The sequence below is a fragment of the Sycon ciliatum genome, chromosome 4 (genome assembly GCF_964019385.1).
Source record: "Sycon ciliatum chromosome 4, ocSycCili1.1, whole genome shotgun sequence".
NCBI lineage: Eukaryota > Metazoa > Porifera > Calcarea > Leucosolenida > Sycettidae > Sycon > Sycon ciliatum.
The window spans coordinates 28,878,726-29,022,904 of record NC_088646.1 but is presented as its reverse complement, the minus strand read 5'-3'; the positions used below and the strand labels follow the sequence as shown (position 1 = coordinate 29,022,904).

The following is a 144,179-nucleotide window of genomic DNA, read 5'->3' as shown; positions in this document are numbered from 1 at the left end:
CACTGGGTATCTGTAGGAAACAGATGCACCTTGCAGTCTTCCCACTTGGACTACTTGATCGCAACACTTACAATGTAAGTTCCACATAGTGTAGTATATTTCAACCACTGTACTGCATGCCTGCTTACATGCGAGTTCGATGGACCGGACAGTCACATAACCATTGTACGTGTATGCCGAAAAAAGGCATCGTGAAATCCCAAGGACTGGAGTTTCAACATCTGAAGCCATACTACCAATGCCCCAGAACATGTCAACAGCATTGGAGTCTGCACTGAATGCTCTCATCTACGCGACTCAGTGCAGCTGTAAACCGAGTCAACTCAGTACCACTATTCATCTGGTATCTGAGGGAAGGATTTACATGTATCAGTATTTATTTCAACGTTGGCCCATGGTGATGGTGAAAAAGGAGGATGCAATCAATCAAACCAATCCAGGAAGTACATGACATTAAAAGGGAGGGGAGTAAGGCCTAAGGGCGGTTGCCCAGCTTGGTGAACAGCGTGGGATGCTGCAAGAGCACAAGAAGGGATGACGTTACTGGTACAGGTACATACATGTAGTCATTGTACATGTACATGTAGATGCACGTTATTTCCGACGTGACGCGCAATTTCACGTCAAATTTGGCGTAAAACTCCAAATTTCGACGTGAGCAGCAGGTCACTCGCGTTGATTTTTCGACGTGCGAGCAAATAACGCGAGCTGAACTTTCGCGTCACGTCAGAAATAACGTGCATCTTAACCTCTCTATTGTACATGTAGATGCACGTGGTTCAAATCGAACAGGGATTTGATTTCCATTTCACGGTCATCAGGATGTAGCTTGTTGAACTGTATGTTATGCAGGGAGAGGTTAATTTATTGGTGAATAGGTATATCTGTATGTGGCCTGTAGCTCTCAATGCGTGCATGTATGTTCTCAATGCTTCTCATGTACATCTACATGTACATAATTATGTGTCGCAATGCATATTGTTGTTATGTTATTGGTCGGGCAATTTGAGGTGGTTGCAAATGAAGGACAAGTAGGGCCTGTATTATACTATTCAGCGTACCTGCAGTTGCGTAAACCATGGTAAATAGCCCACCGCCGTCACTAATGACCAGAGGGAATACTCCCCCTCAATCAGGTACAATGACAGTAATGTTGGTTGGTAGGCTCACGAGTGGGTGGTGTTTTTTCTTGCCTTGAAAGGCTTCAGGGGTACATTGGTTCTAGATATCCTACATATAGACTTCGGTACAATCATTGTACTTGTACGTAATTTCGCATTGTGCACTATATACTATTCTGTGGCAGTGAAAAATGTGTATTGTCCCGAGATTGAGATTGAGTATGAATCATACAGTATTGATCAGTTTCGCGCTGCCCCTAACACGATCGTGTTACGATCAGCTCTACCCAGCAATCATCGGGCCTGCTACAAAGTAGACTGGTTCCCTGGGATATTCTCCGGCAGTGTTGCTAATGGCCGCAGCCCATACACCCACCCCGTGTCGGTTTTATCGTGAAGTTCTCCCTGCGGAGCAAGACTGCAGAGTTGTCTACAGAACTTAGAAGTGTGTGTATCCGCCGCTCAGTAGTTTCCCAATTATGTCCAATGCTATCACGTTTTCCGCTACAACGGGTGAACCGCACTGTGACCTCGGCAATGCAATGACTCTTTCATTCTGACCTTGGCTATGCCGCATTCACAACACACAAGTATGTCACCTCACCGCCTTTGTTGGTCCTGCACTTTACTATACATGTACTTTATGTCTGATAGTGAGTCTCACGTATAGCGCGCGAACACCAAATCAGTGCCACAATGAGAGTAGAATCGGTTACTCAATAGAAGGCTAAGGTCTGTGCTGTCGCGGTGGGAGGGGGCTAATGGATGAGGGGGAGACACGACGTATCGTTGAACCCAACGCTCAAGCTGCGTAAACATGCTTACCTTAGAGGGTTAATTAAAAGAATTGACTTCCATGTGGGCAACGATGAAACCGGATTAATTAATATATTTGAACGCCGGTCCTCAAACACTACCTTCGCACTGCATGGTACTAATCTGATGAACAATGACTACTGTATGTGCAGAGCTCACTGCGTATACAACTGAATCAAGGAAAAGCCTGGTCAAAATGAAACGCCATTCACCATATACAGTAGTACTTGGTATCCTCAGCACGGTGCTAAGAGTAAGTAATCAAAGATGGTCTTTCTGATTACTGTCACGGACGTGGGGTGTGCTAATGTGGTTTGTGATCCCTGGGTACATGTACTTCGTCAGGGTGCTTGCACAAACAACATTACGCTGGTGAAATGCTTTGTCAAGATCTCCGTAACCATGTCGGCGGGTCTGCATCCGTCTCCTGAAGGTGTTGGGCGTCTGATGGTCACCATTCAGTTTTGCCGTAGTGTGCGGTGTTGAATGGCGGCTTCGGAACAAACAGACATTAACGCAACCTACTGTCAGGCTCAAAACGTCTCTGATCTAGTCAAAGGGGAATCCGCACAGACTTCAATTGAGCCTTTTAAACATCGTTTCAAGTATTCTGGGATTGACTGGTGCGTACATTGTCCAGTATTCCAACAAGCCAAGTTCAGTGCTGAATAATATCAGCAGTTCCGGTATCAGCTCCACATGTCCATCCAGTCTGCTGCGGTGTGCAGCATGTCATGCATCTTCCAACCGAACAATCAATCATTTCTTTTGCTGTGGCACAGCGCGGCTACCCTAAATGGCCTAACGTGATTATTTCGATGTGCTCTTCCATCAATATTACTGGTTCTACTCATTGAACCAACAACCAAACTTCAGACACACCCATGCTGGCTGGGACCGAGTGTGGAGAGAAGGGTGAGGTGTCCCAGCCCTTAGCCAGGTCTTGATGTGGTCTGCGGGACAATGTGGCAATGTGCTGGCACGGGGCACTACATGTACCCCATGCGGATCTCACTAGTTACATAATTCTACATAACGTCAAAACTGTTTACAACAAAAGGGAGATAATGCGCGGCGCGTGATCAGCGGCTCGTAGAGGCTTGACACGACGTAATTAACAGCCGGCTACACATATTGCAAGGGTATCGTTGACTTGAATTATACGTCCTGGGTGACGCCCTACTCCTAAGCATCACACACATTGCAGTATCAACAGTCATACTGCAGCAGGATCGCAGACAACCGCGGGCGGAAAGTAGAACGACATAATACTCCAGTTGCTGCGAAACACGGATGACGTGGAGTGGTCTGGCGCTTCGGGCCGTCTAGGGTGATTATAGAGGTACTGAATACACCCTCAAATAATGTGGTTTCTTTAACTAGTTACTTCTCCATTGTAGAATACAGTACATGTACATGTAAGGCCAATCGCGTTGGAGTACAATACAAGATCAGTATCCCCCCCCCCCCTATGTGTTCTATTAACTGCTAATTCTTCATTCAGATTTGTTTCTCTTTGAATTGTATTATGTAGGTTATTGCCTCTTGTAATTTGTCATTTTGAATTGTTTTTGCTTACTGCCTGCCATGGCTGGCTATCGCCCCATCCCTCCATATTGGCCTATGTTCCCTGGCCACGGGGAAGGTGAAATAAATAAATAAATGAATACGCTCACACAACAGGTCTGCGTTTTACTACATCAAGTACATGTCTCCCCTCCAGATAAACAAACTGGAATTCCGCATCATTCATTCTGGGCCTTTTTCTGGCCAAATCCACTGCTTTCCGTCAGCATCACACATTTGCAGTTCAGCTGGTTATCACTCCCATTCTGATGACCCTCCGTTGTTTTGTTTTTGTTTTTTTCTTGTCGACTCTCTTTACGGTTGCACATTGTACTGTTAAAATCAAAAACAAACAAGTAACTAGAGTATGTAGAGTACACATAAATAGAAGGAAACCAAGCCGTTTTTCTGCTGTAACTCTGGGTTTACGCGCGTCAGCGATCATCAGACAGCACCGTGCAATCGAGCACTCTCTAGAGCTGCATCAACTCTCCCTGACTGACTCGATATCCAACGTGTTCTAAACTCCATAATCATTATGGCGTCGATGTCACGACAAGGCGTTGTTCCTTCGCAGCAACAACCCATCAACCCATCAAGGTCGCAACACCGTTTCGTGTTTGGATTTCCTAGTCCACAGATAGTGCCACTAGTGCTAGCTGCATGATGTGCTCCCAGCACAGATAGTGCCACTACTAGTGCTAGCTGCATGATGTGCTCCCAGCCTGAGGTCACAGATTCTCCATGTAGCGGTGTAGTTTGGACACGAACTCTTCGACTGAGCACCTAAAATAGCAACACTGCCAACAGTGGACAGCAGTGTAAAGAAGCAGTACCTTGTGCTGGAGAGGCAGAGGGGACTAAGTTGCCCAATCTCTTGCTCTCCATTACAATATGGCCGGGGACCATTCTGGTCCTGAGTACTCTCGCCAAGGTCTGAAACCCTTTCCAGGGCATCACGCCCTGCCGGACCAGCACCCTATGGCCGCTACACGTCGGGAAAGTCAGACGGGTGCACTGGCCAAGTCAGAACAAACTACTGCTGGGCCTATTCCCGCTCCGACTGCGGGGCAGGGCGCGGATCATCTCTAGCCTTTCACTTATGATACAGATCCTGGGCTGCGTCACCCAACTCACTCCACTATAGCAAGTGAAAGAAAGGACAGGAGTTTTTAATGCTTGCATGCCTCGTTACATACAGCTGACAGCATGAGCACCAATCATGTCTATTTTCACGTGATGATGCATTCATTCGCTTCGAAAAAGCTGTAGGCATGTCCGTCGAAAACTGGCATTTCTCCACGGAAAAGCATTAGAGTCGCCACAATCAGGAAACAACGTATGCATGTATGGGGGAAGTTCCTTTAATTAAGGAAATACGGTTCCTCTTCCTTGTTGATGAACTAACCTTCCAAACGGTACCAGTTCTGCTGTTATTTCCGTTGGCGTTGACCACCGACATCAGAGTTAGCCCAATCTTCAATGTCTGCCCAACGTACGAGCTCCATCTGGAGTTGAGACCTTTCTACCTTCACCAAGCTCAGCCCTGAATATCACGTCTCACAGCTCGTGAACCTGCATTGCACTCGAATCATAACGAACTTGAGTGAAGCACGCAGTCATTATTATTATCAATAGGTTTAGGACGGGGTAAAGTGCACGTTCAGCAATCTGCGACTGTTCTGTCAGATTTCAGAGTCCAGCGCGTGACCCACACTCAACTCCGCTAATTTCATTAGTTTGACACCTTTACTCGTACCAAGTGCACCCTTTCAACTGCACAAGTGCTAGGCCATTGTGCAGGAACCTGAGAGGAAAGTGCCCCAGGCTCAGTCACCAGAGTGCGCGATACTTGTACAGACAGTACTTCTACTGGGCTTGGAAGACTGGGTCTTGCATTTGCCCGCAATGATGTACAGTAATGTACAATTTTACTCTTCTTCGGCTTGGCATACATCCTCCTTTCCTCTACTCTACTAACCTCTAGTCTCTACTGCTCTAGCCTAGGCTAGCAGCCAGTGCTCGGGTCCAATGCCGGTACATGTCTGTGCGCTAGCGCGGAAGCTATGACTGTGCATCTTTCTGCCTTTGATCACTTGTCTTCCCTTTTTTAGAGCGACGTCAATACAGTCGACAAGGACGTATTGGCATGTCGAACCGCTGAGACACTTCCTTGATAATGTTTGTTTTGACAAAGGCACACACCTCTAAAATTAACAGGCCTGGGAAGCCGGTGCTGGTGCGTGCATGACATGTCATCATTGTTTATGCTGCCAAACACCTCGTCATCGTGCAAATTATCTCCGTGTCGCGACTCGAAAACTGTCATATCGGTCAGCACTGATTCATATTCGTGCGTGATCAGCATAATTATATACATGTACAATCGTGTAATGTTCGATCAGTGATGGCTCCGTCGATATACACGACTGCAGTTTTGTTGTTGTTTGAGCACGGGCATCGCTCGTCAAGTATTGGAGACGCTCCCACACTTCAGAAATGTCAGTTTTGAGAGACGCCCGTCCTATCTCGACATCTTTTCGGTGCGCGCCCAAGATCCTGAAAAAGGCCACCATCGTAAGCACTGCATGCAAGGGTCAGTGAATTGTATTTATTATTAATATGTCTCCAGCAAAGCGGTGTGCAGGACATGTAAGGAGAAATCGCCCTACACTACATCCAACATTCTTTTGAGAACTACATGACTGTACATGTACATGTACATTGTACATGAAAATATACTAGTAGTAATACATTGTACTAGCATTATTATTTTCAGTGCGCTTAGTTCTGTACCATTGAAGGATAACCTTACAGCAGTCGTACATGTACAATGTACATTTATACTCACCATACAAGCATGTACATGTAGCTTCAACTTTCTTCTGTAAGATGATCCACATCAACAGTGTCAGCAATAGACTTTGGCTGAGAGCAGTAGTGGACGTTTTCTTCTATCATCGCAGCCAGTACTGATAATGTACGGTCTGCTTATCCTTGCCATAGTTCACACCACATTGTGAACAATCGGGTACATGCATTGTAGGCAAATGGACCCTATAAATTCAAAATGTCCGTGTGCCCAAATATGCTCCACATGGTGAGCAGATAATGATCAATGGCCAGGTGCAGCAATGTTCAAGACACAAGTGACAAACAGCGGGACAGTCAGTGTCACGAACAGAGGGGTCCCGAATGGTACGGATTTGTTACGACACTGTAAGGCTTATTCGTTTATGGGTCTACGAAATTGTGGGATACCGATAGTAAAATAGTATTACATGCATATCCACTTCCAAACATCAGTTGTGAATAACAGTTACTCTAGTAATCTCCGATAACATCAGCAGAAACGACTCCCGTCAAACCGATATTCAGGCAGCAGTGCACCCGCGTGGCCATTATCCAGACTGCTCGTCTTGCAGTGGAAGTAATCTGCGCTTAAAAAGTTGCCCATAACCGACCTGCATGTGGTGATTCTCATCTGCCATCTTGGAAAGAAAACACGTTGGCCTCCAGAATATCCCTGAACATGGTCTTGGCTCGAACGCCTTCACGCATCGCTCCTCATACGGTCTGCGCTTCTGTTATTTTTGCTAAACACAGCGCTCCATTGTGGGGAGCAAACCCTTTCACAGCGCTCCAGGTGGGATAATCATCCAAGCCGCCATTACTGACATGCTATACATGTACATGTACATGTACACACTGCGTACTGGCAGCGTATGTCATTTTCCCCGCTACTTTCAAAACGTCATGCTAGCTCATAAGGTTACTGTTATCAGTCATAACATTGTAGCAATGTGCTATCCACTTTTCAACAGAACTAGCGGTAACGCCAGTAACGGAACATGGCATTTCCTTTACAGGGTCCGCTGAAGTGAGTTGCCGTCGCAAAGTGCATCGTGGGAGATTATGATGTCCTGATTTCTTTATCATGCACCAGAAAATGCGTCACCAGTCGGCAAGCAGCACGCCCTTTACGAGCAATTTGGCAAAAACTTTGTGCGTGGCTCGTGTACCACAACACGCCTTTCCAACGTTTCTGTCAGCGAATGATAGAATCTTACATGTACATGATTATTCTCTTCAGCTGGCCATGGTTCTACACCTGGTTATTGTCCACAACGCGGGAAGCTTGGCTCCGTGGGAGATAATGGTAGTATACATGACATACATGTACATAACTGTATACATGTACCGGTACCTACCTCTCTGTTGTACATGTACATGTACCTACCTCTCTGTTGTACATGTACATGTACATGTACATGTACATGTTAATCTGAATCGTAAAATTCATGAACTCTACAGTCCATCCTATTTCCTTATCCCCTACGTTACATGTATGTATATCGTGTAATGTACTACATGTATTGTCATAATATTGATTGCTCTGTCCGCTAAGTGCAACTCGTAACACTGATGTGAGTGCGAATTCGCCAGCTTGCCTTGTGTGAACGAGCTGTGAGTCTGTGACACTGATTCTGATTTCCAACCACTGAGCATTCGTCCCAAGACGGCGATAATGACCAGCGGGTGTCAATATCTCTGGCGGAGACTTGGCATGAGGACAATGAAGTAACGTGAGACAGGTTTATGCACTTCTCGATCTCTAACGCATTGCTAAGCAAGGTCATCGTGATCAATTGTAGCGATAATCAATGGTGGCCATCGCCGAAGAAGTCACTTACACGTATCTCGCAGGCCCTACCCGGAAAGACCAAACTTGGTCCTTCAATACTGGGCAACACATGCCCTGAACTGAACTATGGGGTATCGATGTGTATCTTCAGAGAAGAAAAATAGTCAATGCATTCCAGATAATTATGCGCACAAATGCCAGAGTCTGGAGCAGCACGTCGGAAAAGTACGAGGTGCATTGTTGATTCATTCAATATGCGTTTATGTATTCACGTACGATTGTTAGACCAGTGTCAGTATTGCCAGAATTGCTATTGTTCTGTGTGCAGCCGGAGCTGTGCAGCAGTAAAGCGTGGGATTGCAAGAACGTATTAATTATTGTACAGCATGTGAATTGCTTCCGGGCCTCGTGAAAGGCCCCACGGTAGGCCTTTCCGGATTATGTGTTTGCATATTTTTGCATTTTGGGGGTCAAAATGCATTTTGTCCATTTTGACCCACTTTGGGCCAGGGAGTCGTAAAATACCGGTATTTTACGACTCCCTGCAAGCGATAAGTACTTCACGATCACCATGAATGATCGCCATGGTGCCAAATGTCACGCGACTAGCTGTCGCCATTTTGTTACCATGGCAACGGTGGCATTTTTTGTGCTTTTTGGGTAAATTTTTGCATTTTCTTTAGAAAAAAATTTGATTTATAGGGGTTTTTCAAATCACTTTCCATTTCCATTTTAGACCAAGAAAAAACGCATAATTCGGAAAAGCCTACCCCACGGCCAAACCTCAATGATGTAGGTATCTATATTTAACCCTTGCAGATGACGTGCATGTACATGTAGTTGTGAGTGTAGACACGTGAAAATCGAGTATTGCATACAGTACTTCTAGTGAGATGCCCACGCCCGCTATCCGTGCGTAATTGGGACTGCCTTTCTCGTCCAAGTGCTAATGTGTGTAGACGTTCATGTCTTAAGAGAGAACCATGTACATGTGTATATGTACATGTGTATATGTACATGTATTTGGAATTGCGATATGTCTTTTCGTGACCGCAAACCATTCAGTATTGCAGGTGAAGGCAATATAGCCACGTTGTAAAGCCCTGTGTCTGCCGCCATAAACAGATCAGTGATGCTAAATTGCGTGGTGAGATTTGAATGAAAATCTCCAGCAGAGGAGACTAGTTGCCACTTTTAAAACATCTTATTCTCAATCACTTTGTTGCTGGGCTGTCTGTGAAAGGACCACAACGACGGCGCGCGAACCAGATGTGATGAGCAATTGGTGACGTCGATATCTTCAGGCATTACGCAGCATGACCTCATTATCTGCTCCGAGCTACATGTACTCGAGGTGCAGGTGGGGATGGATGGATCACTGCAAAGGTAGTGGGTTGTGTCAATGATATTCGGAGTTCCTGATGGGGAATCCGACAGATTCTCATGACATCGACCTGCAAGCGTGACACTTGCTCCTGGCCAGGTAAGACCTGACCACACAGCGACGTTGAAGTGACGTCATACCTGGATGTCTGGGGACGCCTTGTCCACCACGCACACATCTTCCATCATTCACACATTAACATACTGACAGAGTGTGGCCCTTATTACCCAGATACTTCACTTCATCAATTGACGAGCATCTGCAGAGCATGAATGACATTTGCGCTCCAAGCGTGTCAGAAATGAGTTTGATTTGTTGATAAACACGTCTAGCACCTACATGTACATTGAGCGTTCGATTGCGAATTTGCACGTGTTACATACGATGTGAATGTGGTTTTCGAAACAATCCCTTCAGCTCGTGAACGCACTGTGTTGTAACGGTATTGTATGCTACAGATCCAAGTCGTATTGAGTCCATTGTGCGTGCCATCTCACGATCATCAATGTTAAAATAACTTTGTAACTTTGCAATCGTTTCCCGCAGTACACAATGTAGGTTGAGCAGGCATGGGTTAAGAGAGCACACATACAGTACATGTACAATCATACATGTATACATGTACATGTAATTGTTGTACACAGATTGGCAAAGCGAATTGTAGCAGTAGGAGGAGGCACACACCCGTCAATCATTCGTTTGTGGCTTTTTTTGTCAGGATCTGAATGCCGCACGGTGGGGTATGTGCCATAAAAGTTCGATTTGGGTGTCCGGTATGGCCTCAGTGCCCTATCTCTCTCTCTCTGATTCTGCTTACTGTGCTCGGGTTGTGCAGCCATTTCCAGCACATTGATAATGTATCCCCATTGTGTTGAGTGGCAGTGTGTAGTGCTAACAAAATTTAGGCTTACTCACTGTGTGCCAGTGCGTGACAATGGGAATGCTGAAGTGAAAACACCAAGCTCAATCTGCGTGCGAGCTCATATTCGCAATGATACAGTTCTTGCCCATTTCCTGGTGTGTAAAATCCCCTAAAATAGGCTATGATCACGGTGAACGGACTAGAACTGTTCATGCGCAGCTGGATGTACTGCGAAGTACATGTACATGTACATGTATGCGCTAATACCGCGCAGTGCCAGGCTTCTCCCCTTTGACTTTGACCCTAGACCACACACAATGTCGTTGTGCTGCATCACGCCAGAAGGTCACCGGGCATCATACATGTTACTTGTAAGTTAGTTTCATAACAATAAGAATCGCATATTCGGTTTTTTTAAATCGTTGGTATTAGCATACAGTACTGTCAGCATAGCCGAAGGTATCGATAGTGGATGCTGTTGTGTAGTTTTTTAATTCATTTAGGTATGTATTTCCACGATCCGGACGATGCAATGAAATCAATCAATCTACAGCTGTGCTGTGTACATCCTGTTAGGGCCTGAGACTTGATAGGACGCTTTCAGGCAGTAGTTTACGCTAGCTAGCTACATGTACTTGTACCTACATTTTATGTTACTTACGAATAGATAGAGGAAGCCTTTCCACTCTCCCATGCATGCTAATCCGTCAGGAATCACATTCTGTGGTCCTCGCTCGTTTATCGTTCGCGATACGCAGAAGAGGTGAGAAAAAAAGGCCCTATACTTCAGCTGGTTTGCATACTTTGCCTCTTGCAAAAATTGCGGGAGGGAATTGCATCATCCTCTGACTGTGTCTCGTCTCGTGTCTCCTGCGAGAAACAGAGACGGCAAAGCCTTTTAAAAAGCGTCTCACTGCCAAATAATATCGTTTAGCAGGCAGAGGCGGTCTCACCGTCTTCATTCCGGACCAGCGAGTCGCACAAAGTCACGATTCCCTGTTCCAAACACACAATACATGTTTCAAAAGACAACACTATCCAACAGAAGAACAACGGACCGAGACTCGCGGAAATGAACATTCTGGTATGGTGCCATCGTGCCCAATGCATCTTTTAAACTAAAAGAGACATGTCCAGCTCCTTCTCTGCCAATCCTAGCCTGGGTGATATTCACTGAGAATGTTGTATTCGAACGTTAAATGATCGAGCATGCATGTAATTGCCGACGGCCAGATGCAGTTCGGTATCTACATTAGTTGTAATGCAGCGATTTGAGGTGTGGCAACTGGACAAAATGAGCCCGAATAATACACCGAGGGACAGGCTACCCAACGTTTTCGATATAAAGTGATGTAGCATTGTAGTTGTGCCTTTCACAATCAACCACATACTCATGCACTGTACATGTGGGTGCTTTTAAGTTATAAAGCTCTAGCGCACAAACTGGGTGGCATATTATCATAAAAAGTTATGAAATTACCTGCCTCGAATGTTATCACACCTTTTGCCCACGGGCATGTAAATTTGCATACGAAGGAAAATCCCAGGCCCATAGTTTCCGGCCAATAACTGCTGTTCTGTGTTACGAGGCTCTAGAAAACACAGTTTCATTCATTAAGATTTCATTGCTGCAATTTGTAGCCTCTTCACGACTTCAGCTAAGCTTGCACTGAAACATCCTCAATTATTAGTTGCATGTCCTAGGGGCTACAGTAAACCTACATTGTATTTCACTGGCCGTGTGTGCTGGTAGCCTGATGTTGGGCACGTGTAAGCGTGTACGACTTTACTCTTCCGGAAGAGTAATGTTGGTGCTTGTAGTAGCTCAGTTGTTTTTCGCCGCCCGCCTCATAAGGGCATGACGCTGCAGTCTGTTCCCGCGCCGTGGGCACGATCCATGTAACCTCGGCCTCTAAGGCACTAGCTTGGACGATTCCCGTGTTATTAACACTACAACACAAGGCGACACGTGACTTGGGATTCTGCTACATGTACATGTATGAGCCGGTAATGTTTTCTAAAACTTCCTCAATTACATTTTACATGACTGTACATGTACATGTAAGTTCTCTACGATGACCATAGTACTAGTCGTTGGTATAGTCGCATTCCCCGCCTGTTCCACAAAGCATATCCGTCTAGAAATTAATGAAAGTACTACCAGTCATGTAACGTTAGTCCAGTGTACATGTAACTGTTATGTGGGCCTGGCCCATCATCATTAGGGCAAGACAGACAGGAAGAAGAGAAGTTTTCATTTCACCCTGATGATGGTTGTTGTCTAATCCTATTCTACTTCGCTCGAAAATTTGGTGTACATTTCAGCTTTTAAGTGGCGTATGCAGCAAAGAGACTGCGTTTGAATAGAGGGACCCTAATGTGTACATGTACCCGTGCATGACTGTATAATAATTATTGTCTGCAATGTCGGAGTCTGTTAGCCTAGCACGGACGGTGCCCTGACTCATGACATGAGTGTGGTTGCGTGTGCTATTAGAAAGTTGCCATGGGCACACGCATGCTGATAACAATGCCAATGGCTACATGTATACCAAGCAGGATGATAAGGCACAAAGCATACAGTGTAGCTGATCGTGGCATTCCTGGACATGGCACGGGCCTCCCCACAGTCCAAATAGACCTAAGGGCGTTTGCGGATGATCGAAAGGCATCCAAGCATGAACATCTAACATGTGCCTTAGTCTACCAATGCAGGACTGGACATGGTTGGTTGGATCATGGGCGTGACTGCTTTCTAGAGTTTTCTAGCTCGTAGATTACTACACCTACGGTTCATCGAACAGCAGAGAGTCCTATTCTTATGGTAGAAGGAAAAACTCAGGTTTTAGCCACATACGGATGCCTCCGTCTTTCATTGTAGTCTATAGGAGTAAAAAATTAAGTTTGCTTTGCGTGTACATTTACAACGTAAGGTCGCATGCCTTCGTAGTACGAGACGTTCAGAGTCACAATTATGGTCAACGTTTGATCGAGTGTTGACAACCCCACAGACAGGTCTCTGTCACTGAGCTGTCCTGTTACAAATGGGTCCACGAGACTTCCTCCGCTACATACCTGCTCACTCTCCACACCACTCAGTTACTGGATGTTCGGACGTCCTACGTCTCCCTGCGGGCATTGCATCTCGGAGCTGCTGCTCTATTCAGGCGGGCTCTCTCACGACCTGGTAAATGGTTTCTGGCACCTTCGGACTATGTTTCTTCAAGCGGAATGTCGATACGAGTAAACAAATCATATCCGTGAATGCGAGCACAACTTTATCTACCCGAGCATAGGCACCAAGATTCGAGGCCCAAATTTGTGCCACGGCCACAGCGCTTGAGTAAATCACTAAATGCAACAACTAATGACGGGTCCTTTCCAGCGCTCTGCATTCACTAGTGTACCTGAACTGTCCCCCGGGCCGTGGCCTGTTTTCTCCCCCTGCGGATGTTCTGCAGCCCATGAATCCAGCTGCAAACTGTGCGCGCTGAGCATCGCCTGCCGGGAAAGGCGAGCAGAGCACATTGGTATGCTTAAACAGCAAGCTGGTCCATTGTATTAGCCGGTGTACGTCCTACCTTTGTTGTTGTCGTGTACTACTAGTACGTATTAAAGTCGTTATCCAATGTACCAGGCGGTACTTCCTACCATTTTAAAAGTTACAAACTACCACCTGCGTCCCCTGCTCCCAGTCAGCAAATCTCACCCATGCATGTAGCATCACATGGTAGCCGCCGGGACCTTTGCTATTTCGCATTCCAATGCAATTCCAGCCAGTGAAGGTTTTGATATCACTTCCTAAAGAAGACACGGGAAGCTAGCAAGTCTGTTTACAGCACTAGCCGAAGGAGGAGCTTGACGAATACACGCGTGTAGACTTCTGAGCCACAACAGACCACTGCGTTCACCTATTTAGGCAACAAATTGGCGCTTAGCGTCTCGATCAAGTACGAGTCGTATACTGTATTTCTGTTTTTCCTTGTGCGGCAATCGGGCAGTGTTGTCCACTGGACGATGCATCGCAATTGTAACAAGTCCGCTGAGAGATTCATGGTTTTCTAGCTTCCAGTCAGACGCAAAGTGGTTGCTTGGCTCCGCAGGCCAGACCGAGGCACAATCAGGGCAGCCAGTGAAGTGCTGCCAGTGTGGCCAATGTGGCCATCAAGCCAACACACTTTCCAGCCAGACAGGAGTTGACGCTGACTGGAAAGTCATCCATGTCATCTCTAGTTCAGAACTGGAGCTGGCGTGGGATTTCCTCCTTCCAGGCGTGATGCAAACTGTGTTACCCCCTGCTATTTGTCCAACTTCCAGAGTCAACTACCTTTTCATGTACATGTACTCCGGTCGTGGAAGATACAGGGGCCAAACCTGAGGGCCTTGTCAGCAAAATCATCCAACTATCAGTATCAGTGCAGGAGAGTAAGCGTGATCCAGCCGCTCAATGGCCAGTGTGCCAGCAACTCAGAGGACCCAGCAGTAGCGCATTCACCCTGCATTCAGCAATCATTATCACTTAGCAGTAGTTTTCGAACCCTTGATCACACACCCTACCAACTAACGCAGCCATTAGGACTCGCCAAGCCATTGCCGCTGCTCGATTGTGAGCGACTCTTCTACCACGCAAACGTACACCTATTCATTTTCGTGTTTGCTGATGTACACGTACATGTATGTTCACCTCTGCTGTAACAGCAAAGGTATCAACCCGCGTCAGAAGTAGGAAGGAAACTCTTGGGTGATTAAGATTGAACCACATTGAAAGAGAATCAGAAAATACACTTAAAGTGGGTCAAATCAGAAATGACTTGCTCAGGTCGACGAAGACAGGACAACAGATCCGAATATTATCAAGCTGCTCTGCAGCAGCAGCAGCAGCGGCCAGATGATACTAGAACAGTAGTAGCAAAATGCTGTGGTCAGGCGTGCACGCAGATCACAGGGTGCACTGTTAGAAGTAGTGTTTTCCATGATTCCATTGCGCCAGTGCTATGTTTGACAACATTACAACAGTTCTAGATTAGTCTCTAGCACTTTTGCCAGGTACATGACTGTACAGTCTGTGACTTAGTCCTACATCAGTACATGTGACGTTCATTTTACATTCCAGGTTCATCATACATCAAACAGTAACTACAAAGGTTTGCTATCAAGTACACAAGACCCACGCACTCCTGAGTAGATCTACTACTACTAGTGCGTACATGTACTAGTTATAGATTTAGAATGGTCCAAGAATGGTGCTATTAGTATTACACGACTGTACATGTCAGTCGTGTATTCTTCGACTGTAAATAATCATCATGTACATGTACTGTATGTCTGTATAAATTATTATACGTGTACCTGCGTCATGCTGGCCTGTGCACAGGGCATGGTGGTCGGTCAGGCCAGGGACCACTGTGTTCTGGTCGCATGCAACTACAACTCAAATCATGGTCAGCAGTGTAATGCAAAACCAATTGTATCTCATTTCAGAACCTTTTCTTACCTTTGCCCTGGCCGTGGGCTGACAGAGGAGGCCTGGCTTCAGAAGTTCAAGACCGATAAAGCTTACTTACTGCGTACAATGAATGTACATGCACGTAATGGCACGCACAGCGAACCTAAAGCTACAACAGTACACATTCTGAGGCATTACGCACACATTACATCCCACATAATCGCAACCATTGTCCTGCCATGAGTGTGCGCCTGTACGCCATTATCAGTGCTGTCCATTTCGACAGTCAAGTGTCAAAGTCGATTCTACCCCACGCAATCTGCAGCCTCCGGACTACTGAGTACGTACATACTGAGAACTTTGTCAGCATGGGCTGCTAGCTGGCTGCAAAACACAACAGCAAAGCAGCAAGCAAAGCCGGCCATGGGGCAGATGCACACATTCCTCATGCATGGTGGTGAGCAAGCAACATCATTCTCTTCCCTCCGTAGACCTACGGCCCGGACTGTGTCATGTATTTTGTAGATCTACATGACTGTACATGCCGCAGACATACTAGACATACTGCAATCACAATCATTGAAGTATGACCAGCGCGCACCTACCAGCTCGTATCGTGCCATGCCCAAACTTGGCGAGGCTGTGACCTGGTCGTGTCAAAACACATAATTCTATCTCGCAACAGTTGAACACTACTCGACGCAGTATGGAATTTCAGCCTGGGGTTGGTCTTCTGCCATAGGCAAGTCTACGAGTAGCTCTCCTGCGTTGCGAGCAGCAACCGATCAACTGCCGCAAATAATGGCATCGCAGCTTCTTCAACACTGCCTAACTCTATCCGTTTTGATCCATGAATGGCACGAAGAAAGATTGATGAGGAATTGGGACATTTAGCAGTCAACAGCTACTGCGCAACATTCGAACCTGGGCAGCACAAACACTAGCACGGTCACTATCGGCGTGGACAGACCCAACCATCATGACCATATTGGCTTGGTCTTGGAAGATGACAGAAGAGCGTCGAGCTGTGAATAGTGTCCACGACAAGATCATGATTGGATATCCGGCAGCAGCACCACTAGCAGACAGTATAAATAACTGCTTCGTTTCCGAAATTGATGAGAAATTAGTTCATTAGCTGCTGAACTTTGCCTATGAGTGACTGTACACGGAGTGGGAAAGCGAGAAGCAGGAAATATTTTTGACTCGTCTCAACAGTGCACTCAATCGTCTGACTAGTGAGTGAAATTGTCCCACGGCTATCCCCACCCCGGCCCGCGAACCTTTGCGACGAAACAGAAATAAAAGGTGGCAAGGACTCGAGGCTCAGGCTTGTTTTCAAACACAGCGCCTATTTTTATCCCCAGCTCGAGTCGAGTCAGACCTAAGTGAAGTGACCTAAGTTCTGTGTATGTGTTCGTTCGCTTGCACGTTCATCTCTGCAAAACGAGGCCTTGGCCATTCCGGCAACTGGATAAGCAGCGCTGACAGGAAAGAGTGGCCTGTCAATTCGACCACGGAGTCAAGTATTCTCCCAACTACTCGGCAAACCCGTTCAAAGACACTGGCAACGTGAAGCCCCCGTGTCTCTCTACGACTCTAGCTAGCTCCGCTCGCTGCCCAGTGAACTCCTTTCAGTCGATCCGGATCGGAGAGCCCTTCAGCGTAGATCCACGAGTGGCAGTAGGTCCTTTACGCTTCGAGTGGAACAGACTCGTAGATCTACTCGTAGGTCTACCTCACGCCAACCTACTGCTGCTCGCACATCTCTACCCGGGGTCGGAGAATCAAGCCACTTACTCACATCCAGTCCGGGATCCTCGGCGGTACATCCAGCGCTTCCGCTGCACGTGTGCCAGTCTAGCTGCCAGCACGACGTGCACTGTCATCGTAGCTTCACCACGTGCACAGCCAGCACCACGCGCAGCTAATCGTCGCGTATGCGCGCTGCCCAATAAAAGAGGAGAGTTGACAACTCTGTGGCTACAGTAAAGAGTTAGTGAAGACACCTGAGCTCCGAAGTCGGTGGAGAAGAGAGTTTGACGTATCGCTATCAGCTACCAAACGCCAAGAAATCAACGTAACAATGTGCAGATATTCTATGCCAGCAGTAAGCCGAGATTCCAGAATGCAGTTCCGCTGGACGGCCTCACACTTGTGCCACACGTGGCTGAGATGGAGCCAGATGGTGATGGCAGTGGTTGTGATCAGCCTGGTGCAAGAGTGCGGCAGTGCTCCAGTCATCGTCAGCATCCCAACCTTGGATCAGATTCTGCATGGGAAGCCAGTGCAGGCCTCGTCCAGCCACCACCGAAGCAGCAACATGGACACTAACAGAGAGGCGACCAGAACGCCATCGCTACTTGATGTGCTGGAAAGCTGGACACCGCCAAGCCCAGGAAGGCATGTCCAGGACATTGACCATCATGAGAGTGTAAACATGGCAGCTCCCAGAGTAGTGCAACGTCCAAAGGGAAAGTCCCGGTGCACGCCTCAACCAAAACAGGTTACTTTCCAGCTACCAGAGGGATGCGATGTCAATGGCGAGAAATCCATCAAATTGGCTGTCCAGTCCTGTGGTGGTTCCTGCTCATCAAAAACTGAACTTCAAGCAGTGCCAGTGAGTGAACATTCGCAGGATGCGGACTTCTCAGATTTCTTCACCAAGCAAAAGTGCAAGTGCTGCAAAGCCAAGACGATTGAGTACAAGAGCGTGGATGCGCTGTGCTATGGCCGACGTCAAACATTCAAAGTAGCATCAGCAACATCGTGCGGGTGCAAAAAGTGCAGATAGTCCATCTAACTACTGACATCACGAGAGAAGACATGACCGGCAACAAAGACAAATGAACTTTGGTCATCATCACTTGCAGCAGACTTGAAGCAGAACTTGGATCTAGAAAATGTGATCTCCTGAAGTCTGCCTGCACTTCCTATTATATATTTTGCTATGCGAAGCTGCTGCCTTGACCATTATCTTGGCGCAAAATTGAACAAGATTATTGGTAATATCGCTGTCCCAAGCCCAGAAGAATTATTCCAGAGTTCTACGCAAATCCCTCCTATTCATCTATTTATCCCAGAACAGCATTATAACTTATACTAATCCCGTATCAATTCAAATCCAGTATTTACAGACAAATCAGCCAGGATTAATATACTTCAAGTAATTATTTACTATTCTCTGAAATTCTTGAATCTCACCACCACTCAAGCAGTGTACTTCAAGTAATTATTTACTATTCTCTGAAATTCTTGAATCTCACCACCACTCAAGCAGTGTGAACCTTGAACAAGGTGTGTCCAAACAGAAATCAGTTGCTCAGTGTTTGTTTGACCAGGCAGTGCCACAGTGCGGTGCGCCTGTGAAGTATTCGTGAGTCTATCACGGATGCAGATTCGTGTAGGCTCTCTCTGGTTGGGCTCTCCAGTGCACATGGATCACTGTAAGCTGCCTAGAAGAATAGGTCGTTGTGTTAATGATGATTGGGGAACGTGAGCAGTGACAGCACAAGTACGGGAGGTGTCTAACAGGTAGAGGTCACTGACTAACTGAGGTTCACTCTGCCCGGATGACACTAGTGCACTGCCATTGGAGGCGAGCAGAGACAGCCTAGGTTGAAATTCGAGAAAGGAACAGGCCCAGGTAGCCCGGGGCGATACAGTCAGTAGCAACGATGGCTATGATGCTAGCCGACAGATACTCACTGAGTGTGTGGCTGATTTGGTGAGAAAGCCATCACCAGTGCATGGGTCATGAGTGGTGGATACACAGTCACCAGCACTGGCACATCTATAGATCTCATAACAGAGGTTGCTCCAGCATCCACACCCTCAATGCGCAAGTTAAGGTCGTCCCGTGCGGACCTAGTGGAGCGTTTCAATACGACACTGCTCTGAACGACTTTTCACATCTTTATCTCCCTAATTGGAGGGAGAGGGCGAACATCATGATCAGTAATAACGACAATGGTGCGTGATGCAGTTCATAAACTTCTCTCAGCTTCAACAACTGTCAACTTGAGCTTGAACTTCAAAAGAGTGAATCAGGCACTGTAGGTACCTGTACTGCAGGCATTGCAATGCGAAGTGTCCCCAAAATACTGGGAAATACATTGATCTCGTGCCACGTTCAGTCACACACATCCATACGTGCCGCTGTGTGGCAGCTTGCTCACAGGTTTCGCGCGCGACCGTGTACGACCACTTTCTGGCGTATACCACCGCCCTTGTCGACGCTTTCCAGACTTGTCATGTCCTTAGTCCGATACCCGGGTCATCACAACAGGGCTCGTGTACGCCATTGTAGATCGTTTCGCAATATTGTTCCAGACCTTTGTGTCCCACCGCCGACACATCGATTGTCATTAGCATAATTGTGGACGTACGTGTAGTTCCACCGCATAGTTGGTTTGCCGAAGCCCCAAGGAAGAGCAAGAGAGGGAGAGAGAGAGAGAAAGAGAGAGTTGTTTCTCATGTCTCTAGCTGCACTGCTGCCATGTCGCGTCTGGTCCTAGACATACTCATATGACTATGTACAGTACTGGGATAAAGAAACGTGCATGTCTTTTGTGCCACGGGTAGAGTTTAGCACATCGTTTGTTCGGCGACACCTCCGGGCTTCTCAACGGTTACTTGTGCTGGATGGAACTCCCCCCGAATTTTCCTCACAGAAACCTTCAGGATTTATCCGTTTCCTTATTGCTTTTGCTCGGTACGATTGAGATTGAGAGAAGGAATTCGAAACAGTCGGAATGGGCATCTGAAGGCATACGCTCATGCGCAACTGCTACTTTAAGACTAGCACGTCTTGGATGCACATGGTCATTGGCAGGATGCCTTTTCCTCGACCTGACAATGAGCAGTGTGTGTATGCGTGTGAGGCATGAGTGTCTGTCCTCCGTATTGGTGTGACTTGGGCGACATTGCATGTGTCCATTTTAGTTTGTCAGTGACTCGTTATCTACATTGTAGTGTCATACACACTGATGGCTAACACAGGGCACCTGCAGGCAGGGGGTCGCTCCTGCTAGCATAACGCGATCTCCATTCTCCACCGGCAATATGAGCCTTTCGCGACTGAAGGGCCAAATGCTCGCATCGCACAGCATGATACTTTGCACCTACTTGGTGGAGTGCTACACAACTAATACTTGCAAGTGACAATATCTGTACCAGTTCTCGTACCTCTGTGTGTGTGTGTGTGAGTAAGCCGTCGTATAACTATATCAATGAGGTCTATAGACTATAATCTACTTTATCCTTACTGCTTATGTACTACAATGTTATGTTACAGGTACATGTACATGAACACTTGTCTATCCGCTCGGCCAACATCTGAGCGAGGGCATCAGAAGGAAAGGTAGCAGTGAATGTTGTTAACGGTACGAATGTATGGTGGAGCCAGCCAGCATGTTCCGGCGTAGATCTACAGACGGATGAAGTCAATTGAAGGAGGGCAATTGGGGCCACCACTCGAACTGTGGATGTTTCCAAATTCCAGTTAGGCACACGAGGCATACGTAAGCTTGCCTTCTGCCGCGGCACAGGCCAGTTGGTCGGCATAATTATAACACAAACCATTACCAATGTCGGCATTTTCCAAGTATGAAGTCACCCTGGATAGGCTCTGCACATTGGCAAACATTACAAAACTGACTTAGAGCAGGTGTTCCACTGCTGATCTCGGCATGCGTATGTCTTCAGAGACAACTCAATTTGGTGCTGCTCGCGAAAGTGGTCAGGGAGGACTGGAAAGCGCCCATCAAATGGTCCACCAGCAATGCTGTCAACTCACTGACAACCTGTGCGCTTCCGTACTTCAAGAGACCCAGCCAGTAACAGCAGGGAGATTTGCATGAAGAAAGGGATTTCGAATCGTGTGACAAGCTCCGCTTTACGCCTTGCAGAGCAACTTTCCGTATCAGTGCCAGGATCTGGGATATCGCTACCATGGTGTCATGGTGCTAGGCCAGGCTCAGCACTTCTTGACAGTGATCTGACTATGCTAGCAAACCCAACACTACATGATCAGAAGGCAAGGCATGATGCAGAGGATTGGCACACACACACGCGCGCGTGCACGCACATAGAATACATACACACACACGCGCACAGAAACAGTTCGCCTACATGTACGTGGTGGGTACAGCAGCCGGTAACCGCTGACGACTTTCCTTGCGTACTTGTACAATGTACATGTACATGGCATTGTACTTCATGCACATCAGCGAAGGGGTCTTGACCAGGTGGATAGCTTGTAAGGTGTTTTCTATCACACAACTGGGAGGGTGCAACACCATTACCTGTAGAATCCGTCATCTGGCAATTTCTCTGATCCCACGTGCATGCTATAGTATGTAGGCTTGTTTGATCATGGTCATTAACACTGCCTAGTTATATGGAATCAAGTCGTGAAGGTCTCTAACGGGATTCCACTTTATAATAGGCATGTCCGTGCAGTGATGCACTGTTAAGTTTAATATACATGTACTACATTACACGTGCTAATTGCAGCTAATTATAGCAGCTGCGGAGAAACTTGCCTTGCCCTCGCGCCGAACCGCGCCATCCCTCGTTCACCCCCCAACCCTTCGCCAATGATCCTATCAGTCCTGTCACGGACTAATCAGCGTGACGAAGATAGCAACATGGTCTGAATTGATCGAAGTTAGTTACATGTACGGTCCATGCAGACTGTTGTTAAACTACAGTTCAACGCAAGTATTACTGCATCAATCCAATCACCAATAGTTTGTCCAATAGGCAATAGCCGCTACAAGTTCGAACGGGCCTCAATCTAAACGATGAACAATTCGACTGTTCTACAACAGCCCGGCTCAAGTGACGGTTGCTTTCTGATGGTTAATGCTGCTGCCAAGTAACTCCCAGTCCATGTGGTCTCTGATCGAAGCACAACTTGACCATATACGGCTTGTTGTATATAATGTACACCCTGAACATTTGAACAATCAACAGTGATTACCGACACGTTCAACGGTATGTACAAGTAGTGTAGCAGCACACATGCAAGCTCCGTCAGCGGCGTGTTGGTCTGGCAAGCAGGTCTGAATACATAGGTCTACGACAGCCATACAGGCAATGCTAGACCACCTTACCAATATTGTCAATAGCCAGATAACACTTGTCGACGGATATTGCCAGTCTTGCCAATCACAAGCGTGCACTTGTTAATTGTACATGGCTCTATGTGTTGCATTCCCAACTCATCACAACCACGCGCTCTTCAGCCGAACCATACAGACACCAGCAAGGACACTTCCGTTGAGAGATTATTGCTCCACGCCTCTAGACAGCTGTTTCGCACCCTGTCAGAGCTCATCAGTAGAGGATGATAATGATGATAATGGAGAAATGATCATTCTTATACACCAGAAATGGCGCAAGTGCGCGCTTTCCACATATATCAATGGCATATGCAAGCTGCTAAAATGGACATTCCAACATCATAATAATAAACAACATACATGTACTTTCCATTGGCATCAGTATTCCGCGTAAGATTTTCGTCGCCTGTGTGGTGTGTTTCTCCACCAATGAGCGCGTACTATGATTATTTATCGCTGTTCTCACACTTTACCATTTTAGCAGCTTGCATATGCCATTGATATAATATTATGTGGAAAGCGCGCACTTGCGCCATTTCTGGTGTATAAGAATGATCATTTCTCCATTATCATCATTATCATTTCTCCATTATCATCATTATCATTTCTCCATTATCATCATTATCATCCTCTACTGATGAGCTCTGACAGGGAGCGAAACAGCTGTCTAGAGGCGTGGAGCAATAATCTCTCAACGGAAGTGTCCTTGCTGGTGTCTGTATGGTTCGGCTGAAGAGCGCGTGGTTGTGATGAGTTGGGAATGCAATGAATTGAAAATATGGCCGAAAGCTCTGCCGCAATATTTAGTTCTGACTGTATGTGTGACGGGAAACCGGTGCATTGTTTCTTCTGCTGCTGATAAAATAGACAAATTGCAAAAATTCACCCAAGAACATCACTGTCAGCTGTTTGAAGACCATGTACCTGGCCTTGGCGTTTCAAACACTGGATCCAAGTATACAACACAGGACAGGGTCCAACGTGTTGATTGCGTTTCCAAACCTTCCACTGCAGGCTACTGCTTCCGAAGCTGTACATGATTGTACTGGTTCCGAGCCTGATTGGTATCGGGTTGTTAAAGGTTGATATGGCGGAACATTGGTAGAATATACTTCGAAGTACTTGTGGAGGCAAATCAACACAAGAAAGCTGACAGGTTTCTTCCTGACAGTGCAAGTCGCGTTCCTTCAGCTAAGGTTTAATCAGCTGGCAGGCATCCAGGATCCTCAGTCTACAGTGGTTCACGCCCTGTAATCCTAGCATCCATACTTCGTGCATTCCTTGATCATGCAGAGACCAGCGTTCGCTATGCGTTGCATCAACCCCAAGAGTAAACATCGTCGTCTAACGTAAGTTAAACAAATTTAAAAGCTTCGACATGTACACACATGACATGAATTTGCAGGACACGCACATGTATTTTGGATAATATTGTCGTAGCGTCATCCTTATAGCACGTGACTTGGTGTCACTACATCGAGGACGTTTATGATAATTATGTCAAGTGAAGCCGGAAATATTCAACTTCACCATAACTGCTGAGTTTAGGGGAAATGAAACTACGCTCTGAGTTCTGTACTTGAAATAGCTCAGGTCACACTCGGGGTAAAAGCCAAACATGGCCATTAGGCATGCATTGGCTCCTTCCATTCCTTATGATTATCGACATGCATGTACATGTATTAGTCAGTACACCTTATGACCTGAATTATAAACCCATTTTGTAGGAGTTTCAATGGAGGTTTGTGTATCACAATAAAAATTAATAATGTATGGCCTGGCCATGTGGATTGAGAAGTGCATCGCAGGATCTACCCGTAACCAAGATTTCTCTGTACCCAAACATTGTAGAAGTAGGTGTGAGTAACACATCGAGCATGCTATCCTCTTTCGCAGGCAGCTACGTACACGAGGAATGCCTCGAAGAGGATCACTGGTAATAAGTGATCGAGTTGTGCTGCTTTTTCCCTTCGCAGAGTGGACGCAGAGACTTCGTCAGATCGAGTTTCTCCCTTTTATGTTGCCACAATCAGTGTTGGCAAAGGCCAGATAACGCTTCTTGCCCGAAAACAGAAAAAGTTCAAGAAACAGTACGGAGTGTCGACGTCCACCCGTAACAGGTAAACTATCGATTACAGCAAGTTGTGCAGGCACTTCACTCCTCACTGCCAGATACTGCTTTACACCTTTACTCAGCAACTCGCCTGATTGCGTCTAGTTGAAATAGGACCTGTAAACTTGGGTAAACTCTATTGCAGTAAAGTGGGCGAAGAGAAAGCCCAGTGTGCGGATCATTCCCTGCACGAGTCGAGTGACGGCAGGTTTCGCCAAACTACGGGAACCAAGCAACAAGACTGAAAGTGTATCATGGGCTGCGGCAACAGATCAACAGATCATGTGTATAGTGCAAGCCCATTTCAACATCACCTTTTTGCAACTATTCTACTCCAGCTCTAGCTGTCAACAAAAAATGGAAACAAACAAAACAAACAAAAAAAGCAGCGCAGACAGAGTCCCAAGGAAACGTTCAGGACTGGATACTGAGCAGCGCAGATGAATGCAGTGGTATAGCAATTCATGTGCAGAGGGCATCAAACTAAACGGACCGTATTCTGACAAGTGATGCTGGGACAACTTGAGAAGTTAGAAAGAAGGCCTGTATATTTTAATACGTTCAACAAGCACTTGACGGACGCAGCACACCCTTGTCAAAACAACCCATTTTCTCCTTTTGTGCTATCAGCATGCATATTTCACACCTACCAGATAGCGGAAATCCTATATAGTACATCACCGGGGATTTCTAGTCAGGAATGCAATCAGTACGGGCTATGTGTCCGATGGGTGATATCGCATTGCAGCACACGGTGACCCTGGTACCAATGGAGGAAATAGAAAACTCTATATTCTTCTGCTGCTGGTGTGTGTACGTGTGTGTGTGTTGTTGTGGGGAGGGGGGAGGGGGGGGGGAGGGCATGTTGGGAATGATTATTGCATGTACCCCAAACCCCTTTCTACCAGTGTTAAAATGGGAATTTTACAACCAATTTGCTTATGATGGCCATGTGTACATTTCAACACAATCATGTACCAAACATGAGATGCCTATCTGGAGTTCTATCATTCATAGAAGCTACCCTTTGTATGTACCATAAGCCTAAGCATCACGGTAACATGGAGGCAGCTCTGCCTCCTTCAGTGGACAGACTGCAGTTGTTAGGTAACAAACGTTAGTAACAAGCTACATTGTTGAAACGGTTTTTAAAGAAGTTGATTGTCAGCTATAATGATCACAGCCACTTGGCAATACTCGTATGCGGTATGAGATCTAGACTACACCATATACTCTGACCTCTGCAGAGCAAGAGAAATGGCAGATGCCAGCATCAGCAAGTGGATAAGGCAGTGGGTCAGGTCCAACTCATTGTCATAGAGGTAGAGATGGTCTGGTACAAGGCGCTGCGGCCCGCATGAAGATTGGCTTGACAGAGGTGTGCAACGCTCATTACTGTCAGTGAATGATGCTTCCAGGCCACTATCTGGTGTTGTGCTGCCAAACGTGGAGTCTGGGAACAACTGGTGAGAGCCGCCGCATACACTGCAGGGAAACAACCAAAGAAACAAGCGAGGACCAAGGCATCATGGTAAAGAGTGGATGGCTCGATCCAATCCCCACTGACTTGTGGGATTGGTTACACTGTGAAAGTATGCTGGCATGTAGTCAGTGGGCAGGTGGCTAACATGAACACATGCAAACACTTGCAGCACCTTACTGCTCTCTGGCAAGTTGACTCTGCCAATCTGCAGTGGTTACCATCACTGTTGAGTTTTAGAAACTACTTTCTAAGGGTGGACTGGAGTTGCGAGTGCAATATTTTCCTGCCAGCATTCCTCCGGCCATTGAAAACTAACTAAGAAAATGATCTCTCTTTCCGGGCCAAGAGATGATTGTCTTGTGGATGGTTGAAAGTGGCTCCCTGTGGTCATGAGGAGTTTTCAGTGTCCAGGTGGATGTCTTTTCAAGACAGGATGACACAAGCAGGGGGCAGGCCAGCACAGCTTGGCTCAAACAGTTGCCTCTAAGTAAATCCAGAGCCAACAAAGCAAGTAGCCACACTGTGCTGGAGATGTCGCAAACATGCAGCCCACAACAAATACAGGCTCGTATAAAAGAGTGAATCGGAACTCGTATCCTACAGACTACAGTCACCACGGTGTTCCTATTGATAGCTCAGAGGCATGCGGCTAGAAACCTGTAGCCTAGCACTGCCAGTTTAAATGGTTTAAATAATCTTGAGGCCATGGATTCATGGTAAAATCAATTATTCTGGGATCTTTACATTTATATAGAGTCTATGTTGAAAGGCAATGGGTGACAGCAGCACAGTCTACAGTGACTGGTATAAAGATAGCACGGGGGAATAAGTGGATTGCTGTGGGCACATTGTGGCACCTTCACATACCTAGCTGACAAGGATCACAGTATGTATGGGTGCCAGCTCAGCTCTCATCGACTGGTCTGGCAAGGTGAGAAAACGTCCAGCCCAGTCTGTGGCTGAACAGACACTTGTGTGCTGATGACACCTATGCAGTGGCTTCACGTCCTTCTTTTAGACTGCTAGGTGTGAAGAAGTTCCAGCAAATGGTCTATTTTTGAACCAAGTCAATTAGATTTTCCTTGCCCTTGTGGGCTGTCATGTTTAGGCAAAGGGCTGTTGGCAAGCCAGGGACTTTGCCGCAAGGTTTCACTGGTGCAGTGCATGACAAATCATATACCCGAAGGACTAAGCCTTACAATCTGTTACCAGCTGTGATTGGCAATTGTGGCAAAAAGGAATGGTGTGTATGTCCAGCACCTCCAGCCACAGTAAGCATGTGTACATGTATGTTGGCCTTACCAAAAAGGGAAGCGGTGGCCTGAAGCTCATGCGCCACAACACCAGGTAGGGAGGAAGATGACGCTTTGAATCAAATGCTTCTCACATTGACCAGGTGCATGTGCTTTCAAAGCTCTGGGTCACAGTTCGGTCATGAATGGAGGCATGTTAGGCAATTGTGTTATGTATTTGAGTGTGGCTGCCACACCATCTTGCTCTAAGTTCAAGCATTCCGAAGTTTTTGTTCTTTTTGCTCATGGAGAATAGGCAGCAAGAGCAATGAAGCCTAGCCACAAATGTTGTGGGTGTCCCTTTCCGACTGGTCACACCCCTCCCACTGTTCCACATGTAATACTGATGTCCTGTGAGAGCTATGATTCGTGATGCCTGGGTTTCCATACACACAAAAAATAGCCATTCATCGGGACTACTCGGGATGGCATCATTACAGTACTGGTAGACTGACACAAAGCAGACACTGACCTGCCCAGGTAGACACTATCGTTGTCTGCCTTCCCTGGATACAGGTGCACGCATGCACAGACACACAATTACAAACAGGCAAAGAAAACTACATCACCCTAGCGCAGTGAAAATGAAAGTGATCGAAGACAGGACCTGGCGGTGGCAGTGCCAGTGGTGCGTTAAACATTACATAACGGGACTGTACTTAACAACCATGCAGGAACAGCTGCTGCGTGTAGCACAGTACCACATCCATCAGTGTGATATGATCGACTGGAATAATTATACCTTCAACTGAGCTCCCAAGGTTCCTTTCAAGGTGACCCACGGTAAGCTGTTGGTCATTACCTTGAGCTTACACAAGCTCACACTCCATTGAATGTCACATTACACTTGTACTAATTACTGTTAGCATTTGTGTGCAATAGATATTAGCAAGAGTAGATAAACAAGAGTGTGCAACTCCGGATCTCTCCTGCACAATCTGCAGATACCCCGCGCCCACGGCGGAATTTTTTGTTTACGTCACCTTTTTTCAGAGAAACGCGGCTTTGCCGCAGAGCAGTGTGAGAGCACGTGCTGGGCACCGACCTTGTAGTGTAAAGCCCAGCCAAGTGCACGAGGGAAAACTCTCCAAAAGGCTCGCAGCGCGTGCGTCGTCGAAAAGATTACGTCAACAAAAAATTCCGCCGTGGGCCAATCCATCCGGAGTTGCACACTCTTGTTTATCTACTCTTGATATTAGCTACGTAGAATCAGACTCTGGCATTCAAGTCGTGTAACAGGAGCTAAGAGAATGTTTCAAGCAGACTCTTATGGTGAAAATGATACCTGAAGATAATTAGATACGTTTTCACTCCAGGATGCCTGAACACAATCACCTGCATGGGTGGCATGGATGTTGCTATAATGGAGTCAGTTCCTACACATGTATGCTGTGCATGTGCGTGCGTGCGTGTGTGTGTGCTGACGTGGGAAAACGCATACTGCTAATGGTATGGTATACCCAGGATGTCCCGCATCTGCTGACAGCATCATGTAGGTAGGATGTTTATGTGTCATTTTCAAGAAGAATGGGTTAATATCTCCTGTGATTCAGATGACAGCTTACCAGCACTTGCAAGATGATTGTCACCTATGTGCTGCTGCTGGTGCTGATGTATGGTGGACGTTAGCACTCGACCTCCACTGCCTTCAATGTGCATACCTCGATACCCATCATCCTGTGCAGGTAGCATCAGTGTTACCAACAGAACCAAACCCGAAGATTGCGGCCAGCACAGAAGAGTTGAGGACTAGAACGGTACAGCATTCACACCGCCGGGATACCATCATTCGAGTACGATCATGCCCTGTTAATGCTTTATTACACAGAACCTCAGACAACATGGATGCTCCTTAGATGCAGGCAGTGCAAAGGCGCTTCATAATCCACCGTATGGCTGTATGCCTGAAGATTGAAATACACGTTACCTGCAGTTGCTGTGGGTTGATGCTTAGCACTGACAGCAATCTGCTTCTAAACTCCTCAATCTCCAGGTCAATGCTGTATAACAGCTCTGTACAGAACAGAGATCACACTGAGACACTGACACACTGCCAGGTAGACTGTTCGCGGCCTGTCCGTGCAGTGCACTGAACGAAGCTAGCTCAATAGCTATGTAGTTATAGGTGCATATTATGGACCTACCTTGCTTTCGATCACTTTCACAAACCGTATAGGTTTCTTCACAGTCCTCTTGCTGGTCGTTAGATAAGAGAAAGATGCAGTCATTCTCGTCTCTGCGCAGTGCAGTAGAACATGGACAACATATAGTGCAAAAACATTCCTTGTCTGTATCGTCTCTTGCTACTGTCCCTGATGGTTTGGTGATTATCACCATTTCTCTTGCTCCTGTGCACACCCCTCGATCAGCGGCTTCTGCCCTGGGCTACCCTTTCAATACATGTCTGTCCCCGGGGAAAATCGCGATTCCGCGGCCGCGTTTTTTCCCGCGTTTTTAACGATTTTTTAAAAGACCGCGTTTTCCGCGATTTTCCCGCGTTTTTTGAACTTTTTTGTTGCACTACACGTACACTCAGTGCACTGTTCAGCAACGTCTCATCGTGGCGCCTTTGTACTCAAGTATGACGAGTGCGTACACCAGAGACTTGTAACTAGGGGTGAAAGTTGGCATTGAGATCCCGAGTTCGAGTACTCTGATTTTGTCCGATCGAATATTCGAGTATTCGAGTATTCTTCATCTCCTAAAAATTGCACACCGAGGGCCTTAAAATCACATGATACAACCCTGATTGAACCGAGTGGTAGTCATTTTCTCGGGTATATTGGTTGGTGGGTCATTTGGGCTCTCTTTACTCGTGAACAAATGTTCACCACACAGTCTGTACATCAATATCCGCCGACTACTGCTCTGAAACTGCAGATTTCTGTGGTAAATGCACGTACGATGTATGAACGAGTACTCTGATTTATTCCGAGTACGATTATTTCTGAAAAAACCGAGCGAGTACTCGAGTATTCGGTATAATTGTTTCACCCCTACTTGTAACTGATTGATTTCACTGCATACTCACTGAAAATTGCCTCATATCAACTGCAAACTTGCCGCATATCAATAATATTCACCGCATATTTACCGCATATTCACCGCAAATTCACCGCAAATTATGCCATATTATGCCGCGTTTTCCCCCGCGTTTTTTTGCGATTTTCCCCGGGGACAGACATGTACATTCATATCTCCCATTAATATTTACTGGCGGCCCAGGGACCAGGGACTGCCCATAACTTTTGAAACATCTCTAACTCTGAATCACATGTGTTTCAATGGGGAAGGGCCAGAGATCTGGCTTATAACGTCACTATTTCCACACAAGGTGGCAAAAGAGTACTTCAGTAGTAATTATTTCCACTGAAACTCACCCACAGGGTGCCCGCCTGCCCGGTAGACCAAGATGCCCGTACCTCCGATGTCCGCATAAGAGAGATATGAATGTAACAGCCGAGAATAATAATAACGTCATTGTGATAGGTCTTGGAAGTGGGTGGGTGGGTGGTGGTAAGGGATGTATGTAATTCACACCCTAGTGCCACTAGCGGCTATCATATCATTCCCATGAAATAACACTCAAGCTGCCAATGGGTAGGTTCTCGAAATTCGGGCTTGCCTTGAGTTTATGCTAAAACGGAGTAAGTTGGCGGCGATCACAACAAAATATGAACACAACTCACCTGTGATCCCGTGTGGTACCACTATCGACGTCTTCTTGGTGGTCAGCTCCTTCCTGGGGCGGAGGACTGGCGGACCGGCTGCCTTGGATAATGGCCAAAGCAGCGCAGTCTGCCTCTGGGGAGCACTCGGAGGTACCCCCCGCGCTCCCCACCTCCTCCGTGAAGCTATCCAGTTTGCCAGCTATTTTTTCCCAGCCCTACACTGGCTCGGAAATTTCCGCGAACGACGACAATTGCAGTTCTCTGGACCATCCCATTACTAAAAAAAACTGCCAAACGATACTGGATTATACTTCCAGGAAACTGATATCTATGGCATTCCTACAAACATCAGGGTTGCTGTATCAGCCTGGTGAGTCAGGTTACTGACAGGATCAAACTGGCTACAGCAAGCGTTACCTTGTCGAGATGTTGTCTTATATTTTAGCCACAAGGTAAACTTCTCCAGCCCGTACGAGAAGCCGAAACATCTGTCATTCAAAAGTAATTACTGCGAGATAGATCTACAAGAGTAACCAACGTATTGTAAGTAAGCTACTTGATCTAAAATATTGATTTCAAGTACAAACAGAGCCCTAGGAAAACCAGGGTTTCCTGGCCTGGTCATGAAAAAGTGTTACAGTTACCTGCAACCACGAAAGGTCTTGGCCAAGCGACACAAAAATGCCAAAGGCAAAGGGCAAGACAGAAAAAAAGTTGTTGAAGTGACTGATCCGGCCGACCGATCCGATCGGCCGACTGCACTGCACTGGTGCGTGGTGCACTGCACTTGCATTTCTATTCTAAATCGAAATCATCATGGTTTGCTATCGCCATATCGGATTATTTATGTCCCGATCCATGCGTCCTGCAGCTGCACCAGACCTGACCTGATCTGACCTCTGACCCTTCGCCTCGCACAGTACAAAGGTCGAAACCAGAAACCCAAACAAAACTTCAAAAGAGGGATAGAGAGCGCGATAGCACAACGACTTACGTGGCACTCTCCGCGGTGCGGTAGCCGCTGTGTTCGAGCTGGCCGGCCACACGATCGTAGATCTACGAGACAACGCCCAGGGCCTAGCCCTAGGCCAGGGGGACAACAACACACAAAGCAAAACGAGCAATGCAGTCCAGTGGTTTTACTAAGTTATGGCCCAATATTCATAACGTCTTGCCACTTATCTCTGGACTCTGGCTCAACTGCAATTGGCTTTCGGAAAGGAGGTATTGCGTGATACATGTACTCACCGATATGTCGATGGTGTCCAAGGCCACACGTCGAAATGGCATGTGGAGAGGTTCAGTGCCGCGCGTAAAGTAGCTTCCGAATACTTGGTACAGTAATTGAAATCAAGAGGAAAGAACAGTAATTATTTTGGAACGAGACTATCAACAGAGAAGTCACGATGAATTAGTTGATGATGGTGGATATTCCTGCATAACGAAGCAATAGTCTTCCTATCCAGGTACTTGGTATGCTGTCCCCAGAGAAAGTCAGTGAAGCTCAGCAGACTCTCGGAACAGCGGAGTTTTCCAGACGGGCCCAGGGTAAGAGGATTCCTGCCATGTAGCATGTTTGAATAAGTAAGTTTGGTCCAGGTTCTCTCGATCTCCGGCGGTCAATACTTGCAACACACAATATTTTGAAAGGCCGTAGTTTCGAGAAGACACCACTCCGGCCCCGAGAGTGCACGCACGGCGAAACGCTCAAGATCACTACGTACACGTGGGTTTGCGCCTGCCTCTCGCGTGTACGCAGACTTTTTTTGAAAAGTGAATATTCTATCTCACTTCTCAGTCATGGCGTGTGAGTCATACTTCACAAAAGTGAATGGAAGGTTGTCAGTCGTATCTCCATTTCTCTGATGGCGGTAGAGGGTGTTGCTGACGTTATGTCGGACGACGCAAAACTCCAAAGGTTAGGAAAAAGCGCTTGATCCGGTTCTCCATGCTTCAACTATTGACGTTGAAGAGGATGACTTTTGTCAGTTGAGCATCAATATTCAAATCAATCAGTCCTTTTCATCAATTTAGTGCAATATCACGTGTACTAGTACACAGTTTGTTGTGCTTACTGTAGAAAAAACGTTTCTACATGAAGAACAAATAAAAATAATACATGAAGAACTCAGTCTAATTTCAAAGTCTATAGGAATGATAAAATATATTCCGATATTCAGTGTTTAGTGTAAATAGAGTGGTTGCACATCTCGAAAGCGACGCAGACCCCGAGTGTCATGACGTAATCGCAGGGTTGGCGGCCATGTTGGTGCACAGGCAGGCTGAGGCAGCACAGCAAGAATATTCAAAGCTACATCGAAGAAGAGTGAAGCGGGTGGCTTTTTGGCATTATTTCTTGCTCTTGTTTCGATTGACCGGGATTGACCGGGATTGTTTGTAGTTGAATCCTACGAGTATGATCCGCGTGGAACGTTCACAACAGGCTGCTGCTGCTGTTGCTGCAAGTGCGGCTAGTGAAGTTCAAGTGCCGAGTCGCGATCGCAGGTCGTAAAACTCTCACCCAACGCTGAGAAGCTAGATCAAGTAACGTTAGTCGTTGGTTGCGAAGCAAAGATATCTGGACGAGATTACGACCCTATGCTTGGCACACTGCGTGGATGCAAGGCAGTTGCTCCTTCTGTGGAAGAAGTCGACATTTAGGGGTCACACTTCTGTACAACCATCTCGCGGCCATTTTGAATTTCGCACGTGCCAAGCACGTGAAAACCGCACCGTACGGACCAATCACGGTCCGTGAATTTAAAAATTTTGAAGAAACGCCTGTAATGTGTATTTGATTCTAGGGCAGCGACTGTTTTTCTGATCGGCCTGAAGTTTGACATGCTGGATCCTACAACTATTCCGCAGACTTCTGTCGAAAGAATTTTTGAGAAAGGCCAACAATACCCAAATCACGGAGCAAGATACGATTTCGGAGTAGTTTCTCAAGATTTCTCTTTGCTTCGAAGAGAATATTAGGGGAGAAGAAAAATAGAAATCTGTGAATTGTCTCAATAGAAAGGAAGACAAGTTCACAACAAAAAAAATAAGCCATAGTTTGTCAAAATCGATGAAGGAATGGCTGCACTGGACTTTTTCGTAGCCATGGACGTTCTCACCCCGATGCACCTAGCTCGACTGCACCCGCCTCACGTACTGGACTGAACGATCTTGTGTTGGCCCTGTCTTGGGTGGATGCACGGGTGCCTGGATTGTGCTGCACACCGTGGCTCCTACCCTCCCTTTCCAGCCGAGCAAGAGTTTCGTCATGGTCAGCTCTCGCGCGATGGCACTTCAGCACGTCCTGGTATGTCTCTGAGGCAGTCAACGACCTGGCCTGAGATGTGCCCTGCCTCAGTAGTTTCAGCTGCTTCTTGGCTTTCTTCAGCCGCTCTGGAGCAATGGTGGACGCGTAATCCTGCATTGCTGTGGCCAGCTGTTTTGTTGTAGCACCTATCAGTAAAAACACAAAGTGAATGACCAGCAGAAAATCACACACATGTTTAAGAGGCGGATAGCTATTGTAAGCAGTCTGTTCAAGTCACCGTGGGCCTCGGCAGCATTGCTGGCTTCTATGTCAGTACGCATGTTGGTGTAACGTTACAGAGTGTGCTGCGTAGTATACAACTTGTCTCAGGATTGAATCATAGGCTGTGTTTACATGAGAATTTTCAACCCGGGTCAAGTTCAGCCCGGGTTTAAAGTCTGTACGATAGACAAAATAGGCAAGCGTTTACATGAAGGCAGTTGACCCGGGTCAAATACTGATATGCCGCCAAAAGTCCACTTCTAGAGTCCCGTATGGTCACGTGAATACTTTCGCGCGAAATTTGCCTGTGCACTGCTATTCAAACCTGGCTCGAGATACGCATAGAAGTACATTAGTACGATTTTCTCGCCCCAGGGCGAAATTTCAACCCGGGTCAAGCGCAATGCGTCATGTAAACGTGCCATTCATTTTGTGTACAAGGTGGGTTGAAATCTGACCCGGGTCGAACTCAACCCGGGTTGAAAGCTCTCATGTAAACACAGCCAGCCATAGTAAACAATCTTCGACACATCATCTGTGATTAGCTATGCATTTGATCAAATCGCTGCCAGGTCGAATACTTCACGTTTGTAATGGTGATGAGCGAGTCTCTACTGCAAGATACGTGTGCTGTTGGATAATTTTCTTACCTGTCATCCTTGTCCTTTTGCCTGATGAACCGGCTGTGGCTTCATTGCCGTGGATGACGTTTTCCACGAACAGGTGTGTTGCCTGTTTCGTCATCTCGGAATCAGAGTTCGTCAGGCGGATTCCTGCCAGGTTAAACTGCCTCTCGGCCATCACGTTGTTCACTGGTAGAGCAAACACATGTGTCGCGAACCACTTCCACGCATGTGGCTCCTTGTTCTCATTGGGCACTGAGGGGCTTGTGCGTTGCACTATCAGCTCAATCTCTGCCAGCATTCCGTCTGGTATTGGCCACCTTCCTGCCCATTGCTGGAGGCCCGGTTTATCTGCAGCCACGATTGCCAAGATTTCCAGCTCATGAAACCAGTGCGTGCTCGGATGCAGCAAGAGATGTTGTTGGCGCTGAAGCAACCCGTTCTGGTAACATATTTTGGCAAGTGTGAACGGACACTTGATGGTGGTGGCTGCACTGATCAGCTCGGCCCAGAGCTGCTCCTTCAACGGGGACGCCAGGGTTGTGGGAAACTCCGCCGGACAGGGGAATGCTGCGCTGGAGCCTGTCACGCGTCCATACTCTCGCCAGAAATGATGACGGCACTTGGAGTCTGCCCCCATGCCGAATGCCAACGGAAACTTGAGCCAGCGCACGCCATGCTTCTGCAAGACAGTTACAATGGCATTAGAAAGTGGCTTGACGACATTGTTCTGGTAGTGCTCTGCTCATTCTGCTGTTAGATTAGAGTTCATAGCACGAGCTGTCAGTGGCATTGCGAAATCTGGCTCTACATCCATTAGGATAGCTAGCTGTATGTCCCGTAATACCTGAACTGGCCATTTCGGCGCTAAGTAGCCGCCTGAAAAGCCGAGTTCTGTGTCGGGGAGCTGGCTGGCCCGAAGAGATGGCATGATCAGCCTGCCGAGAATCTCGAGCAAGGTGACACGTTCTGTAGTGATGATGGGATTAGCTGACATTCTGACCACTTCTTCCCAAATGACGTAGTGCGTTTCCTTCTTGGGAAGATACTCGAGCATACATTTGCCCAGCTGGATGCATGCCGTGGCGTACTTTTGGAACCATTTCAAATTTTCATGTATGCATGACCAGCGGGTGTCGATAAATTCTTGGGGCAAGGGAGGTGGCTTTCCGAGGATCTTCAGTGAAACGTACAATGACTTGTAGTACGTTGGCTTCTGGTGATGCAGATACGCGATTTTGTACTGCATTTGGCATATTATGTTAAAACTTGCCATTGGTCCTCGATGACCGAATCCATCGACCATGGCCGTCTTCAAAGCAATGTTCAAGACGTGCGGGTAGCAGCCTATGAAATGGGTTGTAGTCTTGAATAGGCCACCCAGTGCGACACTGCATGTCCCTTCTTGTCTCCGGACTGGGTAGATGCATTGTCTCCCACCACTCCTCACACTGTTCTGATCCCATAAACAATCTTCAGGATGTGGTAGTCTGCTTTTGCTTGGTCTGCTCCACGGCCACTTGCAACGAGGTGTCCGCTAATAGATAGCCTGCGGGGCAATTTCATTTCGCTGACCAGGTGGGTACCCCCACCATGTGCCTGTCTTCTCCTTTCTTATTCGAGTCATCGGCGAAAACAGCTATGTCATATGGCGTTGAGGAGAGGGCGTCGCGGAGGATAGCCTTGTCAACCTCCCCTAGAAGCAAGTTCCATTTGGCCAGTGAAGACGGGGAACATGTTGTGCCGAGATGGTTACAGGGAGCTTGGCCAGTCTGTACATGGTGGCTTAGGTGTATTGCCAATGCCGCCTTCTGGCTTGACAATATGCATGCAATCTTGAGAAACCGCATCTGTGCCATGAAACGCGGGCAATGGGCGTTACTGCCTTGTGTCTTGGCAGAAATTACGCATGGCTCCACTGTTGACGTTGGTGTTTGCTGTCTTTTACTCTTCTGTTTTACTTGCGAAATTCGCTGACCCCGGATTTCCAGTTGCTGCTGCTGAATTCGGAGCTCGTGCATCTCACATTTCTTCTCCAGTGCAGCCAGTCGTTTCTCCAATGACTCATTCTTTTCGTCACTGCAAGTCGTTATCCGGGCCGCGCATGCTCGATCATCTGTAGGCACGTTCTGTGTTGATTCGCCTACTGTCTTAACAGGACTTGGCACTGGTGGCACCACTTGTATCTCCTCTTCATCAGCATGCTCAGTTTGGTCTTCAGACACAACCTAGCAGAAAAGAACATCGTGCGAATAATTTTGTTTATACAACAGAACATAATTCTTCAAATTGTTATATAAGACTTTCATTTTTCTTCTCCTCTTGTGCTTCATATTGCGTACAACATGCACATAATATTATTTTAATTAGAATACACTAGTCTACCATTACCGGTATTGTACTCATCCAACACGACTGAATTGTGTGCAGTCCAAAAAATTACGTATGCTTGACACGGTACCGATATTTGTGTGATTAATACTGATTACCAAACTTCCACATCAGTACTATGTGTATGTGCGTGCACGTGTGCTTGTGAATGCATACATAATGTGTTGAGTATGTTTCTGTTGAAGGGAAGTACAATTAGGCAAGGGATATATTCCCATGACGTAGATGATGTATGCTAGCTTGTATGCAGGTGAATAACTAATTATTTGAAGAATTTTTTTACCTGAGATGTCTCTTTGGTTGCTGGTTTATCATCCTGTACGTACACCTGGCTATCTATGAGTACGTGTTCGTTTCTCTCGGGACTGACTGCACGAAGGTTTTTCGTACTACTGTGTTGGCCAGAATGCTTCCTCTTTCGGCATTTTGGGTAGTTCACTCCCGACCTGTCCTTTTTCCTGTTTGCAGGCATAGTGCAACTCGTAAAAAAAAACTCTGAGCTCCGAAAAGCTTCCGCATTCACTAACACCAACAAGAAAATGAAGGCTATGAAGAAAGAAGAAAGAGTTAATTCAGCTGCAATCAAGGCGGGAAAACGGGTCAGCTGAACCCGACATCGTCGTCGTGCTCTCTCTCCACCTCCAGGAGACATCACAGACTACTAAAGACAAAAAAGGGGAGACAATATGTCTCGGCGTTGCTGCTCCAGGCCGACTTCCAGTAGACACCAGACAGAAAGTTGGAAAAAGGGGGTCGAGACAAGACCTATCATCGCTGTGCCAGCTCCTTCGAGGAGAGAATCGAATACAAGAAGCAGCAGACTGTCAAGTCGAAAGAGAAAGACACCGTGTAACGGTGTATATCTGATGTTGTTGACTTGGAAGTTGGAGGAGATTAGTCTTGCGGAGCTCGATCGCAGGAGTCAGATCGATCCACAATTTGAAAAAAGTGAGGCCCGTGCCTCCTTGGCGGCTTGGCACGCGAAGATAACCCACGAGGTGAGCACGCTCCGAAGTCCAAGATGGCCGCGAGATGATCACCGGTAACGCATCCCGGGTGTGACCCCTAACATTGTGTCATAGATGCTGGCTTCTGTACCAAGAAGGACTTCAAAGCACAAATTGTTGTCTGGCTAGGCGGGGTGAAGGAGGTGAAGTCGCTCGAGCAGAATGGGAATTCCGAAACATGTCAAATAAAAGTCACCACGGCAAGGGTAAGCGCTACACACCCTAGCCGTGGTGACCTGGGAGTCACAATGCGTGCTGCAGCAGAAAATCTTGCAGACCTTGCAACTCGGCGAGCATGACGCAAAGATCCGATTACACTCGACCAAGACCTGGATCAAGTGTTACACACTCCGGGGGGTTATGTACTCTTGGTACAGTCAGACCTCGCATAACCGCACACATGAAAAAAATCCGGATAGGCAAGGGAACCGGATAATCGAACACACATACCGTGTGTGTGCATGGCATATGCTGTAAATCGGTAACCAACGGTTTTCTTCCGGATGGCGAGGGATCCGGATAAACGAGGACCGGATAAGCGAGGTCCGACTGTAATACCAAGAGTACATAACCCCCCAGAGTGCGCAACTGGGATGTGGTTGTGGGACGGCGTAATCCGCGATGTGCGTCATTTTCTGGGTCGGACTTGCCTCATTCCATCGACGCGGTGCACCGCGTCCATACTTCCCCTACTCCTGATGTCATTATTATGATGTGCGACATGGATTTCGCCGTCCCAGATCTGATAAGTGAACTTGCGCACTCTGGGGGGTTATGTACTCTTGGTAATACACACTGCAAGTTAGCAAAGCACTGCAAAATGGCTAATTTTGGCGAGTAAAAACTTGAGGGATCTATAAACCAGTCTGAATTTGTAAGGTATTTTTCGGATCAGCATTTCATGTCGGAAAAGGTGCATGCACATCACATGCTACGCAGTATGCAAACTTTCGATTGGCATGACTAAACTTTAGTGAAAGCACTCCTTACGTTAGAATCGTTAAACTCTCACCAACAGGGTAGCTGCTCCCACTGTTAGAGTTCGCAATAAGTCGCAACGTCTCGGTTTGTAAAATCACACTGTCGCTAAAATTAGCCATTTTACAGTGTGTTGTTTCATGATATATTATTTCAATATAAAAACTACTGGTCTAAAGTTATCAACTGGTTTTGTGATCTCCGGGAGATCTGTGAAATTTTAAAATGCAGCTGTCGACAAAGCAGAACTAACTTCAAAAGACATGCTAGTAGCTCAAATAGTCATCTGATCAGGCACGTGCCCCGTATGGGTTCCTGGGTGCCCGGAACCCCCCCCCCTTTTTTGCTCAAAATGCAGGATTTTGCTTCATTTTTTGAAAATTTTCCCGGGGGAGGCCCCCGGAACCCCCCCCCCTTGAAGGGCACCGGCGCATGCGCCTGCAGCGATGGTTAACAATATATCGCAGAAACTTCAATGGACGTAGCTCTAGCTCAGTAATCACATGACTTGTAACTTCAGGTAAAGAGTTCAACGCCGTGACGTGCTGCTTTTAGTGTGCATGATGTTAGCACTGGTTTTGGCCGCAGACGCACAACACTGAACTGGTCTAACTTTCTTTGCTTCATTCCCATTTAGCCACTGAAGAGAATGGGTGAAAACGCGTTCAAGAAAAAAAAATGTTTTCATAGTTGGCTGAGTAATGAAACTTGGAATGCTGTTGCTGTGCAATAATACATAACGAGTCAGCTGCCCGGGTACACCCAGACCCGACCATGTGCTGGTACTTCAGTACGATGATTTTGTTCTACGTGTACTAACTAATTCTGTGCTGTGTTTTTCTCTCAACTGCGGCTACTAACATCGCGCTATACAAATACTAGAGCTGGTGGAGAAGATCTCTGGCTGTTCCGGAGACCAGGGAAGCACTGAGAATGTCCTTGATGACCTCGTGCAGCTCATTGACGGCTTTCCAGTAGAGGTATGTGCGGCATAGTAGGCCAGAGATCCAACATGATATAAACTAGCAAAAGAAATAATTCCGCGAGAGTCGTGAGTACCTATGAGGAAAGTGAGTTTGGCTCTTCTCTCCAATGTGTGACAATATCAAAGTACATGACATGTAGTTGTAACAGCAACCAGGTGCTTGTTGACTAATGTATGATATCAAATTGATGATCGGAGTGTTTGCAAGTCAACTCCAGTAGTAAATATTAGTACCATGTGTCAACCACTCTGAGTTGCTGTTCATGTTTGCTTTTATCTGCCTTAGCATGGCTCTAGCAGTGATCCGAATGTGCACAAGCCCTTCCAAGACTCCTACAACTCAGCGATCAATCTGTGGAATTTAGCGGTGACGTTCAAAAGCAATGGGACGCTTGCTGAAGAAAAGAACTCTCTCAATGCACAGAGTAAGTCAGTATGCATTTGTGTGACTCCCTTCCTTGGCCAGTATGTATCACGTTTCTGATGCTAACTTGTACATATATTTCAAGCAGCGAAATTATTCCATTGCACGTTTGTTCATATACTGTATTTTCCCGGTAGCATTCGTAAGTCGCACCCCCACTTTCATGTCTCTGTCGTATAGTTCCAATGCATTGATTGAGTAGTAAGTCTCACTCGATTGTAAGGTGCACCCCTTCTTCAAACTTGGGTTTGTTGTAGAAAGGTGTGACTAACATTCAGGGAAATATAGTACAGTCAGTATCGCCTATAAGGTTGGCGACTATAGTAATATACCGGCTATAGTGATCAATTTCTCAAATTCATTTTCATTAGCCACAACTAAGTATACACAGTTATCGCGTATTGGAAAGGCTTCCTGTCTGAAGCCTTTCCATACTGGTACTCGATGTTCCAGTTTTGTGACACGAGAATGGCACGAGAATTAGTGTACCGCTGAGTGTACCGCTATACACGTGGTCGACACGTAGTCGACACGTTGTTGACACTTTTTGGACACGTGACCCCGTCAACGGTCAGCTTTGTGCCAATGCCACTCGGTAAACGCCGATGTCGCGTACGACAAAGACGACTATCCCGTACGCGAAATAGTTGAGAACTGCATGACGTGGACCTGACGGCAAGGACAACTGCGAGGAGGCCCCTTTCCGTACCCCGTACTGCAAAGTGCCATTGATGGATGCCTTTTGCACCTGGAACGACCCCTTAAACGCTGTCGCGGCGACTGCCCCGTACGCGAAATAGTTGAGAACTGCTGAAGTGGACCTTTTGCACCTGGAACGGCCCCGTCAACGCTGTCGTGTCGGCGGAGTGAATGTGCAGGGTGAAAATAATTGCTGCAAAGACGTCCGGTCTAGGCCTTTGGAGACATCGTGGGAACTCCTTCCGGTACTATACAAACTGCTGACGTGGCCGTGGACATGTACATGGAGACATGGTGGGACTTCATGTACATGGATACATGGTGGGAATTCCTTCCGGCACCCCCGTACCGCAAAGCCAACGGTGGGGAAGGAGAAGTGCAGACGTGCAGGAAGACGAACGAGGACGAACCAGGACGAGCGAGCAATGGCAGGACTAGGGGGACTGTAAGTAATAGCTGAATTGTGCATGACAACTTGACATCCATGCGGCACTCGCCACTTGCCACTGCATATTTCTTGTCCACTAACAATGTCTCTCCTCTGCCCCTGTGTGTCCACGGCCCTGTTGCTGAACTGGCCCGATGAATCGAATGTCTTCCGCAACTGGAACGGCCCCGTAAACGCTGTCGCGTCGGCGACTGAATGCGCAGGAGGGAAAATATTGGTGCGAAGACGTCTCCTCTAGACGACGGTAAGGCACCCCATTGATATGTTGCCAGTGTGTGCCGGGTATCGCGCGATGGTGAATGAGGAATGACGAAGGGTACGGTGGGACTGTAGACCTGCTACCTTGTAACACGTTATCAGGTGGAGAGTGTCTTGTGACTCACGTTATCAGGTCGAGAGCGTATTGTAGTAAAAAATGTAATGGTCTACAGTCGTGTAGGAAGGGTACGGTGGGACTGTAGACCTATTACCTTCTAACACGTTATCAGGTGGAGAGTGTCTTGTACTCACGTTATCACTATATCAGGTCGAGAGCGTATTGTAGTCACTCTCTCTATTCCTGTACATCATTACGTTTCAGGTGTACGTATAACTTTTCAAAAAAATGTAATGGTTCACGTCTTCAGATAGAGAGCGTATTGCACCCACTGTCTAGTCTCTGTAGTGCATTGAGATTTTGTTGGTCGCACATGAAATGGATACACAGACAAAGCAGGCCAAGTACATGGCGAGATTTGGCCAGAAGACACGTAGTCATGAACCACCAAGGCGACATACAGAAATTGCGCCTGGACACGCAAAGACAAAGCAGGCCGCTTACATGGTGACATCTCGGGAGAAAGCAAAGCAGGCGAGATCGCGGGTGAAAGAGCCCGCCGCGCGCATTAAGACATCGAAGAAGGAAGGGAAAAGCATGGGCCTGTTGCAAAGAAAGCGAAAGTGCCCCCGCAAAAGCGATTACGAAGAACACGGGCAAAGGAACGGACACACATAAAGATACCGCGCAAAAAACCCGTGTGCAGCATTGCACATATGTGACATTATAGGCAGTGCGGACGATGTTCCGGACGCTGCATTTGGCCTCCCCACGTGGCATCCTTCTGAAAGCGCTGATCCCGACAGAACTACATTTCCACCTATTTCACCACCACTGTACACTTTCACTGCCAACACGAGAGGAAGTCAGCGAGACGTGATCCGTGACGCTATTCGCGCTCGTCTCCTGGACGATGCAGAGAGAGTGGACGATGTTCGGATTGACAAGGTCTGCGGGTACTTCATTAAAGTTACCCGTGACATAACTAGGATAGAAGTTAATCGCTGCAAAGACCTTGCCAAATATGTGAGCACACTTGACTTGACGGAAGAGTGCACGGGTGACGTTGACAAAACATTGCCGAGCCACCGTGCTCACAGCAGAGACTTCTGTGTGTGTTATTGTTGTGAAGTGGACCACAAAGACCAACCTTATCATAGTGACTCGTGGCGCATTTGTCTGGGCAGCGATGGTAGTGAATTATTGACGCCTATAATTACTGACATCACTGGCAAGGCACACAACACTGTCCAGTCGCCAGATGGGGGAGAAATGGCAGGTCAAGTTGAAGTTGTGTCTCCCGACGATGATGGACTGACACTTGTGGAGCTGCAGAAGTGCGATGGTCTGTGCAAGGTGCGTGAGGGGTAGTGCGCTTCAGATACGCGACTTTTGTGACCTGGTTACTGGGTGCGTCGACGAGAAAAGGAACTTGGGCGACATGTTGGGAAACTTGTTCGCTGAATCGCGCATGTCAAAGAGTAGGAACGTGGACCACATGCCTTATCCATGTGCTAAATGCGAAATTGTCGATCGCAACTTGAAATGGTGCCTTCCCACGTGCAAAACCGGGTATTCTGTAAATTGCACTTTTGACAGTGGATGCAGAAGCTTGTGGTGCAACTTGTACCATATGAGGCCACATTCCAATGTAGCATTTAAATTGTACGCCAGTGCAACAGCCGTGAAGCGTGCATGTCTAGCGCGGCAGGCCTTGACAGATGTACTAGCTCGTGAGTGCACCCTTAACGACATGTATTGCATGGTTGCTGAGGTTACCAGACTGTATCCTGCGGGTGTGTGGGACCATTTCACGGTAGGAAAGTACCTTGATGACGCATTCAAAGACATTGCTGTGCCCCAAATGGGCATGACAGTCGACCACGATCTATGTTTGGATGAAAATGCTATTATTACTAGGCATGCCGAACAGTATGCGACATTCGAGGAGAAGGTGTGTAACGTACCTGTGTTTGCATGCATTTCTTGCCACATGCTAAGGCGAAAGGAGGAGGTGGTCCCTTCCCCCTTGCAGATTTCGATGGATTTGTGGGAAATCTCATGAACAGACTAACAAGTTATGTGAGTGAAAACCTCCGCATTGTGCCTACACATTTCCACCTTGGTGTCTGCAACATCGACCTGTGCTAAATCGTTGGACAAGGGAAATTTTCCATAACCCGCAAGTACTGAACTTCCCGCATCGGTGGTATGCAATGGGTGAATGCTCCACAACCTCCGTCTGTTGCCTAAACACGCATTCTTCTGCCTTCTCCCTGCGTTCGTGTCCAGGTCGCCATAGTTTCAATCGCCACGCATCACTTGGCCATTGAAGCAGCGTCGACAGCATTGATGCAATTAAAAATGTTTCGTCCGAAAGCCAATGTGTTGAATTAAGTCTGCTGAAGTGCTATTGCACAACATGTCCGTGTTTGCTCTCCTCTGCGCGCGTGTCTGTGTGTGTGTGCATGTGTGTGTGTATGTATGTGTGTGTGTGTATGTGTGTGTGTGTGTGTGTATGTGTGTGTGTGTATGTGTGTGTGTGTGTGTGTATGTGTGTGTGTGTATGTGTGTGTGCGTGTGTGTGTATGTGTGTGTGTATGTGTGTGTGTGTGTGTGTGTGTGAGTGTGTGTGTGCGCGTTCATTTATGTCTTCCCTTGTGCGTGTGTTGGGGGGGGGGGGGGGGAAGGTGTGCCGTGGTCTCACTGGCCCCGTCACTGACGACAGAGATTTTGGCGCATGCGCGGGCCGTGGTGCGGCCCACGGTTGCCGCAATGTGCATGTGCGCTTATGCACCCCTGTCTACAACAATGCGTACTGTTGTGCTTCCGTTTGTCCGTGTGTCTCTTCACGCCTCTGCCTGTGCGTATGTACATTGGTCCATGTCACATCAACTGTACGCGTGTCTGCGTGAGTGTATACACGTATGTGCAGTCGGGCAGCATGACCTGCTGATCAGGAGGTGCGTGCCAGTGCCACGCACTGCCGAAGCACGGGTGCTCACAGCTGGCTATGTGACCACCCTACTGCAATGTCCCATTGCGACGGGACGGAGTTGGGGCTCGACATCATATCAATGCCCACTCTAAAACTCACCCGTTACACTGGAACGTTCAACGTATACAGTGCTCCATGGTGCAACCGCTCTACACTCATTTACTGGGAAACATGCAGTGGTTCAATGGGTTGGTTGTCCTCATGGCTGGGCCCGGGGTGGGTGGGGGAACGGAAAAAGAACTGAAATTATCCATATAAAAACTGCTCTCTGAGCAGTTCTGAAAAACCTATACTGGTGCAGCCCCGTCGTAAAACTATGAAATTAGAACTGGGCCTTTATCCCCCCCATGTGAAATGGTCCACCTAAATAGGGAATGACGGGACCCGAACGCACCAGTAGCACGAGGTTCCCACCTACACATATGGATGCAGATGGGGACGCTGGTCCACAGCCCCATAGCAATATTTGTACACGGCCACTGATACACTGCAGTAGTATTGGTGACATGTGCCCTCCCGACCTCGTGCTACTGGTGCGTTCGGGTCCCATCATTCCCTATTTAGGTGGACCATTTCACATGGGGGGGGATAAAGGCCCAGTTCTAATTTCATAGTTTTACGACGGGGCTGCACCAGTATAGGTTTTTCAGAACTGCTCAGAGAGCAGTTTTTATATGGATAATAGTTATTATATCGCCTATAGTGATCAAATTCATATTTCAAAAGACCTTTATTACATTATTTTTGCATTGGTTATAGTGATTGATGTAAAATCAAGTGGTGTCAGAGGAGAGCAGGGTGTTAGGAGTCACTGTTCCTTCTTCGTAAAGAACTTGTCCAGTGTTGTTTGGTGAGTTCTGCTTGTACAAGTTGACCGAACATGCCTCCATAGTGAGGAAATGCTGGTGTTGTGTGTCAGGAGCTGTAGCCAGCTATGCAGTGCGCATGTGCAAGGCGCGCTGAGTCGTTTGACACCCCACTCGCATACATTGCATGCAGTATCGCCTGTATCGGTCATAGTAATATACTGCTTATAGTGATAAAATGCTCAAAATCAAACACCAACGCTATATGCGATACTGACTGTACTTTGTACTACAAGTAATACCGGTATAAATGTGTTGTGTTCGCTGTTCTACAGTGCGTCATGCAGCATGTCGATTGGCCTCGCTTTGCACGATGTCATTGCCATCGACAAGCGCTGCATTTGCGAAGGTTGCCCAAGTAAGTAGTGCCTTGTGGCGACTGTCATTGTTATAACCTAACTTCAACAACCTAAGAATGTTCAAACTACTATCAAGACTGGAATCATTGTGAACCATCTGGAATGGCTCTAACATATCTGGCATGGAGTCTGGCCAGCCATGGAAGGCATGCCACACAGCTAGAGAATGTAAGAGTCATACTTGCTGGCCTTAACGACGTCTGAACTCTGTACTGGCATAAGCTCACAAAGATCAAAAGCATGACTACTGACAGTGCCTACAGCGGCAGACATATCCAGAGCAGACAGCCGCAAAGGTAAACAATCAGCAAGGACATTCTATTTGCCCGTAAATGTACACCAGATGATGCACCGCTTTGCGGTGTGACTTTGTATTTGTCGTTGTCATTGGACGGAGTTGTGGTCGACGGGTCCAAGAGGCCTTCGAAAAGATGTAGCACCTGTGTCTCTCCAGAGTTTAACAACGAATTATCTCTCTCTCATTCGGAGCACAATGGAAATAAAATATCTTCTGAGGAGCAAGTGGCTGTGGGCTGTTGTTTCAGCTACTGGTATGCTTTCCTTTTGTGTTCCTCTTTCAGATGGCTCTGAAAACAGCCCGTGCCTGGATAGGTAAGTCACATGCGGGTAACCAGCTTTACACTCATTATAATGTTCCAACGACCATTCAGACCTGAGGACACGGCAAGCTCGTAGCTCGTGTGTACTGTATAAGTACAAATTTTCGTTCACGAAATCTTTCTTTAGATCACTCCACCAGCAGGCTTGTTACATACTAAATTTCGTTTTTGGTCGAGGTCCGTCACCCCGAACGTTCGGAAAAAAACTTTTGTTTTGGCACAAGCTTTAGTTATTTCGTGCCCCCTAACGAATATAGCGAAAGTAAATTCCAAACGAAAATTTGTACTGATACAGTAGTCAGCGTAGTCTGGTCACCACACCAGCAAGCGGCTGATGTAGGTACTACATAGTCAAGTTAGGCAAAATGACGGCTATGAGTTTGCTGGTGATACATGGTCACCACACCACAGACGTGCTTTGATACATGGTCACCACACCACAGATGTGCGAGCTACGCCCCCTGTAGAGGACCATGTACATGTGTTTTGCTTGACCTCAACCCACATTCACATTCGGTTTCCGCTCGTTTCTTTTTTGAAGCGTTCGTTCATAATAGGGTTGAGCACTCATCTTCATTTCCATCTTTTGTGTTCTCGAATATACCCATTTTCTGCTTTGGATCAACAGAATGTGAAAACCCGTCGATGGCTGAGGCATCCCTTGCTCTCGCGTCCGAGGTAGGTTGCGAAAGTAAAACAGTAATTGGCAATGTGTGTATGCATATAGAATGTAGCAGCACATACTCTTCTGGATTGAGTTTCCGCCATGAGCTGCTGAACTAAGTTCTGTGTTGAGATGTGCAATGCAGTGCTGTATCAGCATTGAGCATGAGGAGGGCCTCTTCCTTTGCATCGATTGATGGATTCCAACTTTTCTACCTGTTTTGCTCAACTGATGGATTCCAACTTTTTTTTACCTGTTTTGCTCACAGTTTCACATCAAGCAGACCGAATCATACCAAACTGAACACGATACGGCAGGCGCATGTGTGCCGGAGGCGAAGAGGAAGGAGCAAGATGCCCAGAGACTTCGAATAGATCTCTATGAAGTTGAAGTGGTAAGAAGTCTAATGGCCTGAATGTACCATAAAGTGCCGTGAGAGCGCTCCGTCTTGGTTTTACAGCCAGGGAAAGAAAAATCGTATGGCAGAGTGCAAAGACGTTCGCACGGTGTGAGAACCTTAGTGTAAGGTCACACTTAGCAGGATTTTGTGTGGAGCTCATGTCTGCTCAGAGGTAAATCGAGTACGGATTGACTACACAACGTGCAATGTGTGTACAAGGTTCGTGTCGTATGACCTACAGACAGGACACCACTTTCACAATGCGACCACGAAAGGACGAGATGGTGGGGCGCTCTCGCGGTACTTTCCGGTAGTACTATTGAAGATATGGATTTAGTTGCTGCCCATTAGGGCTAAACCTTTCTTTGAACTTTACAATGCTGTTACTAGGGCTGCAACAAATGTTCAAAATGACTGAAGAGTCCTTTTTATCTTACACAAATGAATTTAGTTCAAGCTCCCCAGCGCATGTGCTCTCTGGCCGACCTCATTCACCACACTTGCAATACGACTCCAAACTTTTGTAGATCTTGGCATAAATTCAATTTGGAGTCGTGTTACTGGTGTGGTTTATGAGGCCGGTTGGAGAAGGCATGTGGTGGGGAGTTTCCGACTAAATTAATGATGAGCAGGCCGAACGCTGCTGCTTACCCACACTCCTAATATCCTTTCACTGGTGTATATGTTGGACTCAGTAGGCAGTCGGGTCACTACAGACAGTCGGGAGTCCAGTATGCAGTCCAAATCCTGTAAAGAGTCGGATGGTGTGTCCCTATGTCAGTATGTGTCTCGAAGCAGTAGGTTCCCCCGTATGCAGTCGAAGTCCTACAGGACACCACTACTAGATAAAACACCGAACTAACTTCCTGTCCTACTACTACGTGCAGGTACATGAAGTCGAATGATGTGTTTGACTGCTTGGGTGTGAATGCGGGGACAAGTACGTCCACAGTTTCATGTTAATCGCACAGAGGACGTGACAGAGAACAAAGTGCGTACAAGGTGGACAGTTTGGATTTTATCTTCGGCGCTGCTAATGTTCTATCGTGGTAGTCCAAACCTCGCTCTTCAGCGTACTGTAAATATACAAATTTTCGGCAGCTATTTAATTTCGGCTTTATTCGGCACCGACCCAAAACGCCTAAATTAAAACGCCGATGAAATTTTTCACAGCATCTGTCGCACTATACCATACCCTCTACCCCACGCCGAAAATAAATCGCCGCCGTAATGTCAAAAACCGTGAAGTGCCGAAATTTTGCAACGCCGAAATTTTGTATATTTACAGTAGCGTCAAGAAGTCAACAAACATGCAGGGCTCCCCCCCTAGGAAAGACTGTGAGCGCTGGGATTCAACGCGATACGTCCCCATGCTTACTACTTGGTCCGACTTATTAAAATGTGCGTTTCGCTTCGAACATCAACCAAACAAATTCAAATAATCTCAGGACGGAATAAACTTTCCAGCCATCTAACACTATCATTCAGTTGTCAATCTGTGATGTTGAAGAAGAAATGGCTCCAACTCCAAAGGAGGCAGCGGCTCAGGATCCTAGTCGACTCGAGCATTTTGCGTACAAATTTTGTCGTCAGAGGACTCCTGTTGCTTCTCGCGCAACACAGAGAAGGCCTGGTGCTGAAATCAACACCCCGCTGCGATGGGGGATTGTCACGGAGTACCAGAACCTCCTGGGCGATCGTTCTCGAGTGCGTCCTGGCGGATTGAAATCGCTGCAATCGCTGTTTCCTTGGCAGAATTTCAGCAAACGCGTCACCCAGAAACTCGTGCAGAAAGCACCAGCATCGCTCCGTCCAGTTTGCTGATCTCTCTCGCAGTCATTCACGATGTGGCGGCCGACGAATCAAGATCACAGAAGAGATCGTCGAGAAGTTGATCGAAATAAATAACCGGCCTTGAGGTCGACTTTCAGGCGACAACCTGGTTGGAAAACTGAAGCGCAGAAAGGGTGAATTATCCGGCGGATACGGTGCGGAGTCCTCGGATCCGCGCGCGGAGCCGCGATCTCGATGTGTCACAAGATCGCCAGTCTCCGGGGCCAGTGGATTCGTGAAACAGGCAGGGAAGAGCACGCATGGTCTGACTGCATGACATGTCGACACAGATCAGACTCAGTACGCGCGCTGTAGATCTACACGATGGAAAGAAGTGATTTTTTATGCGTGGTGGTCTACTTGTTCGCCTCATTTGAAGGTGTCGTGGGAGCTTCAGGCGAAAACACATACAGCCACCATTCTGGTAGTCGCACTGCACGAGGAGGAGGCGAAGTCGATCGTGGAAATCGTGCCTATGGAGTGAAAAAATCAAAGAAGCGCAGTGTAGCTTGGAGGAGATGAAAAAATGTCGACGTTTTGCAGGTTGACGTACTTGCAGATGCGCCCTGAGACACCAGCAGCGATGAAAACTAGAAGGTCAGGCCAAGAAACGACACAGTAGTTATCTATCTACCGTCTCTTGGTTGATTTTTTAGTGCAGGTGCTCCTTTGTACCTATGCTTGAGTTTTGAAGTGAAGCGCACATTTTAATAAGTCGGACCAAGTAGTATCTTCAAGTACCGGTACAATCGTTAGCAGACATCTTTGATGATCATCGACGAGGCCCTGACTTTCTGTCATCAGGAGAGCAGCCAGGACTAGTACAGACTTGAATGTCTTGAAGCAGAAGTAAAAATCGAAAGGTTGAAATCGTAGCTGTTGCGATATGCCGGTGCTACACAAATGTAGCTTGTATTTGTACCGAAGGTCTATCGCCATGCGAATTTTTCTTCCCTTGCTGAGAGCTAGCTGGCCTCCACACTCCGTCAGGTTATAGCAGAATGTCTATTGACTAGCTGGTGGTGGTATCATCCTGGCTTCAGCTCCGCAAGCGAAAGACTCCAACGCAGCAAACTGTTGTACTTGTAGCTGCTCTTCCATGTGAAATACAAAGTAGTTGAGCGCCGCTGCACAGTTCAAACTATCCTGCAAAGTGCATGATTTTTTCGGACTCAACCAGTTATATTTTCCATGGCATAACGATGAGAAAAGCAAAGCAAAGACAATTGTACAACTAACTTGAAAAACAAGCACCATGCAAAATGTCTATTCAATATGCGCGTCCGCCTTTGCAAGTGTGGCACAGTCCATGGCGGATGAAGCAAGCGGCCTGCGTGATCCCAACTGACAAAAACTCAGACTGCGCACTGGAAATGTTTCGACTTTCTACAGGGAAAGCCAAGTGAGTTCGACTGAGTCATAAAAATATAACTAGATCATGATTTCGACTCCCTACTGGACTTCCGACTGTTTATAGGACAACGACTGCCTACCGAGTCCAAAATATAATTATTATAACGAATCTGCACATATCTACAAGTTTACAGTCCGCTATTGATCCTAACGACCTGTTTCCAGTTACAGCAGCCTGCAGTAGGGACGTCAGCTCGAGAGCTGCGCAGGGCACTGCGCATTCAATGACCTAATCAATTTTTTAACGCGAGCTTGGCAGACTGAAACAAAATGGCAATTGCCAAAAACGGAAACTGCAGCTCACCCTCGCGAGCTAACTGGACAGACGGCACTTGTTGATTTTGAAGTGCATTGACATTTTTTGTTGTTTGACTGAGAGAGAAAGAGAGAACGGGAGAGAGAGAGAGAGAGAGAGAGAGAGAGAGAGAGTGAGAGAGAGAGAGACGGGGGGAGGGGGGAGAGGGAGAGGGAGAGAGGGAGAAAGTTTACCCAAGCGGCAGTACCAACAGGATCGGATGAGAAGTGTACTTACGGAGCTTAGGTTGTGGAAATAGTTAGCAGAGCCATCAAATGTCTAGATAGCTGTTCCCAGGAGTGAGCGTTGCCGTCTTTAGACCACTGGAACAGGCTTCGATCAGCCTTCTGCTACAGAATAAGTCTTCGAAATTTGATCTGAGTCTTCTGCGCCTCAAGCTTGCCGGTCCTGCTTGAGATGGCTGCCAGTCGCTCTGCCACAGCATCCGGAGTAGTCCAGAAACCAGCTTGGGCAATGTCCTGGGCAAGCTGCTGCTTCACTTGCTGGGAGCGCGCATCTTTCTCCTTTCGCTGGTGGTCTTTCTCCTGGAGCTGTTTCTTGCGAAACTCAGCGATATCCGCGCAACGCTGCCTGTAGAGCTGCGGAGGCGCGGCGAGTTTCCTGTGTCTGGTCAGCCTGCCCGACGATGTAATGGAGTCCGCAGAAAAATTGTTCATTGTACTCATCGCCGACTCGTCATGCTGGTCAAGGTTGTCCCAGCCTTCGACAACTTGTGGGGGAGTTCTGCCCTGTACTTTTGCAACATTTGGTTATAGCTCTTTTCCACACTGCACCGGTCTGTCATCGTGTTCTTGATGTTGGCGACCATGGTTTTGTGACAGGGCTAGGTTCGCCGGCACTCTGCATGGCAGTTTGAATATCGTTCAACGTCGTCAGCGTTGCTTCAAAGCAGTGCTCTGCTGACCCAGATTTGATTGTTGTTAGGCCAATGTTGAGCACACTGTCAGCTGTGGCGATCTGGGCACCCTAGAATTTGTCACCTACTTTGGCGGTGCCATCGCTGTGCAGACTCATGTTGGCCAAGTCAAGGAGCTTCTCGCCAATCTGGTTAAGGACGATCTGTTTGGCTTCTCCCATCATGTCGCAAAGCTTGGCTGTGCTGGGCAGCTTGTCGATTTGCAATGGGGTCAAGGCGTGGATGATGGACTTTATGACAGGGGACACATGATCAACCCCGACGTTATGGGCCAGAAGTTCGATGCAACAGTGCCGGACGGCTGTCGTATACTGCGGAGGTGAGCTTGACATTGTGTGTATGGTGCAACTGGCAACAGTGCCCTCATCTGCTGTGCTTCCTTTTTGACTTTGCATCAGATTTGTCTCTGTGGCTTGCAACTTTGTTTCAAGGGCGGCGTTTGTGCATATAAGTTTGTTGTACTTTACTCGGAAGACACCCTTCGTGCGACGTTCTGTTGCTGCCTTCTGTGCCATGTTTGCCAAATCTTTCTTCATTGTCAGTACTGTTTTCTCCAGGGCTTTGATGCGTTCTTGCATACTTTCTCGCTCTCGTTTACGCTGCCTAGTGACTGTGGAGGTCCTTCTGTACGCTTGTTGCAGACCTTGTTTGCATGAGTCCAGTTTTCTCTGGTGCTCTGCTGCACCTTGCTCTTCAATTTGTTTCAATTCTTCATTTGCATTTGGTGAAACCGTGGCTTACGACGTGCATGTTCACAACCCCTATGTGGATTGTGATTGTATCAATGAGCATGTCGGTCAACGGTGACAGCTTGGCCAATCGATCGCCTGCCGCAGCGTAATTGTTTTCAGCGAAATGAAGGAACTGGAGAATACCAAAAACCTGTCATGCTTCATGATGCGTGCAAGTCCAGGTGTCTCACTGAACGAATACAAATTTCTTCCATACCTTCAAATACTGAGTTGTCCTCGTTATCAGCATCGCCTTGATTCTGCTCTACAGTCATGGATAGTGAGTCACCAACGTCGTCTAGTGAAGTGGCGGCGGCAGCTGCCAGTAGATCAAGCGAGCTACCGTCACCTACATTGCCTTGAATACGAGTCAGTACGAGCGTCGTCCGAATTCCCATCTGTATCGTCCCACGATCCGTCGGGTCCATCCTCAGACTCACTATCCATAAATATCTGCTGGATGGCATCATCGACGGATACCAAGGGGGCCATCTAGTCCTCTCTGACCTCCAGGATTCCCAGACGACAGCAAAAACTGAAACTGGTCAAATTGTAGTCCACACTTTTCAAAATTTGAACGCGTCTGCATAGCATGCACTGATACTTCACGATACCGCGATCATGGCTGGTGCAACGTATCGGCACACATCTAGGGGAGAGTCCAGACACGGATTCACGAGTCGGCACGCCCTATCTAGTTGGCTGGACCCCGAGAGAAAGCACCCGAATCGCATTGACAACTGTGCGTGTGATCACGTCATCAGAGAACCGGCATGGTCTTCAGTGGCGTGTAAACACGTCATCCCGGCACGCAAAGGGTTAACAAAGTGAGTTGTAGTTCAGAAGAAAGGGGGCATTAATTGGTCATCAAGAGGTGTTTCTGATGTGGACAAGAACATACCTTGACTATGTTGCTCGTAATCTACAGGCCTCTTCACTGGGTCAACAACAAAGAGCCGTGGACAAGTTCATGGACGTGAAGTCATTGCTGGGACACTGCCCAAAGCAGGTAGGTGGCACTGGAGTTACACACTGTTGCCGCAGCCTGTATAACACGATGTGTACTGTGTAGGTTGCAGCTCAAAAGGAAATCACAGCTATGAGATCAGTTCGGAACTTTTAATAAACAGACCTTCGGTTTGGTGCAGAGAACTAATGATGTAGTCTGTTTCTGAGGTGTCAGTTACCTGAATCAGTCATTACACCCCCCCCCCCCCCCCCCCTACAACTACAGAGCACAAGTGCCCTGTCTACCAAGTCCATAGGTAATTATTTCAGGATCATTGATAAGAGCATTGTCTTCTGAGACTCTTCTGTGATCTGCTCTCATCTTGTCCAGGGTCCTGCGGCTGCGATGCTTGCGTACAACCTGGGAGTGACTTGTTTCAAACAATTCAACTTTCCGTTCTCAGCCACTTGGCTCCGGTACGTAGATTTTCTGGATTTTTAAATCTTCAGGCCAGTACGCTTTCATCCTTTGTGGACTCTTCAATGGACCACAGAGAAATGAGGCTATGCATTGCAGCAATAAGAAATAGTGTAGCATGTGCATGGAGCATGGCCACACCTATCAGAGTGTTGTGTGCATATAGCAGTGTCCCTACGCAAAAAAAAGTGTAGCTGACTGAGCATCGATTGTCCAACTACTTCTGGCCAGTGACCCGTAGCGAGGTGTTCGGGTATGGCCAATGTCCTAGACAAGGAAATATCATCTGACGCACGTTCATGTAAACTACTGGAATTTCCCCAATTTTCAGTGTACTTTTTATTTTTGGTGCTTTCGGTGCATCCGTTTCATACCTAAAAGTTCAATACACCGAACAAACACTAACACACATAATCCAATAGGGAACTGCTTCTCTGCACCTAAAATTTCTGTTCACCAAACCTGGCCTTTTGCCCTCATACCAAAAATATCAACACCTAAAATTTCTGAAATTAGAGTATTCGAGACCACATGAACATCATTTCAGTCAGGGATGTGTATGTATTCCATACACATAATTATATGGAATATGAAGTTGTAGGAAATAACGTACAATACTGTTCTACACTACACAAGTGGGAACACAAAATGCATTATTTTGCGGTGTCAAGTGTGTCACATGCAGTCCCCAATTGATTCTTCTAATCGAGTGGCCGCATTAATGTTGTACAGTGGAGCCCCGCAGTCCACAGACAAACTGACCGTACACAGTGCCCTGTATAGGTGGCTGTCTAATTTGCAGTCCACAGCACAGCATTGCAATCCACGGCAAATTCTGTGACTGACTCTGACATGCGCTGGGTGCAATTTCGAAACTTGTGTGTGGTCGCTGTACGGATCGGGACGTTTTAACCTTGCTATGGTCTTCCAGTTTGACTACAATCTCCGCAGATTTCACTCCTCAGGTGTCTTGGATAAACATAAATTCGTCAGAGTTGAATAGAGAGTCTTTGAAAGCAACGAGATTAGGCAATCAGTTGCTCGTTTCTCTGTACAGTTCTTCTCCACATTACTGGCATAAGCAACAACGTCAATCTCATTTACACAAAAAGAAAATTCTAATCTTTCACAAAGTCGGCACCATTAAATGCTTCGATCATTGCGTAAATAGCAGAGCAGTTACTAAGTATAATAATGGATTCCATCCCATCTTTGGATCCATTTGTTGTGAATTTTGTACAATTTTAAATGTCGATCGGTGCTTTGTGGTTTTGATAGTGAGAGCCATGATGTGGGGAAGCTCTGTCGAATAAGTCCTTCAAAACAGGTAATTTCTGTCAAGCCATGTGTGTTTGTACTATTTTTGCCGTGATCATGACTGTAATGCAACTATTTTCTCCGCATACAAGTACATGTACTCTTGTTACATTTCAAGTGGTTTGCCAATTTTGGCCACTGTTTACAAGACATACGTGTGGCCTATCCTGGAACTTATCGCACTGTTCATGGTGTACATGTATATCTTTGTAAGCACTTGAGCTCACGGTGGTTATTTACCTTGGCTGTCGATACAGGCCAGAACACTTCGACTCCTGTCAAGAGCATATGTGGAGTCCAGTGATGACTCTAACCTCCAGAAAGCTCTGAATGCAGCAGGTAGGTGGCATACTGTTGTGTGTTCACACCGAAATGAACACTATAACCAGTGTCATCCTGCGGCATTGGGCTGTCTTCAACTTGGTGACAGTCTTGTTCGCGTTTCTTGGTGGGGCCGACACGTTCCAAGTGACGGTTGCAAACCCACACCAGGTAGTCTTGTTTGGGAGATGGCCCTTAATGCTCCAACCAAAGCACGATCTCTTCGTCTGTGGCTAGCCGTTCGATGCACCTGCGGCAGGTTTAATCATTGTTGCATGCGTTGCTGACTTCCATGGCACCTTCAACCTGTTTATGCCAGTGGCAGCAGGCTCCGACTCTTGCTGCACCGAGCGCGCAAATCCAGCAGTCATCTCCTCAGTGAGGGCCAGTTGAAAAACGAGGTCATCTGATCATCGGGCTTGGACACTATCAATTTATGCACCGAAAGATCAGACAGACCACCAACAAACTGGTCTGACAAGGCACAATGCAAATGGTCTGCAAACTGGCAGTCCACAGCACATCGTTTCAGACAGTGATAAAAATCCGTGAGACTATTGTAAGTTTTTCAGTTTCTAGGACTTCTTGTCCAAGTCAAGCGTGCAGCCATGAGATGGTAAGAAATCAATGCCAGTGAGCATGTTGGGTTCAATGTCTGCAACAATAACTGTGCGGGTTGCATTGGATTCACTTATTGACAGAGCAACAGGGGCTTGGCCAACAACCGGGACCGAGGAATTACTTACAGCAGATGACTTAGTTCAGCAAAGTGACACAGCTGCCAGTGTCCACAACCATCTGGACTGGTGCACTTTCAACAAAGCCTTTTACAAATACAGTGTCTTTGGAATTCATGGAGAAACAGGAATTAGGCAGTACGACGGCCCGGGTTTGTGTGGGAAGAAACTCAGTACATGCATAACAATAGGAACAATTATCCGGGAAACAAGCGGGTCAGTACAAACTGAACAGCGCACCATAGCAAATGGCTTACTGGGTGTGTCTGGACAATACTCCGTGCGGGTATGTGTGGCTGGTGAGGTATCAATATCAGTCATGGGCTGTCCCTCGCCCGTGACTGCTTCTTGTTTCCCTGGGACGTGGGTCTGGCATGTGGACACTGAGCTTTCAGGTGCATTTGCTGTCCCATACTAAACATCAGCGAGCTGGTACACTTTCCCTGTGTGTACTTCAAGCGCCAGTAGCAGTGGACGACAATGGTGTTTCTAGAGCAGCAACCCGGTCAATAAGCTTCTGTATGGTGTCCTCCTGACGAGAGTTCGGCATATCCCGGTTCACATCGTACACAGACTGTGCTTGTGGCACTGGTGGGTGGAGAATGCTCTCCGTTTCCAAAATGGAGAATGTGTGGCAGGCCCACTGTAGAGCATCATCCAGAGTTCCCGGAGCTGCCTTCCTCACTAGGATCCTCGGATCACAGCTATCTAAGCCATTTATAAACTGATCTATCGCCAGTAGGTCGCCAACACCAGCATCCAAAGCTGGGTAAGCCAACCGAGGAAGATTACGGACTTGGGGGCAGTACATGTACTTGGACAAAGATTCTCCCTCGTTTTGGCGACGCATCTGCTGTGGCGATCAACGTGCAGGAGAGCCACAAAACGCTGATCCAAAGCTTGAAGGAGGACTGGCAAATTGTTGTTGTGTTCCAGCAGGAAGGTTGTAATAGTTTAATTGTGCAGTGTCTGATAGGTACAGACTGATATATGCCGGCTGATCAGCTGGAGTCTGATCGTTTGCCTGACTGATATCTTCGAAATGTAGATGCCAAGTCTGCCAACCCCTGCTACAGAAAAACCGTTCTCGTATAGGCCAAGCCCTGCCTGCAAGAGCTTGTTGCTGTTTCTGCTGCTGGTGGTGGTGGTGTTGGTTACCCTGACCATGATCGGCCATCTAGCAAAACTTACTGCACTGTAGAACGCCACACTGTTTCCCTCAGGAGTGAGTTCGAAAAGAAAAAATTAATATGAAAAGAAATCATTCCAGCACACGATTCACAGAAGCCATATAGTTTCGACTAGGCCTTTCGTACCATTACTTTTCAAGTCGAATACAATGGTGCCAGCACCTGCAGTAAGGAAATCTCGCCAGATACTCCAGCGTTTTTCTTCTCATCGAATTATTGCTGCTCTGATCTCTGCTGTGCTGTGTATATTTGCTGCATGTGCGGGTGGATACTGACGGACTGCCAGACCTCGCAAATACGGTAAGTCGCTTTCTTCAAAGGGCATGTGACAAAAAGCGCCTGACTGCCTCACGTGGCTGGGCACCATTTTTCAAATAAGGGAGCATCTCATAAGTTCGCATTTTGTTTCTAAACGTAACGCATTTCGAAACGGGGGTAGGGGGGGGGGGGGGAGGTAGCGCCCATTTCGGATAGAAAAATGACAGTTCGCACATTTTCTGGATGTGTACAATACAGTGCTGTGCATGTGCTAGACCGCAGGGTACTAGAGTACGGGGTTTGTTTTACTTTTAGGTGTAGATCTAACCTTTGCACTACAATACACGCATGCAGGCTACTCAGAGGTGTCAAATGTCACACCAGCCTGATCAAACTGTGTACCTGGCCAGCTTTGACAGTACAGTCGTTGTGGAGGAACTCTGTTTATGTGCGTGTACATGTCATTGATTGAACTAAGTATGTAACTTACTTACTTGTACTCAGTAGATGCGGTACTACTGTATGTCATTCACTTCGACACTAGCAAAACATTCATGTCCATGTCCATGTACATGTACAGTCATAGTACATGTACATGATTGTGCATACCATGGCATGGACATGTACAGTACAGTAGATCTACACTGAAAATGTGCGATAAGACTTTCAAATAGTGGGGGGAGGTAGGGGGGTAAAGTCTATTCGAAATGCGTTACGTTTACAAAAAAAGTGCGAACTTATGAGATGCTCCCTAATATGTTGACACTTCGGTTCAAATGTGTATACATGGTGATCTCTGAATTTTAGTGAACACAGATTGTCACCATTGGCTTCACTCAACATGATTACAGGTATACTCCCTAATAATTCGAACCTCAATTTCTCTGGCTCCAACTTCGAATTATCCTAAATGCAGTCCTAACATGATGTACTGGTCCACGCATGCTCATTTCGTCGAGACTCTGGACACAAAGTTATCTGGAATATTATCTCTCTGTTCTAGTGAAGAAGTTGGCAGTTACTGCTGCTGCTGCTTTCGTGATACGATTTTGATGGGCATGCACAAAAAATTGCCTTTAAAGTGCAACGTAATCCTCGTCCTGAAGGGCCCAGAGGAGAGTTACGCTTCATTCTGAAGAGCGGAAGTGGAGTACTGGTGTCGGCACAATCAATTATTGCGCGTCTTCCAGTCGACAGTGTTGCTGTTCACAAACATCTCCACACATGAGCGGGAACGCAAAAGGCCATTGTGATCCTTGAAGGGAGTCACCCACCCGTACGAAGTCATTATCTGTCTATCGTGCTTGACTCAACTTTCGAGATAAGGCAGGTTTCTAGAACGTTATTGGCTTAAGATTAGGGGTCAAACGGGTGTACCGGGTACCCGCCCGTTAATCTCAGGTACCGTTAGTAAAAGGGTACCCGTTTGTAAAAAAATAAAAAAATAAAAAAATAAAAAAGGTGATCCTATCGTATTCCAAGACTCAAAATAGGAGTGCGGATACTCTTTTCTTTTTCCTGTGCATTCTCGCTTTCGACTTTAGCAGGCAGGAGCAGGCTGAAAGACAGACTTGACAGTTGTTCTCTCCACTCTAGTGCAAGTAAAAATCCTCGTACTGGAGGTTTTTGATTGTGATGTGAGAAAATGCAAGACTTGAAACTCGTTTGAGGTGGCAGCTGAGTAACTAGAAAGTTACCATGGTTACGATGGTTCTCCGACATCGAACCTGCCACAGTACTTGATGAACTAGTGTCACCAGGCTGAGTGACCAGTCGGAGTGTCACAAACGGTGATGTCCGTAGGTGGTAGCTACATGTATGATACTCATGGTTGTAGTTTGTTCCTTCAATCGACGAGCTGAAAAGTAGTTCGAAATATTGCATACAAGATTACGGATTTGTGAAGATTCATTTCACGAGTTCAACAAGCTAGCACTAGCAGCTAGCTGGCCAGCAGCACATCAGCTGTGTCAGGCACCCCAGCTAGCTATGGGCGCGAACATCTTCTGAATGCAACGAGTACCAGTTCTCTGCGAACATAGCAAATAGGATTGCGCGAGATCACGGAAGTTTTGCTAAACCACTCTGTCCTTGCATGGCTTGAATCACATCGATCTGCAGTTGATTTGCGTACATGTATCAAAAATACATGTAGCTTGTAGGACCATCTACATGTACGATTGTAAGTTACTGCCTGTGAAGTTATGTACATGGGCAAATGCATGGATGACATTCATTTGGAACCTTCATTGCCATAATAATATTATGATACACGAATCAATTGCGAATCATAATGTAGTATCAAAATACAACCTGAAAATATACAAATTAAAATCATGATTTATGTGAGAAATGCGCCAAAAAAATAATATGGCTGCTAAAGGGTACCCGTTAACCCGCCCGTTAAAGGGGAAGTTAAGGCAAAAATTAAAATTTCACCAGTTGTAGTCTTCGGGGTGCTGAGTCGAATGGTCTTGATCCGAGAAAGCCGAGACGCTCCCTTCCTACTTGAATCCCAATCGAACTCGCGCACTTCCACCGAAACTGGGTGACTGCGCCCTACTAGATGGGGATTTATATGCAAAATGGCAAAATGTCACTAAAAGCACCATTTCGTTCTTATAAAAGCACGGATGACCGCGATTGGCCCATATGCTGTAGTCTTTTGGACGCTGAGTCGACTGGTTTTGGTCCGAAAAGGCTGCGATGCAGCGTTCCTCCTTTATTCCCAATCGAACATGGTTGAACAAGCGGTCACGTGTTCCTGCGTACACCAGTCACCTGGTCACCGTGCCTGCAGGGTACAACTTACTAGCCTGTTTGACCTTTTTTGGGTGCACTCCTGTCACTCGAGTTGAACCTTGGTGTGAAAGTTGTCGCCTGCTGACGTGGTGACCAGGTGATTTGGGCACCCAGGAGCACGTGACCACTTGTTCAACCATGTTCGATTGGGAATAAAGGAGGAACGCTGCATCGCAGCCTTTTCGGACCAAAACCAGTCGACTCAGCGTCCAAAAGAGTACAACATATGGCCCTTATGGGCCAATCGCGGTCATCCGTGCTTTTATAAGAACGAAATGGCGCTTTTAGTGACATTTTGCATACAAATCCCCATCTAGTAGGGCGCAGTCACCCAGTTTCGGTGGAAGTGCGCGAGTTCGATTGGGATTCAAGTAGGAAGGGAGCGTCTCAGCTTCCTCGGACCACGACCATTCGACTCAGCACCCCGAAGACTACAACTGGTGAAATTTTAATTTTTGCCTTAACTTCCCCTTTAAGAAAATGACCCGTTCGTTAGTTAAAGGTACACCCGTTTGACCCCTACTTAAGATTGATTTTGAGATACTCCTCACTGGTGGAGAGAAAAATAAACTTCGCTTTGCAGGTGAAGTATCTCCATCTCATGTAGAAATAAGCACTTGAAAAAAGTAGTCACTGTTATATACTGTAAAAGCCATTATTCTAACGAGGCGCATATATAACGATTTCCCAAAATTGACTAGTTTACGTGTACCAAAGGTAACGATTCTCACTCATTCTCAACGCTCAATAGGACAGTATATGTATCGATTTCTGTATAACGATTTATATTTTAACGACAGATTTTTCCTCGTTAGGGCCTGTCCACACTAGGTAATAAAAACGGCGTGCCGTTTCAGAGTACGTGACGTACACGCGGTGCGCTGTCCACACTTCGCTCTGTCACCTGTAGATCTACCACTCCGTGTACCTGTTCATTTTTGTCTGGATGCACTACTGCCTAGTACTGGCAGACACACAACCTCACAAGTGACTTGTAGTTGTAGCGTGTAGACCAGGCAAGCACTCCCTGGCTTGGTCTAGACCTGCCCAGCTAGCTACAAAAACGAGTGGCGGCCCAGCGATGGCTGTACTGACGCCGAGCGCAAGGAACATCACCCTGAACTCTGTTCCAGGTACGGAAATTTCGCCACACTCTCGCGGCAGCGCAGCATCACGGTCGAGGCCCGCTATAGCATCGCTTGATGAACTAATGGTTGTGGCCGCCGTGTATTTCCAGTAAAAGTCCCTGGCTTTGGCCTTCAGGTCGTCAATTTCGTTCATCACAACTGAACAGGGTTCTACTTCCTATCCAAACAGTTTCAAATACTCGCTCGTCAGTGAATTATCTCTCTCTCTCTCTCTCTACTACACCTTCCTCTTCACCAGACCCCGGGATTTCTCTGCATGTCCAGCCACGACTGTATCAATGTCGCCTCAGAGTCGTAGCTGAAACGGAGGTGTGGCATTATGAAAACGGCAAAGCAAAAACAAGCTGCAGCAGCTGGAAACAGCAAGAAAAAATGCGATCCGAAAACTCCACCGATCGACTCTCACACAACAAACACTGCGAAAACGGCACGTAGATGAGAAACGTGCTTTGTACAGGGGTCCTCGACTCACGTTCCGCGTGAATCCCACGTTCCCCGTTATCGGCCATTTTTCGTCACTCGCCTTGGCAACAAGCATGTTTATGGCGTGTTTACGTGGTTTTCTACCTAGTCTGGACAGGCCCTTAACTCGTTAGACTTAGCACTTCGTTATATAATATATATGGCTTTTACAGTAAACTACCCTTCTGTGCGATGTTGAATGATCCAGTGGGCTCACTTTTGTACTTCGAACAGCACAATCATTTTGAATTTGACTTGAAGTATTAAACTTGTAGAAGATTGATACGGGAAAAGTTTTGAATTTATGCGGAGTATTCGAAATATAACGTATTCGAACTAAACGGAGTCTACCTGTACTGCCCTTTTCACTCGTATGGATCCCTATGGTGTTTGCTGTCGTGTGTGCAGGAGCAACTTCATCCCGCCGGACTCTACTGTAAATTATCAGTGTTGCTGAAGATGAGTGCTTCCGAGAGTCTGCTCAGACAAGGTACATGCTCATTCTCTCCAAGCAAGCTCAAGTTATCCACCGTCTGTATATGTACAGGGCTGATACTACACATGCATATACAATTATACACGTAGAAATGGTATGGCCAGTTGAAACTGGTACAACCACTTAGAACTATATGGCGAAACAAAACCAGTCTTGTCATCTTAGCGTGACATGTAATTTGCAGAAAAGACCTCATCACGACTGCCCAGAAAATGGAGAAATGTTTGGTCTGTATTTGTTTTGTTACCATACCGGTAGCTTCCATTGCGTTCTCTCACTATGCCCGTTTCATGTTTGTGTCTGTCACAGCACTGTTGGAATATGTCTCACATCCGGAAGTCTCCATTGACATGGCTTTGGTTGCAACGAAAGACCTGGTGCAGCACAACAGGTACATGGAACACTTGATCTGCCTTATATGTGTTCACGTTTTTCCACAGCCCAGCTAAGGCCGAGTAAAAAAAATTACTAGATGATCGTCCTTTTTTTTGGAAAAATCGGGGAGGGCGGGAGGATTTTATTTTTATTTTTTTACTTTTTACCCTCTCATGCACACAGTGTACACAACAACATCAAGGTTTTTTTTCTCTTTTTTTCTTTTTTTTTCTTTTTTTCTTTTTCTTTCTTCAGCAGATCGATACTGACGTTGTGATATACTAGTAGTATGTGGTCCATATAGTAAAGAAAGTATTAAACAAAGCGTGCACATGTTTCCTGCATCCGCGATCGGTAAAAAACCAACGATTTCGGCAAAAACTCACGATTTAAAAAATAAAATATTTCTTGGGGCGCTGACAAAAACTGGGGCGGACGGGGACGATCATCTAGCTTTTTTTTTTACTTGGCCTAAGTACAGTTGTGCCTCGTGAAGTCCAACCCAAAGTTCAAACTGGTGCTCTGGACCAGTTCCAATACATCACTGTATTTGTACATGTGCACGTCCAGCAGCATTCGCTCCACTTCCACGGCGTCAATGGCCGTGCAAATCCAGGGCGCCATGTGAGCACTTTGGGTTGAATTTCACCTTGCACGATTGTACATGTAAACTACTGGTAATGTAGAATCGTTGTTTCACTCAACTGGCTTTCTACCTGTTGGGTTTCTTCTGCTGTTACTACCGTGCCAATGTAGCAACTTCAAAACATGTTTGTGTTTGCGCACTGCTCCACCCGTATCTAGATCCCAGCTTGCTGCAACTGGGCTGGAGCATCTGGCAACACGCCACCAGAACACCCCGAACGAAATGCTCATTCACCTGGAAGAACTAGTAAGACATTTTTTTATTGTAGTTTGTCATCGTTCACAATGAACTGGGAGCTTGTGGCCTAGCACGAGTAAAACATGGGTGTTGCAAATGGTTTTTTGGCCTTTGGCCTCTGGTTGGTGGATCTGATCTATCCTCCCCCACCGTTTAGGAGCCGCATGTTAAGCCTGATCATGGGGTGGTGGCGTCCCACGGAAGCGGAAAGGCGGTTCTTGACCCTCCCTGTACGCGAGCCCGTGCAATTTTTTAAGTTGTCATCGTTTAGAAGTGGAATTGCCTGCGTTGCCAATTTGTTACTTGTTAAATGGTTTGGCATAACAGAATTGTAAAATGCTTGGAGATAACACCACCATGGTTAAAATTGCTTGATTCATGGCTCCTGGATGCCCACATCATAGACATCATAGTCCCTGTACTGGCCATAGAACCTTGAAAACAAGACTGCTTTGGCATACATGTTAGCCTCAGGAATGGCAACTTCCTTGATTTGTAGACGTATTTGATGTTATCACTTAGTTTCTGCAGTACTTACATGCTTATAAGCAACACAAGTCGTGGCACAATGCGCAGTGCAGGCGCACGCACAAGCCGCCCTGTACAAGACGACTGGCTCAGTGGATTCGTAATTTGATGTGGAAAACTATGGGAAGACCGATCTACAGTGCTGCTCAGACTGAGGCATGCCTCGAATGGATGAAAAGAAAGATGAACGATGAGAAACTCCCTGTTAGGTCGAGGTCAATCCTAATGGGGGCATACTGTTGCTGTGATGGTTCTGCAGGAGTTGTTACTCCAGTTAGAGAAGACAGATGACGCATGCAGAGTTGTTGACCATTGTCTGTCATGTAAGTGTTGCACTAATATATTAACAAAAGCATGCACCCAGTCCTGTGTATGGTGTAGCAGTTACTAATGTAGATGATTATGTGTGTGTGTATGGGGGGGGGGGAGGAGGAGGAGGAGGGGTGTGTGCATGCGTGCGTGTGTGTGTGTGCATTGTTGTGTGGGGGGGGGGGGGGCAGGGGGGTAGATGTTGTTGGTGGTACAAATGCTGTTGGTGTTGGTGCTTGTCTTCTGCTGCTACCTGATGACTGGCAGCAAGCATCCCAACACGTCATGAACATGCCTTACACTTGACACAGCACATAGTGCTGATGCGAACATCATCATGCTTCTTAACTCCTTGTTTCTGCAGCGCACAACGAATACCAGCCACTTTCCGCTGCGGACCGACAACGTCTCCATACCGTCCTGTGGAAGCATGCAGCCTCTGCATATGAGGTGAATGATTGTTGCAGCACAATGCAAGGCATGTAACAGCTGTTGTAATGGCAGGACAGTATTTTGCACTGATTTCAAATGCCGACGACGCTGTTATGCCCAGGTGAAGGGTGCCATTCACGCAACATTCAAGATTCACTGTTGATGACGTTATGCTATGGCTTTGCAATACTTTTTTATGTGGCAGGCTGGCAAGTACAAGTTGGCACTGATGTGGTATGACTACTCAGCAGAATTCTTCTCCAGCAGTGAGCTTGAAAGCAAGAATTCTTGCAAGCTACAGGTAAGACCAATACGCCATGAAAAGTGTACTCGTAGTAATCCCTGTAGATGAGAGTTGCCTTAGGGGTCATCGCAAAAGTTTTCTGTCGTCCCTGAAACGAACATCGTTCATTTCGTACTCGGACCCCCTCCCCTCCCTCTGAAACGAACACAACTTGCTATGCTGGACGACGAAAATCGCATGCATGTACATGTCATATGTACAGTGTCGGTCGACTTGCGATTTTGGCTCGCACTCCCTCCCCCCCCCCCCCCCCCCAAATGAATCATGTTCGTTTCAGGGACGACAAAAAACTTTTGCGACGACCCCTTAGTAATCCTCCCATGTCTTGTTGACATGTGTGACTGCTTTGTCTTCTGTGCAGCGAAATCGGTGCTTGTGTTTTCTTGGTTTACGGCACTTCAACGAGGTATGAACAAGGCATGTGTGCTGCTGCTGCTGCTGCTGCTGCTGCTGCTGCTGCTGCTGCTGCTGCTGCTGCTGTTGTTGTTGTTGTTGTTGTTGTTGTTGTTGTTGTTGTTGTTGTTGTTGTTGTTGTTGTTGTTGTTGTTGTTGTTGTTGTTGTTGTTGTTGTTGTTTCAAATCTTTATTCTCACGATAGCCATGTTGTTGTTGTTGTTGTTGTTGTTGTTGTTGTTGTTGTTGTTGTTGTTGTTGTTGTTGTTGTTGTTGTTGTTGTTGTTGTTGTTGTTGTTGTTGTTGTTGTTGTTGTTTGAATTCTTTATTCTCACGATTGTTGTTGTTGTTGTCGTCGTCGTTGACGTTTTATTTTAAATGGCGAGACGTAGCACATGATATAGCATAACATGTGTGTACTAGGCATGGGCAAGGTGTGGTAGAAAGCTTGTAACACATAACTGTGCAGTGCATCAAGCTGGACAGCAGTTCTCTCTTTGTTTCCGAAGACTTTGGATGCTGCTGGGTGATGGATGTGCTGTCAATGTTCATGTTAGTGGCTCACAAAGTGCTTCCTACAGAAATCATGAATGCAGCCAGACCTTTCTTCCGTGCAACGTGGAGTGCTTGCTACAGAACAACTGGACAGTAGTTTTCTTCAGAAAGAGAATTATAAAAAAGAATACTGGTTGTTGTGTTCACTGTTGATGTACATGGTCGTGGCTCACAGAGCACTTTCCGTAAAAACCACGAATGCAGTCCAACCTCCCATCACTGCACACATTAGTTTTCAGGGAGCTGAGTAACTGCAATATGCGTTGCACTCCTAGTGTTTTCTTATATAATTTCTCTGGCTGATTTCCCACCGGCTAGAGAGGGAACCAGGTAAACAAGGTCTGATTGTACTGCTCTCTTGCTGTTGTTTGTGCTCAGGCGGCCTTGGCCATTCAACAAGCACAACAGTACGATCCGGACAATCCCTACTCGCACTTCTTGCTATTCAAAATAGCCCTGCTGCAGGGTGAAGACCAGAAAGGTAGTCACACGCACATGGCAATGTGTGTACATGTATGTGGGCAGTAGGCATAGCCTGATTTTGCTAGCAATTCTGCTAACAAAATATCGAAGAATTTTGGAAGGGAATTTGCTGGCAAAATGGAGCAAAATATCGGTGTGTTCGCTGTAAATTGGGAGATTTTACACTTATACGGTGCACATGACTCGTTTTCACACAGTTTTACCAACACTTGACTCACTTTTTCTCGTTTTGCCAATATGTGACCCACTTTCGGTCAGTTTCCCACACGTGACACAAATTTTGGAGCAAAAAGGAGCAAAATATCGAGTTTACCACGCACACTGTGTGAACCGGGCGATGAAGGAGTGCCAATCGTCTTGGCTGGAACCCCCAAACATCCGCGGAACAACTCCCGGCCGAGCAAGTGGTGCCTGTCGAGGAGCTGGAGCCTGACCCGGAGCTTGAGCTGGTGCAGCGGGAGCAGCAGCAGCAGCAGCTTGAGGAGCCTGTGCCATTTTCAGTGTTGTGTATATAAGGATAACAAACAAACAAGTAAGACTTCGTAAGCAACACGGGATGCGTTTGAGGACTAAAGCCTACGCTAGTACAGCAACAGTTCAAATACGGCGAGCAGTGCAAGAAAAACTGACAACGAAGAGCTAGCTTAGGGGACAAGACTATGAATAGATCCAACAAAGCAAGCCTAGAAAATACTAGCACTACAAAAATGTAAATATCAATTGTAAATTGGCACGGAACAAAGTTACTCAGCTTGAGTTGAGACGAGAACGGCAACGGCAACGTTCACTGCACGGCGAGAGTCGGATGGTGCCAGCAATGAATAGTGCAATACATAGCCTTGTTGCGCGGGCCACGGCGTCCGCGAACTTGTCAGTGTCCACTGCCTTGAAAAGCCGTTCTTTCGTAACAGCCAAAGGTCTTACTCCTTTTATGAACTGATCCCGGAGCACCCTGTCCAGGTGGTCCAAGAATTTGCAATCTACGGCAGACCTTTTCAGTCTTGTCGTATAGCCCAGCACAGTCTCACCTTCTTGCTGCACGCACTTGTGAAATGCATGAGTGGCCGCGACGGCACTCACTGCTGGCTTGTAATATTCTCGCAGCAACTTTTCCATTTCCGCGTACTTCTTGTCGCTGGGTTTGTCAAGTAGACACAGGCTCTTTAGTGTCGATTAAACTGGACTTGAAAGCTATGAGACCAACACCGCCAGTTTCTTTTTATCTGCTGCAGTAATGGCCGCTGCATTGGCTTTGGCGGCGAGCTGACCAATGTCCAACGTTGGCCACGAAAAAATTGAAACCACTCAGCATACTCGTAAAAATCTCCGCCCTCAAAATTCTCCAGGCGTGAGACCTTTGCCATCTTTATCTTCGTCGCCAATTGTTATGTCCTCGGGACTCTATTCACACTCGGCATGCACTCATCAACCGCAAATACATTATCATTATCTGCAAAAACATCTCTGACACCACTTGCCTGCTGGCTGAGTCAGTGATGAGGCTGCATCGGCGGGCGAGCACCCATCCTTGGTGCCGGAGGGGCTGTAAGCCTCTGAGCTTGCGGCGATGGCGAGGTTACGGTAGCCGGGTTACCGTGGGGGCAGTGCCGAGCGATATGCCCCAGGTTATTACAGCTGAAGCATAGCGGCCCTGGGCCCGGATGACGTCTCTGGTTGCCACCCTCTTGCCGAAGCCCGGGGAATGGCGGACCACTGCGCTGCGCTACACTGCCGCTGTTGCAAGTGCTCCCCGATTTCCTTCTGATCGTAGCCCTTGCCTCAGCCAACCGTTTTCTCTGCTCATCTGTTGCCACCAGTGGCTCACGGGCATATGCCGTGGCCACTTCGAACCCCTCAACGTCTGCAATACGGAGATACTGCATGCGGTCGGCAATAAGACTCTTACCAGTCTCCACGGCCTCCTCGACCAGACGGTTGCCGTCACCCGCTTGCTGAATGCGCACGAATTGCTCGCGCAGCTTAACCAGCAGGTCCTGCTGGCCTTGAAGCGACGGCTTGCTCAGTGATGGTGGCAGCGGGGTTGCCGCAGTCCCTTGCGTCTCGCCCGTCTTTTCATGGAGCCTTGCCACTTGCTCCTGTAGGCGCAGCGCCCATGCAGGGGCGGTACTGTCCTGCACGTCCCTTGTTGCAGTTAATGCAGGTGGCAGCTCGGCTGCAGCAGACGACTCGTACGGCTGACCAGCAGCCGGTGATAGATATGGCTGACCAGCAGCGGACGACAAGTATTGCTGACCAGCAGCGGACGACAAATACGGCTGACTAGCAGCGGACGACAAATACGGCTGACCCGCAGCAGACGACAGATATGGCTGACCAGCAGCAGACAGATATGGCTGACCAGCATGCAGCAGACAGATATGGCTGACCGGCAGCAGACAGATATGGCTGACCAGCAGCAGACAACTCATACAACTGACCAGCAGCAGATGACGAATACAGCTGATCCGCGGCAGGCGACAAATATGACTGACCGGCAGCCACAGGCAAAGATGGCTGACTCGCAGCAATGAACAAATTTGGCTGACCAGCAGCAGACAAAATTGGCTGACCAGCAGCAGCAGCAGCAGCAGCAGACAAATTTGGCTGACCAGCAGCAGCAGACTGACCAGCAGTCACAGACAAATTTGGCTGACCAGCAGCGACAGACATGGATGGCTGACCAGCAGCAACAGACAAATTTGGCTGACCAGCAGCAACAGACAAATTTGGCTGACCAGCAGCGACAGACCTGGATGGCTGACCAGCAGCAACAGGCAAATTTGGCTGACCAGCAGCAACAGACAAATTTGGCTGACCAGCAGCAACAGACAAATTTGGCTGACCAGCAGCGACAGACATGGATGACGGACTCGCAGCAACAGACAAATTTGGCTGACCAGCAGCAATAGACATATTTGGCTGACCAGCAGCGACAGATACGGGTGGCTGATTCGCAGCAACAGACAAATTTGGCTGACCAGCAGCAGACGAAGGTGACTGACCAGCAGGCACGGACAAATTTGGCGGACCAGCCCCCAGAGACAAAGATGGCGGACCGACAGCACTGGATACGGATGGTGGACCCACCGCATTTGCCAAATTCGGCTGACCAGCAGCAGCACTCACAGACGGGTCACCGGCAACCACAGACATGTTTGGCTGACCTGCAGCAAGTGTCAGGGACGACGACTGACCAGCAGTACTAGACGATAATGACTGACCAGCAGCAACGGAAACCGGCAACACTAATCCATCCTGACCAGCAGGGATGGTGCTGGACAGACCAGCCGCCAGCAGTCGCTCTACCAAATCTCCCTTACGGCCGCTGACATCCAGCTGCCTTTCCTGCAGCAGGAGTCGCAATTCGGGGACAGTTCTCTTTGATAGCGAACTCTTGTCCATTTTGCAAAAACAAAGCCGATACTCCCAAAAACAAAGAACAAACTAAACGGAAGAAAGGCCACTGCGAAGTGACGGAAATGCGGTCAAGGACCGCATCTTGTCGGTACCACATTCTGTGGAATGAAATCCAAAATCGGAGCGATTTTGCAGCGTCTTAGCGCAAATTGTTTCGAGTTATCCACAAAGACACAAGCTTTCCAACTCTCTTCGGCCGTTGGAAAGCGTACCATCTTTATCTTCGTCGCCAATTGTTATGTCCTCGGGACTCTATTCACACTCGGCATGCATGGCCAGCCAAATAGCCAGGTTCTCCATTTTGCGGCGAGATGGTAGTGATGCAGAGAGCACGAGCTGGTGTTCGTCCTCCGGCACCTTGATCCGAGGCGGAGAGGGGGGTAGGAAACAGAGCCAACTCCATGCACTTCCCGCACAGCACCCTGATGTGCTGCAAGCAGAGTCGATCACCAAATCAAAGGACTCGACATTTGAACTACAGATAGGCACAGGACTAGGATTAATGCAGGAAGACTAGGATTATTCACACCAGGACTAGCACTAGCCACACCACTAGGAGAGGCGTGGGTACGTCGACAGCACTTGACACAGGGATAAGAGCGCTAGTAGGCACGCATATACTACGCACACCTATACCTGTCAGCGACGACTCCTCCACCCGGAGATCGGAAACGATGGTTGAGGCAGCTCCTGCATTAGCTGTTGGTTGTGAGTAAGATCGACCAGACACCAACAAGAATCAAAGTTTTTTTTAACTGTAGTCAAAACTGTAATGCTTTGTGAACCATTTCATTTCCCATAGCATGCAGCGCACACACACACACACACACACACACACACACACACACACACACACACACACACACACACACACACACATTGCGGCGGTGATGTGATGCGCAGAACCAGTGCTGGACTTGGTATCGACCTACCTTTAGAACTTAGTTCAAACTTCATTCTCCATAGGTATATTTGCTGCTCTAGCTTTGCAAACGGACCCCTTCAGAGTTTGAGGTAAATTTCAGATGTTTCTGTTGTCTTGTGTAATGCCATCTGATTCCACCACCGCACACAGCGATAGACGAACTCAAGGCCATGGTTCAAGTCGGTAGCAAGGCCAGCCGTGAAGTTGTCAGCAAGCAGGAGATCAATGGACTGATCAGTCTGGCAGCACAGTTGGCCTTTGAGGTAATCTTCATCTCGGTGTTTATATGCCTATACTGATGCACCTCATCTACTGGATCTTGATAACTCTGTGTGAATGTTTGGGCAGTATTTTGTGACTTCCTACATTTGGGGTGGGTGTTTGGCAAAGGGGTTCGTCAGTGGCCTTTCAAACATGAAGCGGGTTTGATTCCCAGTTTCAGCAAAGACTATTCCACCGCCAGGAGACCCATCTGGGATTGGGCAGCTGACTTTGGCGGGAGAGGCAACGAGGGGAGAGGAGATGAGCACCGCCCTGACTACATGTATGTCAAGCTCACTGAAACAAGAGGTTTCCAACACCCCCTGCCCCTAATGGTCAGAATCGACTATGGTTGACCTTTTGATACGGCTTGGGTGGAGAGTCGAGGATTAAAAATGAAAAAAAAGAGAAGGACCAAAGGTTTACTAGTTATCGCGAGGCAGCTAAGCATCATGTCGTTGAATGTCAGTATCACATCACTCAGTATTGTGCTAATTGTTGCACGTTCTGACTCACCGGTATCTTGCTCGTATTTCTTAGTGTTGGACACGAACAACGGATAACTAGTAAGCCTTTGGGCCTTCTCTTTTTTCATGTTGACCTTTTGGTCTGCCCTTTGCATTTCATCTACAAATAGACTCTCTTGAATTCGAACATCAATTTTCCAAGCCCCAAGCTCGGTGGGGACGAATGGGTCACCGGCCTTGTACAGTGGCACAACAGACACCAACTTATATGCAGAGGAAATAGTTCTAGTCTGCAGCGAGCTGCAGAACAGCACTGCAAGAAAATATGCCAAAGGTAGGCGCGCTGCTGTAACAGAGAGCCCGGCATGCCGTCACTACCTGTGGCTCTCCGCGCATCCAACTGCTCAAGGAGACATCGGACGTCAACAGGAGTCACCGGATCAAGTTTGGTCAAGGAGACAGGTCCAGCGGGACCATGTGGGTGCTGAGTTGTTCAGGACGGTTGGCATCGGTGACAATGGATTAGAAGGTGTCGCTCACCTCACTGATGTTGCAACTAGGATCTTGGCGGCGACATGAATGCCGAGTGACTGCAAATAGCCCAAGACTTCCTAGGGTTGGCAGCATTCTCTTCGCACTGACGGGAGACGTCACTTTTATCTTGCGCCAATATGCATTCTGAGCATTACTACGTGCTTGTTTGAACTCGGCATATAGTGTACCGGCTGTCCTCTCTTTCCACCAATGGTTGTGTAGCCGCCATTCATGTTGTTCGAGCTAGTGCAGCTCCCTGTCAGACCATGGAGGTATTGTCCTCTGTGAAGGCTTAGAATAGTTCAGCGGGACATACTTGTCCATAACGAACATAAACTTAGTGTGCCACTCTCTCCATTGATGACGCGGGTGGTATGTCGAGCTAGATATAGGCTCCCACAGCGCTGTGGTCACTAATGTCAGTAGGCATAAGCATTACTATGGACGCTAGGGCTGGGTTGGTCACGATGAATTTGACTTCAAGTGATTTGCAAAGGATCAGTATGGTGAAAAGTTTCAATTTTTGCAGAATAATCTAATTCGAAGCTTCAAATATTCTAGTTATACCGTTTTCGAATTAAAAAGGAGTCTACCTGTATTGCAAAACGTATGTGGAACTGATATGAATTGAATAATTACCTCCAGACGGACATAAGGTGTACAGCAAAAACCCGTGTTTGCCGGACCCTGTGCCAAGCGGAATCCTGTATTTGCCAGACAAATTGTCATGCACCAAAGTGCTGTGGATCGAATGTTCATCCCTGGATCAAGCGGAATCCTGTAATATCAGGACAGTTTCCGCTGCACCAAAGACGTTCGGTTAGGTTTTTACTGTATTGCTAGTTGGCAGTGATTGCCTGTAGGACATGCATGTTGGCGACTTAAATCTCATGATCTACTCTGTACATGTATTCATGGAGTTTTAGATCTTTGTAAACTTGTGAGTTCTGTTTACCATGCCCAGAAGCCAGACGGTTTTTGACCATAACCGTGCCCAATAATCTGGTTATATGTTTAAACTCTTTGCCATTGTTCTTTGCAGAAGAGCAATCGCGGAATTGCCATGCATGCATTGGAAGGCCTCATACAGTACTCTGCTGACGGCAGTCAAGTCCTAGTTGCTTTGAGGTATGATCATTTCCACACAGAATTTACTACACTTTATCTCCGGACAGCTAGCTGTTTCGACCTTGTTATGCTTCATCAACTCAAATTGACCGGCCGTGTGACTGGGGGGGGGGGGGGGGGTTAGAGGCTTCACTGCACTGATGTGTTAGAAGGGATATGGTGTTGTTGGTGTTCTTGTTCTTGTTCTTGGTGCTGGTGTTGTTACAAGAAAGTGCAGCTGAATCTCACTTGTCCACACGGCGGTCACCCGGAACCTCACTTATCCAAACTAGCGTTTACAACATGTTTGACCTCAGTCGTGGTGCCAATGAGGAGGCATGATGGACTGTGCAGAACCTTCTTGCATCGTTGTCTGTCATTCTGTACTGTGTCATGTACATTGGTTCCTTTGCAGGTGCTTGGTGCGGCTACGGTGTACGTTCTTGTCCGAGAGCAACATGTAAGGCTCGTGTTCACTTCTTGCTTATATAGTATCGTACTGTCTTGTATAAAGCCTGCCACGTACTGCCGGCTGTCTTAAATACAAGCCTGAATTTTAAAATTGCCCATTAGCCCTTAAGCCTGCTTGTGTAGTAGGCACTTCAGGCGGTTTTTTCAAAACCAGAAATACTCGTATTTCTTTCTTGTATCCGATTCAGATAGGTTTAGGAAGACTCCACAGAAAATTTGAAGCAAAAATAATAACTTGGCACAGAGATATAGCCATCCAAAGTCGGAGAATTGAATAACGGCAATTTCAGTATTTTGACGGCACCAGCAGCATATCAGAAATTGGTAGGACTTGCTTCAGTGTCTATAGTGGCAAAATACCAGGCTCGCCGGAAGCAGGTCAAAATAACCAGATGAATGCAGAAACAGCATGGTTTGGAAAAAACTTCGCATTTTTCATCCGTCCGGCAGCTCAGACGAAGATATCGGGTGTGGTCACCATGGCAACTCCATAGCAACTCCATCGCAACAGCATGAAAACAGTGCAGAGAAGCCTTTGGAAAAGCATAAGATGAGACTTTGAGGTAAGATAAAGTAACTACAATAATTCAGTGCCAGAACACATTGTTGCTATATGTACAGTACTGACATGGTGACGAATACGGAAGAACAATGACTCTGAATGAGCCGAAGACTGAGCAAACTAGAATTTTACCGCGTATTTGACGGAAAGAAATGACAAACTATTACATGTAGAACATCGTTTGCAAATGTTTGGGACTACTGAAACTTCAGCAACTCCAGCATGAGAGATTTTGTGCATAGAGTGTGTGCTGGATTCTTGGTATAATATCACCGTCAATGCTTTTCTTGGTCGCTGGAAGCCACCTGCTGATCAGCTGACGATTTGTTCCAAGCAGGCCGTTTTGATGTCAGCTCTCTTGGTCCAGTCGCCGAAGTATATACTGTCCTACTCGTCGCCTGCAGGAGAGGACGACTGCTCCGATGCGACTCCAATATAATTATAACACCTGGCAATATTTCTTCTTGCGCAGCCATGCGCATGGGCTCCGACGAACAAGGACTACTGCCGGGAGGACGCCTGTCGCGGCTCGCTTTCAATAACACCTCGCATTATTTCTTCTTGCGCAGCAATGCGCAAAGTGTTGGACAAACGAGGACAACTGATTCCGAAAGGAAATACGACGCTGAAGACGATGAGCTACATGGCAAATGCGTGCAATCAAGTGAAATGCCCGAAAAATCCTTGCCGATTTTACTCGAACTGTACGTGAGTTCAAAAAATTGCCGCATCATGACGTATGTGGGCTCAAACGAAAGCTGAGGGCCTCAGCTACACGCTGCGCCACACGAGAAGGGCCTGCGCAGCTTCCGTGCAGCTACAGATCGATCTATGCATGCGCCTTTCCGTGGTGCCACGCATGTACGCGATTCAGCGTTAGCACTTTTTGACAGGTCGTGTCACGTGACTGAAGTGCCTATGTGTAGGCATACTGCAAACAGCCGGTCTTATGTAGCGTTAGAAGCATGATTCCTAAAGAAGCCTTTGAAATTCTATGAGAAAATGCATTAGGTTTGAATCCAGCCCTGTAGAGGTCAGGCGATACAAGTCATCCTGTTCGTATCTATTCGGTGCCACCATGAGTCCACGGACTGACACAGACTTTCTGCACGCGTTTTCTCATTCAATGCATTTTCTCATTCAATGAATGAGAAAACGCGTGCAGAAAGTCTGTGTCAGTCCGTGGACTCATGGTGGCACCGAATAGATACGAACAGGATGACTTGCATCGCCTGACCTCTACAGGGCTGGATTCAAACCTAATGTGTACCAGTGTTCAGTACAAACACATAAGGCAATATTTTGCTAAAGCACTATAAATTCTCGTACAAAATCCGCAGGTTGAATGCATTTTTCTCATAGAATTTCAAAGGCTTCTTTAGGAATCATGCTTCTAATGCTACATAAGACCGGCTGTTTGCGTAGGTCTGGGTGCAGTTTTACTACAAGGAGAGGAAAATGGCACTTTGAATCTCATTCACCCCGAACACCAATGCTAACGATTCCCGTTCAATATTTGAATAGTTTCGTTCCGCAGATGAGAGAGTGCGTGAAGCGCATGCAATAGGATTCAAAGTGCCATTTTCCTCTCGTAGTAAAACTGCACCCAGACCTACGCCTGAAGCATCGGTTTGTAGAACGTGTTCTCGTTCTGGTAAATAGTGAGCCAAAACATCAGTAGAACACAGAGCCTCTTTCAAAGTGGTAAAGGCCTGTTGTTCGACATCTGTCCATTTCCAGGGAGAATCTCTCTTCAGAAGAACATACAATGGTGCCATTATCGTTGCAAACTTTGGAATGAATTTCCGGACTTAGTTTGCAGAGCCGATAAAAGATTGCAATTCATTTACCGAGGTAGGGGGTTTTGCTTGTACCATTGCATCAATTTTCGTCGGAGATGGTGCAATACCATTAGCGGTCAAGACATGACCAAGATACACAATTTTCTCTTGCATGAATTGTGCCTTGCTAGGTTTGATCCGCATACCCGACTCCTGTAATCGCTCAAGAACCCGTTCGAGTGTACGTCGATGTTCTTCATCATTACGCCCTGTGATTAGTATGTCATCTACGTACACAATGCAGCCCCCTATGTCCGCTAGTAATGCTTCCATAGTACGTTGAAACACCGAAACTGCAGAGTGTATGCCAAAAGGTAGTCGAGTATATTCGTACAATCCACGATGAGTATTGATTGTAGTGTAGACCCTCGAATTTTCATCAAGCTCTAACTGGTGATACGCTTGTGATAAATCGAGTGTGGTGAACTTCTGACCCCCACTTAAACTGGAACGAATTTCTTCAACAGTGGGTAAAGGATACCTCTCCATGTTAGCACTAATGGTGCGTGAGTAATCTGCACAAATCCTGATTGAGCCATCAGGTTTGCGCACCGGTACTGTAGGGGAAGCCCATTTGGAAAATTCCACTTTGCGGATAATACCCTCGGCTTCCAGCTTATCCAAGGATTCCTCATACTTGCGTTTAATTGCAAACGGTATGGTTCGGCATTTATTAAAAACTGGGTGGTCGTCGTTTACCCTCAACGTGACTCGTGTCGTGTTTAGTTTGCCCAACGAGTCGTCAAATAGTGTGGGATACTTGGCCATTATTTCGTCTCGCAAGACAGCACGCTCAATTGCCTCATCAATTTGTGATTTGACCTGGAAAATTTCTTTCCAGTCTAACTGGAACAATGCCAGCAGATCTCTGCCTAGGAGTGACGGCCCCTTGGTATCCACAACACGTAGCATAACATCGTGTGTTTGCCCATTAATTGATACCGTGAACTTCCGTTCGCCCAGACAGGGGATGGGTGACCCAGAAAACCCAATGAGCCAAACTGTGGCGGGTGCCAGAGACGTAATAGCGGAGCCCAATTTCTCGAAGTCAGACTTCGTGATTATCGTAACCGCACTTCCTGTGTCAATTTCTAAACGTGTAGATAACGGTGAATCATTGATGTTTGCCATTACAGTGTAGGGGGGATTGTGCCCATTCCCTGACCGAATCTTAAACATTGGTACATCCGAAACGATCTCACCTCTGGTTTCCTCTGATTCCGCCTCGTCACCCACATGGTTGACATGACCAGCACGCTTCCGTTTCGCGAGGCAGGCTCTCTCGAGATGTCCGGTCTTCTTACAGAAACGACATTCAGTGTTCCGATGCGGGCACTTGTTTGCCATGTGTAGATCCGAAGTGCACCTGAAACATTTCTTCATAGATGTACTTGAGTTAGTAGTAGTAGTACCTCGGCCGTATCGCTGGTCCGTCGTGCGGTTCGGCGCAGTACGATTTGGTGGGCTTCTCGTATGCAGCTTATTTACAGAGCTCGCCCCTGGAGTGAGTTGCCCGGCGTACGTGATGGCACTCTCCTCTCGCTCTGCGATCTGTACGACATTGGCAAACTTATTCGTATCTGCATCAGCGCTTGTCAAGATATTGCGCTTTATGTCCGAGCTGGCCAGGCCGGCAACAAACTGGTCCTATAGTGCTGGGTCTAAATGATCGCCAAACTGGCAAGGCCCTGCAGCTCGCTTGAGTCGGTTGCAAAAATCGACGATCCTCTCGCCCGCCTGATGTTGAACACACGATCGGAATTGATATGATGCAGTAGTTGCAGATCGACGAACTTTGTAGTAATCCCTTAGCAGAGCACAAACTTCGTCAAACGATTTGCCCGCATGGCTGGTTGGGAGGCAGAGACTCTTGAGGGTAGCGTAAACGTCTTTCGACAGGCTAGAAATCAGGTGGGCAAACATTTTCTTTTTTACCCGTTCCTTTTCCGCGTTCGAGGCACTGCAGGCAACAACTCCAATGTCGTTGGCCAGAAAATAGAAGGCGTTCTTGATACTCGGCAAAATCGCCACCCGTAAATGGTTCTATTGTGGCTCTTACAGTAGCCATATCGACATGTACTACCGTCTACAAACACTAAAATAGAGAAATTATGCAAACATCTTCGTCGCCATTTGTTGTGTCCTGATCCCCATGCACACAAGCATCCAGCTAGCACAAGTAGATTGGGGAAAAAGCCTTGAACAAGAGCATGCGCAGTGTGATCATGCTAGATCATGCCAGTGCTACGGAAGTAGGTATATTACTACTATGTACAGTACATATGAGTACCTATCTAACAAGAGTGCATATATAACAGTAATATTATGAACCATGCATGTGGCCCCGTGATTTGTGTTGTCGCTTCGGTGCAACAGTGAACTGCTGCATGCTTATGTCAGGTGTCCTTGTTGTGACTCTCCTGCATTCTAGGTCCGACCTGGCGTCTTTAGTCTTCTACATAAAGACAGGTAATCAGAATGTGGTGTGGCTGCGATAAGCATCGTGTGAACATTTCTATAGAAGTTGCCTTTGACCTGGAAATTGACTTACCAAACGCCAGCCATGTGTTTGCAATCAATCCAATGCAAAAATGTGGGATGAAACCGTCGGTGACTTGCCCTTCAACCGGAAATATACTAGAATTACAAGAAAGAAAGAAAAAAAACTTGGCCTTGCCCAGTTATCTAGGGTGTTTACCAAAGTGGGCTACATGTGCACCCGAGACCTGCCTGATGGTCAGCGTTGGAGTAAATTGATAAAGACCAGTCGATGAGCGTGGTATGACCATTATAATTATTGGTGTACTTCTTGAATGTCCATTGGGAGCATGCAGGCTTCGTTGCCCCTGTAAACTAATCATGAGACCTATTTCAACACTGAAATCTTTCCTGCTGTGTACTGTGCTAGCCCTGGAAAAGCTGCAAGCAATGTGCAGTGATCAGTCGTCTGAAGAAATACAGTCCGAAGTCACTTGGTTCATGAAGATGGGTAAGGACAGGGCATAGCTGGCAATATGTGACACATTTTCTTTTGGACGTTCTCACTTTCGTAGCAAAACACTGCTTTGCTTGGCAGGGTTGTGATTAGCCAAGTGCATAGCTCCCGCAGGTTGCCCAACTTGCAGTGGCTGGACATCTCCTGCTGCTTGCCCGGGGCTGTAGCGTGGCTTCGGTGGCGGCTCTTTGACAGGAATAGATGCAAGTTGACGGATGAGTTCTGTTATGTCCCACCCCTGTCTTACTTGACATGCACAGTACCAACGTTCTGCATTTCTATCTTTAGTGCAGACATCAACCTACCATCCTTGCCCACTGCAAATCTAGCGACATTTGTAAGATTTTCCATTCTTACATTAGTTCCATTCCTGTGTTTTCTCCTCCAAAATCTTAAACTTCGTTATTGCACTGTCTTATATAAAAGCTGGTCTCAAATAGAAGCCTGATTTTCAAGATGCACTGTCGACACCTAAGGCCGCATTCACACTACTTGGAAAAGTGCGTTATAGACCATTTTTTCAGGCCATTCTCCTTGGCAACCTAGGTAATTTGGCGCGAAAGTATAAAAGTTACCTGAAAGGTTTCTGCAACTCCGGTACCCGTGTACAAGGCAACTTTTTCTTTCAAGCAGAAGTCGACAGCATAAAACTGTATTTTTCTTCCACTGGTTTCAGAGTATATTTCAAAATGCCGAAGGTTCTGTTCACCGGCGATCTGGAGTGTCGGCTCATTGAGCTCTGGGGCGAATACCAGCGAACGAAAAGTGGCACTATGATGAAGCGATCTGTCGCAGAGCGTCAGATCGCATCCAAACTCAATGATTACGTCCAGCACCTCGGCATCAAGGCTGTCGTGTTCACGGCGGTGAGTGTGCACATCAAGGTGGATAATTTGAAAACGAAGGCCCGCGATCACTGCAAGAGATACATGTATAGGAACAAAAGAAGGAGAAATGGCAAGGGCTGCGGCAACTCTCCGCCGACGTCTGTCACGGGCATGGCGATCCATGTCAGCAAAGAAGGATTTCCTTGCAATATCACCACGGCAAATTGAGAACGATCAACGAAAATTTGATGTGTACTAGTATTCAGATCGCCAGAAAATGTGGAGTTGAAATATTATGACACACTCGTTAGGGCGAACGTAAAAAAGTGCATCACGTGACACGCATCGCATATCGTGTGTGAACAGATTTTTTTCAAGTCGCCATCAACATACTTTTGCAGACAGTTGCTTTTGCGTAGTGTGAATGCGCCCTAAGCCTGGTTTTAGTGTTGACATACATAGAAATACCTGGTTTGAACACAAGCCCGAATTGAATAGAAGCCTAGCACTGACAGCGGACCGTATACGCGACATTACAGTACTTGTTCTCCTCTTTAACCGAAAGAGTGTAAGTGTAAATTGGGGGTTCCCGGACTACCTGCTTTGTCATACATGTAGAAGGTCGAAGATTTTGTATTCCATTTTAGTAAACTGGTCCTACTTTAGGGCGGAGACCTGTTTGATGCTATTGGGACAGGGCATCGTATACGAACCTTCATATAAATAGATTCCAAGATGTTCACTGTGCTGTGAATGAGCAGTCCATAATTGATGAGCATCCTTTCTCTGCATTTTGTCACAGTTTAATCGGCTCTGTTCTTGTGCTTTTGTTTGCCTCACTGCGACAGCGTGGAACATAACTCTGCAATGCGTTGATGCTGTTGAGGAATTGCATTCCTTCTTCATCCTCTGCTACAAGGTGAGTGGTGCGTTGAAATTCAATGATAGCTTGCATTGACCCTGGTCATACCGGTAGAGATATTGGAATCTCCGGCATTCTAGTATCTCAGCATGACTTCTGGTGTCCTATCAGTAGGGTGGTGTGCAAGCTATCATTAAAACAGAGGTTTGGGGAATGGCCACTTGGTAACAGTCCTTCACGATCAGAGCAAGTAAGAGCAGCTGGAAAGAGTGCTCTCCACACCAGATTGCAGAGCGGTATAAACATAGGAGAGATGAAAAGCGATCTCTACTATAACATTAAGCTTCACGCACTGAGCTAGCATGTGGTTGCTTCTAACAGTCCGTATAGTGTAAAGTAGGGCTGAAACAATTATACCGATAACTCGCATATCGATCGTTAAGAGTGCGATCGATAATCATTAGTGTTCAAAACGAGTACTAAAGATTTTTTATGCATGCATATCAGTGACAGTATTCTAGCCCTTGCACTCCATCCGATAGTGGAATACGAGTGCAATCATGTACTTCCAAGACTTTCAAGGGCAGTAAAATTGACTTGTGGCTTTGAAAGAGATTGGGAGAGAAAACTTTGTCTTTTCGGTTTATTTGTGGGAGAAGTTGGAGATGAGAGCAGTTGCCAGAGGGTGATGACAAGATTCTTCGCTCTAGAAACAACATGAAATTCTCTACTTGAGTAGTTCATGCTGATAAAACCAGCCAGATATCTACAGATGTCAACAGGTGCGGTGCCACAAATTTCTAGCGTAGCAAAGGCATCATAAAATTTCTTTATCAACTGGTGGTTGATAGAGCCAACAAGAATCGATAAAACCCATATATCGATCGTTAATGATACTGGTTGATCGTTAGGAGTTATTGAATGATCGTTCAGCCCTAGCACTGTAAAGCTCTCTACGGTTTTGATACTGTATCATAGCAGTCACCAAAAAGTGTCATGCTGCAGTTTAGGTGTCAACTTGTCCTGTTCCGTAACGAAAGAATTACGCTGGGTGACTTGCTTGGTGGGTGGCTGCCGGGATATCTGTATCAGGCCCGCCGGAACCGGTCCGGTTGGTCAGGTTACTACCGGACCAACCTTATGGGCCATCAACACGTGTTCACTACTGTGAAAGGCATGTGTACCTACCATATCATACACAACGTATGAAAGGCCATGTTACTGCCGGACCAATCAAGAACTGCTTCCGGCGGTCTTGTGTATAATTGTGCAGTTGCTATCTGCTGATAAGAGAAAGAAAGAAAGAATCCGTATGACTGTGCAGTTCAAGTGCTATCTGTTGGTATCAGTGTATGACTTTGCTTGTTTGTCTCACAGTTCACCCTTCTTCTTCCCAGTGACAACACGTTGCTGGTGCGGCAGAAGACCTGCTTGCTGATGGCAGCAGCAGCATCCCTGCAACTGGCCCGGGAGAGCTCTGACAAGGAAACCAAGGTACACATTGTCTCATGATACAATAGGCACACAGCAACAGTATAACCAAATCTCTCTTTGCTTTTGCTTGGAGTTTCATGTTAATACACCCATCAGACAGCAATTTTTTACAGGAAACTTCGAGAGTACCAGCAAAGAGAGTACCAGCAAAAAGAGACTTGGTTGTACCATTGCTGCATGCCTATGATATTGCTCCACTGGATATTGAGCACTCTATGCATTGACACCTGTCTAGTCTCATGATCCCAGTACCTTAATGTGTGGATGTGCACGTAGTGTTATTGACTTAATGTGCATGTGTATACCTATTTTTGGGAGTCTTCCCCGGCAGCTCCTTTGGGTACGTTGCTGGTACTTTCTCTCTCAAGTAGTGCCATTCCCAAAGGTATTGAAGAGACCATGATTGCTTGAGAATATGCCTTTGTCAGGTGAGCTGTATGGTTGCATTGTCTTGCTCGTACAAGTGAATTTGCCAGTATCTAGGCCGTTTTAGCGCTTGTGATATACTACCCCCATGGCCTATGCATGCATGTTTTTGCAACGTTGTGCCCATCTCTGTTCTTGGTGCTGTAGGAAGGACATCTGGTGACAACCCTGGAGCACATCAAAGAGTGCCAGCGTGCATGTGATCTGCTAACAAAGAGACAAATTGCTCGTAAGTTGTAGCATGTTAGAAGCATACTACCCAGTCTTATTGGTAGTCGAAATTGCCTGCTTTCATGTAGCCTAAGCTTTCCACCATGCCACATTGTCGGCCTGCTTGGAAGACACACTTCGAATAAAAAGAGGAAAGACTATATTATAAGGGGCCATCCGTAATTATCGACCTTTTACAAGCAATGAAAAATTTCCATTTGTGGGTGGGCAAGGAGAGTTTCGTGTTTAAAAATATTGATAGCTGAAACATCAGAAAGGAAAAGGACATATGGAAACGAGTTAAGAGTAACTCTCCACCACTGTAACTAGATACTATATACAGTCAGAAAGTGCAACAACTAGGCACAAAACTGACAGAGTACTGAGACATTCGACGTCCTGACACCTAGCTTCAACACATCTCCGTAGCGCTAACCGACAGCCTTCCAACTTGGAAGGTTCAAGGTTATGGAAAAACCAAAGAGGGGAAGGCAAGCGCAACGGAAACGAGCACAAGCTACAGACCCAACGGAACAAAGAATGTCGATTGTCACTGGACGATGACGAGACCAGTAGGCGATTTGACAAAGCGGTCTAACTACAATTCGAAGCAGCAAAGCAGCACACCACCCAACTTAGGTGGGTCAAAAATATCAAAGATAAGTTAAGAAGGGGGAAGCTTTGCGAGAACGAATTGTACAAGCCGAAATCTAAACTCCTACAGTACTCCTCATGCATGACATTGTGATGGACTAGTTGACTACAAAACAAGTTGTTTCACACGACGTACGTTTCACCGTATGGTTCGTGACGGCTCATCTTAACTCGTTTCCATATGTCCTTTTCCTTTCTACTTTTATTATTGGCTCAATACCCGAGTTTCAAGCTGAAACATCAATCAATTTTAACAGAGGTTCTGCAAAACTAAAATTCGACCGAAGTTTACGTTAGGCCTTGCAAAAATGTGTACGAATTTTCGCACGAACTTTGTGTTCTGCACATTTTCGTGGTTTGCACGCGCCAAGTGCATGTACGCCATGACCCGATCTCACGTAATTTCCTACGAAAGTTCATTTCGCGTTCCCTGCAAGTTTCGCGTCCAAAGTTGCGAAAGTTCGTGCGAAATTCTCATGTCATGACATAGAGCGAAAGTTTTGTGCGCATTTCCGTTTTGCAGAACCTCTCTATTATGAAAAGAGAGAGAGAGAGAGAGAGAGAGAGAGAGAGTTTGAGAGAACGAGTGCAAGCTAAAGGGCATGGGTAGCTATGGCAAATATGGGCGTGCAGGTAGCTACCGAGGCCGATGGAACAAAAGGTGAGTCTGTGAGGGTAAGTACGGGGTGCATGCAGGCCAGCTTGGAAAAGGTTGTAGGAGGCAATATACGTGAGGAGGTACCTAACATAAGTAAACTCTTTTGTCCCTTGAAAATCATCGATAATGCTGGGTGGCCCCTGAAGAGGACAGTGAACATGTTACAGGTTTATATAGAGGCCTTGCTTGATAGTTTAACATGTTACAGGTTACATTTACACGTTCTCAGTTTACAATGCTGAAGCACAATCAGCAGCCTCCAGCACAGCCGGACCAGAAGAACATGACCCGTGCCACAATCTAGAGGTATCTGTGAGCTCAACCGTAGAAGTCAGTAGCCATCAGCCAATGTTGATGGGTGCGGTGCTTATGGATATCTTTCTTGAAGGTGTGGAGATGCTTAAAGCTGAGTGTTGCCCTTACTATTTCTCTCAGCAAGCTGTTCCATTCCGAAACGAGAGAAAATGGGAGCGAGAAGCATAAGCTGGTGCTTTCCTATCCAGGACTTGCTGCAGCTGCAAATGATGCCGCTGGCCAGTAGGGGGTTGGCTCTGGGTGCGCCGAGCTTCTGGGCGGTTGTCCAGAAGGGGAATCATGGCAGTCCTGGAATGCACTGAAGCTTGTATAGGTAGACCAGCCAAGATACAGTCTGGCGGTGGCACAGGCTTTGAAGAAGGGCACCAGGGCCAATAATGGCCATAGCACGCTTCTGCACTCGGTCGAGTCGGGCCAGGTGGCTGGATGCAGCTTCCATTCACACACGGGGAGCATATTCAAGAACCGGCCGGACAAATCGCTTGTATACACGAAGCCGGCCATGGTAGTCCAGAACATGGCAAGCGCGACGGAGAACCCCCAGTCTCTGGCAGCCACGTATTGAAGTTGAGTGCAGGTGATCCCGGAATGAGAGCTTGGAGTCGAATGTAACTAAAAAAAGCTTGATATTATTGGCCTCTGGAACCGTAATGCCTCGAAACTTGATGTCAGGGACAGAAAGGCGGGTGGTTTTTGTGGTCATCAGCAGCTGTTTTGATTTAGAGGGTTCGAGTCTGATGCACCGGCGTTCTCCCCCGTCTTCAAGACGCTTGAGGCTGGATTGCAATGCGGCAGTCCTTCTCATGATCAATTAGATACCGTGAAATACGATTCGTCGGGTTCCAACATGATGTGGAGTAACAGCGAGCCGTCCGCTTCCGATAAATCGACAAAGTCGGCAACGCCTCCCTGTGTAGGAGTTGCATTATTATGAACCCCAAGATGGGCAGTTAGTTACATTTTTCTCTCCTTGCATGTTTCGTATTTGCATGTTATTACTCTGTCCGTGAGTCGCTCGTGAATCATGTATGAGTCGTGTATGGCTAAACCCGTATTTCTCCACTTTACCCGTATAACTGTCTGCTGCGAACTGTGATTGGCCGCTTATACTAATGTTCCAGAAGGTTCTACTTCCTCCGCGTCATTAAAATTGTCGCTTCGCACATCGCAATATTTGTGACTTGGCTTGTCTTAGTCAGACTGTCGGAATTGCTGTTTTCTGTGTTCGAACACTGGTGTGACCCTTCCTGCGCAATGTCTACTTGTCACTGAAGCCGTGGTGGTCTCGAACTTTGTCGGAGCTCTCTTCCGCACCAAGCAAATTCATCGCGCTCCGCACTATTCCGCCCCAGAGCGCATTTCGTTTTCTGGAGTTCGTGCCGTCCCACATCGTTCGCGTGGGCATTTGTCAAGACTGCAAGCTCGGGTATAAGAATCCTGGTATCTCTCCTGAATACGAACTGCTGAAGTTGGCGATGGCAAGAACAAAGTGGTCTCAAATTCCTAAAATGCGCTACTTGTGGCGCATGTTGCTGCGAAGGTAGCAGGTCTGAAAACACCAACAAAATCAGCGAAGCGCTTGCCAAGGAAAGAAGGTGCGGAACTGCTTACCCTGTCCCGCTGGAAGGTCGTTACAGTGTACTTGAAAAAGGCTAGCTTGCCCTCATCGCCTGGCACCTGGAGGCATGGATCGCCTGAAAACGAAGTTTCTTGACCTGAATTTGAACGCGCGTCTTGTTCAGCGTCTTGTTGAGTGCTGAAGGGTCTGCCTCAAACTCTGATGAAGACGTGGACCTTAGCTGCAAGTGCAGCAAAGCGGGGGGGGGGGGGGGGGGGTCACAAACTAAAGCTTGGCCCGTCGACAATGCTCTGCCTCAATTTCTAGCTGATTTCTGTGCCCTTCGAGTGGACAAAATAATTTTCGAAAAATCGCTCTGGGAAGCGACAATTTTAATGACGCGGAGGAAGTAGAATTTTGTCGGAAACCAGTTTTCGCTCTGTGCTTATTGGTCAATGACATAAAACATGGCTGCCGGTTGCCGAGCTTTTGTTCCCTTGCTTTCTTCTTTTCTTGTTGCTTCTTTACTTCTTATCTTTGCCTTCCGAGTGTGCATGTAATATTTCTTTCCTGGTGAGTATTTGTAAAACTACGAAGTAAGCGCTTTGACTTGAGTTTGAGTGTAATTGCCTCCGGGGCCAGCTACTACATTGTTGGCAGCGGCGAACTACTTTGTGTGTGTGTGTATTCGTAGTGTTCCGTTACTTGAGTGCATTTACCTGTCGAGATGGCACAGCCTCAGGCAGCAGCAGTTTGGGACGCCCTGTAGTTTTACCACCGGAGTTCACCGGAACCAGCAGCGAGGACTGGTTGACGTTCTTGGGACAGTTCAGTGTCGCCTGTCAGACAAACGGCTACGCGGACGACCAACGCCTGGCTTTCCTGCCCTGTCATCTCCTCGAGGGGGCTTTCCATGTTTATCAGACGTTCCGGGCACAACATCCCAACGACACCTATGGTGAGCTGTGTGATCGACTGACAGCATATTTCAATCCTCCACAGCATCGCCCGTCGTTCGAGGCAGAGTTTCGGGCCCGGACGAAGAAGACGAGTGAGAGCCCGGTGGAATTTGTGTCTACGTTGCAGAAGTTAGCGTCGAGGGCCTACCCAGGCCAAGAGAATACAGACCTCTTTCAGCGGCTACTAGTCAACCAATTCATCGATGGTCTGCCGTCCCCATATGTCCGAAGTGCCAGCCCAAACAATTTAGCTCAAGCCGTGCAAAGGACTCTGGAGATGGCGGCCATCTTTGACGCAGAGCAACGTCGATCAAATGGCGTTGTGAGTGCGCCGCCGCCACCTGCGGCCATATTCGCCGTCCGCGGGTCGCCTGCACTCCCGCCAGCAGCGTCAACGATGACATCAGCCTCAGCCTTAGGTGGTAATGCTGATCAGATGTTTATGTTGGACAAATTCTGCAACGGCTTGATTCTATTTCTCTTAGTCTGAGCTCTTCCTCTCCAGCTACTACACGTGTGGAGGGATGAGGATTGGACAAAATGTCCATCCTGGAAACAGCCCTGGCTGAATCGAATAAAGAATTCACCGGCAGCAATGGGTGTTAAATGTTGTCTGGAATTCTGACCCTCTCCAAGAGCTTCTTGTAATTCTACTCTTGAAAGAAGAAGCAATGCGTTCGACTTGACATGTGTTGCCCGGAAATACTCAAAATAGGATTTAAATGTCTACATGCTGCAGCGGCAGATTTGAATGGGGGGGTCAATTGCCGACCAAAGGATTGGTGTGCTGCACCGGTCCGTATTGAAAGATTGAAAAGGCACAACACTGGAATGACGACTAAGCTTCTACACATTCGGCTGTGATGCCAATAGACGGATGAGATTAAAGGTCATCCTGAATGAGGTGACGACCTTGGAGAACACGGTGTGCGTCAAAAGTGGAAAGACACTCCCGTCATGTTGATCTTTTTGGATTGGAATCTTTCGATTGCGACAATGGATCGTAAAACCGGCTCGATCCGTACTACTCTCACGCTTTCTCAGATCGAATCATTTTTCGTCTGTAGCAGTTGCAGGGCGGATGCCCGCCACTACTTAAACAGGGTCTGGCTCCAAAGCATGCCTGGAACCCATAGGTTGCAAGCCACCCTTCTCGTCAAGAAATTCGAATTTTTAATGGTGGAAGGTACTGCGAAGAGAATTTCGAAATGTATGGTTATCCACGCGATCGTTCAACCTACAGCATTCAAACTTTGCATGATGGTTCTGACCTACATGCTAGGCATGGCACCACACGATCTGATCTCATACCTGACACACAAAGTCACACAAACAATACATTCGCGTGCACAGATAGTAAGATACTATAGATAGTAAATTAGTGTACATCGTCATCTTCTTCTCGCTGGTCTCAAATATACTATGACGCGCTATTTCACCTGACTGGCCTAAATGTAGATGCTGTGATACGCCCCTGGAGCCGCACAAACTGACACAGTGCCAGTACCAATTCATTCACTGGTGATGGCCAATGGCCAGAACGTTTGAAATCTCTCTAGCGGTTTCTGGCACCGTGTCGGTTGTGTGAAGAGACTAAGACCATGGTCAAAGCAGAGGGCAAGTGTCTATAGGTTGAGATAAAAAAATTGAAGCTACAATAAGTGCATCGATTCTTTTAAAAATTGAACATGGATTAACAGTTGGTCCACTGCAGTTAACTTCCAAACAGGAACGAGTCTTCTATAATCTTTGACCTGCCCGCCACTGCTTTGCCTGCTTTTGCCTTTCTGTTCTCATTGACAGGCAGTCAGCAAGCCGACATGGCCCGTGTTCTGATCACTCTCTATGAGTTTGAGTGCAAGGCTAAGCTACGGCAGGGTGACCTGCAGAGTATACTGGACTCACTCTCAGACATGGACTCACCGGATGGAAACACGTTTGAAACTGTTGCAGGTTGGTTGGTTGGTTGGATTGTCCGTAGATTGCCATGTCCTGTGTGCTTGTAACCGCTGTATCTTCGTTCTAGGAAGCTGTGTTCTATGCTGACTGAAAGTGGCGAGATCTGTGTGTGTGTGTGTGTGTGTGTGTGTGTGTGTGTGTGTGTGTGTGTGTGTGTGTGTGTGTGTGTGTGTGTGTGTGTGTGTGTGTGTGTGTGTGTGTGTGTGTGTGTGTGTGTGTGTGTGTGTGTGTGTGTGTGTGTGTGTGTGTGTGTGTGTGTGTGTGTGTGTGTGTGTGTGTGTGTGTGTGTGTGTGTGTGTGTGTGTGTGTGTGTGTGTGTGTGTGTGTGTGTGTGTGTGTGTGTGTGTGTGTGTGTGTGTGTGTGTGTGTGTGTGTGTGTGTGTGTGTGTGTGTGTGTGTGTGTGTGTGTGTGTGTGTGTGTGTGTGTGTGTGTGTGTGTGTGTGTGTGTGCACTTCCTCAATATGCCCCCGTGACCAACTCATAAGCCAGTGTAACTTTCACCGACCTAATGTTCTCCAACCCACTTCACTGACATGCGAGGGGAAGCTTCTGAAGAAAGGCATTCACATTCAGCTTGTAGTAATATGTAAGAACTACCCACAGATTCATACATGTGTACAGGGGAAATCCTGTACAAACTGAAGAGCTTAGGGGTAGTGTAGCCCCTCTTTGGTCCTGCAGATGTTTCTCACTGTTTTGCTTTTAATGCTGCTTCTAGCAATCGCTGTTGATGCACCCGGAGACAATCGGCAAGTTGCTATGAATGCCCTCCGTTTGGCTGTCAAGAGGCACATGGACAAGAAACCGCCTGACATCATCAAGTACAGGTATGCCCTGTGTGTTGGCTGCTAGTCAGCTGCTTTTGCTACACAGCCAGACATTTTCACAATGTAAATTTCAAATCACTTTTCAGACCTAACATACAACCAGCTGACTGCATTCGCCACATGTACTTTCTACTCATTGACGCCAGATTGGTAGATGGTGCCATCTATAGCATGGGCAGGGAATCGTGTCAAGTTGTCAAGTCCCTCATCTGCGGATGTAGGCCTCTTCCTCGGATCCACCTCATGTAGGGATCATTATGGCAACACATGGCTGTTTTGGTCACAACCTTAACCCTTTGACGTCCATGGTTCGAAATCGAACCATGGGAACTTTGTACACATGTGGGCGCAGTCAAACTTTCGGTTCTCGGCCAAATCTTGACCAAATTCAACAATCGAAGGGTCTAGGTGGTAGAGAAAACTCTCAGCTGTCGACTCGAACAGGTCCGAAGTCTCTGCGATGAAGTTTGAGTGAGCGGCAAGCAATCGAAAAATATTTTGAAAATTCTGCACTGCGTGCTGTGAGCCAGCAATGCGTGAAAACGGGGATTTCCCCAGCTTCAGGACAGGCGGCACGTGCCAGGATCGGCGCGGCGGGAAGTCACGGCAAGGTAAGCTTCTACTCGAAAACATTTGAACAGTTTCGAGCTAGATTCAGTGAAATGGCTGCAGGAGACCGATTTCGTCTCAGATCTGGAGCTGGACTCGCGTTTGGAGCACGTTGTGGGGTACAATGAGTAGTGCTCTTGGCGAGTTTGGGCTCATTGTACGTCTCTCTTCAATCCGGCACAGTGCGACTGGTGCGCACCGTCTGCAAGGCCCTGGGGGCGCACTGCAGCAAACAGTCCGGCAGTCACACACAGTTCCGTGCATACTTGCAAAACAAGGGCATCCAGTCCATCCCACTGGCCAGATTCGTTGGCAACCGCTTTACTATTTTATTTCACAGTGCCGCAGTCATGTACCATTTGCGAGAGGAGATCACCGGGTTCTACAGCAAAGCGTTGGGTACCCTCAACAAGCTACATGCTGCAGTGAAGGATGACATTGTAAATGATGCTTACCTTGCAGCCTGCAGGGCATTGGGTTTGATCAGCAAGCTTGTGACAGGGCCGCTTTGGAGGAAGCTGGCTGATAAGTCTGTCACCATCACAGCCATGAGTACGGTGTATACCTCCACTTGCTGCCGTTTTGACCACTGGAGCTTGGATAGCCAGGAGTTGCTGGACGGTTCAGCGAAGGTCTTTGTAGGTGCCGAAGTCTCAGTTGATGACGTCCACGCAGAGCTTCTCACAGCATTGCAGCACGACAAAACCACGCTCACAGTTCTGCAGTTGCTGATGCGTGCATTTAGCATCTACGCACGGCGATTGCTGGCAGACCACCCTCCTGGCGGCAAGCACCACGACATGTCGACAGACACCAGGGTCGCCATACACAGTGTCTCCACAACAAACGTCACCAGCGAACGCTGCTTTGCCCAGCTAGACAGGCTGAAAAGATAAAAGCCGGATGCCTCGCTGGTGGCAATAGAAGCGATGGTGTTATTCAGTACCAATGGCACATCCTAGAGGCTCGCCAATCAGACTTACGAGCGGCGGAAGCAGCTTTTCGCCAGTGCATTGAGCGGTGCTGTCTCTCACAAGTCCCTTTACAGGCAGCACTGCGAAGAAATTTGCCAGTTCCAGCAGCAGCAAATTCAGCAGAAGGAGAAGGAACGCCTGGAGAGAGACCAACAGCCAGCAAGAGAAGCTGAAGGTCAGCACAGAGATCGGCAGGATTGGCATTTGGACGACTGCCGACGCTGTCACATCGCAGCTCGCCAGTCTACCGACAGTCTCTGCAAAAGTCGCTGCACTGAAAGCGCAAATCCGGTTCCGACGGATCGTTGTCAACCAGGATGCGGACAAACATTTGTTCCAGTGGTCCTCCGCCGGAAAGGTGTACAGCTGGCAGCAATTGGTGCAGAACCTGCTTGCCTTGATCCAGCTCATGGGCGGGGTCTCGGAATCCTAGGTGAGTTTGCTTGTTGTTCATGTTTCGTCCTTCGTATCTCGTCATTTTAGTTCTATTCTCTTCAAGTTCGACAATTATCCCAGAAACACTCCATTTGCTTCGCTTACACATCTAATTGAAATTAATTCTTTGCCTTTGTTAATTCACTACCGTCACATTCTACTCTACGAGTACTCTCCAGCTGGGGAAAGGAAAAGAACAAATCGTTCCAGAGCTGTCCTTCTTCGCCCTCGACGGCAGACAAGTGAACTGAAACTTACTTCAAAAGTTTTCCTTTTTTTAAGGAGAGCGGGATCGGCACTGACACCATTTTCTTTCTGTCGACCACGCAGCCAGTGTAAAATTGCATTACGTAATGCATGCACAAAGGGCCTGCGCAGTGCGTTTGCTGAGATCCTTACTCAAAGTGTTGGCTTGACAGTGTCAGCTTATCTCAATATATGAAATCATTGAAATGCGTCCCTTTACCAATCCCTCCTTGATGCACAAAGTGACTTCACCTTCATGCTCAGTTGTTCATCAAAGCTTCTTTGGTTTTTCATGGGTTCACTTATGTGTTGTGTTGTGTTGCTGATCACAGCAAGGCCATCCACAGCCTAATACACCTTGCCCTACAAGTGCATAGTGACGTGGACCGTGCCGAGGCACTGCACCTCTACAGTAGTGTGATGGACATCCTTTCCAGACCAGAGAAGGTACGCCACCCGATGATCAGGAAAATTGATATCGCTACTTTTATCCTAGCAGAACGTGCACAAATGTTCAATTCAAAGCACTGTCAACCAAAATGGAGAGCATTCTTTTGTACCCTTTGCTGTGGTTGCACAGTAGCCCGAACATTCGCAATCATCATAGCCATGATTTGTTCAAAGTCTTGTATGGTACTTTCTGCATCTTCATTGGAAAAGATCACAGTTGCGGCGTGCCAGCGACACCGACTGTTTACCTGAAAACGCCTTTGTGTGAAATGCAGCTGTTGAATGTCAGCCAGTGTCGCTGGCAACTGTATTTTGTTTGTCTGCCTGGGGAAAGGCTAGCAGACCTATGATTTTCTATGCGCTGTGGAGTTGCTTGATGATTACCTGGGCAGTGAGCATGTGCACAACCCCGGTCTTAAAACCGCTTTCAAGTCCTAAGGCTACCTGTGAATCTTAGTATTAGTCATGTGGTTGCCTATGAATCACAGTATTACTCATGAGGTTGCCTACGAATGCTAGTCTATTCCATGACATCATGTATATCTGGCTCTCATCCGTTATAGACTGCGTACCCAGAGATGGAAATCGTGTGGCTGATGACCAAATCATGGAACACCGGAATTCTCCTCTTCAGGTTAGTACTGGCTTGTCTTCATTAGACCAGTAGATGTGGTTGAGAATTGGGCAATCTGCTGCCTGCTACTGCCAAGGAAACGTGACTGAAGGCTTCAAACTCATGTCATGTCTATGTACTGTGTATAAGGCTGATTGCTGTGTTTATGCACGCTGAGTTTCAAGCTTTGTTGGCACGGGTTTTGGCACTTTTGCTTGTGAACTGTGAAGTACCGTATTTCCCCGAATGTAAGGTCCGTTGCACACTACGTATAAGAGTCTACGAGCGCGGTCCAGTAAAAGTTGCTCATGAGTTTTGTTCAGTGCACACTGCACATAGCTCACTTGCTGTTTACGTGAATCGTCATGACAACGAGGATGCACGGCAATTTTCGCTGTTCTTTTGTGCTATTCATGACCTTCAACCTTTGTACTTTGGCGGACTGGTGCACCCTGCGGTGGAATCCGAGTGGTTTACTTACTGTTTTTTTCTTCAGTTCAAATCTTGATTTTGTCGAGGAGATCGAGATCGAGAAAGAAGTCGTGCACACACCTGAAGAAATGAATATCTGGGGTGACGGTAGAAGGCGGAAGGTGGCCATCGCCGCTGGGTCCTTGTTCAAAAGCTTTCAAGACCAGCAAAGCGATTGTATTGCAGATGCCAGCTCCCCACTCCAAGTCATTGCTTTAGAAGATTCAGGATAGGTTTGGAACTCTCTGCTCATTTTGAGTTTTCTAATATTCAGTCAGCTGCTAGAAACAATTGGTAGATGGATATGACCCGCTCATCCAGACAATGAGTATGGCATACATGGTGGGTTTTGGGAGAGCGGGGTGCTTGGTACTGAGATGTGAAGCCACAATTTCCGCAATGGTGGAAGTCAGCCTGGCGTTCATATTTTCGTATGGAGCAGAGAACTTTTGTATTTCTGGTGCGTCGCTATGGTCATCTGCTGATAAAGCAGTCTACCCACCTCCGGAAAACAATTTCGGTACCAAAACGTATGGCAGTGCTCCTCTACTACCTTGCTTAACAGTTTTGGATTTAGGAACCCCGACACAACACACTTTCTTCAAACAAACAGTTCTATGTTATAAAATTCATTTTCATCTAACTAGTTTCTGCTCTTTAGAGCTTCATCAGAGATGTGAATGTGAATGAAATTAGAACTGTGGTTTTGTACCAGTAACAAAGCAAAAATGAAAATATGCAATGCAGTTGATACAATGTAAACTTTGTACAAGTGCAGCTGAGTACAAGTGCAGCTGAGTACGGCGTAATATTGCAAAAAAGGGGGGGGGGGTTTGCAAGGGGGTACTGTGGTGCAGCGATATTGCATGCGAGTACGTACAGCAGTGCAGCACTATTGCAGGTGTGTACAGAAGTAGGCTTCCGCGGAATGTGCCGGCATAATTTCGGGAATTATCGGTGTGATTTTTAAAACGGGAATTATTGGCAATTTTTGTGGATTAATCGGTAAAATTTGAGCAATGCCCCCCTTTTTCACTTTTTTCATTTATAACACCCTGATTTGTACCAAAAAGCTTGTGATCCTGCAGTTGATCGCCCTCCTGTATTTCAAAAAAAGAAAGAAAAAGAAATTTCCAGCCGAGTCTCACGCGAACTGTGATTTTTTTGCCCGTACAAGTGGCAACAATACCCGTATACGGTACGGTATCTGCAAAAAAAGGGAAGAAAAAAGCATTATTATTATTGTGAGAATCATTGGTGAAATGACGGGAATAATCGGTCGAAATTTTGAGCAATGCTCAAAAGAATTATCGGTAAAAATACGAGCATATTCCGCGGAAGTTTATACAGAAGTGCAATAATGTTGCATGTGGAAACAGCAGTACGTTGGTACTATGGTACTATATTCTATAGATCAGTAATATAGTAAGTGAAGGTCATTTTTGCAAGTGGGAAAAAAAGAGATTTTTGGTGGGAAATGAAATTTCATTTCCCATCAAAAATGCAGAGCATATTGGGGTGCGTTTGGTTGGTGCGATCTAGAACAGGATCGAGCAGCTGGTGCACATGGAGCAGCCTCATGCCAACCAAACGGTACTCCAGAAACAGAGCATATTTTTGTGAAAAGTATGCCAAACTTGGTGCATTCTTCAAAATGTGTATGGGTCACCATGGTCACTGTGTACGGCACGACAAGTCCAACCCAAAAGTGTATGCACGTGATCATTTGGGACCAAAATCGATGTTCCCGCCAGGTTTCACTGTGAAAAAGTGAGTTTCACTGTGAAAAAGTGAAACTGCTCGGTCTGCTCCGGCCTCGAGGCCGGAGCAAGCAGAACATGTTCTGGCCGACCCAGAACAGGTGCAGTCCCAACCAAACGCGCTGTTCTGGTGAATCCTGTTCTAGTTCGTACCAACCAAACGCGCCCTTAAGCTCTGCCAAGAGAACAAACAAGTTAGTAGAAAAGCTGTTTTGTCTTTCTAAAGACAATCTTTGAAAAAACATTGTTTGATCAAATTTCTACATTGCTTGCTATTATGTACAAAGTGAGGGTGAAATGCTGTAGAGAAAACAATTCTATCATCACAACTATGAGAAGTTTTTGGTTTGATAGTTTTGCACACAGCAGGCTGAACGTCACAGAAAACACTCGTCAGGAAGTTGGGTGGGTATCCTCTTCGGCGGAGGCGTGTCCAGAACAGACTTCTTATGGCTAGTACATCAGCCATGTTGGTGTTTGTGCGATTATAGCGTAGAAGTTCAGCTTTGATAAGTGCTCTGAGGTTTGCTTTCGGGTGGTTCGAAGTAAACGGTATGTAAAGATAAGCGTTCCGTGGTTTCTGGAATGTTCGAAACTTAAACATACAGGGCTTATCATCAGTAGTAAGTTCCTTGAAAATGTCAAGGTCTAGAAAAATACAAAAGGAGGCAGGAGGTGTCCAATTTAGCTTAATCGTAGGGAGCTTGCTATAAAACGACTGTTGAAGCTGCTTAAAATCTGATGATGCATCAATGACAAGTATTAAATCATCAATGAATCAACTTAAGAAATGAATGGATGTACTTCGAAGTACTGAACATAGCAATGTTTTTTTCTTTCATGAACAAAAAGGAAAACGTTCGCTACGTTGACGGCCATAGGTGTTCCCATTGCCATACCATACTCTTGATGAAAGAGTATGTCATTAAAAACAAAGTACAGGTAGACTCCCTTTAATTCGAACCTCAAATTGCCAGGCCCCAACTTCGAATTATCCAGAACTTCGAATTATCCAAATGCAGCCCCATGCACTGATATGTATTTCTTACATGACACGTGATCGTTGCCGGGGCCATGGCCAATAGGCGATCTTCCCGCCGCGGGCATAATCAGGCCATCAGGACCGTTTGACGTCATTTCGGGAATGTTGGGACCGTTTGACGTCATTTCGGGAATAATTTTTCGACCTTTCCACCTTTCCACCTTTGACCTTCCCTAATATGTTCCTTCGCGCTGTAAGAAATCAAATCAAGCACGCTCTGTCTGTCATGATGGCTGAATCTTGCCCTTGCCTGCAGCCCTCGGGCCTACGGCCCTTGGGCTGCAGGCTCGGGCAAGATTCAGCCATCATGACCTCCTGAGCGTGCTTGATTACATACGTCAAAATGCTTGAAATCGCATGCTGAATATTTTTGGCACATTTTTATTTGCATCAACGAAACATATAAGGTGGTCGTACCGGTCATGTACAACGGATCATCAAAACACTGGATCGACACAAAATCATTTTGACAATATCTCCATCTTCTAGTGAAGAAGTAAAAGTCACTGCAGCTTTCCTGAAACGGAAAAGAACTACGCTGCCTAATCCGCGTCATGAAAGGCCGTCGGACAGCAGCACGTCGTTCTGAAGAACGGAAGTGAAGCATAGACATCGACAATATTTACGACAATGGTGTTGTTGTGCGCCAACATCTCCGCGCACGAGCTGGCGCAGCAAGAAAGGCCATCGAGATCCGCGAAGAGAGTCAGCCACCTGGAAGAAGTCGTCTTCAATCAAACCTTTGCAATTTGCCTCGCACGGGCTTGAATCAAAAATCGAGAGAAGGTGGGTTTCTTGAACGCTATAGTCGATCCTGCAGCGGACCATTGATCGATTTTTGAGCTACTCTTGGCTAGAGAAGGAGAAAAGAATGAACTTCGAATTAGAAGGATAGCAACTCAATCTCACTTCGAAATAAGCGTTCAAAGGACATAGCTAATGTACTGTAAACAGCTCTTCCGTACGAAGACTGGGTTCGAATTATCCAACCGGCGCACTTTTCGTACTTCGAATTATGCATTCGATTTTGACTTGATGTGACTTGCAGAAGATCGGTACGACGAAAAAGTTCGAATTACACGGAAAGTTCGAATTATACCGTATTCGAATTAGAGGGAGTCTACCTGTAGTTGTTTTCGAGAACAAACTTGAGAAGGTCAATGAGAAGAGATCTAAGTGGGTGGCTTGCTTCAAGTAATAATGCATTTACCGCAGTGTGTATCTGCCCAGTCCATGTTAGTGTACAATGATTCCATATCTGCTGTAACTATAGTGCAGTCCTCAGGAACTTAAGCCTAAGAAATGCTTTTGTGAGCATGGTGGTATATTTGAGAATTGTGGTCTCTAAGGAGGCTAACAGGGAAGATAAATGGTGATCCACAAATTGCGATGCTGGAGAAGTGCAATAGTTTATACATGAAATGATTGGTCTACCTTTTAACTTAAACCACACGGCCCTAAATGCTTATGCAATTTTGGCAATAAATAGAATTTTGCCGGTTTAAAAGGAAAGTGAGTGAATAAGGTAGAGATATCTCTCTTGTAACAGATCGGCATGTTCCTTACAAAGTTCTTGAAGATCGTGTTCAAGAAAGCTGATTTCAGGAAGGAAACGAGAAAACGCTTCCATGCTGTTTTCCAGGATATCAAATACACGACGGTAACTTAACGTCACTTAACTGTCGCATGCCTTCAGCAATATAATCGGCTGTGTTGAGAGTACGGTAGTGCCAAGGTGTTTATCGGCATTACAGATAGTTATATCTTGGCGTTGGCTGAGCTGTAGCATTGCACGTCTCTCGACATGGCTTAGGTTATGCTTATGGCGTTGAGGGCGTTCTCTAGCAATATTATCGGTGATTTCTTTTACTACCTTGCTCATGGAGAGATGTTCTCAGAGATTGCTGCTCTTTTTCAGCTGGGAACCACAACTGTTCGAATAATTATCCATGAGGGTGTGCAGTTGTTGGTGGGACCGCTCCCTGCAGATAACATTGTGTTCCCTGTTGGAAAGCAGCTCAGCCGTACAATGAAGCGTTTTGAGAAACTCTCCGGGTTGCCCATGTGTGGAGGGTCAGTGGATGGCACATTCACCAAGATTGCGAAACCAGAGCAAAATGGAGATTCCTACTGGTGCTTCAAGCAGCTTTCATCCGTGCTGTTATTTTTGTGTGTTTACCCACGGGAGATATTCACTTTTGTCGATGTCGGTGCTCCAGGGAGCATCGGAGATGCGGCAGTGTACAACAACAGTATTCTCAACAGGAAAGTCGAGGTGAATTTTACGACATGGCAATGCGCTGCAACGACTATCCGGCCCTATCTAGTTGGAGATGCGTGTTTGCCTTGAAACCGAGTCTAATGAAGATTTACGGCGGCGATGCCCTCACACCAACTCAGCAGAGTTTCAACAAGGCTCAAATTCTTGCTCGCCCGCAGCCGTGTGGTTGAGTGCGCCATTGGGAAACCGAAGGAGTGCTTTGTGGTTGTACGTGTAAGCAATAGCAATGACCCTGATTTTGTGAGCCGAGTCAATTTGATTTGCTGTTCATTGCACGATATCTTACAGCGCTCAGGTACTGGGTATCTTCCCAACATGCAGAATCATGCCGCGATACCACTCGTGCCATTGAATCCCTCGCCAGCAGCAGACTTCGCAATGCTGTTGCACATTTTCTGCACACCTAGAATGCAAGGTCATACTATTATTTTATTCCTTCTTGTCTGGTCCGAAATACTTGTCGAACAGCTTTGCTTGAAAGGCCATCTGGCTGTCAATCAATGCTTGGGTGTGCGCCTGTTGCCTCTTGATGAGGGTTGCCAGAAACACTTGCTGATTCTGCTGCTGTGTGGTCTGAGTTTCACTCATGGCTTCTACAAGGCTTTCCCCAATGGACAATGTATTCTCCAGCTGGCTATTCTGTGTCTGTCTCTTCTTCTTTTGAGCAAGTGTGGCGCTGGCTGAAAAATTAGAACAAAGACACAAGAGATAAAGACCAAGGAACTACAAGTTACGCTATACTGTCCACTAACACCACCAGTTACTAAACAATCAGCTCATGCGATAACATTGAGTACAAAGACACAAGAATGCAACAATGAACGAGCAGGCGTTGTTAGAGGACTTGAAGATGTCGATGTAGATACGGACATTGCACGGGTGGGAGAGATCATTGAGAGAGGTCCGCTGGCGACAGCAACAGAGTTCAAACTCGTGACGGGCCTGAATCCTGGCACATCGTGGAATAGACGATGCCAGGTCCTGAAATTTAACCAGAACTGGAACGCCCTCTGCAGGTCGATTTCTCCGCCCTGAGAAGAACTTCCAGTTGCAGTCGCCTGGATGTACTTGCGATAGATCTCCTTCGCTTTGGACTTTAGGTTGTCTATCTTATTGTGGACAACCAAGCCGTTCACCACAACGTCCACAAGTCCAAGCTCTTTTTTAGCATGATCATTTAGGATACCAGCGATCTCCTTCTCTTTTTGTAATCGCTTCACCATTGTCCCGCTCTTATTCCGCTGGTGCTCAGCCCACAGCTCAATCAAGCGAAGCTCCGAATCATTGGTGAAAACTTGGCGTGGCATAGTTGTAAGCGAAACGCGACAGGAAAATGAAAGGAGGGCGACCCGGCAGACAAGAGAGGGATCTGAATCACAGGGATAATAAAAAATAAAAAATTTAATAATCTTTATTTCAGGATGAGACACTAGTAAATCAACTGAACTACATGAGAGGGATAACAGAAAAGCTGTAACTGACTGAATAAAAACGAAAGGAACCCACCAAGAACCAAACAGAACGGGGAAAAAGCAGCATCGCATGCAACACCGGAACTACTTCAGTATAAAGAATAATAATTATACAATAGTAAGTAAACCACTCAGAGTCCACCGCAGGGTGCACCAGTCCGCCAAAGTACAAAGGTCGAAGGTCATCATGAATAGCTAGCATGAAAGAACAGCCAAGAGGTTCACCTTCTACTCACCCGGAGAAAGAAAGCTGCCAAACAAGCAAAACGCAGGATATAAGCTGCTTTCTACAGGGGTATGCGACTTGCTGAAAAGGAAAAAAAGCAACTTCTTGATTTTCCCGCCACATTCCTTTGATTTCCATGGGAACATACTACAAGTATGCGCAGCTTATATGAGTTTTTTGTACGTAGTGTGCAACGGACCTAAGTCGCACCTTTTTCCACTAAAATTCAAGGGCAAAAAAGTGGGTGCGGCTTACGTACAATCGAGTGTGACTTCCTAATGATGTGAATGTATTGAAACAATTTTGTTCAGACCTGAAACTGAGGTTGCGAGTGTGACTTTTAATTAACGGGGAAATACTGGAAGTCACTGTAGTTGCAGAAGTTGTAGGCTGGTTCAGAGCAATGGGCTGATGCAGACCAACTCCTTTCTCATATTAGCCAGGCGGGTCCTGCACAGCCAAGAGGTTTTGGGCATGAGTCTTGCTTTTTTCCCTGTATGTTTGGGATTCACCCAGTGCAATGAGCTACCTGGAGGCGGAGAAGTGGTGCAGCCAAGGACTTAATCTGTTGGAGAAGCTTCCCACAATGAAGGCCAATTATGAGTCCCAGGTAAGGACGTGAAAAATAAATAAATTTACCGGATGCATACTTGTGATTGCTTTTGAAGACTTCTTTAGGTGGTTCCTGATCTCTTCTTGAAGCAGCTGATGGCTTTTGTGTGAACAAGTGATGATAAATTTGTGGCAAGACTTGGTTGCTGTTAGGGGCCGTCCAAGGTTACCAATAATATTTTCAAAACGAAATGTTTTCGTTTGTGGGTGGGTGGGTTTGATGGAGTTTCGTTTTGAAAATAATTATTGAATGCTGATGGAGAATGCCCAGTTACTTCTGGGTGTCGAAAATTGACATCAATATTTTATTGGAATTCGTTTTACCTGCAGTAAAGGTGGGTGGGTGGGGGCTGAAAAATACTAAAACTTTTCGTTTTGTAAAAACAATCGGTAACCCCAGACAGCCCCTTAGCGTTCTTCTTGTTGCCACCTATGTGTTGCCTTTCGCTTCCAGGTAGGACTTGCCCATGGCACTCTGTTACCCATCATGCCCCACTATGCCTGCTCGAGTCCTGCTTGGAAGCGGAAGGATTTTACTGCCGTGCTGCAACCTCCCCCCCCCCCCCCCAGTTAACCCTTTAGGGGTCATGGTACGGATTAATCCGTATGTGACACATGCAGTGCTTTGATCGCCAATTTTCGCCAATTCTTTGACTTTTTTTATTGGTTTTTTGGCAATTCGATTCTCAAGACAATTTTCTACTCGAAACCTGTGTTTTCTAGGTAGGTTGCACCTAAACGTTTTGAACTCCAGGCACGAAGAAGAAGTTGACGTTCAACTGTCAGAGTATGCACCAGCTCATGAGTGCAGTAAAACTCTGTTTTAGATTTGGGTCATTCTGTCACTCTTTGTAGGAAACTATGATCAACTCTGTCACTACAGATCACATCACCAGAGACTATCGGCAATCTGTTTGGTCCGTTCTGAACTTGGTTTTGGGTTTCCGTCCATTTTGCAAGCATTTCCTACATTTAGAGCAAGGGCTGGCAACCTCACATTGTCAGATTGAGCTCTGGTTTTCTCTATTGGATTCCTTTTTCTGTCCTTGTTCGGAAAAATATAGGTGTTATATTAGGAATTGTGAACGGCTGGTCGGATATTTGATACTTATTAATGCCGCCTCAAATTTGACGAACAATCCTCAAAACAATTCGACCCCTAAAGGGTTAATCGGCAAATCACTACCTGGCACGAGGATAGCATGGATTCTGCGAAAGGGATGACCTCGTTCAGTTGGGTCTGATCTACATATGCACCCCCCCCCCCCCCACCCCCCCCCCCCCCACACACACACACACATGCCTTACAAGCTGCATCTGCGCCTTGATCATTGAGGGTAATGGTGTTCCTACAGAAACGTCAGTCTGATTGACTAGCACAAGAACCGTGGAATATATTTGTCTCGTTTTTGTTGCCTGCATAACAGATGACGACTGCGTATGCTGACGTACTGTCGAAAGCCGAAGTCTATCAAAGCAGTAGTAGCATTCGAGAGGAATAATACTGCCTGAGAAAGTCAAGAACAGAACCAGTCTGTTGCTCAATATGCAGATAATGTCATGAGCAAGAAATCACTGCAATCATTTTGGCATATCCCTGTTTCTATGTACAAAGTTTTTTTAGGATGAATCTAGTGTTGTGCATGTATATGTATATCACTACAGAAAACTCATTCAGTTCAAGTGAAATTTGCGCTTCTCGCGGCAGTTTCTGTGTCCATCGTGTGTGGCACGGTTGGTCATGCGGCCTTCACTCCCGGCTGCTTTCTCTGATGCTGCTCTCTAATCTTTGGCAGACTGAACAGCTCAACCTCCTTGCCGGTGAGTTGAATCTCGCCTGTCAGGGTTTCAATTTGCACCTTGTAGTTGCCGGGTCTGATGCTCTGCACGCCTTTCTCGTCGACAAGAGCTAGGACATCAGGTAAGACGGTCAGCTGAATTGTGGCCAGCTGCTCTACTTGCAAGTAGACGCGGCCGAAATCGAATAGCTTCTTCAGCGGAGCGTCCGGTTGATCTGTGGCACTGATGAACGCCAGCACAGAGATAGGAGCCTGGTATGGCCCAGTGTTCTCCACGATTACTGTGTAGGTGATCGGCGTGTTCGCCGCCTCCGTTGTCGTTCTGGTGATGCGGGCCATTGACTCGTTGGACCACTTGTAGCTGAACGTCGTGTACGACAAGCCATGACCGAACTGGAACAGGGGTGACCCAGTGTAGTACTGGTACGTACAGCCACCGTTGTCTCGCAGGCTCATATCCGAGATGGGACGCTGCACGTAGCCATCCGGGTACACCGTGAATGGCAATCGGCCTGATGGAACCGTGTCACCGAATATCACCTCTGCAATGGCATCAGCACCCATTTGACCCGGGTAGAAGGCCTCCACCACTGACGGGACTAGATCCAAGACTGGCTGAATAGCGAGAGGTCCGCCGTTGATCAGCACCACAATGGCTTTGGGGTTTGAAGCAAACACCCACTTGACCAGCTCCACCTGTGCCCCGGGCAACGAGATGTTGGTGCGATCATGAGCCTCGTCCTCTTGGCTGGAGTCCAGCCCTATCACGACCACTGACATTTCGCAGCTAGAAGCCGTGGCACCAGCTTCTTCGAAGCCAGATGTATTGGTAGATGAGACACTGGAGAGACCCTGTGCATAGGAAATCTGGCTCTTGCCCAGCACACGCTGCATAGCCATGAGAACGGTGTGCGATTTCACCACTTCATTAGCTCCATAGTAGTTGCCCAACAGTGCAGTGCTGACATTCGCCAGAGGACCAATAACTGCAACATTGTTCACCTGAGATGGACCCAAACACACATATGCACACACCAACAACATGAACATGCATGCGTTTGTGCACATGCACGCACATGCGCATACACACACACACACACGCACGCGCACACACACACACACACACACACACACACACACACACACACACATATTTCAATCCATGCTGCAGAACACATCAATATTGTTCCCCCTTTTTCACAACATCCAAACTCAACACCATAGTTTCCCCATTACAGCACAGTAAGACCTGTACCAAGCGGAATCTGGTATTGACCGGACCAATTTTCATGCACTGAAGTGCTGTGGATCGAACGTGCATCCCTGGATCAAGCGGAATCTGGTCATATCAGGACAGTTTCTGCTGCACCAAGCACGTCCGGTTAGGGCCGGTTTTACTGTATATTGCATCAGAAAAGGAAGGCAAACTGCCACACACCGCTCATGAGTGGCCGCATGCACTAAGTAGTCCTCTTTTCCAAACCATGAACTGCAGTATAGTGGAATATGTCTTCTATCTGCTGGGGTGATGCTTCCAACAATGTAAATTCACCGAGAACGCAGTAAAAGTATACCAGTATGTAGGTATCCCTGGTGAGAACTACAAATGTACCTTGGACAGTGGTAGCATGTTGCCATCGTTCTGGAGCAGGACAATCTGCTGTCTAGCTGCTTCCAGAGAGACTTGCCGGCTGTATTCTGTGTCAACATCCACGTATGACAAATTCTGTAGCATAATTGTGCAGTGTGCATGTGCACACACACACACACACACACACACACACAACACACACACACACACACACACACACACACACACACACACACACACACACATACAAGCATACATACATACATGCATGCAAACCTGTAGGTCAACAGATTTAGGACCAGTCAGATACAAAAATGGAAAATCCACTTCACAAATTATGTATTCTGACCGCACAGAGAAAATGAGGCTGAACCTGATACAGGTCCTCCCTCATTATAACGAGTCCGGTTACTACATAAACCCCGTTAGTAAATAGAAAGCTAAAATCCCCTGGCAAAACGTGGTCTATACAACTGTTTACAGGTCCGGTTATAACATAATCCGTTAGTACATAAAATCCGTTATAACGACCCTTTGACCAGGTCCCTGGAGTGCCAAACCCTCAGTATAAGATAATATTGACCATGCAGGACCAAGGCCAAAACACGTTGGATAAAGCAGAAAGAGGAAACGTATTATGTCTATGTATTCGTGAATATGGACGATCCTTTGCATCCAAGGAAGAGTTATGTTGGAGTAACTTGGAGATTTTCAATTATCTTATAACGAGTTGAAGCATCGATAATTTATGTTGTATCGAGGGTAGCCCCGGTAAGTACGAAGTAGTGCCTATTTCACCTTTAGCTGCAAGTCCTGCTACAAGATAAGTCTCGTTATAAGATAACTTTTTCGATGGCCCAGAGATTATCTTCTAACGAGGGAGGACCTGTAGCAATGAAAATTGAAAATAAATTTTCAAAGCCAGATTTAAACCAGGCCCGAACGTACCTTGCCAGAGTGCTCAAACTCACAAGTCGGTGAGCTCTGCATAACGCAAACAGCAAAGGCACTGCCCCATGCGAGAGTGCTCAGCTGCTACAAAAGCAGGAGTGAAATACTCAATTTAGTCTGACCGCACAGAGACTCGTGATATCTAGGGAGACAACACCAGACCATAGTACCCAAAGCGACCCCGTGTGCTGAAATTCTACGTGATCCATGGTCTGTCATCACTATGTAACACGCTATTGCGATTTAGCCTGCTAACCCCAAAATGAAAGAAGGAAATATGTTGACTCTGCTTTTTCTCTGGCCCATCTGAAAGTCCAGCTGCACATGGTGCTCTACTGGTCAGCTTTGATGTACAGCTGTCATGTGCTTTTTCAAACAGCGGTTTTCTATCTCTGCCCCGAGTGAAGCAGCCCAGCTTGATCTGCATGTTCCCAATGCAATTCGCACCACAGTTCTCGAGCGAGTTGTTGAATTTACCTGGCCAGCTGTATCTACTACCTAGCTGTCTTACATTATAGCAATGTACTGACGATAGTGTACATGTATTGCCAAAGCTACGCAATACCACAGATTACCCGCACACCACCACACTACGAACTTAGAAGTTGCGACTTCGGCGGTAATGTCATGAAGTTGGTTGCTCCAACGAGGAGCACACGCTTCTTGCCGAACTTGACACTTGACTGACTCACGACTGCCATCCGGAGCACACCAGGAGCATGTCGCACCTTCCGCTCGGCAAACCTGAAAGAAAGCACCACTCCCTGCTCAATACACAGTGTTTCGGGGAATTCACCCCTCATCAGTTGAGCTTGAGTAGGCTGAGGAAGATTGTGCCTGAAAAGCACCACTTATATACTGCTCTCCAGGCCAAACCATCACCAGGGATACAAACTTACAGAGACGCTTTGTTTCCAGCGCGACAAACACCTCGTGAAGCCCCAAGTGTCAAGTTCGGCAAGAAGCGTGTGCTCCTCGTTGGAGCAACCAACTTCATGACATTACCGCCGAAGTCGCAACTTCTAAGTTCGTATTGTTGTCCCTCACGCGGACGTGCGACTAGTTGTTGGAGGTGACAGCGTTGTGAATAGCTATACTGGCTCTCAACGTCTGTTTAGCACAACTCCATGAGCGACTCTGACTCACGCTGCTACCTGGGGCTTCACGAGGTGTTTGTCGCGCTGGAAACAAAGCGTCTCTGTAAGTTTGTATCCCTGGTGATGGTTTGGCCTGGAGAGCAGTATATAAGTGGTGCTTTTCAGGCACAATCTTCCTCAGCCTACTCAAGCTCAACTGATGAGGGGTGAATTCCCCGAAACACTGTGTATTGAGCAGGGAGTGGTGCTTTCTTTCAGGTTTGCCGAGCGGAAGGTGCGACGTGCTCCTGGTGTGCTCCGGATGGCAGTCGTGAGTCAGTCAAGTGTCAAGTTCGGCAAGAAGCGTGTGCTCCTCGTTGGAGCAACCAACTTCATACCACCACACTAACTTGCACAATGTTCTTGATCAGAAGCCGGAGAACTATTCGGGGGGGGGGGGGAGGGAGGGGTATTTACTATTGTTTTCATTGTTCCTCAGAGATGTGGTACTATTCAAGACACGGCAGCTCTAATAGCACGCGCACAGTGCAGTGTATGGCTAAACGTTCTGTGTACTTACAGTGTATGGCTGCAGCTCTGGTGGGTCCAGTAGACCTAACTCAATGCCCACGTTGAGCAAGCGCTCAGCTGACTGATCCAGCAGATCCTCAGTGACAGCACCATGGTTGACAGCGGCAGCCAGAGACTCCGAGTACACAGAGCCACAGTTCACATCAGTGCCTGCCTCCATGGCGACTTTAATGGCCGCTTCGGTGCTGTTCGTGTAGTTGTGCCTGTTGTAGATGGCTTCGATTGCCGTGCAGTCGCTGACGAAGAACCCATCGAATCCCCAATGCTCGCGTGCAATTGTGTTTTGGAACATGGAATTGGCACAGCTTGGTATTCCATTGACTGAGTTATACGAGCACATGATAGACTTGACATGGGCCTTCTGGACACATGCTTTGAATGGCACCCAGTAGTACTCCACCAAGTCCTGGTCGCTGACAATTGCGTTGAATGATTTCCGCGAGCCAGTGGCGTAGTTCTCAAGGTCATAGGCACTGAAGTGCTTGCACGTTGACACCAGTTTGAGATATTGCTCATCGCCCTGAAGGTGACTGGCGTAGTGCGCTATGTACTCGCTGGTCAAAAACGGGTCCTCCCCTGGGGTCTCTTGACCCCGTCCCCAGCGCGGGTCCCGGAACAGATTGATGTTGGGTGCCCACATGGACAGGCCGATACGATTCTGACTGTACAGTGCTCTGCCTTCGGTTGAGATGACATCGCCCACCATGGACCACAGCGTGCGGTTGAATGTGGCGGCCAGGCCGAGGGGGTTCGGGAATGATGTTGCGCAGCCCGTGGAGCCGGGAGCGGCCTGCCCGCAGCTGCTTCTAACTCCGTGAAGACACTCGCCGTACGTGTAAGCCGGCACTGCCAGCCGCCCAATACCGCCGTTTGTGTGCCCTTGCGCCGACAGCAGCTGGGCTTTCTCGCCGACATTGATGAATCCCAATAGGCTCTTGATACGCTCACCAGCACTCAGGCTGTGATTACAGTAGGCATACCCGCTATACGGTAGTGAGCCACAGCCAGTCGTGTGGTAGTTGACGTTCGTGCCGGCGTCCAGGCACAACATCCAGTCCTGGCTGTACTGCATCTGGCCCAGCATTGTGTCGTACGCCCAGCTTTGATTCGGATCCGAGTTGGAGCAGTTGGCCAATGTGACCAGCACACCACCCGTGCCAGACGGTACAGCCACACACAGACCAGTCAGCCCGCTGGTGATCATGTATTTACTCGTGTTGTAGTAAAACTGCTGAGCAACGCTGTTGGACCTCTCCGCTAAGCGCACTCCGGCACCGCCGAGCCCGGTATACGCCTCCAGCACCATACTAGGGTTGTGGCGCAGCGACAGGATATTGTGACCTGGAGCTCCCGTCTCGACTAGCCATGACTGTGTGGCGGCGTCTTTGTGAATATTGCAGCGAAATAGCTGAACTCTGAACTCAAATCCTTGTGCCAATCCAATCGCAGTACATGCAATTGCCACCACAATGGAAGCAGCGACGGCCACAAAGTTACTCCCCATTTTAGCCATGGCCCTAACGGGTAGTGGCTGAGGAACGCACTTAGTAGATCCGCGTTGCGGGTAAGTATTAGTTCGGAAAAATCGTCATGGAGGCATGTTGAAAGAAATCATTTGAGCCTGCAATGATTCGACACGACATCAGGTAGAATCTACTCTGCGGGTAGGCCTGCCTCTTCATTCGACTATGCATAATTATGAGTCTGACACTGCGGACAGTTTATTGACATCGGTAGCGTAGTACAATGAGAAAAAAGCACCGCACACAACACTCCCCGCACTTGAGCAGGGCGCTACTCGACTGACTACTGAGTACTGTCTTAGTAGTAGTGAGGTCGGATTTCTCTGGCAAGAACTGCCACAAGCAGTTTATTATGACTGTATTCTTGCTCCCACGAGTCACAGTGTACTACTGGTAGATCTACCGTGGTCCATGGATGCTTCAAAGCAGTATTGGAGTGTTATCACTCCCTTAGTATTGACTCGCATACATTTTTGCCATACCTAAGCAGTCAAATATTCCTGCATATTTCACTCCTTAGGGCTATATTGACTGCTTATATTTGACTGCTTAGGGGTTGCGCAGTTGAACGGTGCCTAGTGCAGCATTGTCACTGCATGAGTAGGTGGTGGTGCAACGGTACGCGGTTGTGCAATCATAAAACCGGGATTCATGAGGTTATCGTTCTGGAATTTGAAATACGGACTGTTTGTCGTGATAAATCTAATATTGACTTCGTACTTGGTCAGTATAGGAAATAAAAACCTCGTAAAAGACCTCGGCTTCGCCTCGGTCTTTTACTCGGCTTTTATTTCCTATATTGACCTCGTACTCAGTCAATATTAGATACGTATGAACTACTTCACACAAAATGTAAAGCTTGCGCCTGCGCTTTCACCAAATGTCCCGGAAACATTTCGGCAATGTTATTGCAGCTCCTAACTGCCACCGCTATGGAAATGTTCACAACTAAACGGCTTTTCTCCGCCATCCTTCCATGCGTGCATGTCTGGTGACTTCACAGCAGAATGCACAAAGGATGGATAACAAATGCACTGTTACTTCCAGCACAAATGCTCAAACACATAGAAAATTCCAGGAAAACACCTACAAAAGGAAGCAGCCAAACCATTGCTGGGAGCATTTTTGTGAAAGCATGACCATAAATCATGATTGTTTCGTGCCAAGGCCAATCCAATAGTACTGCGCATACTTGACAAGTAGTAAGTTGTACTGATAATTGTAAAATCTTACAGTACAGTCCAGTATATCTAGCAGTGCTTTTTTTTAAGTATGATGACACATTGTGTGTTTAAAAAAAAAACAGGTATGGAATGTTGCAGAAACACATCTTTGAAGTGCTCGTGAGATTTTTTACTGAAGAAGAGCATTGGTCGGTCTAAATAAAGGGAGGGAGTTGGCTACACAATGGGACGCGGGCAGTACAGAGAGATAGGGACGTCTAAGGAAACCTGGCATGTATGCTGAGGAGGTGGACCGACCAAACGATCTCGGATTCAAGAGATGGCCTCCGCATCAACAGGATAAGACAGCGAGAAGAAGAGAGAGAGGATCTAGTAAAGTCATCTGATCTTGTACAGACTGGTCAAGGAAGTTCTGAAAGAATGCAATCGTTCAAACTTCATGGCATGGCTGCCTAGTGAAAATGCTGACCGTTTATGCTTTTTTTCTGGCTTGCTAGAAGATAATAGGAATATCATTGAACGGCATTGCAGGCTGCGTTGATTCCAAGTGTATGGCATTGATGAAGCACTCGGCAGTGTGCTCGTGGTTGAGCTTGCGCTGCAGCACTGCACCGCGCCGTGCCCAGGCAAAGTGATTGCAGGGCTCCACGGCCAGTGCCTGTGACGTGTAGTGCTCGGCCATATCCAGATTGCCACTGTGCATGTAGATGTAGACCAGAGCCAGCATGCTGGGCACGTGCTGCGGATCCTGCGCCAGGACGGCCTCTAGCAGTGCGCCAGCATCCTTGAACCTCTTCTCCAGCAGCTTGACACGGCCGCGCAGGTACAGGTACTCAGCTGTGGTCGTGTCACCGACTTTCTCAAGGCATTCGCCAGCATCCTTGCCCTGTTCGTTCTGGAGGAAGAGTTCGGCCAGGAACAGCCAGAGTCGACTCTGTGCCTCCAATGGCAATCTATGCAGCTGTTGTTCGCTAATGTATGACTTGGCAGTGACAAGTGCAGCAGCTGGCCCCCGGGCATCAGCATCAATCTTAACTCGCAGGAGCAAGAACTGCTCGTCGTGAGGATACTCGTACAGTGCCCTGCTGCACAGAGTTTCAGCATCCGTATAGTTCTTCAGCGATGTCTGCAGCAGGATGGCCAACCATAGGGCAAGCATGTGTGTTGGGTCCTTCTGGAGCAGCTCCAGTAGGACCTCCATGCTGTCTGCAATACGCCGCTGGTTTGCTAACTGCAAGGAGAGGTACAGCGTGATTACAGGATTGCCAGAATCAAGTTCTTGCGCAGTGTGCAGTGATTCGAGTGATTTGTTTATGGCCTGCTGCCGTGCTTCATCCGTGCTGATCTGACGTGACTGAAGAACGAATGCCAGACCGAGAGCTAAGTGGCCCGCTGCCATCTTGGGGTGCTTCGCCACCAGAGCAGAGGCATAGCGGACGGCTTCGGCAGCGTTCGGTATGTGTACCGTACACAGCTTGCAGACCAGCAGTGCGGCTTCCTTGCTGTGCGCATGCTGGGCCAAGCACTGTCTCAGCACGACCTGTGCATGCTCAAACCGACCACAGCACATCAGTGAGAGGCCAAACTGAATCCACATGTGCTCGTCATCAAATGCGTATCGTAACGAGTGTTCCAAAAGGCTCGCCAGCTCTATTTGATCACGGTTAGCGAGAGCCAGAACGGCTACATCATACACTGCTGATGCCTGACTGCCGTACCAGATGTCATGCCCGGCCTTGTCTTTGGGAAAGCGACTTTCCACCGCTCCTTCTCGAACCAGCTGCTCAGCGATGCACACGGCCCGCACCAACTCTTCCCGCCGACATTCTTGACGTCTCGCATCCGCCTGTGACATCCAATCCAGTCCTATGTCACATGACGTATGTAACTCAGTTGCATCCTCTGTGTAGCTCTGTGGAAATGCTCTCAGCAGTGTGAGGGAAAGCTGGCCGGCAGCGCGTAACCGTAATCCCGCGGAGAACCTGGACGGTGATGCTTCCATGATCTTTCTAAACGTCTGCACTGCAACATCAGTGAGGCCCAGTGCCAGGTACAATAGCGGAGCAGTGCATAGTATTTCTTCAAGCCAGTCGCTCACAGCAGCGCCAATAGTGATGAGTTTGCTTCCTGGCGCTGCGCCGCCACCGAATGAGCACTCCAAGTCTTCCAGGTACAGTAAGGACGTACTGATAGCTTTCTGTAGAGCGTCAAGGACCTCCTGTGAATTCCTCTGCTGCGCCGCATTCTCCAGCAGTGTTAGTGTTCGCTGCACGCAGCTCCAAGCACTCATGGCCATGCACTCCGCATGCAGCCGTCGGGCATGTATGGGCCACTCGGCTTCCGCGCGATGCTCTTCTTCCAAGTTCAAACATTTCAGCACCAGCATGAACTCCTCCGAGTCGCCAATGGAGAACAGAAGCTTAGCATATAGCAGCCTCGCTTCCACTGTGAACCAGTCAGCTACGTCCTCTTCGGGAGGGCCAGCCAGTCGTCGAAGACTCTCGATTACCACGGCGTGTTTCCTCTTGACTTCGTCCGAGGGGAAGACTGCTCTATTCAACGAACTAGGCGTTGCTATTACAAAAATATCATGCAACGACCACTCAATCTTGGCTAATTCATATTGTCTGGCGATTTCGGGGATTCCGATCTTTGCATTCCTCTGCAACCCCTCCAGCTTCTTCCAGCTTCGTTCTAGTCGAATCGCGGAAAGTTCCGAATACAACGGGGAGCCTTTGGCACGGCTGTCTGACTTGAGCTTGTCCCACACTTTGTTCTTGCTGCTGCTGCCCGGCCCAGGACTCGGCTGCCGCTGCATATCCGATTTTTCAAGCTGCCAACGAGTCGGCCCAAAGTAAGCTGTAGTGTAGCCTATACTGCTATAGGCCTTAGCTTCTTGGACGATTTTGGCCTTTCCTTGACCTTCAATCTTCTCTTCTCAATCACAATCAATAATCCTCATCGGCCCAGAGTCCAAGATACCGGTATATGATTGGCAAGAAAGGCCTACTGCGTCATGACATGGCAGATCTAGATCTACATGATTGTGGAGGAATGGAAGTCAACCTACATGACTTGTATGTCCTGTAGATCGACCGTGAAAAGTGAATCCTGCCTGACTGCAACCACTGCACTGGCAACCGGATATCCGTGGAGTCGATTGAGGTCATGTACCCTGACCTGGACTTTGATCTGCCGACTTTGATCTTTGATCTGCCGACATGCGAGAGTTGTCGCGACTCTATATGGCGCGCTCGAAAGGCGTCTAGCGTCTCTGCACTTACATGACATTACTCATGACATTGTCTGAGTATCTGATTGCCAAGGATCCGAGAAGGAAAAAGCAAAGAGGAAAGGGAAATACGTGTACAAGGAGTTCAGTTAGGCCTTAGGGCACGGAAGTACAGTAGACGAGAAAGGTAGATCTACACTAGTCGGGCATGGCAGGAGAGGCCTATGCAAGATATTATTTTTTTACCGATAGTATGGCGGATACTCATGGAGCGATGTAGGCGCTAGGCGCTAGGCGCCTAGGCGCGGCGTAGCACCTGAAACTTGAAAGGCTGAAACGCACAGCACCAGTGGAGGCGTAAACTTGTCATGTGTGACCGTGGCGTGGCCCACTCCACTCTCTTCCTCGATCCTCCAAACAACCAGGAGTCCATGCCATGATGGGAATGACTCGTGAGCTGGCATGAGCCAAGTCAGTGGACCTGGTGGACGAGTACTCCTTCTCACCTGTTCCTGCTCCGTTGTGTGCTAAGCGGCGCGGGCCGGATGTTTATTACCTGGATGTAGCCTCGTGAACCATGTGAACACCTCTCAGGACCTTTGCTAAAACTTCTGCGAACGTGACCTGGCGGAAAGCTTGCATGGCCCGGCCGCTAGTTGGCACCATTTGTAGCGCCTTGAGCCATGTGAACAGTCAGTGGAGGGTTTATAAGCCCGTCGCAGTTTCACATTCTCCCTCACTCATGCTGACCTCAAGTTTCTTGCCTAGTGTTGTTGCAATGGTCTCCTCGGTCCTGTGGATGTGGACCGCTTAGCCGCTGGCAAGCAACCAATCCGGTTTGCAAGGCAACTACTTTCTTCATCAACACGGGTGCTGGAAACTCGCAGCATGGTTCGTTGAAGCGCCATGTCCTGCTCGTACCTTCTACACCGGAGCAAGTATCATCTGGCATCATGCTTGGCAAAGGGCGTCACTTGCTGGATGGAACGAGGGAACCACATCAGAAATCACGTGGAATATCCACCGGTAAGTGATTGCTTCCTTCACAACTTGAACATACACAAGTCCAGTCAGCCCTGCAGACTGCACTACAACTATGCATAGACAGTAAAACCTGTCACTAACGACCACCCCTTGGGGCCAGAGAAAGCGGTCTTTAGTGGCAGGTGGTCCTTAGTTTAGAGGTTTGCACCGCACAACCATTATATTATATGGATGTGAGAGCGTCCGTGCCTGGCGAAGTGGTCTGTAGTACAGTCAGTATTGCCTATAGCGTTGGTGTTTGATTTTGAGCATTTTATCACTATAAGCGATATATTATTACTATGACCGATACTGCATGCAATGTATGCGAGTGGGGTGTCAAACGACTCGGCGCGCCGTGCACATACGCACTACATACATGTACAATGTCATGTAGCTGGCTGTAGCTCCTGACACACAAAATCAGCATTTCCTCATGATGGAGGCATATTTTGGCAACTTGTACGAGCAAAACTCACCAAACAACACTCACTGGACAAGTTCTTCACGAAGAAGTAACACCCTGTTCTCCTCTGACATCGCTTGATTTTACATCAATCACTATAACCGATGCAAAATAATGTAATAAAGGTCTTTTGTAGGGCTGAAACAATTATACCGAATACTGGAGTACTCGCTAGGTTTTTCTCAAAAATAATCGTACTCGGAATAAATCAGAGTACTCGTTCATGTCATGCATTTGCATTTGCATTAGCCACAGAAATCTGCAGTTTCAGAGCAGCAGTCAGCAGATATTGATGTGCACACTGTGTGGTGAACATTTGTTCACGAGTAGAGAGAGCTCAAATGACCCACCAACCAATATAGTGAATATACCCCAGAACAATGACTGCTACTCGGTTCGATCAGGGTTGTATGAACTTGTATCATGTGATTTTGAGCCACTTGGTGTGCAATTTTTAGGTGATGAAGAATACTCGAATACTCGAATATTCGATCCGAGAAAATCAGAGTACTTGAACTCGGGATCTTGGTGCCAACTTTCAGCCCTAGTCTTTTGAAATATGAATTTGATCACTATAGGCGATATAATTATTACTATAGACGATTATTACTATGCGCGATAACTGTGTATACTTAGTTATGACAAATGAAAATGAATTTGAGAAATTGATCACTATATCCGCTATATTACTATAGCCGCCAACCTTATAGGCGATACAGACAGGGACTGTACCAGGCTGGTCGCTAGTCACGGTGGTCTTTAGTCACTGGTTGTTGCTTGTGCCGGGTAGATCTACACTGGCGATCATAATCTCTTTCTTCCATAAGAAAGCGGATTCAGTGGTTGCGCCTGCGGTAGCGCGCGTTTCGTTGGAAGCAGTTCACTAAGTACTTACCGGCACTTTCTTGCAGTCACCAGCGCAGTCGCTACCGCTGTTTACTGTAGTTCCTTCTGGCGAGAGGGGAAGGAGCCCTTCCAGGGCTGTACTTGTCACTAAGCCTCAATCCAAGGGCAGTTGTACGTACATGCATGACTGTATTATAAATCTGATTGCATGGCTCCACACATGAGCACAGCACGACAGAATGTACTCTGTAGTGATGAACTAAATCAGGAGCGTCACACATGGCACGACCATGGTCGTACCACCTTTCGTCTAGGATGCACCGATGGTCCGCCCGGCCGGTTCATCCAGAAAACAACAAAAGAGCGCTAAAACGTGCCTAGTTGGCCGAAGAATCGGATTTTTTCCATTTTTCGGCGTACCACTCCCACTGCCTCAGTTGCGAGTCACATGTCACAAGTTGTGCGTATTTGCACCTAGTGTGTTGAGTTCTGATGCTGTTGTTGCCACCTTGTGGTGCAAGTTGCCAGTTACCCCAAGCACTAGCGAGTGTGTGATCCACAGTCATCAGTTAGATTCAATCCTCGAGCATTATCTACATAGAGCTTCGAGTGCCGGCAATGTGTCAGTGGTTAGCCTGTACGTGGGTAGGACTTTCAGCACTTCATCAAGCATCACGGCCATTGAATGCCACCGCATACCCGCGGCTGAACGAGCCCTCCAGTCAACATTGTGGATGCCAACCAAGACGGTGGTTGCATTGGAAGAGTCAGCAAGCACAGGTGCTGGGACACGACCCACCAAAGGCAGTCCCACGGGACCAGCTATCAGGTACAACTGGTATATTTCCAATGACCAAGCTCGGAATGAAGAGTATTCGCAGCAGAGAATTGAGCGGAGCAGGTTGAAGATGAATGAAATGTGTCAGTTGACAAGCAGTGATAGCAATCAACATGAACGCACAGCCCGTTTCCACTGTTCTCATTGAGTTTGCTTCACACTAGAACCCCTCTTGATAGTAGGCCGACCCAAGCTAGCCTTTGGTTCCGGAACTTTTGATACCGTCCTGATCGTTACCCACTTCAACAAGGCAGACTAAGGCAGACAGACAAAATGTGATTTTGGAATTTAGTAACCCCAACCCGAGTGAATCGAGTGAATCGAGTCGTTTGCATGGGACAAGTGGTAACCTTTAAAATATGTTTCACTGTTGTGTTGTTACTAGTACATTGTACCGTAAAATAGCGCCAGAGCGGGGCCCGTCTCTCACATGCGCCCCTCCCTGACTTGGTTGGAAATGTACGCAACAGTTCCCACCCTCTTGACCAGGGATCGCAAAAACCCTAGGGTTTTGACGGGTTTGTACGACTCCCAGCTCTTGACCTTCGGTCGTTGTACGAGACGCAAGCACAGTTTGCGTGGGGTGAGTGCTTTTCATGTAGTACTGAATGCAGCAAGTAGGAATCGCCCATCCACCATTCCCCAAATGGATCTACTCAAATGGTTGCGGAGGTAGGGGTGCTCTGGCAGGATTTCACGGTAGTACTTACAACTTTTTTAAAGATTCGGAGATCGAACCTTTTTGTAGTACTTACACCTTCCCCAATTACAGAGGATAAGTATCACAAATTTTGTATTAAGTTTGTGAAAAAATTTTGGTTGACGAACTGGTTTGTGAACTTTTGCACTTTTCGTTCGAAAAAGCAGTCGAAACACGAATGGCAAGTAACTCTGTACGCATGTAGCGGCATGACCAGTCAATGTCATGAAAGTGGGAATTAATCTGTTTGCCAATCCTCATCATAACGCAAACTTCTTCACCGAGTTCGACTTTCGTTGGAGTGCGAACGTAAACGCGAGATCTGTGATCACTTCTCCACCAGTATGTTAGTGTCAATATGATTTTGCATCCGCTACTTCCGGTCTGCTTGCTCGCCCGTCCCTATCATGGTGGGAGTACGGCAAGTTTTGCAGAAAAATTGTTGTTAACCGCAAGCAATGAGACGAGCTGAATCGACGTTTGTGTATACTACACACATCAGGAATCGTCGTTGTACTAAAGGACACTGAAACAAAATTGAACTATTGTGGGAAACTTAAGGCCGCGATCGTTTGGTCGGATCCAGATCCAGATCCGTCGGATTTGGATCCGAGCAACCCTGCCCCGGGAGCAGGGTTGACTGGATCCATCGGATCCAAATGTGACGTATATGGCGGGTAAAAATCATTTTTGTAGTCATTGTCATACGACTAGTCGACTTTTGTTGACTTTTCGTACGACGTGCGCGATCAGTACGACTTTCGCCCTTTTGGGTGACCTGTAAGCGCCATTTTTTACTTCGTCCACATGGCAACAGCCAAGGTCCGAGAAAAAGTGATACGTTGATTCCGAAGGATCCGACGGATCTGAGATTCGGATCTGGATCCGGATCCGACCAAACGATCATAGCCTAAGTTAGAGAAATAACACCAAGAACAACAGCAGTGAAATTTACAGGTGTGAATTTTAACAATGAAAGCGAGAGCAATCATGAATGTGTGTGCCAACAACTTGCAAATGAAAATGAACAACAAGGGGAAGAAAGAAAGAAGGAAGGCCAAAGTCATAACACATAACAGCAGTACATTTCACCTAGAACAATAACGGCCAAGCTTGGCCACACCAAACATAACACGTTACTTGAACAATTTCAACCCAATTATACTATCTTTCTGTACACACAGATTAGGCTTGTACAAACGCTGATAAAATGGCTTCCAAAACTTTTAACTATAGTCCATAACCATGACGACCACGGCACAATACAGTGAAAGAAGAGTCGGAATACGAATTGCAATTGTCTACCGTTTTACATGGCATGAATAAAGTACCGTAAAGTCTTGTATAAAAGCCACACTTGAATAGAAGCCGCCCTCGAATAGAAGCCGCAATTTTGGGCCCATCAAATCACACATAAATCACACATAAGCCTGGTTTTAGTGTTGACATACATAGAAGTACCTGTCTTGTATAGAAGCCTGTCTCATATAGAAGCCTGCAAAATTTCACCAAGAAAGTCGAAGCCGCGGCTTTTATACAAGACTTTACGGTATACACAAATGTCATCAATTCAGCTTGTCTTATTGATTGCGGTTATCAAATTATTTTCTCCTTGCCGTTTGTTTAAAAATTGTTGTGTTTTTAAATTTTTAAAAAAAATGAGTTTCTGTCAATTCTCTCAACAGTAAACCGTCGTTAAGGTAGCTCTGGCCTATGTCGCGAAATATACCGGCGGTCAAAAACCACTGTCCGTCCGATTTTGTTAAATTTTCAGGGTTGAAGCATCTTGAGGGCAAGCTGTTACTGTAAGACATATAAATCTAACATTTTAACTAGTGACATTTCTTAGTTAAAATAAGTTCTGTAGAGGCTGTAATGCCCCATGTGTGTATGTGCGGATAAGCCTGAATAATACTGCATGATCGACGTATCTTCTCGTTAACCTATGAATCTGGGACAATCGTTAAATTTGCGACTCTGATAACATGTCTTACAGTACTCCCAACATTTCGCTAGTGTGTAATGAATCCTTCCCTATATTTGGGGCCTGTGAAAGCCACACCCAGACGTTCGCATTTATGGCATGAAACAAGAGAAATTTTGTTTCTATGAAGCAGGCTTGTACTAAATTACAGTAGATATTGGATATAACGTGCCCTTCTGATTTTTCACATGTTATCACTATAACCGGTATATCACTTACAGGCGATTTTCAAAGTCAACTGTGCGCGTCATACATACACATTATACACGTGTGGGTACTCGATCGCGCTAATGTAGCGTACTGATACGTGATGGATGCTACTGCACCTTCTCCAGTCTATAGTGAAGAACTTCTTGACCCAAAGGCATCATCCAGGAAGCACCAGACCAGAATACCCTATTATTATTATGAAATGACCCAAAGGCAATGTGCCTATCGAGGGGTTCATTTCATTGAAAGAACAGTAGATGTAGATGTATGTACAAAGACAAGTAGGGATTGATGAGGAGAGAAATGGGGAAAATCAACTGCAAGGTGGCGGAATTCCGTTGATTGCATAAGCATGGTCAGCTGTAAATTTCCTGAGGGCAGCTTTGAACTTATAGAGCGAGGCTTCCGATAGACTGCGGGGGTAAACAGTTCCATAGAATAGCAGTTCGGAACATGAAGAGAGACTTAGACAATGATTTAAATTTGGGAAGAATGATTTTATTTGGTCGTCGCTCACTATTCGTAATCTTGAAATGGAAATCAGCAAGGTAATCACGATGATGGAAAACATATCTGTGAAAAGTAGTGAGACTGATGATTTGATGACAATAGGCTATTGACTCTAGGGAGCATTTAGAATTTAAGACAGATTAACAGCAAGGGGTTCCTTCTGAGTACTGAAATTCCGTCTGGCAGCTTTTTCGGTCATTGAGACCTCATCACTATGACAACACACATGTGGCTCCAAGTCGAGACATCAATGCCTCACACTCGTGTGTTGCTATCACTATAGACAATTTTTCTGCACAAAGAGGTGTTTTGAATGGTGATTCTGTATCCTTATAGCCGATTTATCGCTATACTAGTTTATGCTGACCTTTCATACAAACTTCCAGTCAGCTTGCCCATCATGCTGGCGGTTTATACTGGGCATATAAACCTCATATAAACCTCATACAAACCCCATATAGACCACCACCATACAAACTCCTTTTTAGAGATTGAGAAGAATTATTATCACATTATCTCATGAGCAGAATAACCATGCCTACACGCCAACAGGCAAATCAGCCTTAGAGGAAGCTAGGCGCCTAACAGCAAGATAATTATTTAGCAGAATGCTTGCGCTTCAGTTTCTTGCGAGCCTCAACAGCACGCTCTGCGTGAATATTGAACACAATAGAACTGTGCTTGAAGGTTGTGGAAGCAGCATTCAGATAAGGAGATACGGCAGAAGCAGAGCTCTGAACAGCAGATGAATGGCTCTGAACAGTGACAGCGGGTGTGGATGACTGCACAGCATGGTTTGATTTATCAGCTACAGGCAATGTCAGATCAATAGCTTCAGCCATAGAGCACGACTCTGTTAGGTTGGGCCTATCATAAGCAGTAAGAGACTGAACATTGCGATGACCAGAAACAGAACAAATTCTCCTATCATCCACACCACATTTTTTCATGTTGGTAATTGATGTTGCTCGAACACAGTGACTATACTGCATTGACAAAAGAGCATCCGAGGACAAGCGCTTCATCATGCCAGATAAGATATTGTGTGAAAGAGGCATTTTCATGAACCAGCAATTGGCAGCAGCAGACATCTCACCTGACAAAGCTCGCTGGAACAAACGATTCTCGTCAGGATGCAGTTTGGATAGATAGCGCTTGATTGCCGACAGCTGAAACTCGTCGCGGATGACGCCAGCAGAAGACCAGTCTGAACCTTGCAGCCCACCTTGGTGGTTCTTGGAAACGAATGATGTGGCAAGTCGCATGACTTCCTGGCCGTCAATGGTGGTGAATTGGAGGTCGTCTTTCGTCAACTTGGCTTGCATCTCCCCTCCCCGCAGGATCAAGTATTCGCAACCAGTACAGTGCGGATCGGCTATAGGGTTGTCGGCTATAGTAATATACCTCTTATAGTGATCGTATTCTCAAATTCATTTTCGTAAACCACCCCTTTTCTATACATATCGGATCGGCTATAGTAATAATCTGCTATAGTAATATATCGGCTATAATGATACGATTTCTTTGTCAAAATGATCTTATTGCATGCATTTTTCATCGGCTATAGTGATGATCATAAACCGTGGTCTCCGCCGAGATGTTGGAGAAGGCATTCAGGTAACAGCGAAGATCAGGGACGCGGTGAAGCTTCTCCGTGACATACGACATCACGTGTCGATCGTCGTGCCACTTTGAACGGTTTCAGCGGTGATGAGTCGAGCGATGACGACCCAGACTGAGACTCTACTCCCACTAATCGATCCTGTAGATATTGTTGATAATTATGTCGATTGAATGTGTTGAAGTGTTTCTCTTCCAAAAGAACACATTTGTTGAGTACAGCAACTCCTTGAAAACTCATGTCAAAAAGTCACGAAGTTTTTGTTTCCGCAGGAAGTAGCTCTGCACTGCGCGTACTGCACAGTCACATGCACAGCACGCTTCTGCACGCTGCACTGATTCGAATGACACCATACACGCATTTGTCAGGCATGCCTAAGTATGCATATCGCCTATAGTAATATATCGCCTATAGTGATATTTTCACGAAAATCAAACACCAACGCTATAGCCGATCCGTACTGTACTCAGTAGAATAGCGTGTGTTCTTGGGGACACCCTGAGCAATTAGCTCCGTTTGCTCATCGTAGGTGACACACCCAAAAACTCGTTTTTGGGGAAGCTCGTCACTCATTGCGAAAGAAAGTACAGGAATTGTACTAGAACAGTAGAAGTAGAAGCAGCGAAACGCAAACTGACCACAACGGTGACAGAAACGGAATGAGTGCTTAGCAGCTATGTTTGCGAGTTTTACTTCTTGTTTTGGCACGCGCGTCTTCTCCAAGGTCGTCACCCCAGAAAATTCGGATTTGGACCACTTTTAGGACGAAGCTCTGCAGGTCACCACTGCGCAGACTCGAAACTCTCATTATTTTCATGATGAGAAAAGCACGGACGAGCCTGAAGTGAGCTCATGAGCTCATATTTGCAATGGTCGTTTTCTGCAGTTGCGAACTGAAACAGGAAGAAGTTGACTGTCAGTTTGTATGAAGCTCAGCACAAGTATAATACATCCCACTAGTACGCTTGTACGTGAAATATAAACCATCATACAAACCTCGGCTTCGCCTCGGTTTGTATGTCGGTTTGTATTTCACGTACAAGCGTACTGTTGGGTTGTATTATATACGTATTGCATGTCACGTGAGGGTTGTCTGTACCACAGCCAATGAGCGCTCTCGCTCAGCGGTCTGTATCTCGGTATTGCCCGCTCAGTTACATGTACGCGCATGCCCACTGTCATTATTGTTCTTTGTAGTTTGCAGGCGCGTATCAGGTTAGTTTGTGTGAGGTCTACCAAATATGGCCGAATCAACCTTACCTGCGGAAGCCGAGTTCCAAGCAATCCTCGATCTCCATCCGAATTTGTTCCAAGATGCCCTGAAGGATCTGCAGGTGCCAGCAACTGACGTAACAGTTTCGAGTACTGTGAAGATTTCGACTCCAAAAGAGGCCGTGGAAAAATTGTTCGACGGCAGGTTTTCCAAGATGACTCCCGAAGAAATAGACAATATGGTCGACAACTCCAAAAACTCGAACACCGTGGCTACAACGAAAAAGTGGATTGCTGTACTGGATGAGTACTGCCAAAAACGGCACACCCCCATCGATTTGGCGAGTGTATCAGCGGAAAAGTTGAGCTCAATTCTCAAACATGCTTACGTCGTGATTCGCCAAAAATTGAACCACAAGCCCTACACAAGGAAGCTATATCTACATCCGACCAAGACACCCTGCAAGAGTATTTCACGAAAAACCACACAACAGATCCCATTGCCCTCGCTGAGATGAACTGGTTCGTAATTACACAGCACTTCTGTCTACGTGGTCGGGAAATGCAATCGGGACTGTGCATTGAAGATTTTTTGATTTCCCGTGACAAACAGTGAGTTTGGCGAGTAGTGAAACTTATCACTTCACACAAAGCCAAGAATGATCAAGGCAGCATCAGCGCCAGGGAGTCGTCAAATACCGGGAGTGGAAACGAGATGCGCGAGCGTGATCCATGCTCGCCTCGCGCTGGAGCACGCCGATTTTTTCCAAATAATCTTTTTTGTGCCACATTCACCAATTCCGCGGGATTTTCAAAATGTCAAAATCTATTTTGGTTCTTCCTGCAAGCGGAGCAGTTTTGACGTCTCCATACATAAACCTTCTCGTCAGATTTCCGCTTCCCTTTTGTAGTATTATCACTCTTCGTCGTGGATTCGTCGGCAGTGCATGGTCATGCTGGACAGGGAGATATCGGTAGCCATTTTACGAGTGATGTTTGGAACTTTGGCGAGAGGTGAGTAAAACCAAGCTTTATCGAGTGAATACTTCTATCACTGAATAGCTTTGTTTTGGTTTGTTACACACGCATGCTGCATGTACAGAGCATTCGATTTATCAACCTCCAGTCAAGTACAGACCCAGGGAAACTTCTGTTGCAAGGGCCATCCACTACGCCGTGAAGTTGAACAGCCCCGAAGTTGTAACCTTTTATCTAAGATTGACATATGTTATCGTGATGTTGCACATGCTGATCGTCATCGCCGAACTGACCTGTTGAAGATGGTGAAGAGGAGTAAGGTTGACACTATTAATCTGGCCTGGACGTCTCTCCTCGAGACACTGTCCAAGTTGCCAAGTCATGAGAAAATGGATGTCCTGGGTGAGTATCATCTCTTTTACTTGCCTAATGATCGTGCATAAATGTGAAACTCGTAAAAAGAAATGCAATGGTAGGAAACTACTAGTATGTGATGGTCAGGAATCAGGATACACATGGCATTATCTACCTGGATGAATACTTGTGACAATTTTAATATAGAAATACTGCGCTGTTTTCCGTGTGCGTTTTGTCCAGACCTGGAGACTACATCAGCTGTGTTTTCAAGCGTAATTTGCGGTACAGTAGTGGCAAGAAAGCCGTCCATCATGCCAGCATCATCCGCAGCAGCAACAGCAGCAGCACCCCAGCCCACCACCATAGTCAACTGCACTGCAGAGACACCAAAAAGATACCATGGTGGTTGGTGTGTTGTTGCGGTGAGAAGAGAACTGGAAGCTAGCAGAAAGCCTGAGTTAACTAGCGTCAAGCCGGTGTTGGCGACTTTCGGCTATGTAATTCTGGCCAACATGTCTCCGAATCTACCAAACTTTGAAAAGATAATTGAATCTGAGACACATGAGCATCCACCATGTGTGTATTCGTGTGTGTGCATGCACAGTGTGGGCATGCACAGCGTGGGCATGTCAGTATGTGTGTGTGTGTATGTGTGCATGTGTGTGTGTGTGCTGCCAAAGATGGCTCTCTTGTCGTGCCGATTGAATATGGTCCCTGATCTCTTGGCAGACTGCCGACTTTCTGCCGTCGCTCGTCGTTTCCATGTTGTCGGCCCTGCAAGGGGACAGGTGACCGTAATGGCATTGTTTACCAGGACCAGGTTTGTGTGTATGTGTGTGTGTGTGTGTGTGCATGCATGCATGCATTCCAGTGTGTGTGTATGTGTGTGAATGTGCGTGCATGCGCAGTTCGTGCATGCCGTGTGTGTGCATGTGCAGTTTGTGCATGCCAATGAGTACGTGCGCACCCGTATATTGGTACGTGCGCACCCGTATATTGGTGCGTGCATGTACGCATGCGTAACTGCTGACACCCAAAGTTGGCAAAAAGAAGCGAGACAGGAAGAGAGAGGGATTTAGAACAGTTTAATTCGGTGTGCATTGTCAATTCTGTGATACTCGCCACAATCGGCCAAATCTGTAATTGGATTCTCAGTGTTGGTGGTGCATATACGTTGTCATGCTTCCTCTTGACATGAGACATACTGAAAGCGGTGATGTTCTCTTACACTGAAGAAGAAAACAAGAGAAATTCCTTGACTTTATAATAATGTTGTCGTGATTTAAAAATCAATAATGTTTTAGAAACGAAGGGTCCCTCAAAAAGTCAGTGGCATACCATCTTACACCGAGAAAATTCACAGGTAGCACCTATATGAAAAGGACAATGGTTACGAGAAGTTTTTTCGTGGGTCGAACCAAGTGGCTTTGATTACTGAGGCTGAGCTATTTTCCTCGATAAATTACATCAAAAGTCACGTCACTATCCGCGCGTGAGTCGGGCCTCCAGTCATACATCGCAACACTGCGATAACGCCTACCGATAAATCAGGTGTCCTCCTACTAGTAAACGAGCAGACCACTGCAAATATCTCTGTATACACGTTCTGATGGACGCTTTCTCCCAAAATATACTCAAGGCTACTCTAAATTGCATTTGACGACGCTGAGGTACTCAAGGCACTGCAAAAATTTTGCGCGAGGCGAGCATGGATAATCAAGATTAACGGCGTTTCCACTCCCGGTATTTGACGACTCCCTGATCAGCGCCCCTGACGAGGTGTCAGGTGTCTTGTACTCGTTTGTACTCGTGCAGTAAATCATACATACGATATATTGGCTTGACTGGCTTTTTCTTTTTCTGGTTTTGCTTTTGGTATTTTCATTTTGTATCAATAATATAGCCGGTTTATCACTATGTCCGATGACTTTATAACCGATATCCACTGTATGATATAAGTGCATTTCAATTCTTTTTTTTGGAATTCAGGACCACTGTAATCACACACTGTGCAAATCCAATGGAATCAATTACGAGAGACAATCTTTTCTTTGCATTTTCTGTAAACAGTGGGTAACTTTATGATACTGATGAAGTGCAATGCAACTAGCAAGAAATTTTCGGGCCAATTTTGCAAAATTTAAATTTCAAAGAATTTCGGCACCATATCGAATCGGAATTCGGAATACCAGTTCCGTCTCCTCACACAGAAGCCTGTACTTTCAACCAGTGTGTTTTTGCTGATAAAGCTACTCGCATGTTCTGATACTATGGGAAGCATGTTATTGTCATCAATGCAAACCCATCCCTTTCTTAGAGAACACTTTGTTCGGGCTACTTTGAGGGGCCATAACCCCTCCAAAGTGCCCAATTACCTATATTGATTTCTCATTCTGGACACCCCATTGCAAAAAAGGCGTCAAACCGGTGAATTTTCGGAAAAGGTATTTCGGCATGAGCTACCTTAACTGCAGCAACTCACAGGGTAAAAGCTGATTATTATGTACATGGTGTTAAAAATTTCGGATGCTCAACATCAATAAAGAAGTCAACAAAACCTCACTTATATATGGCGCACAGGCACACAAGCCCTGTCGATATGGAAATCACTATGAAAACAACATGGCCATCATGACCCAAAAGTGTGTGAAAATACATCATGATCAGTAATGATCAGTATGCTGTATCAGTATCAGTATGCTGCTGCGTCAGCAGCCACTGCTATAGGAATCTAGTATGTATGAACGATAGGAGTTAGGCCAGCCAGAGAGTATCTGCTTCATGACATGCATGCAATGTTTTCAGATGAACCTTTTTTAACCGGTAATAAATAGACTCGCAGAGCTTGCTAGGTTGCCTAGACACAGGACGGGGGGAGTAGGGGGAGAGCTTTAGTATGTATGTGTCTGCTGTGAGTGAGTGCCTGCATGCGTGAGTGTGTGTACGTGTGGACATATGGGGTATTATGGGGTATTATAGTGTGTTGGAGGGGAGGGGACGACGCACACACAGGCTATAATGATGTCTCGTCATGGACAGGATCGGGAGCAGTGAGGTCTTGGTGCTCCTCGAGAGAGCCCATTTCCGAGTGGCCTGTAAGGCCGGTGTACCATTTCTCGGTCAACGCTTGCATCTCGTGACGGCCAGCAAGCATTTCCTGATGCACATACACACAAAGATTAAACAAATTTCTTATTAAGCTATCTTTTTTCTCGTTTTTCTACAACATTGCTGAAATCTAAGGGTATACACAAGCCAAACCCAGACCAGCTCGTATGGCAATGTAATTGTGCCCACCATACCGGTGGACATTTCAAAGATCTCATTGAGGTAGGACGACACGATTTTAGTCACATGTAGGGCGCAGTACTGAGATTTCTTGCTGCACAAAAACCTGAGATAAGAGATGAGATGATCAAACTTATCATGCTAGACTTACCGCTGGTGTAAATTTCCGTCTGAAGAAGGGAATGAGGTACCTGGGAGAGGAGAGAGCATCATCAGAGCTAAGGAAAACAAGCTGCAGTATTGTGCTGGAGCACCCTGAAGAATACAATGTACAGTCCTGCTCAATGAAATCCAGGTATGCAGCAGAACAAAACAGGAGTCGACATACACAGCATAGCTGTAACTAGTTAACTCCCACCAGCTGACCTGATCAATACTACTCTCTTGCAATGGCATTGGAATTTTGCAGCGCCGGCACATCACACCTACTTCTGCAACATGCTGAAAGAAATGAAAAGCTACACCAGGGAAGCATGCCACAGTTGCACAACATTGCACGGCGGCAGCATCAGCAGCACAGGGAGGATACTTGATGTCGAACTGTGAGAAGCCACGCATGCTGATTGAAGGGATGTTCTCCTCAAAGTGTTCAGCGTCCACTGCTTCTCGCTACAGGACCAATAAAAACAAAGACAACCGCAGCAACAGCAAGAGCGGCATTAGCAGCAGCAACAGCAGTATTAGCAGCAGCAGTGGACAATATACGACGATACAAAGCAAACACACAGCACCGTGACAACAAGCAGCACAGGACTGGACTAGATGTCAGACCAACTTTCCCAGACCCGTAGAAATGCCACCACCCTCAAGGATCAATGCACAGATGCAGCTCGAAAAGCGGTGGAAGATGAGACCCACCATAAAGTGGTGAAAGACAGAAAATCCCATCTGCTACATCCACACACTCAATGATAAAATTACCACAGTTTACCATCACCATCACCATCACCACACACACACCACACACTACTACTACTACTATGTACAACTGCCACAAAATGGCCACGTCGCTCCCAGAAGCGGGAGACAACAGCGAGAAAAAAGAAACAAGGAGAATAATTGAGGTGAAAGGGGACCGTTCTACACATAGCTAGTGTTACACCACACACACACACACACACACACACACACACACACACACACACACACACACACACACACACACGAGCGCGCAGCCACACACACTTGAGCAGAAACGCTCTTTTACATTTTACATGATCGGCCACTATCCCCCTAGACACATTCACGAAGACACGCAAGGCATGCAGCTCTGCTGTACATCACCAAATTTTAAACCTGGTAAAACAGCATTACACTGCTAAAGATCCCTACCTGGTCTTCCGTTTTACTCATGGTGAATTTGTCATCTAATGAATCCGTGTTGGCATTCAAGAACTACACATGGACAAGAAGGCAGCACAGTAGACACACTTGTCAAGCCAGGGCTAATGACACACTTGTCAAGCCAGGGCTAATGACACACTTGTCAAGCCAGGGCTAATGACACACATTTCAGCAACACAAAAAAATAGCAAAACTTACTGGCTGTGTCAGACCGACACAACAATAAATAAAATGCTGGAGTCAAAATTGCCTCACACCGATGCAATGATTCTGCATGAAGCCAGTTCACATTACATCACCGTTTTGGACTTTTTGTATGTGTGCACTGGGTCCACACACGCACAGGACCAAGTGTACACAGAACTCGAGCCCACACAGAAAAAGCTTGAACAAAACATGCCACATACCCAGCAGCATTCGCACACAGAACATCAATGGCCTGCAAGTCAGGGGTGCCAAGTCTGCACTCTGCTGTCAGATTTCTCCCAACACAGCAGCTGTACTTCTACATGAGTTTGATCTAGTCAATTTGCAGAACTGGGCAACGACTGATGCATGGGCAATGGTGGTAGCCCCAGTAGCAGTAGCAGCAACAGCATTGGCGCCGGTGGTCGGCACAAGAAAGAGAGATGCAGTGGTGTAGTAGGGCTTAATTCCCAACTCGTCCAGGCAGAGAGTACTGTTGCCAGCCTGCAGGGGTTTTTACGGATTTGACTTGCCTTAGCGATTACGTGTGCACAACCCGGTCCTCTTGGACGGTAAGATGAATAACTGCTGCCACTGCTACTGAACTGGCTGTTGGTGTTGTCAAAGCCACCACCACCAGCACCAGCACCACCAGCATTGCCATTGCCATTTCTTAGCTGAGGTGCAGTGTACGTATTGCCTATGCCGTGCAAGTACTGTGCATACAATGCAACGCACAACAACAAAACACCACCACTAGTATGTGCACTAGCACCACCACTCGCACCACCGCTGCCGCCACCACTGCCAACGCCGCCGCCACCCACCAGCACCACCACCCACACCACCAGTGCCACCGTCGACACCGCACCAGCACCACCGCCACCACCAGTCCAGCTGATGTCACTGAACACTGTAACACTATCACGATGGTAAGGTCTGAAGGGCAACACCTCGGGCCATATAGAGCCAGGCCCAGTCAGTAACATAATTCGCTTGTCACAACTGTAGAGCGTAACAGTGCTAGTTATCTGCAAGCGGGTTAACTGCACGTTTCATACCAGTAAGAACAGTTTCCAGCACTGATATAGTGTTTTACGTCGACCATGACTGTTTGGTTGCATTGTGTTCTTGGTGGTTCATTAGTACTGCAAGGTGCCTGGCAGTTCTGTCTTGTATTACACAATGCATTGTTTCATCTTTAGGCCGCTGGCACGTGCGCAGCACATGCAGCTAGGTACATGTGCTTTCGACATATAATCATGCAGCGCTAACATCTCAACGTGCAATGCGCATGCTCCTGCTTTCTGATACGTGCTGTATCTTTTGTTGCCTTTGCTGAGTTTTTGTTTGGTTTTAGCAGCGACAAGTAGGTTGCTTTTTCCCACCATGGGATTGTTTTCAAGCCAGAAGAAATATACAGTCCTCGATCAAAGTGTCTTGAGTTGTGACTCATGAGAACGCGGTTCTAATGAGAACTGTGTAACAATGACGGCCACACTGGCCAACCAGACCATAACGAAGTTGGGGCCAAAAAGTGAGAGTTTATTTTCTTCCCAGCCCAAAGTTATATAAAGTGGCCATTTTTATCGAAAATGTACAACAACAAAAAATAATATAGAACGCATGTACGCAAGTCACCACACTGACACCAACACTAACAGTATCAACAGACCTAGCCGGGCACACTGGCACTTACCTTTACTAACGGTAATGTACTACTTCCTAGGAATAAAATAGTGAAGAGTACAATGACCAGCGTGGTAGAAACGAGCACACTGCGCTTCTCCTCTGAGAAATCGAGAGTCAATGCCAGGGCAAAGGCAATGGCGCCGCGAAGACCTACACAGGGCAAAGAGTGCAGCCACCACACCATTGTAGAGATGAGAGATGTAGGGTGATTATCATACACACAGCGCAGGCAGCAGCGTTTGAATTGATCATGCAGACAGAATGGCAATGCAGAAGAGCAAGCCTGCAAACCCACATAGAGTGAGTTCACATCTTTGTTGTCATGTGACTAAATTTGTGCAGAAAGTGATCATGGCATGTGGACAGTGGAACCAACATGGCCGACATTATGTGACCCATAGATGCAGGGGTTGAGTGGAGTTGGAACCAACATGGCTGTGCCGTATGGATGTGCAACAGCTCTACACTACAGCATAATTCCATGGAGACAGAAGAAAGCGGGAACATTCATCTGAGCATATCACTTACCACTAAACCACATAATACACTGCATCTTGCGATCAATAGTAACCTGTCGGAAGAGGTTAGCTAAAGCTGATAGAGGGAAGATGTTCAGTGCTCGACCAACAAAGCACAGAAACTGCAAAGCACAGAAAACACAGACAAACAGACATAACTCAAATACTGTCGTCAGCACAAGGGACGGAGGGAAGTGACTACATCTTCCTGATTCAACGACTGAACGGCACAGCATTGGATATCAATTCAGTATTCGGGGAATTAGAGACATGGTGTGCGAGTGAGTGAGAGCGAGAGATAGAGAGAGTGAGAGCGAGAGATAGAGAGAGTGAGACTGAGAGAGAGAGAGAGAGAGAGAGAGAGAGAGAGAGAGAGAGAGAGAGAGAGAGAGAGAGAGAGAGGTCATAATGTAGGATCCAGGCAGAATACTACTAAAATCAGCACCGCACATGCAGTATTGTTATCGATAGGGTAAGAGTGGCGTAGACGACATTTGTCCATGCCGGGATTAATCAGGGTAAATCACACAGATGCAATCAACTCACAATTATCCAAATTATCAAGGGCGCATGGAAGGTATGTTTGAAGCTGAAAATAGCCATGCCCAGGTACGCAAAGACACAAGTTTCTGCAATGCAAGAAACAGAGCAAAGAACAATTGTGAGAAAGGACCTGTTTGCCTGTGTTTCTGAATCTTAATCAGAATGCATGAGCACGCATAGAAGACAGTCAGTTGAAGAGCACATGGTGGTGCTGCACCCTGAGACCTACTCCAATACTATTGCTGCCAGAACCACTCTACATAGTTTCAGTGCTGATGCTGTTCATGCTTTACTACTTAACTACACGGATATGAATTTCTAAGGCTTGTTGTGTTATCACGCACAGAGTTATTGATTGGGTCTACGAATAAGCAATCCTCTAGCTGTTTTGTTGCCAAGTTGGTTTGGCAAGAAAGATGGAGTGAGCAGTCAGAGCAGAGGGTCGGTGCCTGGGTCAGAGCAGAGGGCGGGAGAAGCAGTCCACTATAAACAGGCATACTGTGCCCTCAACAAATCACTCTACAATATACAACATGTGTGCAATGCTGCACATGATACCCATAGCAAGAGAGAGAGAGAGAGAGAGAGAGAGAGAGAGAGAGAGAGAGAGAGAGAGAGAGAGAGAGAGAGAGAGAGAGAGAGAGAGAGAGAGAGAGAGAGAGAGAGAGATAGAGAGAGAGAGGGAGAGAAAGAGAGGGAGAGAAAGAGAGGGAGAGAAAGAGAGAGAGAGAGAGAGAGAGAGAGAGAGAGATAGAGAGAGAGAGAGAGAGAGAGAGAGAGAGAGAGAGAGAGAGAGAGAGAGAGATAGAGAGAGAGAGAGAGAGAGAGAGAGAGAGAGAGAGAGAGAGAGCGCTCACCAGCCATGAAAGCTATACTGCGGAATGCCTGCTGTACATTGACCTGGCAGACCGGTGACAGGTTGAAGTGAGTGTAGTGCGACATCACAATGCCACAGAACAACACCGACATGATGCCTGCACAAACACACACACACACACACACACACACACACACACACAAGAGTACATGCGCGCATACACACATCAGGCCTTAGACATGCGCATGGTTGAAGGTGATGATACCAATAAATATGCTGGCATTGCAAGGCAGAGCAACGTATGTCTTCGCAACTATTGGACTTCATTGCAGCGGGTTCTTTAACATTCGAAACAACTCCACCTCAAAGCACTCTACCACAGACTCTTGCTTCGATTACAAACAATAGTTCGTCCATAGCGCATCATCAGGAAAGCTGGTAGTGGAGGCAAACAGCAGAATATAAACACAGCCACAGGCTATTCTAGAATTGACGCCTCACTCGCACAAACGGGCGACAAAACTATCACAAACATTTCCTGTCATCCTAAAGCAGCTCATCTATTACACTGCAAAACTCACACCTAGCATTCGCTTGTAAGGTGTCCAAGTCTATCACAGCACATTTACGAACCACAACAACCCTTGCTAGAATTACACCTATCAATAGTTTGCATGCCTAAGGGAATAGACTACTAATTTAGCACCCAAACCTACACCCAGACCCACACCAGCCAATCTACTATCTACTAACTAGCATACACAGGCCTGTAGAATAGCACGCAGATTGCACATGCACTGACTCACCAGAGAGCTTGCACGCCTCTGCCAGTCCATACGGCATGTAGGTGAAGATGAGCAGCATGCTGAACTCCAGCGCCGGCGTGCTGCGCAGGTTGACATGTTTCAAGCACTGATGGCGACCATCAACACAACGTAACATCATTGACACCATAGTCAAGGAATCACACACAACTCACACGGTGCAACTCATCTCTCAAACAACCAATATTTCATGGGAATATTCGTGTCACCACACTACAGAACATTCAATTTTTTTCTTTTTTTCAATGACATGCTGTTACACATAATTATAATACAGTTGTCACCACAGATAGCTGGCCTTAAATCTAGCACGATTGCCCAATGTTGTAGTACATACAACACAACAAGCATCTACTGTTCATGAGTAAATGTACTGGCAGACACAAGATCCCAGTGACGTCTTCAGTACTGTGTAGATTTCAGTGACTAAAAAATACAAAGTAGAATGGTCATATGTAGGGCTGAAACGATATGCAAAAACTGCTTAACGATAACACTTATAGCTTAGCAATCGATATAACGATATAGCGATATTCGCGCTCGCTGGGTCAGTGTACGCACTAACTCAACAGTAACTGTCTACCACCAGTGTATAATGTGGTAGTGGACAAGTGCCATGCCAGTGCACAGCGCGGTTTGGACCCCGTACACACAGTAACACAGTGCACGCAGCACTCACAGCGCTGTTACTCGCGTTCTGGCACCTCACACACGTGCATCTACATAGTTCAGTAGTATTGTTATATCGTTAGTGACAGATAACGATAATCGATAATTTCCTTAGCGATTAGCAAACGGTTAATCGATCATATCGTTTCAGCCCTAGTCATATGGTATACACCATACATACATACATACATACATACATACACGCACGCATGCACATATGAATGCACACACACACACACACACACACACACACACACACACACACACACACGCACGCACACGCACGCACGCACACGCACACACACACACACACACGCACGCACGCACGCACGCACGCACGCACGCACGCACGCACGCACACACACACACACACACACACACACACACACACACACACGCACACACACACACACACACTTGTAAGAAAATGTAGCAGTAGCATGAGGATACGAATGCACTCGCAAGAGCAAAGATCACTCCAATGGCTGCTGATGCGGTGAACATGGCTATGAAACTCCAGATGGCGCTAAACACGGACGCTGCTCCACCTGATTCCTGAGTGGTGAGACTAAGAATAGTCCTGACGTGCACAAAACACAGAAACGCGCACACATACAAATGCCATAACAGTATGTTCTAGAAAGCTGCACACAGGATGTGAATATTTCACTGTGGCCATTCAGTGAATGCATACTTCCTGGCAATGACATGGATTCCACACAGACAGAGAGCCCATGTGGGGATTGCTGTCAATTACATTTCAGATCAAAAAATGAGCATTTTAATAATTTCTTTTCCACAATCAGGTAGCAAAGAGAGAGAGAGAGAGAGAGAGAGAGAGAGAGAGAGAGAGAGAGAGAGAGAGAGAGAGAGAGAGAGAGAGAGAGAGAGAGAGAGAGAGAGAGAGAGAGAGAGAGAGAGAGAGAGAGAGAGAGAGAGAGAGAGAGAGAGAGAGACAAAAGGGCACACAGGGTACATGTATACAGTTGAAGGAGATCAAGATCTGTACCTAGTCATGACAATAGACACCGCGTCATTCAGCACACTCTCTCCAAACACCAACATATTGAGTGTTGGATTGACGTCCAGCGCATGGAAAATGGCAAGTGTGGCCACAGGATCCACAGCAGATATCAGAGAACCAAAAGCAAAGCTACAGAGAAACACGAAAATACACACAAGACAGTCAATTAGCACTATAGCCTATCCTGCTGTGACTGCAGGTGAGTGCCCCGTGCTGTACGATTTATCTTCTCAGGTACACATTTCTCTGTGATCTAACACAGAACATACGTGTATAATTCTTTGTTGCCACCTTCAATAGGTCCGTCAAATAGTACTAATAGGTTTTTCATTTGACCCAACGAGACCACACGACGCTTGCAGACCACAGCACGAACAGTCCACCAGCCACACTCCGCGAAAGCAAGTAGTACTACTCCTGACAAGTCTTGTTTCGTTCCATCAAGATGATGACGGGGAACTCGTCAGAGGAGAAGCAGTTGTTGAATGAAGGGGTTAAGCTGAATAATGCTATTTTATAGAGAAGATACTGGCGCAAGGTGTAAACACTCAACTAACTCACATATGTGCTGTGGTCTGGAAGCGTCGTGTGGTCTCGTCGGGTCAAATGAAAAACCTATTACATACATGTATGTTGAATGCAGAATCAACAAAAACTGTCGAACCCAACTTCTAGGCCCCTTTCACATGATAAAACAAATACACATTCCACGGCATACCATTCAATTGCAGTGAACTGGTACACAAGGCCAACCTGTGGTCAAAATATGCATACACACACACACACACACACACACACACACACACACACACACACACACACACACACACACACACACACACACACACACACACACACACACACACCACATATACACACCTTAGACCTTAGACATGCCCATCGCGGGAGCGATGATAGCGAACAGCTATGTTAGACATAGCAACTTGTGCTGGGATTACACCATTCAACAGCTTGCAAGGCTGATGAATTGACCGCCACTATTTTTAGCCTGGTATCCACCACACAGCTGTTAAAGTGACTTTTTCTGGCCAGTGAATCCCTATTTTTCATTTTTCCATTTTTTTCTTTTTTTTCTTTTTCTACACACACACCACACCACATACTCCGGCATACACTAGGGACCTTTCGCACCCCGCGGACGGATACGAAACGAATGCTGATTCGTCACCTGGGTTCGAGGATTCGTCAGAGTCCCTGCGGAGAACTCGTTTTCACGAATGGAGGCCTCTTCATTCGTGGCACGCTCCGAATCTGTCAGGTACACATTTATTTGGATAGGTACACATGTTTTGCAAGGTACACATTTTTCCCTTGATTCCATGATCCATGCACGTGTGCGTGTAAAAACCCGTACGCCAAGCTACCGGCGCCCGCGGCCGTATTCGTAGTTGCCATGCACATTTGCATGACGACTTGCGAAACCTGAAATCTGTTTTCAACGAAACGATTACGAGCCGAATCAAACTTTCGTTTCGCATTCGTTTCGTAGCAAATGCGAAAGGTCCCTACTGGCTGTTGGTAACCACCCAGGAGAATGAAAGAAAAGTCAGGAAGAGTCTGAGAAAGAGAAGAAAGACGTGTGTGACCATAATCGTCGGGAATCGAACCCGCAACCTATCGATTGGAAATCGCTGCACATACCACTGCACCATATGGGACACACACACACACACACACACACACACACACACACACACACACACACACACACACACACACACACACATGCATGAACGCGCCCACACGCAAACGAAAAACACACACACGCACACACATGTACGTGCAAACGCACATCCACATCCACACATCCAGTTTAAAGAACACATCCAGTTTGTGAACAGGGTATATCAAGAGTACATAAACCAGAGTGTGCAACTGCGGGAGAATGAGCCCACAGCGAAGTGTTTTTTCAGGTCTTAGTGACCCACCTTTGCTGCATCTCACACTGGACCACAAGGTAATTTTACTTTATCACCAAGGTAATTTCTATAGCGCGTATTGCTGCTTTTAGTACAAACGGTGAAATCGAAAGCGAACTTCCCGTTAGCTACTCTGTGATACGGTGATTTAGCACTGAATGCACGGTATGACAAGTTATCTATGATCAAGAGGACATAACCAAGAGTGCACAGCTCCTATCTCGAGCTGTGATGGGTTTATCCACACCAGACTTTTCTTATCGCGTCATTCTTTTGCAAAAGTACGATCAAGTGGGTGTATGCTTTCCCGCGCTTTATTTGTAGATACGGTGAGAGTTCAGCAGGTTCAGAACACATCGATCTACCAACAGTTGTTCTGCATTGACTACCGTAGCTGTGATGTACAAATTCTGTACTCTCTGGGCTACGCATGATGGCCATCAGTGAAACATGCACACACAGGCAACAGGCCATAGGTCGACTCACCTGGCCCAAGCCATACATGCCACCTCCCACTACCACCGCAGATATTGCAGTGCCGATGACAGCAAACACCAAGATGGAACCCAGATTTTGGAAGAAGTTACCCTGCAGAAGGTCAAGAGGCCACAAACGTACAATACAGTCAACTCCAGCTGCGCCACCGCACACGAAATCATCCGAGCCTGGATTTGTCCATAAATGGCACTCACAGACTGGTCACAAAAAAGCATACAAGTAGTACACTTCATGGGCAAAGCAAACAAAGCATGACCATTCAGCAGTCAGAACATGAACATACCTTGTGAAGAGAATATCCTGACTCAAATATGATGGGTGGCAAAAGAACAATGAAGAAAGTCTGCGGCTGAAACTGCTCCAAATCCTAATGAGAAAGAGAAAGAGAGAGAGAGAGAGAGAGAGAGAGAGAGAGAGAGAGAGAGAGAGAGAGAGAGAGAGAGAGAGAGAGAGAGAGAACGAGAAGATGAGGAGGAGGAGGAGGAGGAGGAGTAGGAGTAGGAGGAGGAGGGGACGAGAGGGAGAGAGATTGAAGTCATGTCAAAAACACAAAGCATTGGTGTTATCTTTGTGCGCCAGCCGCAAACCAGCTCGCTAAGCCAGATACTAGTATCACCATCCACACTTCAACGAGGTGCCAGGAGCAAAGTGATGGTGGTGGTGAGACAAGGGGTGCTCTTCGGCCGAACTTGGCAAATTTGAGAGCATGCGTGACAGGCAGATTTGAGAGCATGTGTGGACGAGCAGATTCGATTGGGTGTGCGGACGGGCAGATTCGATAGTGTGTGTGGACGGGCATATATTTGCGGCCATTTCGCCAGGTGTGTGTTTATTACCATTCGTCTGCCAAGCTGCTCCCTCTACCTATTTTGAACCACCATTGCGTGCCAAACTGCGGGAAAGGAAAGGTCTGTGGGAACTGCTGCACTGCAATATTTTTTTAAACTCAATTTCCTTTCCAGCTACAAGAAGAAGAACAGGTACTAACACTAAACGTGCTGATAGTCGACATGTTGCATGCAAGGCAATGGAGATTAACGCTAAAAGTGCTGGTAGCTGACATGTTGCATGGAAGGCAACGGAGATTAACCCTGCACATGAGCATGAGCAAACAATTGTACTGCGCCAACTGCAGTGTGTACATACGCAGGCATACATACCTCAAAGTTCTTGCCGGTCTTGTTCATCACCAAGCCGATCATGGCACCTGAAGACGACAGCAGCGCACACAGACAAGCATGGAGACAATTGGCGTCGTCCTAGCCAGGGAGGAAGCACCTGCCCTGTAGTATGTTCAGAGCCCGCTACAGGGTCAGGTCAGTATAGTAAGGGACACGGTTGAGAGGGTGTGTGGACCTGCTTGAAAGAAATCAGCCAGGTCCTCACTGACCTGGCTGATATTGGGTTCCTCAGATTTTAAATTCATGTTTATTCACCTACACTAATCCAAACTTGAAAGCAGGGTGGTGGATGGTCCAGCTCAGAGTGATGCCAAGTGCAGCTGTACCTGGTTGGCTGGCCTTAGACCACACACACACTGCTGCTCTAGGTCATTACACCACCATGACACCAATAAGGCAAAAGAAAAATGCACACTTGTGGGGTGGGCATGGATCTAACAAGAATTGCTAGTTCAGACAAACAAGAGCAAGTAAACAAAAGATTAGAAATACTTTTTAACAGTAAAATGCTACGGTCCATAGTACCCAAAGATTACAATCATGCAAACACACGGCCAGCAGTGGTGGTGCTGCTACAACATTAGCAACAGCAGCGGCAGCAGGAGCAGCGGCAGTGCTGGCAGTGCAGCAGCAGCAACAGCAGCAAGACACTCACCGATGACAACTACAGCGACACTCTCCGGCAGATAGTGAAATTTGAACTTGATCAGTATGTGTGTCATGAAGATTGAAAACACTGCATGATGGAAACGACAACACAATAGACAGTAAGAGGCAAATTCTATAAGTATATGTACATGTACAAGAGGTTTCCTTTCCAATGGTATGCAGTCCGAAGTGTTCGTCCATTAGAGGAAGAAAGCAGTGACAAAGCCATCCTGCTGCTATGCGATGTGCGCTGCACATGTTTCGCAGCTCATGCAGATGGACAATGGTGGTCGGAGAGAGTACCGGTACTGTAAATATTAATATACAAAAAATTCGGCTGCTATTTAATTTCGGTTATATTCGGCACAGACCCCAAAACGCCGAAATTAAAACGCTGATGAAATTTTTCACATCGGCTTTAGTGATGTACCGTAAAGTACCGCCAGAGCGCCCCGTCTCGCGAGAGCGCCTCACCTTGATTTTACAGCCAGAGAAAGGAAAATCGTATGGCAGAGTGCAACGAAGTGTGTACGATGTGAGAATCTTAGTGTACTAAGGTCACACTTGGCAGGTTTTTGTGTGGAGCTCGTGTCCGCTTGAAGGTACGGATTGACCGCAAAACGTGCAATATGTGTACAAGGTTCATGTCGTATGACCTACAGACAGCAGACCACCTCCACAAAACGACCACGAAAGGATGAGATGGTGGGGCGCTCTGGCGGTACTTTACGGTACTAGTATTAACCCCGCGCTGAAAATAAATCGCTGCTGAAAAGTCGAAAATCGTGAAATGGGGAAAGTTTGTACATTTACAGTAATATCATGGTTCTGTGTTCAAAATTCTTTCCTGGCATCCAAACCCTTCGCGAGAGTACATACTGTGTGTAGATGCATGTTCCAGTGACCTAGAGGTTATGCAATGACGTCATCAGTCGAGAAGCTTTAGTAAAGCCACAGGCACAGAACAGCGATGCACTAGCGCAAGCGAATCTGTCCGTCAACTCCCATTGTATAGCTCACATAAGCGAAACCATCGACACACGCTGTATACTTAGCACCCATGAGCGAGTCCGCTTGCTCACCACTACAACATCATCTGCATGACCTATAGATCCAGGTTATCTCTGAGCTCCGCTGATCAGACCATAATTATTATATGGGCAATATGCTACCTCTTCTCGTTCAATATACCAGTACACTGTCCTAGATCTGAGAATCAGGACAATCTCTGTAACACTTGATGAATTGAGCATCTCCTTTTACAAAGGAACTAGCAGACACGAGATAACCAGCCCTAACTAGTCCGTGCTGAACACTTGAACACAAATCCAGCTCCGCAGATATCTACGGACTTACTAAGAATGATTAGCAGAAAGAAAATGTGCAAACTAGCTTGCTGTTCCTCATCGTGCTTCTCCGGCTCAGTGGGGCAGGCAACTGGCTTCTCTGCAGCAGGGGTGGTGGATACCGTCGGCCGCACGGTCGTATTAATTGCGCTAGGAATAGCAGAAAGTTACATCCACAGACCGTTGAGCTTCGGACCATAGTCCAGCGACATTAATCGATTTCCACACTCACCTAGTGACATCCACATTGTCATTGTTGTTTTGTCCAATCGAAGAACAGAAAAAACTTGCTAGGACCACCAGAGATACAATTTTCCAGCACACCGCCATCTGAACTATGATAAAATACAAGAAAGGAGCATTTTACTACTAGCACTATTCCTCTTTCATCCGGGTAAACTACTAGTACTGTTCCTGAAGACGAAACTACTTGTAAACTGGAGATATTCTTTTGTGTGTGGACAAAGCCAAGGTAAACAACAACTCAAAAAACAAATCCGTGAATGATTCACTGCTTGCATGCTCGTGGCCAGGGATACGTCATGCTCATTTTTCACGTGGCTTGCATTACCTCAGTTCAGTCGTCGACGTCAGACTCGTCACTCGTAGACTGAGTCGTAGTCGTACAGCTCATGTACACGCCTACGCACAGGCGCGCGGCAGGCAGTCGCCCGATATCTGGATATGGCCGATATCAAAATGCGCTTGGCGGCTGGCCTCGCGCGCGCTGGCCATGTCTTTGTGTGGCGCGAGTTTTGACGTTCCTTTTCCGTGATCCGCCGAGCCGCGATCCCGATCACTCCCAACACTACACGCACAGTCAGTACACCAGCTACCAGGGAGTCGTATTTTTTCGACTCCCTGCCAGCTTTGTAGTCTACTACCAGCAGTACCAGCTCAGATCCATCACTCATCAGCATGGAAGACTTGCCTGACGTAGCATTTCGAATTTTTCTTGTGTAGCTTGGTTGCTTTTCTGCTCTGCGTCTGAGTTGTACGACTGATGTGGCGTCCTTGAAACCTACGAATATTGCTTTGAGAAGTGCGAAAGCCATGGATGTTGGCAATCGATGAGAATACGGTCTAATAAAATTGTGGCTGTCTGAGATAATTCTCTCTACCTACTCGAGTCGAGTGTGCTCTATTTCTTGGAGTAAAGTGACTGACAGGTCGTTGTCGTGATCAGCTGTTTGTTGTCTGACCCTGAGTACTTTTGTGCGTGAACTCACGGTGAAGTGAATACTCACTCCAGCCATGCAGTACGGCCAAGTGGCCTCCACTGCAGTTGCTGGGGCAAGGGAGCAGCCAGTTGCCGTGTCATCCCGAGTTTCGCCTGCAAAGAAGGAGACTGTAAAGAATTTGTGGCTTCCTGTGCCTGGAAAGACTTTGAACGGTTAGTGAAAACGAATCAAATTTACATTGGTCATGTCCTAGTACTTCTTGCCTAAAAAAATACCCCGGACTCAATGCAGTACGATTTCCATGGCAGTTTGATCAATGAGATCTTCCCCGTAGATCTACAGTCCATTCATAAAAAGATGGGTCCTGGCTCTGGCGAGCTCCCGTATTTGGCGATTTTTCGTGATTTCATCGTACACAGTGCAGTGCTGCGAACTTTGAAATTTGAAAAAGGGTCCAAAAAGGGTGCCTGAACTGGGGTTCGAACCGCAGAATGCACTGTTGCAGGCGGGGTCAAACGGCCTGGATTTTGATGGTTTTTCCCAATTCAGTGCTTTTGGGGCAAAACCTGGCCGAAATCCTATTCTTGCCATGGCTTGCTTTTTGGACAAAAAAACTTCAGAAACATAATTGGAAGAGGATTCCATATGGGATTGCAGAAAAAAATTCTAAAAAAACTCAACGTTTCACCCATTTATGGCCAAAAGCTAGAAGTTCATTTTTTTCTGAATGGACTGTACATAAGTTCATAACGCGATAATTATGGATGTTGCAAATTTGGCACTTTCCAGTGCATGTCTGCCAAATA

At 46.9% G+C, this 144,179-nt stretch overlaps 6 protein-coding genes and 1 long non-coding RNA gene across 8 annotated transcripts in view; 3 read left to right on the top strand and 4 right to left on the bottom strand.

The window, feature by feature from the left end:
- Positions 1–26,213: 26,213 nt before the first annotated feature.
- On the bottom strand, positions 26,214–32,816 carry LOC135813501 (uncharacterized). Its single transcript, XM_065326594.1, has 7 exons — positions 32,775–32,816; positions 31,545–31,741; positions 30,000–30,091; positions 29,783–29,868; positions 29,421–29,532; positions 28,328–28,361; positions 26,214–26,565 (listed from the first exon to the last, which is right to left on the bottom strand). The coding sequence occupies exons 1-7, from the start codon at positions 32,814–32,816 to the stop codon at positions 26,301–26,303; spliced, it is 828 nt and encodes a 275-aa protein (XP_065182666.1). The 3' UTR covers positions 26,214–26,300.
- LOC135815501 (testis-expressed protein 11-like) lies at positions 32,684–104,540 on the top strand. Its single transcript, XM_065328809.1, has 34 exons — positions 32,684–33,074; positions 40,937–41,034; positions 41,326–41,464; positions 47,066–47,148; positions 47,731–47,761; positions 48,398–48,447; positions 48,702–48,827; positions 54,971–55,051; positions 55,382–55,467; positions 56,747–56,795; positions 57,043–57,124; positions 59,320–59,333; positions 64,112–64,193; positions 64,509–64,590; positions 65,379–65,466; positions 66,245–66,308; positions 66,659–66,744; positions 66,932–67,027; positions 67,392–67,436; positions 68,357–68,459; positions 72,954–73,066; positions 75,108–75,193; positions 75,588–75,632; positions 80,478–80,515; positions 80,955–81,035; positions 82,717–82,787; positions 84,108–84,224; positions 84,798–84,879; positions 90,808–90,957; positions 91,683–91,791; positions 94,388–94,502; positions 95,069–95,139; positions 102,887–102,980; positions 104,410–104,540. The coding sequence occupies exons 1-34, from the start codon at positions 33,002–33,004 to the stop codon at positions 104,482–104,484; spliced, it is 2,805 nt and encodes a 934-aa protein (XP_065184881.1). The 5' UTR covers positions 32,684–33,001; the 3' UTR covers positions 104,485–104,540.
- LOC135815502 (uncharacterized) lies at positions 104,299–110,726 on the bottom strand. The gene is made up of 3 exons (XM_065328810.1): positions 108,980–110,726; positions 106,394–106,507; positions 104,299–105,783 (listed from the first exon to the last, which is right to left on the bottom strand). Exons 1-3 carry the CDS (start codon positions 110,501–110,503, stop codon positions 104,722–104,724), a joined length of 2,700 nt encoding a protein of 899 aa, XP_065184882.1. The 5' UTR covers positions 110,504–110,726; the 3' UTR covers positions 104,299–104,721.
- Positions 110,727–111,546: 820 nt separating this feature from the next.
- Positions 111,547–114,891, bottom strand: LOC135815500 (tetratricopeptide repeat protein 7B-like). The gene has a single exon (XM_065328807.1). It carries the CDS (start codon positions 114,513–114,515, stop codon positions 112,191–112,193), a length of 2,325 nt encoding a protein of 774 aa, XP_065184879.1. The 5' UTR covers positions 114,516–114,891; the 3' UTR covers positions 111,547–112,190.
- A 10,134-nt stretch (positions 114,892–125,025) lies between these two features.
- On the top strand, positions 125,026–126,320 carry LOC135815499 (uncharacterized). Its single transcript, XR_010553299.1, has 3 exons — positions 125,026–125,353; positions 125,442–125,719; positions 125,915–126,320. It is a non-coding gene; the product is annotated as an uncharacterized LOC135815499 (long non-coding RNA).
- A 1,782-nt stretch (positions 126,321–128,102) lies between these two features.
- Positions 128,103–142,681, bottom strand: LOC135815498 (sodium/hydrogen exchanger 8-like). 2 transcript variants are annotated; one of them, XM_065328805.1, is made up of 19 exons: positions 142,425–142,681; positions 142,203–142,342; positions 140,854–140,934; positions 140,178–140,224; positions 139,301–139,384; positions 139,006–139,107; positions 137,298–137,332; positions 136,565–136,708; positions 136,006–136,135; positions 134,869–134,974; positions 134,103–134,219; positions 133,249–133,331; positions 132,713–132,824; positions 132,192–132,334; positions 131,026–131,208; positions 130,295–130,357; positions 129,492–129,571; positions 129,114–129,153; positions 128,103–128,831 (listed from the first exon to the last, which is right to left on the bottom strand). In XM_065328805.1, the coding sequence occupies exons 1-19, from the start codon at positions 142,520–142,522 to the stop codon at positions 128,688–128,690; spliced, it is 1,932 nt and encodes a 643-aa protein (XP_065184877.1). In that variant the 5' UTR covers positions 142,523–142,681; the 3' UTR covers positions 128,103–128,687. The 2 variants fall into 2 exon arrangements, with proteins under 2 accessions (XP_065184877.1, XP_065184878.1); XM_065328806.1 differs by lacking the exon at positions 131,026–131,208 and having other exon boundaries at positions 142,425–142,679.
- A 408-nt stretch (positions 142,682–143,089) lies between these two features.
- LOC135815497 (nitrite reductase [NAD(P)H] large subunit-like) overlaps positions 143,090–144,179 on the top strand; it is a 4,834-nt gene continuing 3,744 nt past the window's right edge. The window contains exon 1 of the mRNA XM_065328804.1: positions 143,090–143,585. Coding sequence (XP_065184876.1) covers positions 143,447–143,585 — 139 coding nt within the window. The 5' untranslated portion in view covers positions 143,090–143,446. The remainder of the gene's footprint in view (positions 143,586–144,179) is intronic.

Bases quoted from the DNA above. Each gene is read 5' to 3' on its own strand.
- LOC135815498 (XM_065328805.1), bottom strand. From the start codon at position 142,522: ATGGCGGTGTGCTGGAAAATTGTATCTCTGGTGGTCCTAGCAAGTTTT. The intron at 140,935-142,202 runs GTAAGTCCGTAG...TCCATCATGCAG, and splicing joins CTTTCTGCTAATCATTCTTA to TGTTTTCAATCTTCATGACA. The intron at 129,572-130,294 runs GTAGGGATCTTT...TTGGTCCTGTAG, and splicing joins TGAGTAAAACGGAAGACCAG to CGAGAAGCAGTGGACGCTGA.
- LOC135815500 (XM_065328807.1), bottom strand. From the start codon at position 114,515: ATGCAGCGGCAGCCGAGTCCTGGGCCGGGCAGCAGCAGCAAGAACAAA.
- LOC135815502 (XM_065328810.1), bottom strand. From the start codon at position 110,503: ATGGCTAAAATGGGGAGTAACTTTGTGGCCGTCGCTGCTTCCATTGTG. The intron at 106,508-108,979 runs GTAAGTACACAG...ATTATGCTACAG, and splicing joins CAGAGCTGCAGCCATACACT to AATTTGTCATACGTGGATGT. The intron at 105,784-106,393 runs GTACATTTGTAG...GGTCCATCTCAG, and splicing joins ACATGCTACCACTGTCCAAG to GTGAACAATGTTGCAGTTAT.
- LOC135815501 (XM_065328809.1), top strand. From the start codon at position 33,002: ATGCTGTCCCCAGAGAAAGTCAGTGAAGCTCAGCAGACTCTCGGAACA. The intron at 65,467-66,244 runs GTAAGACATTTT...ATGGTTCTGCAG, and splicing joins TCATTCACCTGGAAGAACTA to GAGTTGTTACTCCAGTTAGA. The intron at 68,460-72,953 runs GTAGTCACACGC...CACCGCACACAG, and splicing joins GCAGGGTGAAGACCAGAAAG to CGATAGACGAACTCAAGGCC.
- LOC135813501 (XM_065326594.1), bottom strand. From the start codon at position 32,816: ATGCCATTTCGACGTGTGGCCTTGGACACCATCGACATATCG. The intron at 31,742-32,774 runs GTGAGTACATGT...GAGCCAGTGTAG, and splicing joins TGGACACCATCGACATATCG to GGCTGGGAAAAAATAGCTGG. The intron at 29,869-29,999 runs GTAGGTCCATAA...TGTTCTGTACAG, and splicing joins TGAAAGTGATCGAAAGCAAG to AGCTGTTATACAGCATTGAC.